The 134,018-nt window shown below is 35.8% G+C and overlaps 8 protein-coding genes and 1 pseudogene across 8 annotated transcripts; 6 read left to right on the top strand and 3 right to left on the bottom strand.

Annotated features, from left to right (window-relative positions):
* Positions 1 to 9,034: 9,034 nt before the first annotated feature.
* On the top strand, positions 9,035 to 10,849 carry LOC110721817 (putative pentatricopeptide repeat-containing protein At1g03510). Its single transcript, XM_021901015.1, has one exon. It carries the CDS (start codon positions 9,125 to 9,127, stop codon positions 10,406 to 10,408), a length of 1,284 nt encoding a protein of 427 aa, XP_021756707.1. The 5' UTR covers positions 9,035 to 9,124; the 3' UTR covers positions 10,409 to 10,849.
* A 23,517-nt stretch (positions 10,850 to 34,366) lies between these two features.
* On the top strand, positions 34,367 to 47,591 carry LOC110721763 (annotated as a pseudogene).
* A 13,394-nt stretch (positions 47,592 to 60,985) lies between these two features.
* On the bottom strand, positions 60,986 to 63,783 carry LOC110721818 (protein TIFY 10B-like). Its single transcript, XM_021901017.1, has 5 exons — positions 63,475 to 63,783; positions 63,247 to 63,373; positions 61,843 to 62,159; positions 61,631 to 61,688; positions 60,986 to 61,371 (listed from the first exon to the last, which is right to left on the bottom strand). Exons 1-5 carry the CDS (start codon positions 63,611 to 63,613, stop codon positions 61,245 to 61,247), a joined length of 768 nt encoding a protein of 255 aa, XP_021756709.1. The 5' UTR covers positions 63,614 to 63,783; the 3' UTR covers positions 60,986 to 61,244.
* Positions 63,784 to 80,025: 16,242 nt separating this feature from the next.
* On the bottom strand, positions 80,026 to 87,732 carry LOC110721819 (probable polygalacturonase). The gene is made up of 5 exons (XM_021901018.1): positions 86,992 to 87,732; positions 84,474 to 84,594; positions 82,754 to 83,002; positions 81,680 to 81,833; positions 80,026 to 80,944 (listed from the first exon to the last, which is right to left on the bottom strand). Exons 1-5 carry the CDS (start codon positions 87,391 to 87,393, stop codon positions 80,419 to 80,421), a joined length of 1,452 nt encoding a protein of 483 aa, XP_021756710.1. The 5' UTR covers positions 87,394 to 87,732; the 3' UTR covers positions 80,026 to 80,418.
* A 1,049-nt stretch (positions 87,733 to 88,781) lies between these two features.
* On the top strand, positions 88,782 to 90,686 carry LOC110721821 (photosystem I chlorophyll a/b-binding protein 6, chloroplastic-like). The gene is made up of 5 exons (XM_021901020.1): positions 88,782 to 88,950; positions 89,105 to 89,272; positions 89,739 to 89,776; positions 89,864 to 90,378; positions 90,519 to 90,686. The coding sequence occupies exons 1-5, from the start codon at positions 88,901 to 88,903 to the stop codon at positions 90,534 to 90,536; spliced, it is 789 nt and encodes a 262-aa protein (XP_021756712.1). The 5' UTR covers positions 88,782 to 88,900; the 3' UTR covers positions 90,537 to 90,686.
* A 142-nt stretch (positions 90,687 to 90,828) lies between these two features.
* LOC110721822 (pollen receptor-like kinase 3) lies at positions 90,829 to 94,636 on the top strand. Its single transcript, XM_021901021.1, has 2 exons — positions 90,829 to 92,849; positions 93,248 to 94,636. The coding sequence occupies exons 1-2, from the start codon at positions 91,475 to 91,477 to the stop codon at positions 93,814 to 93,816; spliced, it is 1,944 nt and encodes a 647-aa protein (XP_021756713.1). The 5' UTR covers positions 90,829 to 91,474; the 3' UTR covers positions 93,817 to 94,636.
* A 108-nt stretch (positions 94,637 to 94,744) lies between these two features.
* LOC110721820 (ubiquinone biosynthesis protein COQ9, mitochondrial-like) lies at positions 94,745 to 98,864 on the bottom strand. The gene is made up of 6 exons (XM_021901019.1): positions 98,303 to 98,864; positions 97,824 to 97,931; positions 97,037 to 97,198; positions 96,422 to 96,593; positions 95,350 to 95,423; positions 94,745 to 95,269 (listed from the first exon to the last, which is right to left on the bottom strand). The coding sequence occupies exons 1-6, from the start codon at positions 98,624 to 98,626 to the stop codon at positions 95,189 to 95,191; spliced, it is 921 nt and encodes a 306-aa protein (XP_021756711.1). The 5' UTR covers positions 98,627 to 98,864; the 3' UTR covers positions 94,745 to 95,188.
* Positions 98,865 to 104,087: 5,223 nt separating this feature from the next.
* LOC110721823 lies at positions 104,088 to 110,334 on the top strand. The gene is made up of 7 exons (XM_021901022.1): positions 104,088 to 105,055; positions 106,009 to 106,448; positions 108,248 to 108,367; positions 108,504 to 108,557; positions 109,061 to 109,224; positions 109,442 to 109,618; positions 109,758 to 110,334. Exons 2-7 carry the CDS (start codon positions 106,026 to 106,028, stop codon positions 109,960 to 109,962), a joined length of 1,143 nt encoding a protein of 380 aa, XP_021756714.1. The 5' UTR covers positions 104,088 to 105,055; positions 106,009 to 106,025; the 3' UTR covers positions 109,963 to 110,334.
* A 291-nt stretch (positions 110,335 to 110,625) lies between these two features.
* Positions 110,626 to 115,526, top strand: LOC110721825. The gene is made up of 3 exons (XM_021901023.1): positions 110,626 to 110,912; positions 111,367 to 111,488; positions 114,900 to 115,526. Exons 1-3 carry the CDS (start codon positions 110,789 to 110,791, stop codon positions 115,218 to 115,220), a joined length of 567 nt encoding a protein of 188 aa, XP_021756715.1. The 5' UTR covers positions 110,626 to 110,788; the 3' UTR covers positions 115,221 to 115,526.
* Positions 115,527 to 134,018: the final 18,492 nt, after the last annotated feature.

A 134,018-nucleotide genomic window follows, 5' to 3' on the forward strand; every position in this document is an offset into this window, starting at 1 on the left:
TAGCGCACCCCAAGGCAATGCACTTGGTCTTATATAGCCCTTTTCTAATAAATCCTGCAATTGCTCCTTTAACTCACTCATCTCTGCAGGTGATATACTTCATATTTCCCAACAAACCATATAGGATGGCACCATAGAGTAAAAGTCTCAAATTTAAGTCTAAACAATCGATCTCAATACTTATAGGTTTATCATTCTTTTAATGAAATCAAGAGCTCCTTAGATCAAACCAAGAAACATCTGTAACACTCACCGCCCCAAACAGTTTCTCAAACTCTCTCAACCAGTTTTCCAGTATAGTTAGATCAGGTTCTCCTTAATAGGTTGGTGGCTTGCTCTGCGCCACCTTCTTAAACAGCTCTCCCTGAGCATCTCCAATATTGGTTAAGTTCCTTGCCAAATGTTGGGCAAGAACTGCCAATTGCCTCACAACTTCACTTAGCTCTCCTCCGTTATTGTTGTTATCACTCCCTCCTGCCATCTTTATTCGCCTGAATTAAACAAAGGGATCTTTATTAAACATAGTTTTGGCTAGCCCTCAAGTTAGACACTCATTCAACTAATTCACACCCTTGACATATACACATGAACAAATTGGGATTTACAAAAATTAAAAGTCCCAAAATTTGCAGCTTATCAACTAAATATTGATTGCTAACCAACCACACATTTAATAAAGCATCTCATTTATAAATGAAAATAATTCCCATGGATTCCCCGAGTTTAGAAATAAATCATTGGATTATTTTTTAGTAAGAAATGGCTTATTGGAGTAGTGATACGAAATAAATGATTTGAGGACGAAATGAATGATTTGTTAGTAACTAGAGTGTACGATTTATGAGAGCCCTCTCCGTGAAGTGTCGCGCCCACGGTAGACTGGGGAGAGCGCTCTCCAAGGGCACGACCAGCCTTCTCCAGATTCTAAGGACGAGTTCCAACTCATTCTGTCTATGCCCGCGGCATGACTACCCTCGCCCGCGGCTGCAAAACTCGCGCCTGCGGCTCACGTCAATTCAGTTTGCGATTTTCGTCCTTTTATTAAAAAAAAACGAATTGTGAAATTGAAAAGAAAAAAAAGAATTTAAAGTGAACAACTTATGTAACTACATAAGTTTACTAACTCACTGTGGACATGGCACTTATTACTTTATTGAAACTGGAATAATTGAAATGCGGGAACGAATCTAAGAATCCTAAGCTAAAGAGACGAAACTAAAAAAATCTAGCCCTTTCGAACATTATTCTTCTTGTTGGTAGATTAGTTGTAGCTTCCAGGATCGATTTCAGAGTCATCTTCTTCCTCCATTGGTTCAGGTGACTCTAGTTCTTACTCTACTTGGACAAATCATCATCTTCCTCATCATCAGATGAAATATCAATTATAAATGGAGTTGGAGGTGGATTTGGATTTGGAATTTCCATAATGGAACTATCAAAAGTATGGTTACTCTCATCCATCATCTCTCCTTCTTGCTCTCCATCTGTCCCTGTTTGATAACCCTAAGTGGGAGAAGATCTTCCTGACTGATGACCAGTAGAAGGGGAATTATTCCCTATCGGACTTCCATAGTAATAATTTAACTGGGATAAGGAATATGTAAGTGCTGGCAATGATCTTTCTCAACTTTAACAAGGTAAGAAATTAAATATTTGTAGTCAAGGTGCCAATGTCCATAGCAATTTTTATATTTAGTGTAGTTTGGGATGCCCCCTGGTAAATAGAAATCAGAAAATTTTGCTTTAACAGCAAGATATGGAGGTTCATCTGAAAGACAGTGAATAATCATAGCAGAAACACGATCATGAAGGTCATAGTGCTTGTTTCCTAAGACATTGCTCATGTGGGCACAATATAATTGAATTTTGGTGACATAGTCAAAGGGATGTTCATAGTGTTTCTTAATTAGAGTACCCATTTGGGAAAATTTGCTAGGAAGAATTGGCATCCTGTAAAGGAAAAGGTTTAGAAAAGAATTCCCTTCCCAAAGAAAATAGAAATAATACAGTTCTTGCATGGATTAGGTTCAATTTTCAATCAAACAATTTCACTTATTCTAATCAAATGTCTCCTGCTTTCACTTAAACAATCCACATGATCAGACATCACAACCTAAAATTTAATGCATACAAGAACATGATTATTTCTAACTTATATGTCCAAATTCTTTCCTACCCAAGCTCACCAACATGCTTTTAAAAGCTTTTAACACATAATATTTACCTCAATCCTTGCTTTCCTGCAAAATGAACAAACTAAAAAAAAGAAATTTGACTCCTCTTTTAAAATTAATTTTCAAAAATAAACCCGAAAAATATCTTTGAGCACTTTAACAAAAATTTGGACACCCTAAATAAATAAAAAAAAAAAATTTGGATGTCTATATAAAAAAAATTCGGATTTTTTCCAAAAATAATTAAATAAAGAAATAAATTTTCCGGTTTGCAAAAATTAAAATAATTGGAAATAACTCTTGTTTAAAAATAACTTAATTAAATAAGCACTTGGCCAAGTTTAAATCAAAACACTTTAAAATACGTTTTTTTGGCTTTAGTGGTAATAAAAATCTCAACCAAAGCTCCCAGATACCACTTTGTAATACCCTATAAATTCCTTTCCTTTAAAATACCTGTTTTGCCTTCTTTAAAATACGAAATAGAAAAATCTAAGACATTACCGTCACCGTGAAAATAGCTAAGACAAATTTCAAAGACACACAACGGAATGCTATCTTTTAAAATCATTTAAAACAAGTCAACTATTAAAAAGTCAAAAAAAGTCAACCTACAACTTGGAACTATTGTAGGCCCTTAAAACCAAACAAATGTTAAAACATTTGTGTTAGTCTCATGAGCATATTAAAATAAAGTAATATTCAAAGCAATTAAACATATCATATTCCTATAGGAACTAAGCATGGTTCGCTCTTTACATATCCCCATCATGCAAATGCTTCATCACCTGAAAAAATTTTCTCTACTTGTCCCCACTACTCGCCATTGGAAATGGGTCGTCGTAGGGCCAAGGTAAAGACAAGGCAAAACAATCATGCAAACACACAATCAACAATGCTGAGTACATGAGCGTAATAAAACACACTAACATGCTTTCATCCTATCAACACACAACTTACCATGTTGCACCTGTTTACAAGCACGCAAACATTTAACACTCAACTAGACAAATGACTAGTCCAATTATTTAGCTTGATTACGCATCGAACGGGTTTCCCCCTAACATGCCCCAATAAAAGGGGTACTAACACGGGAGCTAACTGTAAAAGTATAAAATAAACACTCGTAAGTGGCGGAATTCATGTGCATAATAAAAAGGAAAATACAGTGTCCTGTACACCCAGTAGAAGTTATGGTCAAATATAAAGTCGCATAACTCCTCCCATATGTTCATAAACCATCTAAAATAAGCTGAAATTTTATTTAAAACCCTTACTTTTATTCACAATTGATGGGTAATTAAAAATCCTTTCAAGAAATCTAATTATAGTCTTTATATAAAAATTCCAGCTTAATTAAACCATGAAAAATTGCTGTAATTATGTTTAAAACATTAATTTCAATAGTTTAAATTACCCACAATCCAATTCCATCAATATTGATTAATTTAGATACCTAGGGTTTTCAATTTGAGGCTTTTTAATTAAAAGCTAAATCTAAAAATTTATATACAAAATACTTATTGTTAAACACCCTAAAATCATCACAAAACCCAAAAACAAAAATTAGATTTAGGTAGATTTATTTAAAATTAAAACAATAATAATAATTATTTTTTTAAAGAAGACGCGGTGCACGAACCACCATGGCTGAGCGGCTGCTGCTGTAGGTGTGCACTGGTGGTAGTGGTTGCTAACCGATGGTGGCGTGTGGTGGTGGCGATGTTGGCCGTGTGTGGTGGTGTGTGGGTGGTGATTAAAAATAGAATAATTAAAATTAAGGGGAAGGGGAAAATTAAGGAGAAAAGAAAATAAGAGGAGAGGGAGATTTTACCTTTGGGTGCACTTCACCTTAGGCTTATGATGGGTATTTATACCCCCTCTCAATATCCCTCCTACTTAAAATTCCTTTACTACCCTTAATGATCCCTTTTCTATTCAAACTTGTATTTTGACTTTCCTTAAATACCATGGACTTTAAAAATTATCTTTTCATAAAATAATATGCCCCAATATTTCCAAATCATTAAATAAAATATTTTCAAGATTATTGAATAATTAAAAATATATTTTTAATTAAAATAATTCTTTTTAAATTAATGAAAAACCCTAAATAATTCATTTCGAATTATTTAAATATTTTAAGAAATGCATATTTAAATTAAAAATACGTATAAAAATACGGGGTATTACACTTTGCCACTAAACCAAGCTTTGCTTGGTACCAAAACTTATTTGTTAACTTGAGTTTTGTCCTCATAAAAAATACGGCTATTTCACCAAATGTTAATGAGCAATTTCAAAATTCACCAAATGCCACTGACAAAGAGTGCATTGACACCCCGTGCCATTAGTGAGGTCTGCACGTTAGTTGGTCGTTACTGCAAAAATACCATTTTGCCCTTTAATGTGTTTAATGGCACCATAAAGCACACTGACACTCTGATCCGACCTATTCAATTAATGTTCTTCATCAACCTTTTTCTTCCTCAACCTCTCCCCTGTTCTTCGAGGTTTCACCATCATTAAAACCTTCAAATCTATGAACAAGGAAGAAGCGTACTGTAACAGCTGAATGACCCCCGCAACAAGATTCAAGCTTTAGCTGTTGTTGAATCTAGGCGAACAAAAAAGCGATCACAAGTAGTGGAAGAAGTAGAAGGAAATTGCGAGTGCTGAAATTTTTTTTGAGGCCTTGGAGATAGCACGCAAGGTAATAATCTTTCTATCGATCTTTATTTCGCGTACTGATTCCGGATTATTTTTTTTTGCGAAAATTGAGTTAGGGTTAGGTTTTTCCCAAATGATCAGTTTAATGCGCTTATTTGACTTGACCTTTGTGAATTATTGTTAAAAATCATGTTAAAAACCTCATTTGTGGGTTAGAATTTGGCAATATGTGTATTGGTATGTTAGGGTTTGTGTTTTTCACAATATTTGAGTCCTTGAAATGAAATTTTGCGAGTTGATTAGGATATTTGGCTTGGTATGTGTTTGTTGATATGAATGATGTGTGTTGATGTTCAGTAAAGTAATATGCCATTTTTTGTTGATAAGATGAGTATAGTGTGGCTTGATGTCCATTACAAAGATCAGGGCTTTGATGTGATGGTTGATGATACTGACAGAGCTAGTCTAATGGATTTGTATGAGTTCATGTTTGAGGATTATGTCAAGCAAAATGTGATCCTCCCTAAATACTTTAGTTTGTCTTTACTGCCACCTAGAACTAACAGAAAGTTTAAGTTATGTGGGGATAGTCAAATGATGAAAATGTGGGAGTGGAATGAGGGTAGGGAAACAATAGAAGTATTCTTAGAGGAAAAGGAAAGTCCTAGTTTGGTGTTTAAGGATGCTGAAGCAAGTTGGCAAAAAAAGTTTAAGGCAATGGCTGATGAGAAGGAAAGAATGGATCAGGAAAAGGCCTAGAGGATGGCTGGAGAAGAGGATGATGAGAGGGAGCTTATGGAACAAAAACATTTTAAAGTTGCAATTAAGGTTCCTATTGTTAATGCTGATGACTCAAATGTTGAGTATGTAAGAGTGTTTCACACTCCAGTAGCTAATGAGGTTTTCCCTAGGGCATCTCAACCTGAGCCTGAACAAAGTAATCAGTCCTCAACTCCATTTAAACACTCTCAACTAACTTCTCCTGTGAACCAGCTCAAAACCACATGTTCTAGGAAGAAAATGACTCCCAGGAAAAAGAAAACCAGTACACCAAAAAAAAAGGCCAACTCAAAGATTCCAACCTTCTCCACAACCACAAACATCCCAAACTTCTCCTCAACCACAAACATCCCAACCTTCTCCTCAACCACAAACATCCTAACCTTCTCCTCAACCATAAACATCCCAACCTTCTCCTCAACCACAAACATCCCAACCTTCTGCTAAACCAACACCAGTTTCTCCTCAACCACAAACATCACCAGTTTCATCTCAACCCCAACCTCCACCATCTGCAGCAGCAAAAAAGGGAGGTAGATCAAGACTTGAGGGATTTAGGTCAAAAAAGAGTGCTGCAAAAAAGGTTAATGCTAAGGGGCAAGGTGTTACTTTAAGGAGATAAAAAAGGAACAGAGCACCTACTGTTGATTTATTGAGGAGAGGTCTGATGAGTCTGGTAGTGATGGTGATAGTGAAGATGATGATTACATACAATCTGGCAGTGAAGAAGATGATGATGAGGAAAATATTAGTGACTTCATAGAGGATGAGACAAAAATAGATTGCCTTCATGATGACATTCCTGACAAGCAATTTCAGGATTACATTGATGGTAGTTTAACCATGGATAAGACCTATAAGAATGGTAAAATTTGGAGCTATCAAGAGTTTGGATCCATCAGATTAGAGCCATGGTTGATATTTGGAGACAGATAATTATTTCTTGATGTGTTTAAAGACTATTGTGTACAGGAAGGATTTGGTGTTTATGTTGAAAAGAGTGACTGAGCAAGATTGATAGCAAGGTGTGTTATAGATACATGCAACTGGAGGATTCATGGCTCCATAATGACAGACAAGGTTAGATGGGCAATCAAGACTTTGACAGGGGAGCATAGAAGTTGTGGGAGGTTGGATATAAACCCAGTAGTAAGTTTTGAGTGGCTGTGTAGACATCTGCAATCAGACATTTAAGCCAATCTTAACATTCCAGTTGAGTCTTTACAGAGACTCTGTATGGAAAGGTTTAGGATTCAAGTCAAGAAAAGGTTGTTGTACAAGGTCAGGGCAATGTCCAAGGAGATCATTCATGGTGGTTTTGGAGAGGCATACTCACTGTTGCCTAGGTATGCTGAAATGGTGAAAGAGACTAACCCAGGTAGTTATGCTCTTGTGACATGGGGTGAACCTACTGCAAATGAGCCTCCAAGATTCAAGGTTTGTTTTTTCTTTTGCTGCCCAAGTTAGGGGATTCTTGAGAGGCTATAGACCTATTATTGGCATTGATGAAGCCCACCTAAGTGGACATTTCAAGGGAATCTTGTGAACTGCACTTGGGATTGATGGGAACAATGAGATTTTTCTCATTGCCTATGGAGTGGTTGGTTATGAAAGTATTGACAACTGGGGTTATTTTCTGAGGAATTTGAAATTCCTTTTTGAGAAGGAAGGGTGTATAAGAGATTGGACCTTCATCTCTGACAGAATGAAGGTAAGCCACCTGGAAACTACTTTATTACATGTGATTTACTTTTTTTTTTTTTTTGTTCAAATCTCAGCCATTAAACTATTTGCAGGTTGTTGACACAACAATTTATGAAACATTCCCCAGAGCAACTAGAAGAGTATGTTGCCAACACTTATACATGAATTGCAAGACCAATGGATTCAGTGGTTCAGCCTTTCATAAGCTTTTTTGGATAGCATTTGATGTATACAATAAGTATGTGTTCAATAAAGAAATGCGGAAGATACATGAGTATAATCCTAAGGCTGTTGAATACTTAGAGAGCTGCACTGAGATCTGGTCAAGACATAAGTTTGCTCATGCACTCTGTTTTGATCATAACACAACAAATTTCGTAGAGTCTTTCAACTCATGCACAAAGCCCTACAGAGATCTACCTGTTGTGAAAATACTTGAAGGTATTCACTTCCACTCAATAAATGTTGTAACAACTTGCATTAACACAAGTGCCCTGTTTCTTTTTTTTTTTTTTTTAAAAAAAATTTGCATACTGTTTTGAAGCTATAAGGCAATTCAATGGGGCATGAAGAGGATTGACTCAAGGTTTGACAAAGCCCTACGCATTGGGGATATGGAGTTGGCTGAATATGCAGCCAAGATTCTACAAACAAGATCAGATGAGTCTAGGTTGTGCTATGCAATCCCATGTGGTGGTGATGAGTTTGAGGTGAGAGACCAACATGTGCATTTTCCCATCAAGCTGACGGCACTTGTGGTTGTGGGAAGTGGCAACATTCAGGAATCACATGTATTTTTTGAACATTAACAGTGTAGTGTGTGATGTGTTGTCTAGTTTCTTTTGACGTATCCTTGTAATTTAAACAGGAAGCAATCTTTTAGGCTCATGATTTGAACAGGATGCTATTATATACTATGCTTAAATGAAAGTGTATTTAAATGCGCTTATGATTTAATTTCCCGCTTTATTAAATTTCATTGGAATTACAATAGTTCACTTCATCATTACAATCACCACTATTACACACATCAGTACCCCTAAGTTCATAATACAATCGAGAACTTTTGCTGCTTGATTTTCTTCTTCAATTGTTTCAATTCTTCATGCACATTGCTTTGTCTTGAGACATCCCTTACATAACAACTTTCCCTGCTCTAACTTCCCCTACTCTGACCTTCATGCATCTATTTGAAGCTATCACATGAATCTCACTTATAATACAGCCTTTGTGGATTAGATATTGACTCCGAACTTCTAATTGCATATTTTCTACCACAATTGCAAAATTTGTTTGGAACTTTGACATATGCATACTCATGTTGTGAGGATGATGTGTTTGATATGAAGCTCATGATTATGCAAAAAGGTCTGCTGCGTGTGTTTTAGTGTACTATTTACATAACAAATTGGTGCAACGGCTAGATTTGCCCAAAAAATTTCAAAAAAGGTCAAACAAACTAGCCGTTACAATGAGTATGTTTAGAGGTATTTTGTGTAAAAATTTACAAAAGTAATGACATTTGGTGAAATATTTAAACTTCTCAGTGACATTTCATGAAATAAGAATCGCAGTAACGGTCAACTAACGTCCAGACCTCATTAATGGCACGGGGTGTCAATGCGCTGTTTGTCAAGGTTGATGGCATTTGGTGAATTTTGAAATTATCCTGTGGTGAAATAGCCGTAAAAAATAATTCGCAAGCGTATTAACTCATTTCCACCCCTAGTTCGAAGAACATTACATTTGCAAACAAACACGAAACCTCGAGAATAAATGGCGAAATTGCAGAAGCCATGAATTACTCCTACAACTCAAACTTCTTACGCTTGCTTTCCTACACAAAGCAGCTAACATCCCACGTTAATCAAGGTCGCCATAACCAAGCACTCTCTCTCTTCTACCACATTCACTCTGCATTGGCTCTTCCTCTTGACCCTTATGTCTTCCCGCTCACTCTCAAATCCTGCTCAGCCCTCCATTGCCCACTTCTTGGGACCTCCATTCATGCCCACTTAACCAAATCTTCTCTACTACCGAACCCATTTGTAGCTTCTGCTCTTGTTGATTTTTATGGGAAATGTGTTTCCTTGGTTTCTGCACGCCAACTGTTCGACGAAATTCCCCTTAGAAATGATGTTGTATGGAATGTAATGATTTCACTTTATGCACATTCTAATAATGTTTCTCTGGCTTTAGGGTTGTTTGAATCTATGGATGTTGCTCCTAATATTTCGACGTTTAATTCGATTATCGATGGTTTGTCGAGGTTAGATGATGGGTGTTACATGGCTCTTGCGTTTTACAGAAGAATGCAGGATTTTGGGTTGAGGGCGAATTTTATTACTGCATTGGCTTTGCTTTCTGCTTGTGCTGGTGGTGGGGCTTTAAAGTTGATTAGAGAGATTCATGGGTATAGTATGCGGAACAATATTGATCCGAATCCACAGCTTAGGAGTTGTCTTGTTGAAGCGTATGGGCGATGTGGATGTGCTGATTATGCTTATTGCATATTCTGTAGTATGAAGGAGAGAGAGCGAGACGTAGTGGCATGGAGTAGCTTGATCTCAGCTTATGCATTGCACGGCGAGGCAAGAAAAGCGTTGGACATTTTTCATGAAATGGAAGACGCGAAAGTGAAGCCTGATGGGATTACTTTGTTGGGCGTACTGAAAGCTTGTAGTCATGCAGGATTGGCTGATGAAGCAAAGGGTTACATTTCAAGGATGCAAGAGGTTTATGGTGTGGAAATAACCAGTGATCATTACTCTTGTTTGGTGGATGTACTAAGTAGGGCAGGGAAATTATATGAAGCTTACGACGTCTTGACCAAAATGCCAGTTAAGGCAACTGCAAAAGCTTGGGGTGCGCTGTTAGGAGCTTGCAGAACTTATGGAGAGGTGGACCTTGCAGAGGGTGCTGGAAGAGCATTGTTTGAGATAGAACCTAATAATGCTGCTAATTATGTGCTGTTAGCTAGAATTTATGCAAGCGCGGGAAGATATGAAGAAGCTAATAAGTTGAGAATTGAAATGAAAGAAAGGCGAGTGAAGATAGCACCAGGTAGCAGTTGGGTGTAGTTGGACAGGAACTATTCCGTCCCTTCAGTTAAGCAGGTACACAATGGAAACAATGGAAATTCAATGGATTCCCAAGTTGCCTGCAACTGGTAGTGTCTATTGTGATTCTACTATAATGCTTCCAATCCTGTGTACTAAAATTGGTCTGTCCTTGAGAATATTTTAACAAGAATTGAGCAGCAAGGCCAACAATCCAGACCTCAGACGTATGTCATCGTATATGCCGGCTTATGTTTCCTGAATTTGATCCATTGAACAGAAACATTTTCGGGTCAGATAATACGAAAATATATAGTGAATATTCACTAGGACCAAAATTGCTGTTGGACGCCTCTTTGTTTTGCATTTCACATCACTATTGTCATTGCTCGTGCACTAATCCTGATGGTTTTTTGTATAGACTTCATTTTATAGATTAATGGATATTATTGGTGGAAGCGATGAGAAAATGAGCAAAATAAGCATGAACACAAAAGGAAAGATAAGAAAATGGTTGTATGATGTGTATCCTGGTGAAGTGATAAATAGAGATTTTGGATTGATAAATTACTCCTCTCAATCTTCTTTGCTTAAGTTTAATTATTATCTCAAAACTAATTAAAGATAAGTTATGATAAAGCCATAAGGTGTTTATTTCTAACCTATCAATTTATCATGGCAAAGTTATTAATAAACCTTTTTTATTTTTTGGTGTATGTAAATGAGACAACATTTACAGATTATAAATAGGGAGAGGGATTTGAACTGGTGAATTACCACATACGGGTCTTCAATCTTTGCTACTAGGCCAAGACTTTATTGATAACTGTACACATATTCTATTCATCTGATTTTTACTCATCTAAACTTACATGAACTTATTAGATTTTATTAAAATTTATTCTATTTTAGTTTGTAATTTGAAATTCGATAATTTCTTATTGGAACTTATTTTGTTTGAACTTATGAAAACTAAAATAAATGAAAATAGCATAAATAGAATAGTGTGTAAGTGAAATTAAAAAGGTATCTCAACCATTAGATCAATATAAAACTCAACGATGGATCTATCACAACCTTGAATGTGACATATTGTTGATATTGTTACTAGTAACGCCGGATCCTTTTGGGATTTAGTCTTTTTGTCGTTTTTGTAGAATGTACGTTCCTCCATTAATCCCTGAAGGATGATTACTGCAGTAACTTCCATAGGGTGAAGTTATGCTACTGAAAGAGCTTGTTTATACTCAACATGAATTGACTGATGAATTTTCAGAGCTGTAATATAGAGATGAAGATGAATATTTGATTGTAATAAAACGGTACCCAATGAAACTTTACTCCGAAATCAGTTGATCCTTTCTGCATTGAACGTGTCATTTTGCTCAGAATGTGAACACTAATTGCTGTTTCACGGAGTAGAGCGTACAATGCTTCTGCTGAAGGAGTAGAATCCCATTAGGAAGTCCCTTCTGCAGTCGTGCACCAGGAGATGTTCACTAGACAGGCATTTGAAACAGCTAAGGCTAGCCATACGTGCATAATTTCTCGGGGATATTGAGGAGTTTGGAATCAGCACCACCACAGCTGTTCTCAATCATTTTCAACTGAATGACTGATGCAAAAGCTCAGAATTCTTAGCATCAAAAATTACTGCAGACGAATATTTTCAATCATAGATTCTTTTGATCCTGGCAAGACAAGCCAGACTTCATTGTCGCATGTGTTTACAGGCTGCAATAAGCAGAAATTTATTTGAATAGATATACTTTTGGCTCAAATACTCAATTTTTGTACAGGCCAAATTTGTAATGCCTTGGATAAGGGCTATCCAATATCTATTCACGGTAGAATTTTAAGTTTGATAAGCTCGAATAAGTTCTCGAGCCAGTGAATCCCTTCATCTCTGAAAGAAGCCAAATAGTCTCCAGAGGACTGTCAGGCTAATTACCGTTCTGTTCTGACTTCCTGTACTATTTGTCTATTTGACTCATATTTGGTATTGCAATGTTTTAGAGTTAAAATACGAAACTTCAAAAGAGAGGAATTTCAATGAAACTGCTTTGACTAACTTTGATCAAGCATAGCTTCTTTCATACATTGTTTAGTACAATTACATTACCACTACCCGCAAAGAGGGTTCAGTTCAACTGGTAGAAAACAAACAAGAACAGTCAAACAGCTAAAAGCCAGTCTTCAGCTTGTCAACTTGTTCTAGGTACAATAGGTGTCCTACTCTGCTTATTATGAAGACAGTGAAAAGTGAATGGAAAGGGTGCATAATATATGCGTGTGTCAAGACTGATAAACCTCAGGAAGCTGAAGCCCTACACTGGCAGCTGATTTTCCGAGTATCCTTTTCATCTCATCTGATCTGTCCACAGCAAAGTTGTAGGAAAATAGGAGCTCCTAAAAGAAAAATGAGAAGATCGTGATAAAATTAGAAGATCAGTGCACGAATTGGTGTACTAGTATATTTTGTAGCAAATAAGCAAAAGAAAAAAAAGGCAATAATAATTTATCAAGTATGGATGATGTGTAACGGCACATAAGCAGCCATAGGTCCTAGAACAATAGAGCTGAACATATTCACCAATATCAACACAGTAAGATTTCAGATGAGATGCATAACTGATATCCACAAAATTCGTAGATACTGTTCTTCGATCACTCATCTAACATCAAATAATCTGTAGATAGTATCACTTCCTTTCCCCCATACCATAGCAACATTGAATCAGGACAACAGTTCATTTATACATACTTCCACATATTATTCAGAAAGAACAATGTACTGAGCTCCCAAGTCATTTTTTCCCCGGATCAGGCTTCATTTGACTAGCTGGCCAAATAGAATTTTAAACATATATAGATAGCTTATAAATAGCATCAGAAAATTAAATGTGAAAGGTCTACTCAAGTTTTATGCAGGATATCTGATATAGAAACCAACCCTCTAGCTGAGATTTATAAGACCCCAGAGAAAAGAAAACATCCAAAGCTTGTATCAATTCTTTGTAAGTTTTTAAGATTTTTTTATTTTTTTTAAAAAAAAAACAGCTGAAATTACATTAATTAAACTGAGTTTACAACAAACAAAAGGACAGTAAGTAACATAAGTTACTATTAGCCCTTATACAATATCAATTAAAGTCATTAACGATATTTACCTTTTAGCTATTACAACGAGTGAGGACAACGCATATAAGGCTTACCAATATTAATAAGTCTTGTGTAAGGCGGATGTACATTAATTTTATTGTAAGACCATCAGTTTAAGGGTAAGTTTAGCTATTTTTATAGTAACTTTAACCCCTTAAAGGATAACTTTTAATTTGTCGTTAGTTTGAATTTTATTTTAATGTGTAATTTCTTATAGATTCATATTTACATACTATAAAGGCTAATATGATTAATCTAATACATTATAAGATTTTTGTAAGATAAAATTTATCATTAGAAAAATAATAACTTTTGAAGGATAAAGGGTTACTTTAAATACTTTAAAGACAACTTTAATACGTCTTACCATAAATTAACGTACACCCGCCTTTTTAGAGAATTTGTGTACCAATATACATTTAAACATGCGATGAGATTATTGATAGAACGAGGGAAGTTGGTGATGATGTTTCGTGTTATGCAAGGTATTTTCTAACATACAATTAAAAGTCTATGAATGTTGCTGAAATGACGGAGACAACCCAAAATCAGTATGTCTTACCCTAAGGGACCCCAATAATTCAAATGGATAAAATCCTCTTTATACATGTCAATCACATTTCTTTGTGATTTGACAAAACCATATCTTATACTCCCTCCGTCCCATAATATAGTTCCTATTGTGTTTTTTTTCACGGTATTTAAGAAATGGGAGGAGAAGTGGAAAAGAACTAGACAAAAGTACAAGGCAAGTGGATAATTTAAGGGAAAAAAGGTTAAAAGTTCAATTATAGACAAAAGTTTGAGAGAGAAAGTGAAAAAAGTACAATGCAAGTTGTTTGGGGGTTTTTTATGTGTCCTACGGGAGATTTACAATTTCCTAGTATGCTCATTCCTTTGCCTGTACCTGCACAAGTAACGGAAAACTCCGGCTGGGGCTGGGATGTTCCGCCTCCGAAGATTAAGTTAGTATCTTTCTTAATGAGGAAATAAGAACAATAAATGCTTCTCGATTTGAGAGCGTTAGCAAGGGGATTTGTGTTTGGTTTTTGGTTGGAAAATGATTCGATCCCCATAAATGAGTTCTTCCCTTACTATTTATAGTAGGGGAGAGCTGTACCTCAATTTAGGGTACAATGACACGTGTCGCAAAGGGATTGGGCCTTTGCTGACCGTTGCAAACTTCACACGTGGCAAGCCTTTATAGGGCCACGTGTCTTAGGGGTATTTTTACCCTAAACATCTGCCCCTCACAGGTGTGACGTGGCATGTCCGCGTGTCACCTGTGACAAGTGTCAGACGCCTGGGAGGAGACGGTTCGTCTCTTTCCCTCCCATTTTTGATTTTTTTCAAATTGCTAGGGCAGAAGGAACCGTTTCGCCTTCTGCTCCTCTCCTATAAATAGGAGGTATGCCCTCTCTCCTCCACACTTTACATTATTTTCAAAAAATTTCTTGAGAGCTCTGATACCGGCTGCTAATTTCCTTCAAGTTTTCTTGCATCCGGCTTTGTGAGATCAAGTACATCCGGCTACCGGTTGGGTAATTTCTCTGCAATTTCTAAGGTGCCGGATCCCTTTATTCATTCTCTTTTACTTCTTTCTTTTGAGGATTTGTTGAATGTTTTCCCCATCCGGGTGGTAAGCCGCCTGGGGAGTCCTAGACCCATTTCCAAGTTTAGACTACAATACCCTTTCTTTTTCTTTCAAATAACAAGGCTTTCAAAGCACCCCCATCCGGTATTACACCGCCTGGGTATTTGTTTTGTCAAGAAATGATTTCAAAAACCCCAACCGGTTTTAAAGCCGGTTGGGTCATCATCCTTGGTCTTTTCATGACCTTTTCAAATTTTAAAATGCGTTCAATGCACCCCCATCTGGTGACTCACCGTCTGGGTATTATTTGAACAGGCCTTTTTAAAACAGGTCTTACTATACCCTCATCCGGTATTTTACCGTTTGGGGTATGGTTGACTTTTAATGTTGCTTGCAGCACCTATATCCGGCATTTTTACCGGATGGGGTATCTCTGACCCAACTTCCTTGATATCGTCTGGGGTATCATGGAGTGAGCCTTACAATTCTTTTTACTATTTTTACCAATGCTTATCACAACCCCCCCATCCGGTTTTATACCGTTTGGGGGTATTTCTAACCTAGCTCATTGAATACCGTCTGGAGTATTATTCATTGAACTTTACAATTTATCTAGTTAAGTTTACAAAAATGCAAGTCATAACCCCCCCCATCCGGTCCCATACTGTCTAGGGTACTTCTGACCTAGCTCGCTGAATACCGCCTAGGGTATCATAGAGAGCTTTAAAATATCTAGCTAGCCTTTACAAATGTTTGTAAAAAACCCCCATCCGGCCTTACACCGTTTGGGGTACTTCTGACCCACCTCATTGAATACCGTCTGGGGTGTTTTTGGGTGAGTTAGTGAATAACCAGCTAAGCATTTACTTTGTCTTTTTCAGCTTTAAACACTGTGGAGTTCCCCGCCTGAGGTGACTTCAAGCCAACTCTTTCAACTTTCTCATTTCAAAGTTACCGCCTGCATCCCATACTTGTCTTTTTCTTTTATTTCCGGTTGCATAGTATTAGGATATGGACTACACCAATGCACACACGGCAAAGCCTACGACTCTGGTCAGCCGGTCACCAGGAACGACTGAGTCTAGGACTGGGATTGCCGTCTGGGGGTGCTTGGAACAACCTTCACCTACATCGAATCTGACCGTCTCTGTTCATGTGCAGGACAGAATGGCCCGGGTTAAACAGACGGCAAGGGATCCCGATTACAAGTCCGATGATGCAGCCGTTGATCCGGCTGACCCTATAAATCAAGAACAAGCCGAGGAACCGGCTAAGATGGGTCCTAATGAAGAGGTTCCGCAAAATTCCCTGAATACACCTAGCACACCGAGTGATAGTATCTTGGATAGCTCTGGTTCCAACGCTGAGGAATCCGGAGAGGGATCTGGTGAAGAATCCAGAGAGGGATCCGGCGAGAGATCAGCTGAAAATGAGGAATCCGGCTCTGGCTCTGATGAAGGGTCTTCTGAAGAGGCGGCTCCTATTGACGAGGAGGCCTACAAATGGTCGGCTAAGGGCGACCCGACTGATATGACCATGTCCGCCAGGGATGTGGTCACTTTAAACGCCACACTCCCTGCTTTCTTAAAAAAGAAGCCGGTTGAGGAGGAATGGGAAGTGGTTGTCCCGCATGTAGAGGCAAGCGTCGTTTAGGTGGACGACGTGGACAATGCCGATAACTACTTCGGCTGCTATGAGGCGGCATTCACAGCCGGCCTCCATTTCCCCCTTCACCACTGCATTAAAGCCATACTAAGGGGGTATGACTTGGGCGTATGGAAGTTGACCCCCAACTCATGGGTCAACATACTTGGATATATTGCTGCCTGTGAGCTGCAAAAAGTCAAGCCAAGGTGGGAAGCATTTGCGCATATGCATTATTTAAGCAGAGCGCCGGGTGGGTGGAATGCGTGGTACACTCTCACCACGCTTCCGGAGTATATGATGACTTTGGACAAGCCTTCCAAATGGATTATTGGAAGAGTAAATTTTATGTCGTCTCTTCCCCATCCCCCCAACTTAACCACCGGCTGCGCAGATACAATAAGCATCCGGCATTGCTGGGAAGAAAATGCGCTCTCCCTAAAGTATCGGCTGAGGCTTGGGACCAAATAATGGAGAAAGGTCTCTTTCTAAAGACAATAGCTCCACTAGATGACGGGAGCAAGATCATAGTTCCCAAATTTTGGGTGCCCCATCCGGATTGGTTTAGGGATGAGGGCTTTTTGTCCCTTTGTAATTTAAGTACCATGTTTAAGAAGGGTAGGTTCACTGATTGATCAAGTCTTTCCCGGATGGGTATACTTTGTGTGATCTCTAACCATGTTTTCTTTCTTTTTTTGTAGAAGAAGCAAAAAGAATGGTGCCACCAGAGAAAACACCGGCTACTTCTGCCATTCTTTTGAGGGAGAAGCAATTGGAAGAGAAGAAGACGACGCTGGCCGCCAAAAATGCCGGGGTAGTATTTTCTTTACCATATTTCTGTTTACAGTTTATTCTTCTTTTTCCGGATGTACCCTTTTTCTCGGTACATGGTTTTAACCGGATGCATCCTCTTTGTCTGTTTTTAGGCCGGGAGCCAAGTCGTACCTCGCTCTGTAGCGAGTATGCAGAAACGACCGGCTGGGAATATTCCCAAGCCAGCCGCCAAAGTGCTTTGGGTGGCGGCTCCTGCCTTGGCTGCTGGTCATACAAAGAAGACGCCTGACAAGGACAGGCCAACAACAGCAGGAAAAAGCCTGCAATTCACTCCCCACTTTGAAATGGTGGTGGAGTCAGCAAGACCGGATGCTCGTACTCTGACGGGCTCCGGTTCATTAGCGGCTTGGGGGGCTTTGACCCTACAGTCCGAAAAAGGTAAAAATTCTGCCTTTGATCCCCCCTGGCCGCTTGGGCATATGAGAGTAAAAACCCAAGCAAGCCAATTCGGGGATTCTTCTGGACACCGCCTGAATATTGGCGAGGCATATGCCCAATACCTTACAGATGATTCTATGCTTGCAGATACAACCTCCAGTCGTCCAAACTATCAGCAATATGCTAAGAGGATGGTCAAGACCATTACTCGGTCTGAGAGGGAAGCTGTGCCGGTTGTGCACACGGTCAGTCTTGACCGGATCACTTCTCTCCTTGCTGAGGTACATAAAACCGGATGACCTATGTTTAAGCAATAATTTTTTTTGCCGGATGCAAGTATTTTGTCTTTAATCTTTCCTAACACTTTTCCCGGCTGATATCGCAGACGCTGCTGAGAGTTGATGGGCTTAGCGTCCCTCTGCGCAAGAAGCAGGAGGAGGTAAGAAACGCTCAGAAGCGCGCATCTGAGCTTATTGACGTTTGCCAATTCTATGTCCTTTCATATGACTTGGAAACTGAAGAAAAGAAGTTGCAATAGGAGGAAGGCGGCTGAGGCTGGGGAGGCAGCTGTGAAGAGAGTTGATGAGCTTGAGTTACAAGTAAAAAAATCTTCAAACTGACCTTAAAGCTCTGGAGAATGCTGACAAGGAGAATGCTAATCTCCGGAAGGACAACAGTCGGCTGGTAACTGAACTTGCAAACAATCAGGCGGCTTATAAGAAAGAGCTGGAAAAGGAACAACTCCGCCTGATTGAAGAAAATGAGGCCGACTGCGAAGAGCGCATGAAGCTGGCTTATAATCTCATCCATCCGGACTTTGAGTATGAATACTGGAATCTTCGATACCAGTATGCCTCTGAGGTTTATGAGGCAAAGGTACTCGGCGCTGACCCTCTGATGGGCGTTAGAACGGTCGTACATTCCACACTCAATCAAACACATTTATTAACAAACACCTTACAAACCAAGCATAATGACAAGTAAGAGTTCGGTCCACAAGGAACGGGATATGATTGCCAAAGATCTTTACACTTAAGCTAACTCGAAGTCAACTGGTGAATTGGGGTTCGTCAAGAAGACAAACAAACTATGGTTCTAAATCAATGAATTAAAGATACTAGGGAATGAGATCCACTCAACCAAGGCAAATAGGAAAACGGGGAGTAAAATAGACAAGATATAGCAAGGACTATATGTAAAATCAACCTCATGCAATTAGAAAACAACTCACACTACTAAACTTAGATTCCTCATTAGTTTAGCAATAGATGATACATAATCAAATTACAATAAGTAATGACGTACTCAATTTACACTTCCATGTCAAATTAGGCATATCATACTATCAAGTTCCTTAGTCAAGGGTAGCTAAACCTATCATGAGGAACTAACAAGCAATCTCATATAATCAATTTAATTGCAATACAAACATCAATGCTTCTCCCACATTTGCATAGTTAACCCAAAAGGTCGAGCTTCACCCAACCCCTAGCAAGAAGACTACTCACAACTCATGTTTATCAACATGCAATCAAGAATTAGGGTTCTAAATACTTCAATAATTGGGGAAAAGTGGTTAACAATTGAATTAACTATCATCCAATAACAAATTACCAAGAACTAAGAAGATTTAAATAACATGCAAATACCAAATAAAATCTGAAATTAAAAGGAAAAAGGTTGGAGAAATTACTAATTGAAGCTTCAAATGTTGAATACAAATTGCCAAACTTTGAGAATAATTCTTGAATTTCACTAATACAATGATTTGATTTGATGAAAACTAAGCTAAATTAATCCTAAGGAATGTTTCAAACTAAGAGAGGTTTCTGAAAACTAGGCTACTGTCCTTCTTCTCTTTTTTTTCAAAAACGATCTCGAAAGGACTTTAAATAGTCCGTACAAAATTGGCTGAGATCGGGAAAAGGTCCGACCGAACTCTGGGTAGGTTCGGTCGGACTCAGGGTAGGTTCGGTCGAACCCTGTGTAGGTTCGGTCGAACCTCCCTGATCCTTGTTTGGTCGAACTTTTGAGGTTCGACCTCTCCTGCAAAATTGCTGAAAACTGGTTTGACACTGCCTTCACTGCACCCTGGAGGTTCGGTCAAACTTTTCAAAAGTTTGACCACACCAAGGTTCGACCGGACCTTTCAGAGGTTCGGCCACACCTCCTCTTGCACTTCCTTTTCTTGCTTCCTCTCCTTCCCTTTTGCTCCTCTTGCCTTTGTCCATGGCTTCCATACTTGGCCAAGGGGCCTCCCACCGTGCATAGGACCGTCATGGAACCTGCAGAAGATACCAAAGTTCACGAGAGCATGGGGATGATAAAATAATGCATAAAGATTATCAAAATAAGCGCAAATAAGCATTACTTTTCATCAACACAAAAAGAATCCATAAGAGGATAATGAGGTGGAAAAACCTAAGAAAAATAAGAGGAAAAAGACCTAAATACTACCCCTAAGAGTGACATAAATGTCACTCATCACCCTCCTCCCGCTTTTGACGAGTGCGTTGAGCACAACACAGAGATTCAGCCGGATGAGGCAAATCAAGAAGCGCCACCAGAGGATCAGCAAGAAGTGGTGGAGCAGTCGGCCGAAGTTCTAGTCGAGCCAACTCAGCAGCCGGAGCATCAGCAGCAGCAAACTCAACAACAACAACAACCTCAACAGCAACAACAACCATAAACATTTTCTTTCTATCTTTTTTCCTTTCCGGCCTGTGAGCCGAGTAGTTTTCGTGTAACTTTCCCGGACGGGAGTCCGGTTAACATTTGAAAAAAAATTTAATCTACTAGCCGACGCAGTCGATTTTGCTATTTTATATTCTCTCTATTACTTGCATTTTTATTTATGCAATTTCTACAAGTATTACAAGTTTCTACAACTCATCCGGTTAATATTCTTCCAAAGTAGAATGGTTGTTTATTTATTCCAACGGTAAATGAGCAGCCGTTCTATTTTTCGCCGGATGAAGTGATGATACCATGATATGCCCCTGAAATGGCTAACTGCTTACTCCAACGGTAAACAGGCAGCCGTTTCATTGGCAGCCGGATGGGTTGTAAAAACCGTTTGGGTGGCTTTTAGATAAAACCCGGTTGCATTAACCGACACTAGGATTTTTACTTTGCCGGATGGACCACTTTTGGGTCCTTGCCGGATGAATCCTAGATGCAAAGGATCATTTCTAACGGTTGCGAGTTTCTTTTAAGTAAATGTCGTTTGAGTCATTTGATCGCTAGAACAATGTACCACCCGGAAGGAAGCTGTTCTCTTCAACGACTTCACCCGGATGGGTGTCGCCGGATGACTGCTCTTTTTGGAACAGTGGTTTTTAATAAGTGTTCTTCCGTCTGTGTTTTTTCACTAGACAGGTGCTAATACAATTGTATGAATGGAAATTATATGCTTTCACATTTCAATACTATTTACAAAAAATTACAAATTCCTTAGAAGTAGTACTTTTTCAAGTTATCTACATTCCAGGTACGAGGCAGCCGCATTCCGTCTGGGGTTTCCAGGCGGTATGTGCCGTTTCTAACTTCTTCAAAAATCCGGTAGGGTCCTTCCCAGTTTGGGGTTAGTTTCCCTTGTTCGTTCGCCCTACCGGTTGCCTCAAGCTTTCGTAAAACAAAATCTCCAACTTTGAGGGGGCGTTTGCGCACCCTTTTGTTGTAGGCCGTCGTCATTCGCAGACGGTAGATTTCATGACGTAAGGCGGCATTGCCCCTTCTTTCAGGAAGAGTATCCAAAGCCAGGCGCATGGCTTCCCAATTTGCCTCTTCATCATATAACATGATTCGAAGTGTTGGCTCATATAATTCAATGGGAAGCACCGCCTCTGTGCCATATGCCATAAGAAATGGAGTTTCACCGGTTGACCCCTTCTCAGTAGTTTTGATAGACCAAAGAACATGAGTCAGTTCCTCTGCCCAAAGACCGCCTGCTTTTTCAATCTTCTTCTTTATGCCGCCTGAGATGAGCTTGTTAAAAGCTTCAACCTGACCGTTTGCTTGAGGACGGCCAACGGATGCAAAGTAATGGGAAATCCCTTGATCTTGCAACCAAGTCTTTAGGACAGGTGTTTCGAACTAGGGGCCATTGTCAAAGACCATTGACATAGGTACACCGAACCGGGTGATGGCATTTCTCCAGATGAAGGAGATGACATCCTTAGTTTTGATGCCCTTTACCGCCTCGGCCTCAACCCACTTAGTGAAGTAATCAACAGCCACTAAAATGTATCTTTTGCCGCCTGGGGCAGGAGTGTATGGCCCCAAAATGTCCATGCCCCATTTGGCAAAGGGAATAGGGCTGTGAATAGCCGTTAAATCAGTGGCCGACTGTTGGATCAGACGGCCAAACTTCTGGCACTTGTCACATATTTTTACCAGATCTAATGCGTCTGCCTCGAGAGTGGGCCAAAAGTATCCCTGCCGCCTGGCTCTTTTGGCAAGAGTCTTCCCGCCAATGTGTGATCCACAGAAGCCGGCATGCAGATTTTCCAGTATTTCCTTTCCCCTTTCTGGGGTAACACATTTGAATAGCGGCTGCAGGTAACCCTTCCGGAAGAGTTTACCTTTGGGCATTACGAAGCTTAATGCTCGTCTTTTAAGAGTAGCCGCTTCTGATGAGACACCCGGTAGAGTGTCGTCTACCAAGTAATCCCGGATGGGGTCCATCCAAGTGGAGCTTCGATCTAGAACTCCAATGGGATCATGTTCAATGCTTTTCTTTTCCATGACTTCCCAGAAGACTAACCTAGGCGTATCACATGTGGCGGATGATGCCAATTTTGATAGTGCATTCGCCTGATTATTCTCGGACCTGGGTACTTGACTTAGATTGAATTCATCAAATGCCCCAGCCTCTTCCTTGATCGCCTAAAGATACTTAATCATCAGCGGATGGGTGGCCTCATAATCACCGTTGTACTGGCTAACGATGAGTTGAGAATCAGAACAGGCGTCAACTTTTCTTGCCACGGCTGCCTTACACATGCGGATACCGGCTAGCAGGGCCTCGTATTCAGCTTCATTATTTGAAGCTTTAAATTTGAATCGTAGAGCATATTCGTATTTGTCCCCCTCTAGAGAATGACAAATTACGCCTGCCCCACAACCATTCACAGTAGAGCTCCCGTCTACATATACTTTCCAAACTTGATCGGTATTATCCGGTTGTATCGGCCTTGTCATTTCAGCAATGACGTCGGCAAACGCCTGACCCTTCACTGCCCGCCTACGTTCGAAAGTGATTTCTAGACTTTAAATTTCCACAGCCCATTTAATCATTCTTCTAGATGACTCTAAAGTGGTCATAGGCCTTTTGAGCGGTTGGTCAGTATAGACGGTAACCGGATGAGCCAGGAAATAAGGTTTCAACCGCTTGACTGCTTTGAACAAAGCCAGACCGAATTTTTCGATCATGGGATAGCGAAGTTCAGCATTCCGGAGGACATGGCTTATAAAGTAGACCGGGAGCTGGTTGTCGTCTCTCTCAACAAGGAGAACGACACTTAAGGAATGATCTGAGACGGCTAAGTACATGTAGAGAGCCTCCTGGGGTAGGGGACTCACTAATCTTGGCAAAGAATGTAAGTGTTGCTTCAGCCTTTGAAATGCCGCCTCAGCCTCTTCATCCCATTCAAACCTTGACCTCTTTTTGATTGCTTGAAAGAAATATAGGCACTTGTCACCTGACTGGCAGAGGAATCTCCCCAATGCCGCCAGAAAACCGGTAAGCTTTTGAGCCTCCCTGACGGTACGAGGTGACTGCATGTCAATCACCGCATGTACTTTGTCCGGATTGACCTCTATGCCTCTCTGATCAATCAAAAATCTGAGAAACTTTCCAGACTCAACTCCAAAGACGCATTTTTTCGGGTTTAACATGACTTTATGCCGCCTGAGGGTGGTGAAGGTTTGTCGGAGGTCAGCTAGATGATCCGCCTGTAGTTTTGACTTGACTATCATGTCATCGATGTACGCCTCCACATTCCTTCCAATCTGATCATAAAAGACCGAGTTCATCATTCGTTGGAAAGTGGCAGGCGCATTCTTCAACCCAAACGGCATCACCGTGTAGCAATATAGCCCTTGATCTGTGACAAAAGTCGTCTTTTCTTGGTCTTTCTTCCATAAGGGTATCTGATGGAAGCCGGAGTAGGCATCCATAAAACTCATCAGGGCATGGCCGGCTGTAGAGTCTACCAAATGATCTATCTTTGGAAGCGGGTAGCTATCTTTTGGACAAGCTCTGTTTAAGTCCGTGTAATCTACGCACATCCGCCAGGTTCCATTCGGCTATTTCACAAGGACAACATTGGCTACCCAATCTGGGTAGTAGCATTGCTGGATGAACCCAGCATCTAAGAGTTTCTTGACCTCAGTTGCTGCCGCCTGTGACCTTTCCTCGCCATGGTTCCTTTTCTTTTTCCTGACCGGCTTCTTCTTAGGATCCACAACGAGTTTATGAACAGCAAGATCCGGACTTACACCCGGCATCTCTTCTACTTCAAAGGCAAACACATCTTTGAACTCCTTCAGCAAAAGGAGCAAGTCATGTCCCAAGTTTTCAAAAGCAAACGTCCCAATTTTAACGGTTCTGTCTAGCCGGCTGTCTTCAAGGACAATGTCAATTATTTCTCCAGCCGGCTGGGGGCGAAGGCCGTCAGGCCTCTCCCCTGACAGTGATTGCTATTTTTTCTCCTTTACAGGCGCCATTTGGTCCGCCTTTCTATTTTTACTGGCTGCCTTTATAGCCGGTGAGCTTTGATCACAGTCGTCAAGTTCAACTATTTCATTCTCTTGACCGTCTGTGTCAAGCGTTGGTTTGATGTCCGAGAGGTAACACTCTCTCGCCATCTTTTGGTCCCCACTCAAGGAACTGACTGTGCCATCATCCCTTTCAAACTTAATCAACATTAGAGATGGGATGATGACTGCTTTTGAGATGTTAAGGGTTGGGCGGCCAATAATCAAGTTGTAGGTAGTCAGTTCTCCTACAACAAGAAACTTGACAACCATGTGCCTGCCCTTTCCCTTTTCTCCGAACCGGATGGGTAGATCAATCATACCCACCGGATGTACTACTCCTCCCCCAAAACCAACAAGAGGGTATGAGGCCGGATGCATGCTACTGGGCTTGTACTTGAGTTTTTCCAAGCACCGGTAGCTTATGAGGTCAGATGAGCTCCCAGTATCAATTAAGATGCGGCCAACTCGTTGATTGGCGATTTTGCACTCGATGACTATGGGGTCATCATGAGGTCGCCTGACCTCTCCTCTATCTTTCTCGGAGATGTGAACTTCCGGAAATGAATATTTAGACGACTGGCCCTCATCCACTGAGTTGACCAGTTTCCTAATGTTATCCTTCGTGCCCCGGATGGTAGCCCCACCTCCCGCAAATCCACCGGCTATGGTTAGGATGGTATCCTCATACGTATCGGATTGATTAGCCGGTGATTTTGGGGGTGGTCCCTTTACTTGTTTGGGAGCACCCTTTGACTTGGATAAATAGGACTTGAGACCCCCTTCATCAGCGAGCCGGTCAAAGAACCTCCTGAGGCTAAAACAGCCCTCAGTATCATGGCCAATTCCTTCATGAAAAAGGCAATATTGCTCTTATCCCGGGCGCTCACGGGACTCTTCATGTGAGCCGGTTTTTCAAGATTCAACCGGTCCCTTACTTCTTTGAGAATGGAGGCACAATCCTTGTTGAATTCATACTTTGGCACATATGGATCCGACTTCTTTCTTTTCTGGAAAGGTTGTCCGGATGGGTATGCTGCCCATACCCCCTTTCTCTTATTTTCTTCCTTTTTGGCCGGCTGGGTAGGCCGATTCTCTTTTTTGTCGGATCTTTTGTAATCTGTTGGAAGTTTCACAGCACAGAATTCCATTGCTTGAATGTAAGCCTCCGCCTTCATAAGCGCCTCGTGAAGAGTAGACACCCTCTTCCTAACCAAGTCAAACTTAAAAGTTGACCCGTCTTTTAGGCCTTTAAAGAAATCAGTGTAGGCAACGTCATCAGACAATCCATGGATTTGGATCCTCAACGGGTTAAACCACCTGACATATGACCGGAGCCCTTCCTTATCTCCCTGCTGAATTGCCCCTAGATCAAGGCTTGTTTTCTTTGCAGGAATATTCATAGAAAAGTTGGACGTAAACCAGTAGGCCAACGTCTTGAAATTATTGATGCAACCGGCTGGGAGGTTGCCAAACCAACGTTGAGCAATCCATTTCAACGTCGCCGAGAAACACCTACACCATGAGGCATCATCCAAACCCTGCAAATACATCAGGTTGGTGTATCCCATAAGGTGATCCTCCGGGTTGGTGGTACCATCATAGGCACCAACCAGCAACACATTTTTAATTTTTGACGGCTGGGCCATCTTGGTGATTTCCCTGGAAAACGCCATTGGTTGTTCCCCAAGGTTGAGCAGCCGGAGCTGCCAGTCCATAGGCTGGACAGGCGGCTGCTGCTGCCCCCCGAAAAGACCCGGCTGTGAATATGGAGATCCAAAATGCGTGTATGGTGTCCCATGCAATGCCGGTTAGATGATATGAGGGTCGGATCGAGCGGAAACCTCGCTCGTCCGGCTGTCATTGTTTGCTCTCGAGTGCCTTCCTGATGTGACATTGAAGCTGTCTCGAAAGGTCGATGTTGATGCCGACTCGGAGCGCTGCTAAGTCTTTTTATCCTGAATGAGCGTCCGAGCATCAAAATAGACTTTCTTTTTTCCATCCGGCTGTATGTGCCGGACGGGTTTTTGGCTCCATCCATGGAAGTGTGAATCTTTGAGAAATCAATGGGCCTAGCCGGCACCTTTGACTTCGAGTGTAGGGTAGACGCTCTACCTTTCACTGTCTGGGCCGTCTTTTTTCCAAGACGCCTTTCTTCCGCCTGACCCTTACGGGGGCCGGCTGTGTTATCCAGAAGGCCTTTGATTTCCCCTTTGAAACTCATCATCATGCTCATGAGTTCGTCCCTGGAGACTGGGGTGGCTCCTTCTGAAGCAGGAGTTAACCCAAGCGGTCCCCTGATGGGATGGTTTGGGCCTGCCTGCTGATCTGCCCGTTCCCTTTTGTCTTTGGAACGAGTGTGCTTGGTTCTAAAAGAACCATCGGCAGCTGTGTAAGTTTCAACCTCATGGTTGTCGGCTGTATCTTGGTCCGAGTGGACCTCAGCCTCACCAGCAGGTTGACTACCTTTACCCGGCAGTACAGGTTCTGAAGTCATCTAGAAAGTACTCTCCCCACAGACGGCGCTAGATGTTTGGGGGTTTTTTATGTGTCCTACGGGAGAGTTACAATTTCCTAGTATGCTCCTTCCTTTGCTTGTACCTGCACAAGTAACGGAAAACTCCGGCTGGGGCTGGGATGTTCCGCCTCCGAAGATTAAGTTAGTATCTTTCTTAATGAGGAAATAAGAACAATAAATGCTTCTCGATTTGAGAGCGTTAGCAAGGGGATTTGTGTTTGGTTTTTGGTTGGAAAATGATTCGATCCCCATAAATGAGGTCTGCCCTTACTATTTATAGTAGGGGAGAGTTGTACCTCAATTTAGGGTACAATGACACGTGTCGCAAAGGGATTGGGCCTTTGCTGACCGTTGCAAACTTGACACGTGACAAGCCTTAATAGGGCCACGTGTCTTAGGGGTATTTTTACCCTAAACACAAGTGGATAAGTTAAGGGTAAATTAAGAAGTTTAATGAATAAAGTAAAAAATAAGGGTATAACGATCTTTACTTACTATTCAAAAATAGAAACAGGAACAATATTTTGGGTCTCTAAAATAGGAAAACAAAAATTATATTGTGAGACAGAGGGAGTATATATTCTCATACAAGGTCATGATGTTGTAATGACTTTTACCGATATCACATACAAATGGGTTTAACAACACCTACTACGGGTTTATGTAAATCTGAAATTGAAATATTGCTACATCTCCCAACAAATATAAGTAACACCACTTCCATTAAAGGAATACATTTTTATTAAAACTAAAGAGATTAAAAAGGGCAATTCCAAGAGTCAAATGACTCCATTTCATCCTCCAATTTACCCTGAATTCGACTTGTCTTCACTTTTCGATCGATTATATTGGGTGCTTCCAAAATCTAAGTTTAAATTTTTAGAAAAATTCACTTTAATTTATTAATTCGAACTTTCAGCAATTTACTCTCAATAATCTCAACTTACATTAATTAGGGAGCATTATGAACTTTTAGGTTGATTTTCTTCCACTAGGTCGATTTACCAGTGACTTAAAGAAAGGGTGATTTTTATTTTGTAAAAGTCATGTGTAATGTGTCGCAACATAATTGGTCCAAATTATTTTTGTTAAAAAAAGAAAAAAAAAATTAAAAATCCTTCCTAGCCAGCTACCATCCTTCCTCCCTTAGCCCCAACCCCCAGCCCGACCGAAATTCGACCGCCCGCCTCCCCTAGCAATTGATAACAGCCGATCGGCCCTTCCCTACCCCTAAAAACACTCGGGCGACCCACCTACACCATCGAAACCACCCCCCTTCCCCTATCCCCCAAATAGTCTCTCCCTTCTCAGGTCGATAAAACCGCCCCTCCTCCCTTCCCTTGTCGTTGAAACGGCTGATTTTTTAGCTTCCTCAATTGGAGATTATTGTCAAGAAATTAAATGTAGTTGCGTTACTCAAGGTTTTTGTGGTAGATTTTTTTAGATTTTTTTTACAAAAAAATATATAAATAAATAAATAAATGGTAGTTAGTTGTTCTCAAAGTAGTCATTATAATGGTAGTTGTTGGTAAAAAATTTCTTAAATTTTCACAAAATTACCCTATATCTAAATTATAATACTCCCTTCTTTACTTTTTATTGGATACGTTTTGATTTTTACACGTTTGTCAATACACTTATTTGATTATTATTCATTACATACTTTTAAAAATTTTAACGATTGAATATTATTAGAGCATTCGTTAAGACGAATCAAACATGATCTCACACCACTCTTTTACTTTTGTGAGTAAATTTGAAAATTATCTAATACTTCCTCTATCCCAGAATATATGACACAATCAAAATTGCACACATGTCAATGCACTACTTTGAATTTATTTGTATATAATTAAATATTATGAAAATTATTTTAAAATTAGATTTTGAAACTTTATATATATATACCTATTTAACAACATGTTTTATGATAAAATATGTTTTTATTATGTTATTAAAAAAAATTATGATCAAAACTAATACATGAATAGTGAAAAAAGTCCAACGTCTCATATATTTTGGGACGGAGGGAGTATTATGAATAATGTTTAAAATCTAAACATAACCAATAAAAAGAAACAGATGAAGTATTATGAATAATATTTAAAATCTAATAATAACCAATAAAAAGAAACAAAGGGGTACCCTACAAAATTTATCATCCTAAAGTTTTTGTAAAAAAAAAAAAAAAAAAAAAAAAAAAAAAGAAATAAAAAAAAAAATCATCCTAAAGTAATTGAAATACTTTAAAATACATTTTGTTGATACATAACATTATTTTACTTTTAATAATTTTGATCGTATATTTATTATAATTAGTTAATACTATGAAATTTTATACAATGTATCAATTTTTTTGTGCATATTATTAATAGAATTCAAGTCAATCTCTTAAAAACTTATGCCGATTAAAGTGATGCGCACTTTAAAAAATGGAGGGATTATTTTTCTTGCATTAAATGTCTGAATTTATTATAAAATGATTTATTATAATTGTAGTTAAATAAAGATATTTTAATGAATGTTATTTATTTATAGTAATAATTTATATCAATGTTATCAAAATCGAGATTCCACTTTGAATTGGAAGGGATTTAGATGTATATGTGTTACCGATGATAGTAGTCGTTTCAGAAGTTTTCCTACAAGTTTTTATTTCTCACATGAGAAGTTTTTTTCTTGTTTTAGGCTTAAAATATTTTAATTATGCAATTTAATTTTGACAATAATTATTTTTACGATATAGGAGAATTGAGTGAGATGATTTTTAGTGGTTGTGGCTATTCACCATAATTTTATTTGGTATGTATGCATGTATGAATTTTTTAATATTCCATAGTATCTTATTAGGTGTTTTATATACTTTGAAAATTGAAGTGATATCATTATAAGAAGATTATGATTTTTTGATTGTTTGATAAATTCTATTTAATGAATTGTTTACAAACATGATAAGAAGTGACAATTTAATTATGAGATGTTACATTTATTAAAAGTGTACTGAATTATATAATTATAAGTAACAAGAAAAAATTTATGTAACCTTAATTCTATTTTATAAGAAAAAGCTACATTTATTATTTATGAAACATGATTATTATTGATTTCTCACTCATATTTATAGATTGACAAGTAAGTAAATTTAATACTTTTTCATAGAATGAGTCGAGTCAAAGAAGAATTCCAATGTAAAAATGTAATTATGCACATTTTGTGTGTGTCATAACCATGCAATAAATTGATTAATCACGAAATTAAGGGGCGAATGCAATATATCATTACATATAACTATTTAAAAATATGATATATAAAATTATGATAGTATAACGAATAAATCACAAAAGAAATTCAAAAGAGGTGTGTGAATAGTGAAAAAGTGTAAATAATGCAATTAAAATAACGGATGAAGTAATTAACAAATTACGTAAAAGTATTTATTAATTAACAAATTACATAAATATTTATAATTATAAAAACAAATGATTTATTCAACAAAAGTATTATCATTTTGCCCCAGGCCACTAAAATATTAGAAACGGCTATGGATATAAATGATTCATCGAACATAATACGACCTACAAAACATCACTTACAAACATATCCTGATTAATCACATTGATCCAATCCCTCAAGATTAAGCATTCGCCATCATTTCACCAATATTCCATTTCTAAGGTCACATTTTTATAGTATGATCCTAACGTTGAAGAAATAGGAACCAAATTCGACTCGGTTATCAAATAAGGCTAAAAAAATCACATAAAGTTCTTCTTGCTAATTAATTAAGGGTTAGTATCAATGTGAATCGCTGGAATTGTTCATAACTTGAGTAATTATAATCAATAATACAAGAAGAACCCTAAATTGAACAATTAATTAACAGTTATAATTTAACAATTACTAAGCCATTGAACAAGCTAACATTAATTGAACACCTATTAACAATCAAAGCCTGTTAATCCTAATTCGCCCCAAATAAACAACTAATGCCACAATTGTTAACCCATAAAGTAATTAGACCAAGCTGAAATTGATACAGAATGATTTTAATAAAAATAAATAAATAAATCTTAACTTAGGAGCTGCTTAAATGGAGGAGAGAAAGCTTAGAAGCCACTTCAACGAAGGAGAGAACTCAGAGTACGCTTCAGCGTATGAGAGAGAGAAGGCTTTAAAAAAAAAGGGAATTAAGAACCTTACAAGTTACAACTATGAGTTAACGGGGGTGTTAATGAGCATAGCTAGTTTGTGTATGGTTTGAGTTCGGCTCGAAATTTTCGAGTCAGATGAACCAACAAAACTTGGCTCGAGAAGCTCATGGCTCAATTTTTTATTTTTATTTTTTGTATTTATTTTAAGATAATGATATATGTAGTCTGTAGGGCTATGTATAAGCATTAAATATAATTCCTAAGTTTATCTTGTTCTAATTTATCCTGTTCCAGAAAGATAAGGATTAAAGAATTTGATATTGAATAAAACATCTCTTTTTCTGATAATCCTAATCCCGGTCAAAATTGATTTTCGTGCCTCATAATTTTTATCTAAATCTTAAATGGTTAGATAGCCCTTGAAATTATCTTTCCAATAGTATATCATAATCCCAATTCTGAGTTATAACAAAAAAGATATGATTAAAATACCAAACTCTATCCAAAACTGACATTGTCCCACTATTTCGATCATATCTCAAATTCTACAAAATATATCAATTTGATTCTAATTGGGTTGAAAAGTAGACTTCCAGAGATTTTCAATGATATATTATTTATCTTATTCCGATTTCTGGATCAAAGGTTATGATAAAAACAAAATTCGCAAAACTGCACGACCATCGCACCGCGACAACACCATCGCACCGTGATGAACCTGGCGCGCCGCGATAAAAGGAGTTTTATAGCGATTCGAATTCGAAACTTTTCTGATTGCTTCGACCCTCATTTTTCCTATAAATAGAGGTCGTTTTCCCTCGTTTCAGATCACCAACAATCATCATTAATACCCTTTCTTATATTCTCTCTTTCTTGATTCTTCATATTCTTAGCCTAGCCTAAACACATCCTTGATATTCTCCCCAATCAGTCACAATACCTCCTTTGCGAGATTCGAATACTCCTTGCCCTCCTCGACGTTGCCTTCGACTTCGACGGGAAAGGTTAATAGTTCTGAGGGTTTAGTGCCAAATCTATATTTCAATTATTATTTGATTTATTTACTTTGTTGATTTAATCTTTCTTGAAGTTACTAACGTGTTTATTGTTTTAATAACAAGAAGGGAGGAACATAAACATAAGTAATTCAATTACATAATCCTTGATTTTGGAGTAGAAATCATGTTTAGAATATTATTTTAATTTCTAGTACCATGCTTAGGATGTTGATTTTGATTTTAGTATCATGTTTAGGACAATGCTTTGATTAGGATTTTTAGTGACATGCTAGGATTTGTTATAATTATGATGATGATTGTTGTGTCAATTAATTATATGTTGCTTGATTATTCATGATTGATTGTTATTGCTTGATCACGCACTTTTTGCAGGTTTAAAGGGAATTTGTTCTTGAAATCACGCCTAATAAGATAATTGATAATTTGATTTTAGGCTTAATATAATTTTAATTCAAGTGATCACAAATAATAGATTTGATTGTGCATTAATAATCAACCAACGTAGATTAAACAGATTTAGGGCTAACTTGATGTATGTATGTTGATCGGAAAGCGCACATGAATATCATAAGAATTAAGTAGAGGTCGTTTAGGGCGAGTTCAATCTTTTTTAGGTTGGATTCATACCATCATCTCTGAATATCCAGTCATGGTTCCGAACCACTATAGAGTTAGCGACCTCCGTGATCGTGAATGGGGTGTAACCTTCACAACCGTGACCGGTTTACAAGTTTCTAAAACTTGTTGGCGACTCTTCTATCTCTAGCTTCCTTCCCTTGGAGCGCCACCATGCTTAAAAGCATGAACACAGTGGGGTTCAAAAGGTTGAGTTTGAAAAATTCCCTACAACAAGCAACTCTTTTGTTGTTACTTTCTTATTGGCTTCGATTCATGTTCAATAATTTAATGCTTGATTTTGAATGAATTTATAGAGTTTTATTTTATTTTTTTTGGGTAAATTTTATGGAAAAAATTTGCGTAGAACGGACTCAACGTGAGTAGAATGAAAGTCTCTCATGGATGACTTTCACCATGGAAATAATTATCTATGGTATTTAATCTCCTTACTCTCTCTCCTCGATTTTTCTCTCTCTTTCGCTCTCATGAATGATTTCCCCTCTTTCCCTCAACTCCAATTTCAATTCTATTCTTCTCGACGAATTTCAAATTTTGGTTTCCAATGAAGAAAAACAAATCCTTTCCAAATTGATCGAAGCTCAAAGTTGTTATTCAATCCCCAGTTGATCAGATTATCAACAATATGTATTATTGGAGAATGACGATGCCTCGATGACTTCGCTGAATTTTACGAAGGGACAGAAGATTTGAAATTGGATTTTGCCACTTTATCGGAGGGTTGGGCTGTTGTGACTTGTGAGGGTGGAGCCGTAGAAGAGGAGGAAGATGATAGTGCTGATTGCGATTTAAAGTGATGGCATTTGAGGGAGAATTGAGGTTCGATTGCTTCAAAAAATGAAAAAAAAAATGTCAGATATTAGATTATTGATGTTAGATATTAGATTATTGATGTCAGATATTAGATTATTGATGTCAGATATTAAATTACTAATGTCAGATACTATTACTTATGTCAGATATTATATTACTAATGTTAGATATTAAATTATTAATGTCAGATATTAAATTATTAATGACATATATTAAATTACTAATGTTAGATATTAGATTATTAATGTCAGATAAATTGGACTCACGGTGAGTCCGGCTCAAGCAAAACGTTTTGAAATTTTATTTATTTAAGTTGTTTAAATTTATTAAAATACTACCCTAATCTAGCTATACTTATCAGATGTTTTATTGTATAATTCAATTCCGATAATCGGATATAGTGTTGTCAGTTTCAATCATAAACCGTTCTTCTTAATGAATTTATTTTGTAATCATGCCTCATAATAATTGTACACTTGTACAACCAATTCAATAATGTGGGCTTCCTAACTTCAATAGAGGCGCATTGGTCACGCTACCAAAACAAGCAACACACCCAAGCAACAAACCAAAAAGGGCCAATAGGTCTTTTAGCACCCTTTATAAATCCTTCTAATACACTAAATAATAATAATCATACAACTAACTAAAAAAACATTGTAATGAAAACCATGAATTCTCCCTACATTCTCTTCTTCACCCTTGTCCTCCTCTTCATTGCTACCAAAGCTAGCAATCTCATCAACCAAACATGCAAAAACTCGTCGAAAAACGACCCTAACATCAACTACAAATTTTGTGTCTATGCCCTCCAATCTGCCCCCTCTAGCCATTGTGCTAACACGACCCGCCTAGGCCTAATCTCCATCACGTTGATCAAACATAACGTTACGGACACTCGATGTTCAATTAAACAACTCTTGCAGGACAAGAAGTGTTTCGGGTGAAAACAATGGGACCTTGCCGAAGGTCCGCTGAAATGGAGAAGGCTGGATTCGGTCCAAGTTATGTTAGGCCGAAGGTTTCCTGCACAGTAAACACACGTAAACTAGCCTCGGGGGTGTTGCCGAGGAAGGCCCCTCCGATGCTAAAGTCAGTACAATGTGTAAGAAGAGGACACTATGCAAGAGAGTTTGTTGCTTGAGGCTTTTATGGAATATATCAGAATATATGAATGAACATATGAATCTATGAATGAATCATCTTATGAATGAATAATCTCTGAATGAATCAATATTGATGGCTTTTATACCTCATCATACATGGAGAGGTTGGGCCTTAGCCCAATTGGCTTGCTTTGTGGGCTGACCTTTGACTTTAGCACAAGTGGAGAGTTGAACCTTGACCTTGGGCTTTTAATTGGATCATTTAGTGCTTAGGCCCAATTGGACTAAATTGGACCCAAACAACTTGCCCCCTAGACCCGATTTGGAAGGATGACGGGTCGGGTTTGATTTAATTCAGAAAAGGAGGGAAGTAAATGATTTAATTAATCCAAAAATTTGAATTTAAACCGTAATTAATGAGATAACGACGGTTAAGGCAGATGATTGTGGAAGTTGGACGGATAATGGGCAGTTTAATCACAAGATCATGTGTTTAACGGTTACTTAGTGGAGTATTTAAGAGAAATTAAAACGCAGACTCCTCGTATCCCATTACTGGAGATATAAACAGAGGCGCGTCATCTCTCCTCACTTATTCACCAACACAAACCCAGAATTCTCGAGAGAGAAACCAAGAACCCGCATCAAAACTTCGCAAATTCCCCGAGCATTAAGCTTAGAAACTGAGACTTGCCACTACGAACTCGTAAATCGGCAACTTTCGCTTCAGATTAAGGTAAATTCCTTTGATTTCAGTTTATTTTTCTTCGAATTCGAACTCCTTCCCCTTTTCTTTCGACTTTTTCTTCGAAATAATCAATGGCAAGAGGAGTTAGAGGTAGAGCCCGTGCTCCAAGAAGAGCAAGGCCGATTCCCGATCCTAGGAACAGGATTGGGACCTGGAATGGACAAAGTCCAGAGTCTGACCCTGCTGAAGGGATTAGGGCGACTCCCCTTTCCTCGGCTCCTCTTAGAGAACGGAGGAGCCGAGCGCTTCTGGACGGGATGATGAAGTTCCCGCTGTCCTTTGGGATATCCTCCCCGGGTTTTCAGAATGGGAGAATGCCGAAGTTGCTTCGGCCATGATAAAGAACCGCCCCTACCCATGGTGGGTGGAGAATGCCGATCAATATCGATTTGCCGAGCAAATTGAGTTGCATTACGGCATTTTTGAAGCTGATGGGTATTGGTGCCGAATGCCCTCGGCATCCGATAGAATCCATCGTCCACCCCCGGGGTATGTGGGGGTGTACACAAGACAGCTTCAGTACGGGCTGAGGTTCCCTTTGGACGTATTCGTCCGAGACTTGCTGATCCATTACAACATCTCTCTATGTCAGTTAACTCCCACCAGCATCCGAAGGGTGATGACATACTTATGGGTCTGCAAGTTCTTCAAGTATGTGCCGAACCTGCACTGCTTCAAAAAGCTCCATCGGCTAGTGCCAAATATTCAAAGTGGGCACGGAAGCCATGGTTCTGGGTGGTACCGGATTGAGTCCCGGCCCCAATACCTAACCATGTGGCCAAACGACTCTTCAGACAAGGACTGGAGAGGTCAATGGATTTGGGTTAGGGCACCCACAGATCCGGGCCACCCTTGCGTCTTCAGCGCTCCCCGGTACCTCGCTGAGCCTGATCCCGAAATGGGAAGTCTAGGTCCCCCCGCAGATAACGGGGTGGATCCGAACCTTGATCAGCAACATATCTTCGGCAAGCTGCCGAACCGGGGGGGCAGTGGCCGAATGCAGCATATCCCGGAGACTTGGCTCCCCGATACGCATTACGTTTTCCAAGAGAACATGCTAGCAGCTGTTGGCCTCAGCCGAAAGTTTAAGGATGGTAAGCTTCTTCGGCTGGGGCCGAGGCTTTTTAACTATCTCTTTTTCTTCTCTCGCTTCGCTTTTTCATGCTGTGCTAACCTATCTGAACTAACCTTTCCCCTTTCCTTTTTCAGAGCGGGACGAGACCAACGTTGGCATTAACTACGCTCGTCTTGGTGTCAACCGAGAACGAGTTGTAACTGAACGGGCCCCGTCTATCACTGAGCCGAGGCATAGGGAAGTTCATCTAGACTCTTCCCACTTCCAAATTGAGGTTGTTGCTCTGTATCAGAGGCAGAAGCCTTGGTGGAAGAAGAGAGACCCCTGGTTTCAGCTGCTGGACGAAGAAGCTGAAGCTGCCCGTACAGCCGAAGAGGTTGCACGGGTTCTCGAAGCTTGCGAAGGAGGAGAAGGGTCCTCCAGAGCTGCTGAAGCAGAAGCTGCAGCTAGAGCAGCTGAAGAAGACGAGGCGTTGCTGAAGACCTCGGTGAGTTTTCAGACTTAACTTTGTCTTTCTTTTTTCTTTTCTTTTTTTTTTTTTTTTTTTTTTTTTTTTTTTTTTTTTTTTACTCACATTCTTCCTCCCCCCTGTCTGTTACAGTCTGAAGAGAGTAACAGACATAGAGAAGGGAAAGCTCATGTTCGTCCCGAAGACCAAATACAAGGAGAGTCTTCAGACTCAGATATGGACGAGCAGCCCCTTCTGAAAAGGCGCCGAAGGATGGCCATCATCGGCCCTCATGACTTTCAGCGGAGGTCGATGACCATCGGCGTTGCAATAAGGGAACCCGAGGAAGGCAATGGATCGCCGAGGGTTCCCCAGCCACCACCCCAATCACCTCAAAAGACCCCTCCGCCACCTCCTGAGATGGAGGTGGATCAGAGAACTCCCGAATCTAAGGGAGCGGTCCAAGAAGAAATTAAGGAGAGTGCTGCTGAGCACGAAAACAAGGATGTCGTGATGTCCAGTGCTGAGGGCTTCACGACAGACATCGCAAGAGAGGTTGAGGCTTTCGCCCTCACCCCTGAAGAAGAGGAGGTCATAGTAATTGACTCCTCTGAGAAGGATGATGCTGAGCCATCCAAAGCTAATCAAGCTCTATCGTCATCCTTCCCTTCCTTCCAGACTCTGCAATCTGGAGAAATGGGTTTCTCGGCCCCCCGAATTCCAATCCCAGACCACATCTGGGACCTCATATGGGGTCAGAACTGAGAAGGAGCTGCAGCCTACTTCGGCGATTTTGCTGGCATGTCCGAAGTAGATAGGGCAAGGATCTGGTCGCTGAAGGCCACTGCTGGGATGGGCGAATCCAGCAGATCAGTTCCTGACCAAGCCAGGTCTAACCAACTGCTGATGATGCAGGTAATTTTCCTTGCCTTCATTTCCTCTGAAATTCAGCTCTATTTTTTTTTATTTATTATTATATTTTTTTTTTGTCTTCCTGTTTTCAGTTCGTGCACAATCAGACTCTCACTGTAGAGCTGATAGATACCCTACAAGATAGGGTAGACGCTGCTGTGCACGACAAGAAGGTAGCTGAAGAGGAATTAAAGCTTGCTAAGCTGAAGCAAGCAGCAGCTGAAGAGAAGCAGCAGAAGGGTGAGGAGTATGAGAAAAGAGCTGCTGAAGCCCTCAAAACCTTCTGCGACGCTATGGAGAAGGAAGTTTTTCCCCCACTGATGGAAGGGGAAAAATTCCTCCAGGAGCATATGGGACTGGACGTCTCCAAATTCAAGGCTGCTGTTGAGAGTCGTATTCAGGAAGGAGCTGCTGCACAAGCTGAAGTGCAGCAACGTCTAGAGGCTCTTGAAGCCAGCCGAATGGCTGCTGAAGAGCAGCTCCAGGCCAAAGATGTCCAACTCTCAGAGGCTGCTGCTACTGCCGAAGCTCAGAGAGCTAAACTCCATGAGGCTAAGGATCAACTGATGATCCAAAAAGTTGAAGTGGCCCAAGCCCAGACAAAGGCTTCCCAAGTTCAGCAGGAGCTGAATGAGCTGAAAGGTTCCTCCTCCAAGCTCGCTGATGAGCTGAAGAAATCCAAGGAAGACTTGGAGGAGACCCAGAAGAAGCTGGCTGATGCTGAGGCTCTACTCAAAGTCCGTGTCTATACCACAGAGGAATATGAGATGGGTTTCAGAAACGGGTTCAGAGTATGCCGAAGAGTCTGCCTTCATGCTGAACCGAAGCTGAACTGGTCTAAATGTGCTGAATGGGTCCAGAATCCCGAAGACCCTCATATGAAGTATGCAACTCCAGTCGAAGCTGAAATTCTTAAGGCTGAGGAAGCCGAAGAGGAAGCTGAGAGAATGGAGTTGGAAGCTGAACAGAAGGAAAGGGAGGCTCGGCAGAGTGCAAAGCCCGCCTCTTCTGCTGCTGGGGCTGAGGCCACCATGGGGCTCAACGCTGATCAGTCTGATCCTCAGGCTGAAGCATAGGAACTCGGGCAGTCGTCTTCAGAATCTTGCGGTTCATCATGTGCTTAATTTTAGACTTGCCGCTTTCTGAATTTTTTGCCTTGTTTTTTGCTTCAGCTTGCCTTGTCGTACAGCAGTTTATTTTTTTTTGCTTATGTACGTATTTCGGCAGCTGTTATTTTCCGCTTGTGGGCGGCTGCCGATACAGTTTAATTGAACTTGTAGCTCAATTTCTGAGCATGAATTATTAATCTGATGCTCTTTTCTTCAGTTGCTTTGTTTTGGAATGCTTTATTGTTTCTGTTTCTTCAATTCTGCCGTACATACTTGCACTGAGAGTGCTTCTTGCCCCCCAGAAATTGAAGTATGACTTCAGCTGAATAAGCAATTTCTTCACTTCTTCAAATTGGGTATCCGAAACACAAGGCCAACTAAAGGCAATGCTTCTGGGATACAAGTCTTACTGAAGATTGACTTCATCTGAAAGTTGGATATCCGAAACACAGGGCCAACTGAAGGCAATGTTTCGAATAATGGCTTTCTGGGATACAAGGCTCAGTTAAGGCAATATCCCAGAATTGTCCATGGACTAATGTCTTTGGAGAACAAGTCTTACTGAAGTTTGACTTCAGCTGAAAGACCAGTGTTCTTTAAAAAGACGCATATCCGAAACACAGGGCCAACTGAAGGCAATGTTTTGAATAATGGCTTTCTGGGATACAAGGCTCAGTTAAGGCAATATCCCAGAATTGTCCATGGACTAATGTCTTTGGAGAACAAGTCTTACTGAAGTTTGACTTCAGCTGAAAGACCAGTGTTCTTTAAAAAGACGCATATCCGAAACACAGGGCCAACTTAAGGCAATGTTTCGGATAATGGCTCTCTGGGATACAAGGCTCAGTTAAGGCAATATCCCAGAATTGTCCATGGACTCATGTCTTTGGAGAACAAGTCTTACTGAAGTTTGACTTCAGCTGAAAGACCAGTGTTCTTTAAAAAGACGCATATCCGAAGCACAGGGCCAACTTAAGGCAATGTTTCGGATAATGGCTCTCTGGGATACAAGGCTCAGTTAAGGCAATATCCCAGAATTGTCCATGGACTCATGTCTTTGGAGAACAAGTCTTACTGAAGTTTGACTTCAGCTGAAAGACCAGTGTTCTTTAAAAAGACGAGTTTTGTCAGCAATCTGAAACCCAGTTACCCGAAGGCGAAGGTTTCAGACGAGGCTGATATAAAAAATTTCAACTGTTGTTGTTATCCTTGATTTTCTGTCTATCTTTGAAAAATGGATACCCGAAACACAGGGCCAACTTAAGGCAATGTTTCGGATAATGGCTCACTGGGATACGAGGCTCAGTTAAGGCAATATCCCAGAATTGTCCATGGACTCATGTCTTTGGAGAACAAGTCTTACTGAAGTTTGACTTCAGCTGAAAGACCAGTGTTCTTTAAAAAGACGAGTTTTGTCAGCAATCTGAAACCCAGTTACCCGAAGGCGAAGGTTTCAGACGAGGCTGAATAAAAAACCCTTAAAGAGTAGATAGAACAAAGAAAATTTTGAAAGGATAAAAAGTTCAAAATGACGGCTCCAAGGCCTTTCATTAGTTCAAAATGTACTTACAAAGATTGTTCTGCCCCGAAGGGTTCACACATGGTATTTTTTCAGTACATCAGCGTTCCAGTGATTTTTCAACTCAGTTCCATCCAACTGCCGAAGTCAGTATGTCCCTGGCTGAAGCTCATCATAAATTTCATAAGGTCCTTCCCATGCGGCTGAGAGTTTCCCATGGATTCGGCCTTTCTGAACTGCAGCAGCATTCCGAAGGACAAGGTCTCCAATTTTGAGAGGCCTTACATGGACCCTTCGGTTATTAAATTTACTGATTCTCTGCTTATAGGCGGCCATTCTATCTCGGGCTGAGTCTCTTACTTCGTCGAGGAAATCGAGAGATTCCCTCATCAGTCGCTCATTCTCAGCCGAGAAGTGGTGCACTCGAAGGCTCTCCGAGCCAATTTCCACTGGAAGGACGGCTTCGGCACCATACACCAGTTCAAAAGGTGAGTGGCCCGTTGCCTCTTTTTCAGTTGTCCGAAGGGACCAAAGGGTTCCAGGGAGCTCCTCTAGCCATTTGGACTTTTGATCTTCCACCCTCTTCTTGAGGGCATTTAAGATCTGTTTATTTGCAGCTTCGGCTTGTCCGTTACTTTGCGGGTGGCATACCGCTGAATATGCCAGTCTGATGCCGAACTGATCTGTATACCGCTTCAGCGGTAAGTTATCAAATTGCCTCCCATGATCGAAGACAAATACTCTCGGGATGCCAAAGCGAGTGATGATATTCTGCCAGATAAATTTTCTGACAGTTTGCTCTGTAATGTTCGAGGCTGCTTCGGCCTCGATCCATTTACTGAAGTAGTCGACACCAACTATCAGCCATTTTTTCTGGTATACAGCCTCTGGAAATGGTCCCAGTATATCCAGTCCCCATTGGGCAAACGGGAGTGGATTAAGGATCGGCTGAAGATCCCTTGCTGGCTGATGGATAACTGGAGCGTATTTTTGACATTTTTCGCATTTCCGAACCAGCTCCTTAGCATCTGCGATCATGGTGGGCCAGTAATATCCAGCCCTCAATGCCTTGTGGGCTAAGGTTCTTCCCCCAATGTGGTTCCCACAGATGCCGAGGTGAATCTCCCGTAGGATATAATTTGCATCTGTTGGTCACACGCATTTCAGCAATGGGGCTGAGAAGGACTTTTTCAGAAGTTCCCCCCTGAAGACAATGAACCTAGAGCTGGTTCTCTTCATCTTGGAGGACAAAGCTTTATCTTCAGGAGTTTCTCCCCGAAGCTTGAAAGCTAGGATGGGGTCCATCCAACTAGGCTCTGGGTCAGCGCAGCACACTTCAGGTGCTTCGTCGACACTTCTCTCTCGACGCACTTCTACATATACAGATTTGTTCAGCTCGGTAAAAGATGAACTAGCAAGTTTGGAGAGTGCATCGGCTTGAGTATTCTGACCCCTTGGGATCAGCTGAACCTCAAAAGTTTTCAGCTCTGCAATGACTGATTTGATCTTGGCAAGATAAGCTATCATGGAGGGCTCTTTGGCCTCGTAGCTGCCACTGATCTGATATGCAACTAGCTGAGAGTCTGTTTTTAAGCAGACATGATCGGCTTCCAAGGAGATGCACAATTTTAGGCCGGCGATTGCTGCCTCATACTCGACTTCATTGTTCGAGGCCTTAAAAGAAAACTTTAGTGCATACTCAAAGGATTTGCCTTCGGGAGAAGTTATCACTACTCCTGCCCCTGAACCGTTTTCGGTGGAAGATCCATCCGTAAACACGGTCCAGACTTTCTTTTCACTGTCTAGCGCTTCTTGGTATGAGCACTCGGCCAAGAAATCCGCTAGAGCTTGAGCCTTAATGGCAGCCCTCGGACGGTAGCTGATGCTGAATTCGGTGAGCTCAAAAGCCCACTTGGCTAGCCTACCAGATTTTTCAACCTTGCCGAGAACTTTTTCCAACGGCTGATCAGTTAAGACCACTATCTGATGGCAATCAAAATAGGGCCTCAGCTTCCGAGCAGCTACTACTACCGCGAAAGCAACTTTCTCGAGTAGAGGATAGCGAGTCTCGGCATCCGTCAGTGTATAACTGACGAAGTAGATCGGTTGCTGACTCTTACTCTCTTCCTTCAGCAATACTGCGCTGATGGTGGCTGGGCTAACGGCCACATATAGGTACAAAGTTTCTCCTTCAGCTGGGCTAGCCAGTGTTGGGAGTTGAGCCAGATGCTCCCGAAGCTGTTTAAAGGCGTCTTTTTGCTCTTCCTCCCAAACAAGCTCTTTTGTTTTCGGGAGTTTCAGGGCTTTGAAGAAAGGTAACCCCTTATCCGAAGCTCTGGAAATGAACCTCGAGAGGGCTGCCATTCTTTCGGTGAGCCGGTGAACATCCCGCTTCGTTTTCGGCTCAGGAAGGTCGAGCGCCGCTTTGACTTTAGAGGGATTGGCATCAATCCCCCTTTTGCTGACCATGAACCCAAGGAATTTCCCTGACTTCACGCCGAAGACACACTTCTTCGGATTCAGCTTCATTTGATGCTTTCTCAAGGTGGCGAAAGTTTCAGCCAGGTCCTTTACATGGTCCTCTAGTTTTTTGCTTTTGACGATCGAATCGTCAACATAGACTTCCATGTTTCGGCCCTTTTGATCGGCGAAAACTTGATCCACCAGCCTTTGATAGGTTGCCCCCGCATTCTTCAATCCGAAGAGCATCATTTTGTAATTGTACACCCCAGCGTTCGTGACGAATGCTGTCTTTGCTCGATCGTCGGGGTGCATAAAGATCTGATGATACCCCGAGAATGCGTCCATGAAACTAAGCAAGGCATGGCCACTTGTCGAATCAACTAGCTGATCGATCCTCGGCAAGGGATAGAAATCCTTTGGACAAGCCTTATTTAGGTCCGTGAAGTCAACGCACATCCTCCAGGTATCATTGGGCTTCTGAACCATCACCACATTTGCCAGCCATTCTGGATATTGGCAAGGTTCGATGAATCCTGCCTCCAATAATTTTTTGACCTCGGCTGCGATGTCTCGGTTCTTATTGGCGGAGTAATTCCGCTTCTTTTGCTTAACTGGTCGACACGTCGGGTCAACATTAAGCTTATGGGAGATGAGGTCTGAACTTATCCCGGGCATATCAGCTGCCGAGAAAGCAAACACATCTCTGTTGTCCCGAAGGAGCTGAATAAGTTCACAACGGGTGTTCGGATCAAGGTCCATCCCGATTGCTACACATTTCTCACCGTCTCCTTCGGCCAACTCAACTGTTTCAGTCTGGTCCATGTCCATTGCCGATGGACTGGACTCTTCAGAATCTGGCCTGCTGCCAATGTCAGCAGGTGTCCCCGTCTTTTTGTTCTTCGGCTGGCTCTCTGAGTCTTGCGGCTCAGCTGAAGAGCTAGCCTTTTCCCTTTCGGGCCCTTTTTCTCTGGGCACAGATCCTTGGGCCGAAGCATTTAGGCCTTTTGGCTTTTTTGTGCTTGGCTCTCTTTCTTTTTCTTTCTCCTCCTCATCCTTGTCGTCATCTGGGCGACTACTGGATGGCTTGAGGTAGTTGCACCTTCGGGCGTCCTTTTGGTTGCCCTGTATCCTTTCGGGGAAGCCGGCGTCTGAGACGTAAATCATCAGCTGATGATAAGTTGAGACGACCCCTTGGATCTCGTGAATTATGGGTCTCCCCAAAATCACGTTGCACACTGAAGGAGCGTCGATGACCAAAAATTCAATCATGACGTTCCGGGCTGCCTCATCGCAACCGATGGTGACAGGAAGTGTCACCTTCCCATCTGGATAAGTTGAAGCCCCATTGAACCCGGATACCGGGTAGGGTACCGGCGTAAGGTGCTTGGGCTTCAGCTTAATTTGATTGTAGGCCTTTCGAAACAGAATGTTTGCTCCACTGCCACCGTCAACAAGGACCTTACTGACGTCGTGGTTGGCCACCGTGGCGATGATCACCAACGGATCCTCGTGAGGGAACGTAATCCCCCGGCAGTCGGCGGCTGTGAACGTCATGTTCGGCACCGGCGACTGGGGAGATTGAATGTCAGCGTTGTTCACCTGGTGAGTCAAAGCTCTAAGGTGGCGCTTGTGCTCCCTCCGAGAGTATATTCCTCCCGAGATAACATTGATCGGAGGGAATTTCCCCTCCGACTTTTTACTGTTTTTCCGGAGGAAGTCGAGGTCCTGCCGAGGGTCCTTGGCTGACCTCTCGGATTCTTTTTTCTCGCGGTGATCCGCGATGTATTTTTTCAAGTATCCCTTCCGGACCATGTCCTCTATCTGGTCCTTCAGTTGGATACACTCCTCAGTGTTGTGTCCCGAAGACTCGTGGAACTCGCACCACTGATTTTTATTTTTTTGCTGATACCACTCTGGGAGTGGTCTCGGCTTTCGGTAACTCTGCTCCTCCTTCGTCACGCTGTAAATTTTGGCGCGTGGAAGAGAGAGCGGAGTGTAGGACTCGTATCTGCCTGTGTATGAGGCAGATCTTTCCTTCTTTGGGTCGATGGCCAAAGATTGCTCCGGGGCCTTTGACTTTCCCTTTGCCTTATGGCCTTGGCCTTCAGACAAGGGTATTTGCTTCTGTTTCCCTCCCCCGAATTGAGGTTGGGTTTTCGCTTTGTTCCATTCTTCGGCTCGGATGAACTTATCCGAAGCATTAAGAGCTTCCTCCAAGGTCTGCGGGGTATGCATGACCATGAAGTCTAGGAACTTTCCTGGCTGAAGGCCATTCTGCATTGCGAAAACGGCTAGCCCCTGGTCCAGCTGGGAGACGCTTGATGACTCGTTACTGAAACGGGTCAGGTAGTCTCGGAGGCTTTCGGTTTCCCCCTGTTGCAGACTCATGAGCTCTGCGGTAGTCTTCTCTCGGCGGTTTGCCGTGGAAAACTTGCTCCTGAACTTGGAGGACAGATCATCCCACCCTGTTACGGAGCCTTGCCTTACTCCCTTGGAGATCCACACTTGCGCGACCCCCTTGAGAGTGGTTGGGAAATATTTGCACCAAGTCGCCTCGGATCTGGGGCAAAGATGCATATGAGTCTCATACGAGGCCACGTGATCCTTCGGATCCGTGGTCTCGTCATATGTGATGTGCGACGGTATTTTAACCGTGGGTACGCGCTCTTCCAGTATCCATTGCTCGAATGGTGAACTGGCGGGTAGCATTACGGCCTTGCCCTTGTTCCTGGCCGAAGGGACCGCGCTCCGCCCTCTTAGAGAGGTAGGAGTGGTTTTCGTCCCTGGCTGGGAAGTCTGGGCCTCGGCTGCAGGGAACGAGAGGCGACTGCGCACGCTCGGTTCCTTGCCGCCGAGTCGGTCAAGGACGCTTCTGCGAACAGTCTCAGGTTCTCGGTGAGTAGATTCTGGCCGAGAAGCTGAGCTGCTGCTCTTATGCGCTTCTGGTCTTGAGGATGAGGATCCTTTTAAAAATTGAGGGTTCTTTTTCCTCTGTTTTTCATTTTTCCAGGAATCCTCCTCCCACTCTTCCAGTTCCCGGAAGGAAGGAAGCTTCCCACCATCATGGTCTAACTTCCTCCGCTGATGCCGGGTATGCGGAGGAGTTCGATCACGAGGTGGTGGCATATTTTGTGCCCTCATCGCCTCCATGAGTACTGCCAGCGCTCTTGCCACCTCTTCCGAGCTGGGCCCCGTCAAAGGGGTCCTCGGCCGAGTGTGGGAATGAGGGCGCGCAGCCGATGGTTGGCTTTGGGACACTGAATGTGTCCTATGATCGGACTCACCCCTGCTAGACCGAGAGTGACCCGGCCTATAATGAGAGTCATGAATTACGGGAGATAGGGAATCCTCCTTGTATGATCCTCCCCCCGAGCCGGCACCCTTGGGAGAGTTCCGGTCCGGCGAGGGTGATGGTGTAGGGGTTTTAGGCTTTTCGCCCGCTCCTTGACGGAGGCTTTTTCTCTTGCGGTTCTTAGCCATTGCTGCTAAGATAATTGCAAGATGATCTTGGTTAGGAATTTGGCTTAAAGATTTTTGAAAGTCTTCCCCACAGACGGCGCCAAATTGTTTCAGGTGAAAACAATGGGACCTTGCCGAAGGTCCGCTGAAATGGAGAAGGCTGGATTCGGTCCAAGTTATGTTAGGCCGAAGGTTTCCTGCACAGTAAACACACGTAAACTAGCCTCGGGGGTGTTGCCGAGGAAGGCCCCTCCGATGCTAAAGTCAGTACAATGTGTAAGAAGAGGACACTATGCAAGAGAGTTTGTTGCTTGAGGCTTTTATGGAATATATCAGAATATATGAATGAACATATGAATCTATGAATGAATCATCTTATGAATGAATAATCTCTGAATGAATCAATATTGATGACTTTTATACCTCATCATACATGGAGAGGTTGGGCCTTAGCCCAATTGGTTTGCTTTATGGGCTGACCTTTGACTTTAGCACAAGTGGAGAGTTGAACCTTGACCTTGGGCTTTTAATTGGATCATTTAGTGCTTAGGCCCAATTGGACTAAATTGGACCCAAACAAGAAGGTTAGTAAAAAATTCAAGGGTGTGTTGAAGGATTGCTTGGAACTTTACTCAGATTCGCTCTCTACGTTAAGTGAGGCGGTAACTGATTTTTGAGCACAACGATTCGTCGATGCCAACGTGAAAGTAAGCTCGGTGATGGAAGCTTCAACAACTTGTGAAGATGGGTTTGAAGATGTTGGTGTGTCTCCTTTGACACAACAAAATAATCGTATTTTTCAGTTGTCTGCTGTTGCACTCTCTATTATGAATATTTTACATTCGTCTGAAAAATAATATGGATTTTGATTTTTGTGGAAAGGTTTTTTCTTTTAGATAATAACTTAGATCATTCAAATTCTTGAAAGAGTTTAAATTATTAACTTTTATTATAAAAATATAGATATTATTAGTATTGTGTTTTAAAAAAAATTGAAGGTCGTAACACATTTAATCTGTTGTAACTCTTTTCTATTGTTTCTCCTATAGTTATCTTAGTCAATGAGCCAAATAGGGTATCTAGTCATATTCGATTTAGTTTTAGACTTTTAGTGCTCCCTCATGCAATTATTATGTTAGTTAGTCCTTTTCAAATATATCATAATGGTATCTAGCGCGACATTAACAAATTGATATTGATAACAATAACTAGGTCATTAATATGTCTTACAATTCAAATTTGTTCACCACTAATTGAACAATTGAATGACTAGAGAGAATCCCGATCCCTATTTTTATCTAGCATGTAAGGATTTGTTTGTTTTCATAAGATATAATAGTTTTCTTGAGGGAAATACTAATATTTTGAGGTTGCTCATCTTTTGAAAAGCTTAGAAAAGAGTGAAGTATAATAAAAGTAATTAACTAATTTAAGGGCATGTTTTTTCATGTTTTTGTCCACTTTCCTTTGAGTTTAGTACTATTGATGATTACTTGGTGTTTCAAACATCAATGTGTCTAGGAGATTATGTTTGGAACTCACATGAAGCAAAGTATGAAACATACACCTAACAAAAAGGAAATACGGAGTAATGGAATTTAAGTAGCTAGTGTAGTACATCCTTGTGTCCATATATTCATATATTCATGTGTTGATATATTGTACTCCCTCCATACTCCATCCTGTAAATGTCTATTTCTATTTACACGATTTTTAATTTGTGTTTTAGACTATCAATACCTTTAATTACGTATTAAAAAATAATATAACTTAATAATACACTTTTGTATACTACCTCTGTTTCAAAATAAATACGTCATATTTATTTTTCGACTTTGAAAATAAAAACATTTTACTAGAACATCAAATCAAACCCACCCATTATGTAATCGAATCAATTGACAACACTAATACGTAGCACTAATAAACATTAACTCTTGCATTGTATTACTGTACTGTCTATTCTGGGCCATCACCCAGCTACTATATAAACAAGTTTAAGCCCACTCTTGAATACACTCGCCTTCATTTTTCTTGGTTTGACTTTTATTATCCCTCATCTAAACACGCCTTAAATGATTAAATCAATTCATAATTGATAACTCCCCCCAATTTCAACCCCCCTGTCTTCCAAACAAAACTTTAAAAAAATCACTTCACGTCTTCAATCTTTTCATTTATTTGATACGGAGTACTCTATATTTGGAAATGGACATGTCTTGTATGCATAGACATATCTCCACATACACAAACACATACTTAGGGCTGGCAAAAGCTGACCCGAACCCAACCCGAAATAAATGGGTTTTGATAGAGATTTTCAACCCGTTTATGTAATTGGGTCAACCCGAACCCGACCTGAAGTTAAATGGGTCGGGTTCAGGTTGAAAATCCCAACCCGAAACCAACCCGCATAAACCCGTTTATTTAATTGGGTCGGTTTCAGGTCGGGTCAACCCGAACCCAACCCGCTTAACTTAAAACCCTAATTTTAAAATATGGGCCAAGCCCAAATTATCTAACCCTAATTCCCTCTTTGACTCTTTCTCTCGCCGCTTTCTTTCACTCAAACTCTCTCTCTTCTCAGTTTCTCTCTCTTCTCTCCTCTCTTTTCTCTCTCTAACTCTTGAAGATTGAAATAAAAATTCTTGAACCTTGAAGATTGAAGCTTCATCTCAAACATTCTGAAGGTAATAATCCTATTATTCGATTTTTTATGAGTTTGTTTGCTCATGAGTCATTTGTTTATGCAATTTCCTTGATTTGGTTATGCAATTTTCAGATTTCTTTGATTTTTTAATGCGATTTTTTGCTATTATGGTTTATGTATGCTTTGTTTATGTGATTTAATCATTTAATGTTGTTCGTTTGTTATTTTCTTACTCTGCAATTTCTTTCGAAGATTTGATTTGTTATTTACTTATTTTGCGATTATTTGCGATTTGTTTATGCGATTTTTTGCCCTGATTTGATTTTCTTACTCTGCAATTTCATGAGTTTGATTCTTTATGTCATGACTCATGAGTTTATACTTCTGTTTTTCATGTTTTATCTTTTATGCCATGAGTGTAATTCTTTTTTTAATTTATTCACAGATGGCTAATAGCCCTAATCCTGATGAACCCATTGATCTTCCGGATTCTGATTCAGATGATGAAGTTTCTGATTCTCATCAAACGGAATCAAAGAAGAAAACCTCTAATGTCACCTCGCTGAATAAGCCTGGAATTCATTTCAAGCGCCAACGAAAGCTCACTTCAGATGTGTGGGCAAATTTTGAATTCCTTGATAAACCTGACGAACAAGGTAACATCATTTGCAAGTGTAAAAAATGTGGGCAGAAATATAATGCTGAAAGTAGGCAAGGAACTGGTAATTTAAAACGCCACATTAAGAAATGTAAAAAAAGGACCTTTAAAGATGTGGGTCAGATGATTATTGATTCAAGCAGTTCTGGTTCTATGATGAATAGGGTTCCTACAATTGATTATGATATTGTTCGTGAGATGTTGTCTATTGCTGTGGTGAAACATGATTTGCCTTTTCAGTTTGCTGAATATAGTGTTGTTAGGAAGTTGATTAATTACATAAATCCTGATGTTAAACTTGTGTCTCGAAATACTTTGAAGGCTGATGTTCTGAAAATGTTTAAGAGGGAAAAAGATAAACTTAAGGAGGAGTTGAGTGTAGTTAAGGGTAGGATTTCTCTTACATCTGATTGTTGGACTTCAATTACTACTGATGGTTACATGTCTTTGACTGCCCATTTTGTTGATAATCAATGGAATTTGCAAAAAAAAATTCTGAACTTTCGTTTTTTGCCTCCACCTCACACCGGTGTCCATATGTCTGACCATGTCTATGATTTTCTTAAAGAGTGGGGTATCCAAAAGAAAATCATGTGTATTACTCTTGATAATGCTTCCTCTAATGATGTGTTTGCTGATGTAATTAAAAATGAACTTGATTTGGTATGTGGGGGGGATTATTTCCATGTGAGGTGTTGTGCACATATCCTAAATTTAATTGTGCAAGATGGGTTAAAAGAAATTAATGAGGCTGTTGTTAAGGTGAGAGAAACTGTGAAGTATTGTAAAGGGTCTCAGGCTAGAAAGCAACGTTTTTTGACTTGTGTGGCACATGTTGAACTAGACTCAAGTGGAGGATTGAGACAAGATGTCCCTACTAGATGGAATTCAACTTATTTGATGTTAGAGAATGTTTTGTACTACAAAAAAGCTTTTCTTCATTTTCAAAAGGTTGATGCCAATTACATTCATTGTCCAACAAATGAGGAGTGGGGGAGAATAGAGAAGTTATTTAGATTTTTGAAGGTCTTTTTTGATGTGACAAATGTTTTTTCGGGTACTAATTATCCTACCGCTAATGTATACTTCCCAAATGTGTTGAAAATCCGTTTACTCTTGAAAGAGGAGCTTGAAAATTCTGATAACTTCATGCATAAGATGGCAGCAAGAATGAATGAGAAATTTGCTAAATATTGGACCAACTTTAGCATAATCATGGTTGTGGCTGTTGTTTTAGACCCTCGATTTAAGTATGAGTTTGTGGAGTGGGCTTTTAAGAAGGTGTATGGGGAAATAGAGGGTACTAATGAGTTGGTGAAGTTCAAGGAAAGGTTGGATTATTTATATGGTGCTTATGTGACTGAGGCTTCCACAACAACACCACGAACAAGGCGCCGTTCTTCTAGACAGCCTAATGAAGAGCAAGTTGATGTTGCTTCTGATTCTTTTATGATGGTAACTGTGAACACTTGCTTTTTGTTTGATAATCAGCTTTAAATTCTGTTTTTTGTATGCTTTATTGTAATTTTTGTTTAAACATCTTTTAGGACTTTGATAACTTCTCTTCTAGCAAATCATATGTTGCTGCTAAATCTGACTTGCAAATCTACTTGGAAGAGCCATTGATTCCTCGTGCAACCAACATTAATATTCTATATCATTGGAAAACAAATGTTGTGAGGTATCCAATTCTTTCAAAGATGGCAAGGGACATCCTTGCAATCCCTATTTCAACAGTAGCTTCAGAATCTGCCTTCAGTACTGGTGGTCGAGTTTTGGACTGCTATAGAAGCTCTTTGAAACCAAACACAGCAGAAGCTATCATTTGCCTCAAAGATTGGACTTTTGGTGAAGGTATGAAAATAGTTTATGTATTTAAAATTACAATTTTTTTTGTTTCTTTTTTGTACTATTTTATTTATGCTTAAGGCTGAAATTAACTTTTGTATGTATTCTTTTGGTTGTAGCTAATATGGATCCGCAATTGCAAGATTTATGTGGAAAAATCATGGCCATGAAAGTCAACGATGATGTGGGGGATACTCCCAGCCCCAGCCCTCCACAAAGTGCACCAGAAAGTCCTGCTGTCATGGAGAGTCAAACCTGATTATGTTGTTAATTTCTTCTAAAATTAGTTGATGAAACTGTTACTGTTATTTTGGACATGTATTTGGTTTTCTAGTTGAACTTTTATTTGCCTACTTGGAAGTATTTTGGACATGTAACTTTTAATGCAGCAGGATTTTCTTGAATTATGTTGTTAAGTTATGTTTGCTTGAATTATGTGTTGAATTTGAAGTCTTGAATACTTGAATCTTACAGGTTAAAGAAATTAGTCAAATTACAGGTTAAAAAAATTACAGTATAAAGAAATTAGTAAATTACAGGTTTTTATTTTTTTTTAATTAAAAAAAATCAGATTTAGGCGGGTCGGGTTCAGGTCGACCCGTTTATAATCAGGTCGGGTTCAGGTTGGTTATTTTGACCTGTTTAAGTAAACAGGTTGGGTTCAGGTTGGGGGGTCCTGACCCGTTTATGTAAACAGGTCGACCTGAACCCGACCCGACCCGACCTGTTTGCCAGCCCTACACATACTTCCTCTGTTCCACAAATATTGCAACAAATGATATTACGCATCCCAAATCACATTTTATATGCTAAATGTTTATAATTATATAAGAGTAAAAATTATTAAAAAGTTGATATTGTGAAAGTATTTTACGAGACAAATCTAATAAGATCCCACATGACTATATTTTACTTTATGTATAAATCATAATACGTGGTCAAACAAGCGCGATAAATAGTGTAAAAAAGTCCAAGTTGTTGCAATATTACTAAAACGTAGGAAGTACAGATTATCTTTAGAACTTGTAAAACTTCTAATAGGTAAATCAACCCAAGTTAGCGGGCAAGGCTCTTTGGGAGTTTGGAGGTAAGAGAAGATAAGAGAATCTCTACCCCTAAATTGTCCTTAGTGAGAATTGATTGGTTACGAGATACATTTCTTGCCACTAGATTAAATATTATGTGGTCAAACAACATAACCATCTCTGGTCTCTACTCCACACGACGCTTCCACATAAGTAACCAATTTGATGCATTCCTGCATACGTATACACACTCTTATACAATAATTAAGATCCTTCAAAATCCTTACACATATATAAGTACATAACATTACTTTCGACAAGAAGTACATAACATTATTAACAAAGATATTGTGTACTCTGTATTTATTAAGAATGGACCTTAACTGATTCTATGAAATAAGCGTTTAACTAGAAAGGCCAAACAATGTTAAACTAAAAGGCTCTATTATATTCTAAACTTCCAACATGAGGTCAAACAACCCTTATTTGGGAAAATAAAAAAAGTTCGGTTCACCTTTTAACTTATTTTAGGGGGGGGGGGGGGGGAATTCAAATAAGTTCAGACCAAAGAAAAAATAAGTTTACATATAGTCTGATAAGGCTAAAAGGGTTGCGCAAGCTTAATTTACCAAGCTCAATTTACAAATAAAATGAGTTCTACTCCATAACAAATTTTGATAAGTTAATATTTCGTATAAGATAAAATAAATCCAGATAAGTAATGTGAATAAACACACCCAAAATTATTAGTTATTTTAAACAAAACTTCAAATCCTCTTCATCTTACATTTATTCATGTTAAGGAGCTCTCTGCCCTCCTTTTTCAAGATTTATTATGGGCCACAATCTACTCTTAGACCACTTTTAATGGTGGGCAAAAATAATGCTTGCCCAATATCTCTCTACCCACTTTCTCTCTTAACAAATTAGTTTTATCCATGGGTAATTTTTTTCACAATTTCTCTCCCAATGGTGAGCAAAAATAATGCTTGCCCACCACTCTCTCTCTTACTTTTTCAATACCCCACCATTACTTTCTCTCTCCTACACAACACTTCTTTATTTATTAATTTCATTTATACTTTAACAATATTACTCCAAATAAATAAAAACTAGTCTAAATTTGTGTAACTTATTTTTTTTATTTGTGTCGTTTATACCAAAATGCATGTCTATTTATAGAGAATTAAATTTTATGACCGTTGGTAAATTTATTTATTTTTTTAATAAATATTTATTTCAGAAATTACATTACAAACATTTTTACCGTTGGCAACGGCTACAATTGGTCAGCTACCTGAACCTGCCACGTAGCGCTCCACCATTCGCCCACCGAAATTTTGATGCAGCATCCACCGAAATTTTTTTATTTACATCAGCAATATATGGGGCCCGCCATCTTACTATTCATTCCAATTTTTGCCCAAGTCTTGGCCAAATTAATACATGCCCATGGGCAACTTTTCTTTAGCCCACCATTATAATCCAATTAATGACATGCTTGCCCACCAAAATGCCTATGAGCGATTCTTTAGCCCACCATTGTGGATGCTCTTAGTACAAATAATAATCCTTCATTGGGTCAAACACTAGTTAAAGCCTCCTCTAATGTTTAGCTAATTTAGCCAAACAATATTCATTTTATTTTTTTGTTTTTAATTTGGATCATCAATAAAACGGACGTTTGTTATATTTATTCTAAAAAAAAAAGTAGAAAGAATTCCATTACAAAATTAAATAAAAAGTACACATATTTCATGAAATTAGGAGACTAAATTAATTTCAAACGAGTTAAGTTCATGAGTATAATTTCAGATATCGAACGAAAAATATTTAGTTAGGGATGAAAGTTCGGTGTTTGGTTTGGATTTTAGCTCAATCCAAATCCAAACTGAATTAATTCGGTTTTGAATTTTCCAAACCGAATCCAAATCAATTTAATATGAAACCGAACCAATCCAATCCATAATTATACAAGTAGTATAAAAGTGATACGCAGGTAATGTTAACACAGGCGTAAAAGTCTTGGTTCTTCTTGATTTCAATTCTTGATAATAATGCTTGGTGTTTGGATCTAATTATGATAAATAATTTTGTGTGTTTGGACCATGCATGCAACAATGGATTCACATTTTCACACCAATAAGATTTATTTCACCATCATAAAGTATAGTAGATATTTTGGTCCATAATCCATACATCTCAACATAGGCCATTTCCATATCTAATATCTAATATCTAATAATTGACCCTTTTAGATTGAATTGTTCGACTAACAACATTAGCATGTTCTTCCATACTTGTGTTCAATTATTTGTAGTAGACTACATTTCTTATTCATATGATTAATTTTTATGATAATGACATTTCGCACAATTTAGGAAAAACATTATCCACTAATTACCTAGGACTTCTTTTTTTCTAAGAGGTGTAATTTAAATTAAATAAATTATGTTTCCATCAACGTGATAGTTTAGTATCTTGGAGCAAGAAATGATCAAAACCCACTACGAAAGCAACCAAATAATTATGCCAGTGCATATTTGCTTTATATTTTTTATATCTAAAGTATTTTTGTATATATTTAGAATATAACAACAAATATAATTTGGTCTATTGGCGTGGATACTCCCACTTGTTGATATTGAAATCTCATACTTAGCTTGTACTCCGTATTTGCTTAAGGGTATATTAGGAGTTGTGTTATGGTTTTATTTTTATTAGGGTTTATGTTAGTCAACATTTTTAGATCTATATAAGGGGAATATCACAATATATACATTATAATTCAGAGAATAATAAATTGAGTCTTCCTTAATAGGATTTTATACAAAATGACCTTAGTTAATTCAGAGAATAATAAATTTTCAACGGTGACCCTCAACTTGTGCTACGCACCAATGGTCACCTCCCTGTTTTTTCTTATTATACAAAATGACCTTAGTTAAAAATTTCATCTCACTCATAACCTTATTTCATTAAATATTAACTATGGTTAGATTTCTATTAAAATAAAAATTAAAAAAAATTAACCCCGACCACCAAAAACCAGCCACCATCTCCCTTCCGGCGACACTACCCGAGGTTCCATCGATCGCCGCCGACACTACCTAGACTCCCCCGACCGCCGGTGACACTGCGCCAACTCCACCTCGACCACCACCAAGCCCGATTCTCACCTAAACCGACCCTAACCTCACAACTCTCTCTCCTCTGAACTTCGATTCTCGCTGCTTCGTTGTGAGGTTTCGATTCTGGGCGGGGATCAAAGAAGGCGAAAGATAAAGAGAGAGAGGGTGGAGGAGAGGGCGGAGAAGAAAGAGAGAGCAGGAGGATCGGTGGTCGGTTCTAGGTAATTTGGTGATCTAGGGTGGTCGATATTTGGCTTCGGCGATCTGGAGGTGGTCGGGGTTCTAAGTTCGGCGATCTGGGAGTGGTCGGGATTCTAAGTTCGACGATCTAGGGTGGTCGTTGTTTTGGTTCGACGAACTGGGAGTGGTCGGGGTGGTCAAGGTTCTAAGTTCGGCGATCTGGGGTGGTCGTGATTTGGGTTCGGCGGTCTAGGAGTGGTCGAGGTGGTCTCGCCGGAAAGGGAGATGGTGGTTGGCAGGTGGTGGTGGCCGGTTTTTGGTGGTTGGGTGAATTATTCGGCAGTTGACGATGGTTGTCTCGTGGGAAGCGGCTGCTAGTTGGTTGTGGGCTGCTGTGCGAGGGAGTTGTTGCGCTGGGGTTGTGCGGTGATGGGTTGAAGGTGGAGGTAGGGAGATGGTGGCTCCGGTGAGGGTGGAGGTGGTGTTGGCTACATCTGGTGGAGATGAGGGTGAAGGTGGTGGCTAGGTTGGTGGTTTTTATTTATTTATTTTTTTTGTTTTCAAAGTTAACCATAGTTAGTTTTTTTAAAATAAATAACACTCATTAATGTTATATGTGAGATAAATTTCTTAATTAGGGTCATTTTATATAATAAAAAAAAAAAAAAACAAACAAACAAAGGTGACCATTGGTGCATAGGAGAAATTAGGGATTACCGTTGAGAAATTCCAAAAAAACTTTAATATATAGTGATTAAGATTATAAATTAAATATCTTATGTAGGAGTGTTTGAGTCCCTTTAGGAGAATTCAAAAATCAATTTATTCTTTCAACATATTGTCCATCACTTACGTTTATTTTAGAGTTAATTAACATATCAACACTTAAATTAATCAATAAATATGGATTATTAATTACGCCGTATTAACTTTTTTAATATCAAAGGAAGATATTTTGTTTTATTTTTAAATATTTAAAATATACTAAAACATTTTTTTAAAAGATCCACTCAATTAAGCTAGGACCACTTAAAAAAGGGAGTAAAAAGATGGGTAGTCGGCACGAGTCGAGGCAAAAAGAGTAGGTGAATGCGTGTGTAAAGTTGTTGATATCCTACAATTTTTATTTTTATTTTTATTATTGGTCAAACTAATTGAGAAAGAACAAACCTTTTCTTTTTTTTTTTAATAATGTAAATTGTCACGTTCTCAAATTAGAGATTGGAATAAAAAAATTCAAAAATAATGAGAGGTGGTTACCAAGTTGAGCATGTACATGTACATCTATGGACCTCACATGCCTTGTCGGGTTGGCGGGGCCCCATTTTCATTATCATACAGAATCCTATTTCATGTCCACAAATTAAACATCCAAACTTGTGTACTTGTATTTTCCTAATTTTGTTGTATTGTATTCCGTAGAATGTACGAGTAGATAATAATTGTGAAGCTGCTATTGGAAAGTTTTTTAAGCTCGTGTGATGCACAATGTTACTATAGATATTTTCTTTCATTCTTTTTTAATCGTAATTTTTTATTATTCACAATTGTTAAGTAATTGCAGCTCTGTAATGTATTAATGTTTGGTTACTGATATACTTGTATTTTTTTATTTCGTTATGTTAAATCCTCTATTTAAGTCTCTACTTTTCTTCTTTGCTTTGAATATGTATATCTATCTTGCGTTGCAATGATAATTGGAAACAGAAAAAGGTTTTTAATACTTCGTAAGAAGCAGTCATGCAATTACGACATATCAATAAAGTGTGCGACTCACTTGATAAGTTTCTTACTTCATATCCTAGAAGTATGGAATGTTAATTATGAGGGTTGAGATTTTGGTAAACCATCATAATCCTCAATTCCGAAGTGATGGTGCCTGCGATGCTTGTGGAATAAAATGGAAAGTGGAAATTTGGGAGGTAAGAAGGTGGAAGGTTTATAGAAAAATACGTGATCTATTCATCTATACAATGGTTATGCATAAGGTTTAACTATGCACTTATTTCTATACCTATTATTTTTGTTTGTCTTTTTTGTACATAAAATTAAAATATAAAATGAGATACAAATATCTAATTTGATATAAAAGTCAACAAAATTACTTTATCTTTGATTGAAATCATTGAATTATTAATTCGGGTGTGAGAAGCCTCAAATTCAAAACTCAATTTGATTAATTAACTAGTGGAAAAGGAGCTATCAATAATTGTATAACACATTACTTTTGGGAATAATGTTGATGTTATTTTAAGCCAACAATTGGAAGGTGGCACATGATAAATCACTACTAATATTTGCAATTAAAGAATGTGTTCTTATTTTGATATTAATTCTCTTTCCCTAAATTTATTGAAAATTATTTTGTTTTAATATTATTTGTTTACTTTATACTCCATATTAAATTATCTAATTTTATTTTGTCGAATTTATTATCTGACTTGAACTTTTTTTTTTTAGGGAATTATTTGACTTGAACTTAGTTCATCTAAAATTAGTCAGAAAAAACATCTATAAAAATTTTATTAAAAACCATATCTTTATATTTTTCGCAAGTATTGTAACATGTAAAGAAATAATTCACACTGCTCACGTATTTTTATAAGAAAATGGTATTCCTTCTCCATTTTAAATTGCAAGTTGCAACACCTTGACTTTCACGCTTGTCAATGCAAAATCTAAATCAAGACAAATCTAACAACATCACTTGATTATATTTTGACATGCTAGATATAATTCACCTAAAGCGGTCTTATGTAAGTAATAAATTACAAAAGGCTCTAGGCGGAACAAAATTAAGTCGATCTGATAGCGCTGGATCGATCTTAGATTCTTAGTCATCACAACACTAATCAAACATTACTACTTTATGAAAGCAAATAAATTTATAAATGGATGCCTATGCCTGTATAAATATAATCAAAGTCACCCATCATCTAAACATGTTCTTATAGTTAGAGATGTCGATTCAGGTATTTGGGTCGAGTTTCATCAATGAGGTGTGGTCGGATCTATTTCATAGTTAAATTATGTTTGTTATTGTATTTACATGAGTCGAAATTTAAATCTAATATTTTTTTTTTTTTTTATCAAATCTGATCGATCTGGTCAGTGTTTAACACCTTTATTTAGCTTCTTCCCTCCATTTAACCAAACAATCCCTTAAATTTCAGAGGAAGTAAAGTTCATTCTCTATATGACATTCCCACAAAATTAAAGATGGATATCTTTAAATCATCATCAATATCAGTGCCACGTATAAATTACACAATGGACACCTATAATAAATACCCTCATCTAAGCCACCTATTATTTCCACACATGCTCTATTTATTACTCGTCCCTCTCTTCGGTCAATTATAGACTTAGACATCGAAGGAGGGAGGATCCTATACTCAATTCCAAATCTAAATCTAGATTATTTTATCCAAAATATACTTCGTATAATATAACATACGCGTTTATTTAGAATTTTATTTTGACTTCTGACTCTATTCAATCAACATCACTTTGATTATTATAAGCTAAATTATAAATCAAATTGTAACTCTAGGTCTTGTTAAATTTATTTCGATATATATTCAAAATAGCAAAATGTATAATGTTTTAGTAGTTTATAATTACACAATTTAAGATATTACGAGTTAAACTTGTACGTTGACAAACATACCAAGTTAGATAGAATAGCTAAGAAAATGCATAGGAATCATTAAAGAAACTATCGAACTGTTTTCAACCTTAACTTATAATGACACGCATTCTTTGAGATTATATTATAAATGATATAAGTAACTTAAATTAAGATAGTCATGATACTCACAACGAAACAAAATGGTACTCCGTAATAACTAATAACCTTCCCTTCATAAATACTACAGATAAGATATCTTATTCAAGTATACAAGAGTGTTTTAAAATTTTACACAAATAGTTATGTATAGGTATAATCAAACATTTCACCCAAAAAAACTGATACATAATCAAACACGTATAATTAAATAAAATTTCAGATAGTTATTCGGTATGTTGAAAAATCAAACATGAAGTATAAATTAATAAACAAACAACTAGTAGTACAATACACCCTTAAATGAAATACTCTTATTAAATTAGTTAAATAGTCTGATATTATAAAAGGGATATACTATGACATACGAACTATTTAATTATTTTCCCTCAATAAAAAGTATTTAATTATTAACATTGGTGTTTTTATAATTAAAATATATAGGGTAATTTTTTTAATCAAAGGTCCACTCTCACCTTGGCTGGTTTAATTTTTATTTTAAATTTGAATGAAGAATACGTTAACATTGGCTGGATGAGATGAGATGGAGAATAGGAGGGACAAAAATGTAATCCACCACGGCAATAGTAAGTAATCAACGTCAATGATTGATCTTAAAGTTTTAACCATTACACCATGCTTTAGTTAATATGGAGTACTTTGTATAATTTAGATTATTAATAAGTCAAGGGATCGCTCAAGCCTGAAAACTAGTTCACATTATATTGTGCAAGAATAGAAGGCCTTGATGGGAGTAAAGGATGTCGGTATGTTTGATTCTTAGATACATGAATAACATGATGTATCTATATAACAGATGTGGATGGCCCTCCATACCTCCCAGAAACTGCTCAAGTTTCATTCTACTGCAAACACTACAATTCCTGAATTCATGCAGTTACAGCACCTAGCTCGTGCCAATTGATTTCACTGACTCAACGTCAAACAAAGGATTAACACTAATATGATAGATTTTAGACAACAAAAATATTAATCATATATATATTCATTTCAACTGAGAAATGAACTTAGACTAGCTTAAAATAATTACATAAGCTAGCAAGTTTCACAAAAATGTCAGCTCTAACTTAAAAACAGGGATTCTAATAACCAAAACCCCCCAGCATAACAAACACTACAGCTAATAAGCTCATTAGTTATATCATATACTGCATATAAAATGCCTATAATAGTATACATAAATAACACATATACTATAAGTCTAGAACTACTAGGGTTGCTGCTGCTTCTGCATCTGGAACGCTGGCGCAGAGTTCAGTCCCAGCCACGCAGCCTTGCCCTCTACGGGTTTTGCTGAGCCTCCGTTGGCAACATCAGCAGGGAGTTTTCCCACAAGCCTGTTAATTCGAAACAGAGAAAAATCAGATCCAATATATTCAAGCAAAGAAATTATAATGTTTGTTTCAATTTATAAAGTATGAAGTAGTTTCAAGTACTATATATAGCATGCGTTTCGAGTTCTTTAGGTTGTTCATAGTAACCAATTCTTAATGTGAGTAACAATTGTATAACATCAACCCCCTTCTGCCAAACTCGAAACAGATGAAAGACGAAAATCATCAGTTCGATCTACTAATTGCAAAACAATTCCCTTACCTATCTTTTCTCTTCTCGAGGAAACGGTGAAGAGAAGCCTTCCTAGTAATAGGAAGATCTGCAGGTTCAAAACAAGCAAGATTTACATCAGCAAAAGATTGATAATAATACTTCAGAACACCCACATAACTCAGCAAAAAATTCACAAAAAGAAAGTTAAAAATATCCCCATCATTTAAGTCATTACATATCTACATGCACAGAATAATTACCAGACACTCTAGGCATGGCAGCTGGTATGACGTTCTTCCCAAATTTCGGAGCAACAGTCAAGTTCTGGTTTGAGTTAAGGGTCGGGTTCAGGTTTGATTTAGTGTTTTGGACTGATACTGGGACAGCAACAGGGCTAGAGGGAGACGAGTTGGTAGTTTCGACCTTCCTCTTCTTTTGGCTAGCTTCAAAGCTGCTAGCCAGGTCCATGACCTCCTTTGCCTTGTCAGCTGGCAAGTCACTAAAAACTAAGACTTGCCCTCCATAGAAGATGGTCATTTGGGGAGTCGGAGGCTCAGGGCTAGCACGCTTGTTCCCACTGAAATACAACGAGTAAAACAAATCAGACACACAGATTCTCCCCATCTAGTAAAGATCGGAACAAAAGTGGGAAAACATTAACCAAAACATCACAAGGGTCAATAACAATAACCCTAACTCAAGGCTAAAAATATTATATGCATGCGGAGCTTTGGCTACTAGTTTTTTTCATAACATTTGGATCATCCTTGGTTCACAAGAATCAATAACGTGTATAAAAAAAAGGTACATAAATTCCGTACTTAGTCCAAATAGTTAGTCTGCACGAAGTTCCATCCCAAAACCAATCATATATAGTAAGAGCAATTCACGAGCTAATTTAATAGCTCAATACCACCTTAAATGTGTTAAGGATTCTATATCAAATCGATTGCCTACCATAAAAGCGATACACAAGCTTATGAGCAACTTCAAGGCCATCTTAAACATGTTTAGAAATCTCCCTAAGATCTAAACTACTCCGTAATCAAAAGGTTCTAATTAATCAAAGGGGTTTAAAAGTTCAATAAATGAGAAGGGTCAAATAATGTGTAACCAAAAAAAACATGTTCATGCATTACCCTTGTTCCACCTATACTTAATCCTTAAATTTTGGGGGCACACCTACATACTAGACTAGATAACAAGGCCCCATCAATTTGTTTCACACCAACAACATTTCATGAAAATTCCAATAATCATTTTATACTTATTTATATAATACCCAACTCATTTATTACATTTAATTTAATTGCGTTTTATAGGGTTTGAACAACAAAATTACTCACAATTAAAAAATCTACTCTAACTTTATCCTAATTCCAAATTAGTCAAAACCTAATCTCATAATTACAGATTTACAGCCAACAAAATTCTAGCTAAATAATTTCAATCACGTGGAACAACTACAGCAGTATCAAACACACGTTGTATACGCTTTCGTAGATAAGGAGCTAAATACGAAAACATTAATAACACCAATTGACGCGTAATATAATAAAACCCGAAAACTTAAAACACAATTAAATATGTATACGAGTAATACTAAATATAGTAATAACAACTACGGAGTATTAAAAGAAAAAATAAATTAAATAAAACTTTACCTTGAATTAAACCCAGAAAGCTGAGGAAAGAGATTGATGGTTTTTCCAACACACCCATTTGAATCTTCTTCAGCTGCTGCTGTTCCTTGTTTCCCACTTACAGGAAACAAATTCATAGTTGACGTTCCTATAAAAAAATCCGAAATATAAATTAAAAACCCGTCTTTTATAAAACATAACATAACACGACTAACTTTGTTTGATTTTAATTTATTTCCAGATCTTCACCTCGGGAATCGATATTCCCAGAAACGCCGAGAGCGCGTTTCTTCTTGACGTATTGACTGAGAAGGTTACAAGTCTGGGAAAAACTCATTTTGTTACCGGAAAATCTGCCGGGATCACCCATCGCCGACGAAGCAGACATACTTTCCGGTGAAAAAATCAATCAAATCAATGAAAAAAAATCAATTTTTTCTAGAAAGAGTTGAAGAATATTTGATGGGTTGCTTAGATATAGCCACGAGGAATAAAAATTTTGAAGAGAGAGAAATTCAAATGAAAATAATAAAGGAAGATGATATAATAACAAGGAGGCGGGCGACTTTTTATAAATGAGTGGTAAAGAAATTAAAATTAAAGCTTAATTTAATAAAATTGAATTTTACTTAATTTAATAAATTGTTTTTTTTCTTTTTTTAAAAAAAAAGATGGTGTACAGTTGTTTGGTTGGTTGGGACAATATAAACACGTGTTGTTTTTATTTTTGGGAATCTTAAAAAGATGGTGAAATATTGAGGTGGTTTTTATTGATTTTTTATTATTTAATGAAATAATTAAAGGGAAAGTTTTGAATGTTCTAGAAAGGTCCTTGGAATTGCTAAGTAATTTCAAACGTTGCCATTGCCTCGGTTAAGTAACGGAGAATCATTTTACCGTTTACTTTAATAGTACAATTATTTTTTAATTTTTCGTCGAAAGAAAGATGGAATTTATCAATTTAATATAATTGCGATGGTTTGAGAGTTGGACCACGGGTACAGCGTTTTCGGTTTACAACATCGCACTGATGGAATGGATTTCAAGTTTACAAAAGGATACTCCTCCGTTTCAAAATGATGCCTTGTTAAGAAGGTAGTGTAAATAGTTTAAGACGAGATGATATAACTAAAAGAATATATTAGTTGAATGTTGTTATTAATTAAAATTTCTAATTAAGCAAAAAAATTAGATTCAAATATAGGGGGTACGATATAATATGGTTTTTATATGAAATAATATTCTATTTAGAGTATTAGATTCATGAATTCTATTTTGTAATATTTTTTTTATTTTATTTTTTTTGGATACACAGAGTTTACATTAAATACCGTTATTTAGAGTTAACAATTATTGTAGACTTGTATTGTTGACTTTTTTTTTGGTTATTGAATAAACTTATGTTTGAACTTAATGAAATAAATCTGAATTTTTTTTTTTTGGACTTAAACTAGATTGCCTTCAAATAGGTTACACTAATCACACCCTCGCTTCTAAAAAGTTGTGATGACTATGTAAATAAATATTGAACTTAAATTATTTTTACTGCACTAAAAGTAATTGCACCAGACTAAATTTTTTTTACTGATTAAAACTTCTTTTTACTAATTCTCTATTATTTTTTTTAAAAAGTAAATTAAATATATTATAAACGGATCTTATTTTATATAACTTTTTAAAACGTATTTTAGGATGGAAATAGATCCGAGTTATAGGACAGTTATTTAAAGTTATGACTAATTTTGTATATTTGAAATATTAGAATTCTATCGATAATAAAATTCTATACAACATTTCTATCTTAAAAAATCTATCCAGAATTGGCTTACTTAGCATCATATGTGTCACAAAAATACCTACGTGGCACGACACTTGGCAAAAAACTGGAATGTCAAGTGTCGCTGTCTCGTGGCCTAACTACGAGACCGGCTTTATTTATTAGTGATATGATATGATATGATTGTCAAATTGGAAAGAAAATATCATAAAGTATAAATAATTTACTTAAAGATTTTGAAAAAAAAAGGAAGCGAAAAAGGCGGAATTTTTTTTTACAAGGTAATGACAAGCGTCATGGAAAAATTTATTTTTAATATAGGTTAATTAATAGATATGACCTATAAGTACGAGCAAGTATATTATTGATACTACGAATAGCTATTTTTATACACTCCGTACTTTGTAATTTATTACTTTGATTGTATAGTTTTAATAAATTTTTCATCATAAAACAAAAAATAAATGACATACTATATATAATATAATAGTGGGTATACTTAGATTTTTCTCCCAACTCGTACTTCACTTGATTGTGATTTTTCTCTACAGGTAAGTAGTCATTAATACTCAATCAATTATGATTAGCGATGATTCTACAATGGTTTTATGCATCATTTTAATAAGTCTAAGGAACATCATAGATTTTTTAGGTGCCAATCGATTCGCAAATCTCTAACATGGCTAAACGACTATTGTAAACTGTAAACATGGCTAAACGACTATTGTAAAATTAACTTTTTGGTGATTTAAAGATTGTTGTACATCGTATGAAATATTAGAATTTTTTATAGAAACTAATCAAACAAAAAACATTAAATCGTTATGATGATAAACAATTTCTTTCTCAAATAATAATAAGAATCTTGAATCCAAATATCTCAATCCAATTTTTACATACCACATATATGCTGATATTATTGATAGGTTCACAGTATCATAAAGGTCTACCACAATTTTCTTTTTCTAAATTTAAAATTATATTTTATAAAATCAATAAAATCAGGGTGTGTTGTCTTCACCTTAAGTTTCAGGTCTAAGAAGTTCAAAATAGTTAAGATTAGTTTCAATCAGGCTCAATAGGTTTTAATAAGTTCATTCATGTCCAATATACTAATGTCAAATACTATATCAATTGTATTATTATAGTAACGTTAGTATTAAGGATGGCAATTCAATCCATATTCGATTCGAATCTGACCCAATCCGAAGGCCGAAGGAAAAGTCTGATATGAATCCATTAAAAATAGTCCAAATACGACTAAATAGATCCGAATCCGAATAGGAGGCGGATTGGACTTGGACTTTTCGCAAAGTCTGACTCCGGATCCGAATTCGACCAATATGATGTAAGAAATGAATTTATTAGAGAAATTACTAGAAAATATTAGTATATCACACAAATGGGGCAGCTTTTATTGGATGTCTGAATAAACGAACCGGGTTCGAATACGAAAAATATGAGTCGAATTGGACTTGGACTCGGATTCGGATTCAAATCCGAGTCCATGGTCTGCGTATTAAGCGGATTAGATTCGGATTTAGCCCCATCTGATCTGAATCCGATCCGTTGCCTTCCTAGTTAGTATTACAATATTATTTTTTTATTAGGTACATTGTTTTGTTGTTACTACTATTACTATACTTTTAAATTTATCAATAATTTTTTGTTACTTATTAGCAAATTTCTTAAAAAGACAACCATTGTTACATTTTAATCAAATTTATAGTATTGCCTTTACAAATAATAATAATAATAATAATAATAAAAATTAATTAATGATCGAAATGATCAATCACATATACGCAAATATACTCCCGCTACTCTGTGCTTGTCTATATTTTATGTTAGGTTTCAACAAATAATCTATGATAAAAGTAAACTAATTAAACGTGTGTAAAAAATATCACTCATACTCCGTACTATTTGTAGATTGAAGTTTAGGCCAAACTGGCCAATTAGCTAGAGTGTCATAAAAGCCACATTCATATGCAAAACTGCAAAAATTGTCTATAGATGACACCAAACAACATTTGAGCTTAATTATTACGCTAACTTGTACACGTAAAACACACTTCCTTTCTTTTTTCTAATTTCTCCATTTTGTAGTCCTACTATTTTGTTTTTCATATCTCATTTAACTTCTCAGTCTCTTAGTGGTTGTTTGAGGTTTATTGTTGAAAATCTTCCGAATTATTTCCTATTTAACAGTTACGTGAATTTCCTCAAACAATAATACTCGATAAAAAAAGTCGACATCAAATCATCAATGCTCAATGAAACATAGCAATCCTATAAAAAAAAAATTGAAAATGAAATTTCAAACGCGATATTATTAAAATCATAGATATATACATATAGAGTAAATGATAAATTTGTGAACCATAAGGTCCACTAGTCCTATATCAAGGACATACCAAGAGTAAGTTGATCATTGTATTAATACTCATAATTAATTTAATACAATGCATGTGACTTTTGTGGTCCGTCAAATCTCAAATTAAACCCCACATTATCATATCTTAGTAAAATAAAAAAGGCAAATACGACTTCACATTTTCGAATCTTATTTTAAATCAAAGAATTCACGTTTAAATTCCACCGTAACGTTAGGGGTAATACCGTAAACGGTAAGTAGTCCCCACATAACGGCGTTAACAGCTAAAATAACGGCGTTATTCAAATAACAAAAAATAATTTCTCGAGAAAAACGACGTGCCGTACTGCAGTTAGTGAGAAGGGTGGGGGTGGGACCCATTTTAATAAACGGCAACATCACGTTGGTGAGAGCCAATGATAAGAGGACACGTGGAGGATAAATGGGTTAAAAATTGTTTCCGCGTGGGAAAAAAGAGGGGTATTTTGGGAATTTCAACTGAAGCGGCGCCGCATTAGGTGGGGCGCACATGCGATGGATTGAGAATGTTAATCTACGTACACGTGGATTGATCTTATAGGTTAGTTATGGAGGGAGAGGTTCGTTTTTCTAGGCCCGTGATTGTTACTATTTGCGTATGCTACTCGTGCTTTTTTCCGTTTTTCTTTTATTTATTTTTTCATTAATTGGTTGATAATGAAGGAGTTTCAGTTTATCATATTGATTAGCAAAATTAATTAAGCAAGTGGCAAAATCGTAAATAAAGCAATAAAATGTCCGATCAACATGGCATAACAATTTGACTTTTATATTATTCATGTATTAAAGTTATTTTTTTTAACTTTATTTTCCGTTATATCAAGTTAGAAGGTTCAGTAAGGTTTGATGATGGTTACTCGATTTTAACTTACAACTAAAATAAGTTTTAATCATATCTAAAACGATAGATAAGTTATTTTTATTAATACATAATTGCAAAATGTTATGGTCAAATTTTAATTCAATCATGGCTACAATATTTATTTTTCAAATAAGTGATTGGTTGAGAAATCGTATATAATACAACTCAAAAAACAGTGAAAATGTTTATTTGATTTAATACTTTTAAATTTTTATGTTAAAGAACATACAAGTATATAAAATCAAAATTCTTATAAAATTATATTTGTATATTAAAGTTTATGCTTTAGACCAAGGTGTACTTTTCATTTTAAAAAAATACAAAAAATTGGTGCATTAAGTGTACTGCCACATAATGCTAAGTTTTTGGGTGGTTCTATACCAAGAATAATTATTAGTGGTAACGTGATTATTTTATGAGAAGAGATAATTATTCGATTTACTCAACTACTCATGTACAGTAGTACAGTACCTAATCTTCAACCTTTTTGAGCAAAAATATGTTCTAGTAGTACGGAATGGAAAATGAAAAACGGCATCCATTAAAGTTAATTGGAAAATTTCATATACAAAAGTATCTCTTCATTATACCTTGTCCTTTAAAAATTTCTTTCTATTTATTGTAAATACACCTATTATGAAAAATAAATATGTAGTGTAAGTTGATATATGTGATTACTTTATAATAAAGGGAATTGAGTACGGAGTATATTAATAAAAGTGGTCCAAAAAATGGGTCAAGTTGGGGTAATCTATTACTATGTAGTATTCCCTTGACAAATTAAAAGAAGAAATAGAATAAAAGTATGAAGAACTTTATGGAGCAACCCTAATTGAAAAATAAGAAGAACTTTATAAAAGGGAGGGAGTATATTTCGTATTAGTTGTGCAAGTCGCTTTTTGCTGTTTTTTTCCCAATCTTCCGATTTTTAAAATTAAAGTTTAGTTACATAATTCAAAATATTACAAAAAGTTTGATATTTTAAAAATATATATATATAAGTAAATGTCGATAGCATAAGATAATCCCTCCATCCCACTTTATAGTGCCTATTTCACTTTTTATGCCAACTTAAAAACTCTATTAAATAAAAATTCTCATTAAAAATATATAATAACATGATATATTGTTAATTGGGTTCATTTTAATGATTTTTACTTATCTGATCTAATCTAATCTAATCTGAACGATTTTTTTTTCTTATTTAATTTGACCAAACTTTGACTTTATAAGAAAGTTAATCTATAAGGAAAAAATATATCAGATGAAAGTCTTATTGAATTTGTATTAAATTATATATATTTTTTATTATGTAGTGTTCATAAATTTTCATTGCAAAATTAAACATATTTAGAAATAAAAATTCACATCTAAAATGATAAAGTATGCTCAGAACTTATAGTGTTAATGGTACATTATTGTAGCTTTCATTTTTCCTAAACTTGGCTCCATTCTCTTTTTTTAAATAAAATAATTTTAGTTAAGTGATCGAAAATAATTTTAGTTTGTTAAAAATAAGTTTTAATCAGTAAAGATTAGTAAATTCAAAGAACAAATATAATAAAGAATTGGCCAATTGATCAAATTGGTAAATAAAAAAGACCCCTAGCGACAATTTGGTAAATAAAATAGCTCCAGCGACAATTTGGTAAAAAAAAGCTAACCCCAAGCGACAGTTTGGTAAAAAAATTCATCTCAGGAGACAATCAACCCAAAATATACAAAAAATTCCGATAAACTACTCGCAAATGCTTAATTTAGTTCGTTTTTCATGGTTTTTTTACCTAAAATCTCTAACCCCTTTTTGGAAATTAACAATTTGAAGAAAAATTATTGTTTAAATATTAATTTTTACGTAATTTTCCTACCCCTTATTATCGATTTTTTTTTTAAAAATGGGGTTGGAAATAAATTTGATATCGGGATATAGCAAAATAAAAGGAGATGATACATTAATTTAAATTTTAAGATGGGAAAATTAATTTTAAAAAATACAATAACAAATTGAATTAGAAATTTGAAGACTTTGTTGGAAAAAATTACCTATTTTGGTCTAAATGTCGCCTGAAATTAATTTTTTTATCAAATTGTCGCTTGGAGTTAATCTTTTTTACCATATTGTCGCCGGAGTTATTTTTTTACCAAATTGTCGCAAGGGTTCTATTTTACTAACCAGTTTGGTCAATTGGACATAAAGAATTAGTACAATTTAGTTTTAATCAGTAAAATTAATATTATTTCAGTAAAAAATAATTTATTATCAGCAGAAAAACATTCAACTTAGTAAAATATCTTTATTAAGCAAAAATAAGGTTAAGAGATCATAACCTTACTTATTTGAATTTATTCTCAAAAATTGTATTATAAATTACAAACCTTGTTAGATTTATGGAATAAGTGAAAATAATTGAGCAGAAAAAACCTAAAAAGCAAAGAAGATAGCCTTATTACAGAAATCGCAAAAGGAGATTTCTAGCTTGAGTTAAGCTGAACACAATTTGAATTAATCAGGTCACAATTGATTTAACTGTATTCAAATCTACCATCAAGTCGTTATTAATTAAATCAAATTGGAGTCATCTGTTGTTAAATTTGGATTACATTATCAGGTCGGTTTAGTCCGATCTAAACCCACCCAGTCTACCTCTTTCTGTATCATATATTCATATGTTCATATCACACATAAGATAAGGAAAATATAGCATATTAGCATCATAGCCCTCTTTCTTCCTATCCTTTCCTTCCCTCATCCAAAGCCCAACGTTACTCTAAAATGAAGAGTTAAAGGTAAAGAGATTAACTTAAAGTAGTAGTTTGAGTAATGCATTTCTTGTGGTTGCATTAAATTTAATTGTATGATGTATTTGATGTGACAAAAGATGATGAATTAATAAAATTATTGATATATCATACTTGTACTATTTTGGTATACCACTACAAGTTGGACTTTTTGCAATGTTTTCCTTGTTGAAAAGAAAACAATTAAAGTCATGGAGTGGTTGGTCCTACAATTTGTTGGATTAGGAGAAATTGTCGGAGGGTGAATTAAATACTAGTATAAAAATTAAAAATTAAAATAATTGGTAAAAAGAAATTGGTGAAATGACTTGGAAAGAGAAGATGTGTTCACGAGAATGAAGCTATGAAGGTGACACCTCTACACTAACGTATTAATGAAGGATTTTAATCTACCACGTGACATATATGTTTGTTTATGAATTATTATGATGAAAGCTTCTTCTAATAAAAATCAAACATTCTTCAATCTTCATTTACTTTTGGTTCCTTCTTCTAGTAATCCTTTATCAACCATGTATTCCCTTTTATGATTCTTGTTTCAAGCATAAAATCTTCTTAGTTGCACAAGAATGGGCACACCGCACATACACGAAATGCACATCAAATTATGCTATTAAAACGTAGAGAATATATTTATAACGTCATTGTTTATCAACTTTGACAATATATGAATATGTCATTTGTGTTTAATTTTCAATATATGATCTGCTATATTTAAATACCATATTGAATATATGATATTTACGGATAAGAGAATGAGATCCCTAAAATGAAACAAAAGGCCAAGTGTAAAATAGTTTTGATTGGAAATTAAGATTATAAAATGTATTAATTGAGAAATTATATAAAGTTTCACGTGATGGTTATCAAGAGAAGACATAAGAAAAAGAAATTTAATCATGAAGGACAAGATGGGACATTAAGTATTTCAAAGTCTAATTTCTTAAAATTGAAAATTGACTAAGAATTAGTGGATTTCCTATTTCTGAAAGTACTTGTATGAATTACGAGTAATATTTTTGAGATTAGTAATATTTTTATGGTATATTTGCTACACTTTCATAATTGCATAAATTCCTATATTTGAGAAATGGCTCTTAGATTTTGGATAACGATGAGACGGACTTACCGTGAGTCCGCCGCCAAATACGATCACCGTGACTCATCGATCGATGTATAGAAAGATCGAAAAATACAGAAACAGGGTCGAAAAATATGATCCAGATGATGATAATGAAGGTGTCGCGAAAAAGACGATTCAGATGATGATGATGATGAAGGTGCCGCCACTGTGGGGAAATAAGCCCTAAAAATATTAATGTCAGATATTATATTATTATTATTTGGTATTAGATTATATATTATTGTCAGATATTAGATTATTTTTGTTTGGTATTAGATTATTATTGTCATATATTAGAATATCTTGTCATATATTAAAATATTATTGTCAGACATATCGAACTCACGGTGAGTCCAGTCTCACGCAAAATCTTCTCTTTGGATAAAGTCAATCTTAGGCAATTATTTCACATTTAGGCAAATGATTCTTAGAACTCAGGCTATTGAATTTTGTTTATAGCTTTCAAATTTAGGGTGTGTCTTACCAAACGAGCCCGTCTCACTTAACAATTTTATTTCAAAATAAAAATGTTGCTCCTTCCCCTCTTACATGCTTTGTATGCTTTCCACGAAATCAATAAAATTATGGCATAACAACTCTTAAATGAGGCTACTCCATGTCTTGCATGCCCTGATATATGTTTTGGTGGATTAGTGTCTTGTCCTTGTCCTTGTCCTTGTGTGTTGAGTTCCTCATGTTTAGAAGTGATTTATGTTTGTTGCATATATGAGGTATGCTAGTTTGGATAAAGCCTTTGGGATTGTGGCAACTCATAGACAATTAATGGTCGTCTCATGACAAGCGGTATCAGAGTGGATTCAACATCATTTGAGGGTAAGAGGTTCCATATGGCTACCATATCGATAGGGGGTTGGTTCTGGCGCTTGGTGAAATGGCGAGACACTAGAGGTGATAAAAATCGGGTCGAGCTCATGCATAAAACCTTGTGCCCAAACCCGTAAAATAGTGTTGGGCTTATCAGGTTAAAACGGGCTTTCGGGATTTTTTTCGGGTCGGGCTCGGGTTTTGAACTAAAAATGCATTTTTAGCCTTGCCCAAACCTGTAATACTCCATATTTATTTATAAATTAAAATGATTCATTTCATTTTACAAGAATTAATTATTTAATTATCAAATAAGTGTGTATAAAATAATATGAGTCATTAATTGAGGTAATAAAGTGTTTTTAATTTGGGTCAACATCAATTAAATTGATAAATCTACTTGTTGGGAATTCAAGAACACTTAAAGAGCCCAATAAGTTGGCCCCAAAGGAGAAGTTAAGGGGGAGTAGAATTAGTAATGACAGTTTTGTAAATAAGTGTTTTTGTTTTAAAAGAGAAGTATAAATACTTTAAAATCTCAAGAATTTTACACTCTAAAATCATAATTGTTAGATTTCACAAAAACTCCAAAAGTTTTCCTCCTATTTTCTCTCTCCTTTTTCCTCTCTTTTTCTTCCTCTTTCCCACGCCTTTCTCTCTCCTCTTTTCCATCACGACCGGCGCCACCACCATCACCAGCGAGTAGCGGCAGCACCCGTGCGCCACCCTCCTCCTTCTCTTTTTGCGGTTCGGTAATAAGAAAAAAAAAACTCTTTTTTTCTCCTAATTTAATTCTAGCTTGTTTTAATTAATTTAAAGCATGATTTTGATTATGTTTTGATAATGATTTTGGGTATTTGATGTTGTTAAATTATTCCTACATTTTTCATAATTTAATTTAATCAAAAACCCCAATTTACAAACCCTAGAATTTGGGAATTTAATGTTATGGTCAGGGTTTGATCCTTAGTTGTCGTGATTGTTAAATTAATGGTTTAAACATGTTTCTAATAAGTTTTAAGCCTTCAATTTAATGCTGGAATTTAATTAATTATACACACTACCTTTTAATTTTGGTGTTATAGTTTGGTTACCCATAAAAGGAAAAAAGGTTTTTATGATTTAAATATGATTTCCTAGTCTATTAGTGATGTTTTATGTTAAATAAGTATGCTGGAATTTTATTTAAGTCACAAAAATCAAGCCTTTTTGAAAGGATTTAAAGTACCCACTTAAAGAAAAGGTTTTATAGCCTTTATACCATTAAATTGGGTTAATTAGTAAGGTCTAAAGAGTAATATAGTTGCTGGAAATTTGTGAGGATAGTGAATTAATTATAGTTATGTATTCTTATTTGTAGGAAGCTTTGAGCTAGGTGTTTTTTAGCGAGTGTGGCCGAGTTTATACACTATTCAAGGTACGTATGTGCACAAGAATATTTGTGTATGCGTAGTATCATGTTAGGATTGTAAAGTATGATTTAAGTGATGAATTAGTAGCATGTTTAGTTGATTATATGCTTGGAATTGATGTTGGTTGAGTATAAATTATTATGCAATCATGTGAATATGTTAATTGAGACATGATACAAGTTGAATATGCATGAATCATGGAAGTATGTTTTATTTTTAAGTATCAAGAGAGCATAAATTTAATAAGCAAGAAATGTATGTTTAAAAGAGTTAATGTTAGAATTATTGAGCATGATTCATGAATTTATTTCTCACCCATTTATTAGTGGTGTTGAGTCAAGAAATTAGTTTATTTATTTAATCACTCATGTAAGTTGTGTTTGAGTCAAGGAAGTTTAGTAGTGCATTTTATGCACCAAAGTAGTAATCGTGTAATTTTGTACACAAAACTAGGCAAGGAACTTTAATTAAAATAAATAGCATGTGCTCATTGATTAATTCAAGAATGAAATGGAATTATGTGTTGTTTGTTATTATGTGTGTTCTTGATTGATTGGTTGGAGTCATCACAAGTTAAATTGGTAAATCATAAAGTGTAAGAAGATACGCACAAAAAATCTTGGAACGTATACACCTTGAGTATGAACACATGGCGGGAGTTATGTGACTTTATATTTGATCATAGCTTCTACAAGGGATACAAGATGCTGTATTTTCTTTTATTATTGATGCGCTGGAATTCCATCACATGGTGACATAGTAGGTGCCAATTAGGGTAGCTCCTTAATTGGAAGCTCAATATTTAATTGGCTATTTTTAAGAAAGGAAACCCGTTCAATGCGTAATCCAAAATTATTATTCAATAATTAATATTGTTAGTTATGAGTCAAAGGTAAGTTGACTTGTAATTGTATGGCGAGCATGTTTAATTATTTTTATTGATGTTAGGATATTCATGTTAGTCTGATGCATATGTACTCAGCTTTTGCTGATTCGTACTTTTGTGTTTGGGTTTGGCTTTCCTTTTGATTGACCCTACTATGATCCATTTATATGGTGAGTAGAGGGGTTGAAATAAAGAGAAAGTGACAGGTACTTGAAGCATGAAGAGCATGAAGGGAATGAGTGCAGAGAGTTACTTGTTATGCTTTCTTAGTTTTATATTTTGAATTATTGGTTTATTGATTATGGACTAACATTGTTACGCTTTATTTTTGAGTTGGTTTTTAAAGGGCCATGTTTGAATTTGTTCCAACTTGTGAACGTTTTATTTTACTTTCGTTTTGAGGTTGTGAACTCAAGTTTTATTTTAAAAGTTAGTTTTATTTTTAGACTTCCACTGTATGACTTTGAAAAATAGCCTTAGCCGTCATCACGGTGGCGGTAATATTTTGGTTATTTCCTAAAAAGGGTTTTATTTAGAGTAAAATGAGTATTTCAAAAGAAGGAATTTTCCAGGGTATTACAAAACCGTACTTTTTTCGAGCCAGTCCGGGCCAGGCTGTTGATGATCACCTCTACGAGACACTAAAATCAGTGTGATTATTAACTAGTGTCCTAGTAAAATTTATGCAAGTACTTCTTCCATTTTTTTTTATTTGCATCACTTGGGAATGCACGAAGTTTTAAGAGAGTAATATAATATTGTGAATGAGTGATTAAATTATTATAGTAAAATTAAGATGGAGACCATGAAAGAGAAAGTATGGGAGAGAGGATAGATATTTTTATTATTTAACTGGGGACCATGGAAGAGAGAAAAATGATAAAATAATTTGAATGGGGTTTAAAGTAAGAGAGAGAAATGATAAAATATTGTATAAAGTTACCAAATATAGAAATGATGCATTTAAAAAAAGCCACCCGTAAAAGAAAAGTGATGCAAATAAAAAAAATGGAGTGGTATTATGTAATGTAAGTAGTTGATTTTCATTTTTTTTTGCAGCAAAGTTTTTGGAGAGAGAGAGAGGGGGGGGGGGGATTGAGTGAAAGAGGGTGTGTGTGCTGTTGTTGTTGGGGGGCGGGAAAGGATATTTCCATGTATGAGATTTGTAGTACCAACAAATCCTTGCACTAATCGCTCTCTTGTCGTTATGATTCTGTCATTGATCATTACTTACTTATCCATCGTCATTTTTCTAGTTGACAAATTTTTTGTGCTCTGATGATTTAATCTAAAGAAGAAAGATTTAGTAGAGATTGAGAATCAAGTGAAGCAAACTGATACAAAGGGAAAATGTGAGAAGAACCCATAGAGGTGTGTAGCAAATCAAGGTAAATTCAAATTCCCAAATTTCTATGTACGAATCAAGTTTCATTTTGCTCTTGAGTTGATGTGAAATCATATAAATACGTGTTTTGGCGGGAAAGAAGTTAGGTGTACGCAGGACGAGGTGGGCGGGTATGACTTTTCATACCAAAGTAGCAAAGTCACACCCTTATCATTCAAGACAGTTGATGCGTAATTTTCTAAACTGTACTGATCACCTATATAGCTAATTCAAAAAAGTTAAATTTCATAAGAAATCTAGTAATTTTTTCGGTGAATTTCATTCCTTGCTCAATTTGATGCTTGACATCCTTGTTAGTTGCTCTTTATGAATTATGATGCCAAACATTGCTTTTTTGAAATTTTATACTCCGCAAAAGTTATCAAGAATTAACTTTAAATATGTCCATTTAGCACAATATACAAGTAACAAAATATGCAATGTTCCAAGTTTAACTTAGGTCATTAAAAAACTACAAAATAGTTATTTTGAAATACAGGCCCCTTTTGGGAGCTTTAGAGGCAACTATATATTTGAAATAATGTATTGATAATGGTTTTTTTTTTCCCCCTAATTGTGACAAGTGTAAAATTAGAGAATTGAAAGTTTTAAGTAGAGTTTTTATCTAGTACTGTAAATAAAAAAAAAAAAACTTACTTTGGCCCTGTTCACTTCACCTTAAAATAATAATATTCAGTAAAAATAATTTCAGTTTAGTAAAAAAAAGTTCAGTTCAACAAAAATAATTTCATTCCAACAAAAATAATTTCAATTCAGTAAAAATTTGTAATTTTAAAGAAGAAATATAATAGAGAATCAGTAAAAAAAATTTCAGTTCAACAAAAAAAATTTCAGTTTAGTAAAATTAATTTCAGTTCAGCAAAAATAAGGTGAAGTGAACGGGACCTTCAACTTACTAAAAAGGAGGAAATATAAAAAATTTAAGTACGTAATCTATATATTTTATTCAATTTCAAAGTAACTAGAGTAGTTAATGTTCATTTAGCTCAGTTTCTGTTTTGGATTATTCTTCATGCCTAGAAATTGAGAAGATGTTTCCTGGGTTAAATTTTTTCTAAGTTAAAGCTAATCATTTACACATGATAAACCTTTTCATTCTAGAAGCCATACCAAATAGATCACTATGAATTGAAGTCATGCATGTAAGTATGTAACATGGTGATTACTTTGGAAGTTATTGTTTCTTTGTTTGTGTTGTATCTTTTATTCTTAAGTCTTAGTTAGTTAGTTACTTGGAATTTTCTAACAAATGGAGTATGTAAACATTGAAAATATGGACACATGATAATTTGTAAGCTATCATTAGCAACTCCAAGAAAACTCGATAACTATTTTTAATTTTTTTTTTCAAATATTGCTATGAAGGAAGTGACTTAAACGAGATTCAATCTCAAATTTTGAATATCAACGTGAAATTTTAACCAATTAAATTTTTAGTTGACGTAATTCTCTATAATTACATAGACATCAATCGGGTCACGGAGGTACAATTATGCAACCATTGGACCAACTATTTTCTTTGAAAATAATTGATTGATTAATATCGGCTTATCGCCCCATGTGACGAGACTAGGTCAAATATTAATTAGTTCGTGTATCGCATGTCAAAAAAGGCCAAGAATTATTGAAGTCGATCAAGGAAGTCAACTAATGATATCATGTGAAGCATCTTCAAGACTTCAAGTAGAAATATTATTAACAAAATTCATGCCTCCTGCTAGGAATCTTCAAGACTTTTAACAATTAACGTTATTTAAAAAAAATAAAATAAAATAACGCCTATTATGTATTTAAAGTGTAGATGTCATCTAATTTGATTAAAGTATTAAACGCCTTATTTTGATTAATTCTCATCTAAATAATTTATTCTTTAAATCTCTCTAAACTTGTACTCCGTAGTATATATAGTATCTTTTCTATTACTTGTGCATAGCTGAAATGCCTGAAATAGAGATTGAATTGTTTTTTCTTTTATTTGGTTGTGTAAAAGATTTTCAAAATATGCTTTTAAGTGCAACGAATGATGAAAAGAGGGTGAGATAGTGACGCATAGCTCAAGTGGTTAGATCTCTCCTTCCGGTTTCAAGACAAAAAAAAAAGATGATGAAAAGAGGGTGGGAGAAAATTAACGATAAAGGAGTTTTACTTTGGTAAATTTGATAACAAAATGTTAATTACTTAGCATTTAGATAGATTAATTAAAGTGTAAAGTCAGAGGGTTGTTTGCCTCCTTGAAGATTGTAGTTTTAATTATGACGTGTTTTCTCAAATTTATATGTCTTTTAAAGTAATAGTTTTGCATACATATTATTACGTACTATTTCCTTTATTTCAAAAAGATGTTTATCTATTTTACCAATTACCATAGTCCATAGTATCCAAAATATATACTTGTACAAAGTATTATTTGATGATCAATTTTGATATTTTGAACCTACTTATTGGATTGCAATTAGACCATAAATCATTTTCTTTTCTTTTATAATATACTTCATACTTATTAGTGAATAATTATGGTTAAATTTTATAGAGATTTTACTAAAACATTCATGTCATGACTTGGTCACAAGTTCGAACATCAATATTACACGTGTTTGAAAGTGAAAGATTCCCTCAATTTCCTTATACTCTCGACCATTGACTTGACCTTAAAAAATACAAAGTAAATGCTTATTTTTAACAAATCACGGTACAAAACCTATCTTCTATTCAAAGCATTTCAAATAGGGAGGTCAAATATCTCAACTCTCAAGTTTGGAAGTTCTGTCCAGCACAAAACATGCCTAAAAATTACAAAAACGTAAATTTTCTTTTAAAAAACAAATAAATTAGGTTTTGGTGCTTGAGTGCTTCCATTAACATAATAAAGGGAGTAGGTTAGAATGGTAGATAATGGACAATGAACAGAAGACATAAAAAAATAGAAAATAAATTTAAAGGTGCCATGTAAATTTTCTACTCGTATATAATACGGTCTTATTATAGGTAATATTATAACTTTGTTGGACTTACAATCAATTTAAATATAACTTTGTTGGACTCACAATCAATTCAAACTCGACCTTGAGCCTTGTTATAGTTTAAAATGGAGGCTTGACTCAAAACATAAATTCATAACTCAACTCAAGCTCGAGTTCAATCTTTAGCTACAACTTATATATATACGGAGTATATATTATTTTTTCAAGCTATAATAGTGTCATATTTTTAATCATCGGTTATTTACTTAGCAAAACTGGAAATTGATCACTTAAAAATGAGGGGGAAATAATAAATATGCTTGCATTTGCAGAAATAACTAGAAATATATGGTAATAAATTGATTATTTATAGACGAATATCTCATTTCTAAAACAAATATTCAAAAGAAAATCATTGTAAAAATAACAAAAAATAATAATACACATTTTTCTCTCTGCTAACTTGGTTTCCGGAACTCTTAAGATATTGATTCCATTTGCCGTCGATTTTGTGTACATTATCTGTGTATCTGCTCTATTTACACATCAGTGAAATAAAAATTCTAGCAACATTGAAGGAAAACCTAAAGAAAGTGGAAAATGAAATCTGGCCAACAAAACTAAGCTACAATCCCCTGCATTTCAGCAAAAATTTCGGTACAAGGCATAAATGCAGCTACTGGGACATACTGAACAAAGAACGAACACCCTGCAATCTCAAGAAAACCTCATATATTATAATCTATGTCTGTCATGTTTTGTGAAGATGAGGGTCTTACGAGTTTTCCCATTTCGTCGTATAAATCAAGATTCTCACAAGGAGCTGGGAATATGGACCCAATCACACGGCCTTGTACAAAGGCACACTGAAATATTCGCTTTTTCTTATATGATATTCCTATAGACATGTCACGGAATGTGATGTTTCTAATGGGGATATCCTCACTCCCGTGGATTCTCACAGGTACACGAACACCCTGGCCATGGATTGAAGTAAAGCTTATGTCTTCAATGATTGGGAGAGCTTTGGGATCGTATCCCTCATCTGGGTGTTCATTGTAATCAGTCTTTATAACTATCCCAACTCGCACCTCATCAAATGTTAGATTTCTGTAGGTAATATGTCGTACATATCCTCCCCTACCTGGGGCTGTTTTGATTCGAACAGCTCGTCTAGAACTCCATACAAGGACATTCTCAACTGTAACATTTGACACACCACCAGACATCTCACTCCCTATCGATACACCAGCACTGCACAAATTGTACGGAGAATTCACGAGTTATAGCACCTTAATTAGTTAATATCGTATAAAATAGTTCAGAGGTAAAGTGAACAAGTTCCAATGTTCTTGAACTACAAATATGTAGAATAAAAGATTGGCAAAAAAAACTCAGCATATTGACCGACTATCATGACATGTTAAAACCCAGTCATATAACTTGATCTTCAGAAATTCCCACTGCTACAAGATAGGATCATGAACCTATTTCAATATAAGGAGTAACATATTTGGCCAACTCTTGTAATCAATCGAGGTTACGAAATTGCCTATGGATCTGAACTTATTACTTGTGTTTGATAGTTAATATTCCATTATTCTTGATATATCCTATTCCCTTTGTAAATGATCCCATGTGACCAGATGAATCTTAGCACCATCAACCTCAAAGTGCTGAATCAGGAAGCTAACGAAAAAGTTATTCCCCAACTTAGTAATATACCTTTTCCTTGGGTGGGAATTTGTGAGCGGGTACTCGGGTAGTGTGGAAGAGATATTGGGGCGAGTGATAAAAAGAGCTAAAACTCTTAGTCAGAACTAAAATTGAGGTGATTCCATGAGCTCATTTTCACACCCACAAGGCCACAATGTTCAAAGTTGGTCCAACAGCGAGGTTTACATCACAACATTCATTCATTCACTCTATGACCAGACTGAAGCAATAAACTCCAAGGAATTGTACAGTTCATAATTGAAGTTCACCCACCTGACCATAGATCGAACAATAAGATTTCGGATGAGGATGTTTTTAGAGGGCCGGCCATAAGCAATGCCATATTGATCCCAACCACTCTTTATTGCTATTCCATCATCCCCCACGCTGATGTAACAGTCCTCAATCACCATATCTTCACATGAATCTGTTACATAGAAGTAAGGTCAATGATTCAAACAGGATTTCTGGCAAGATCATTTTAATTATTGCATTCTGCTATTTGGGATGCATAGCATGATATCTAATAAATTATCCAAAAGACAGCAAAATTTTATGACACTAATACCAGTAGACAGACTTCACGAATTTCAATGACAGACAAGATGACTACCAGAGTACCAGTTAGTTGATGAAAACGATATGGATGCACTTTTATAAGATTAAATCATGCCATATCCTTCTCAGATTATCAATGAAGCTAGCTTTATCTACTAGTAGTATATCTTTGTTGCCTATTGCAGTATTGCATGACAAAAGAGGATGTTTAATGTTGTTTACTAATTACTAAGATATTTACTGTAAATTGATGAAAGGCAGAACTTTATCAAACAATGGGACAGTTTTGCAGCTCAATGATCAATAACTTTCTGAACAAAAGAAAGCCAAGCAGGCTCCTTAATTTTAAACTAATCTTGGCTGGGTGATGATATATTGATATGTCATGCAGACTCATTCATTCCAGTGGAATTTACAAGCAATAAATTGGACCAATGTATCAGTTGCAGAATTGAAGTAATAGAGCAACATCTTTCATGTCTTCGAGCCTTTTATGCCACACAGGTCTTTCTATAAATCATTGATGTTTAATTACTTGACCAAAGGTGAAACAAGAGACCAGCTAGTCAAGGATCTAAGGAGTGTGTAAGTGTTTGATACAAGTCGACAAGTTGATAACTTCCTAATGGAAACGTGAAACAATCTCTCTTTTTTGAGGGGAGGGGCAGTCGGACAGAGGAGGGGTCTGACTAGGTGTACAACATATGAATGTATACTGCTACATTTCTCAAACAAATATGACAGTATGACACATCCTCTTGCTCAGAACAATTTGTAAAATGAACTTACCTGGGTCTATACCATCGGTGTTTGGAGCTTCAAACACAGGAGCCAAAATAGTAACATTCCGGATTGTCACATTCTTGCAGTCATAAGGATGTAATGTCCAGAAAGGAGAATTACGTAAAGTAATGTCAGAAATAACAATGTCACTTGACCACATGATCTGTACAAGAGGACCTCTAGTATTATTAAGGGCCTTCCGCTTGTACTTCTTCCACCATGTCTGTCCCTGGCCATCAATTGTACCATTGTTCCCTGTCAGCAGAGTAAAGTTAAATTGTGCTGGTAATGGTTGCAATATTGTCAGCTATAGCACATCAATTTGAAATACGTAGTAGATTTATCTAAGCATAAGTAGTACATCAATAATAGCATTGATATTACAACATATGGAGTAAATCAACTAAAGTGACCTAACATGCTGAAAATTCATCTCGTCTATCAAGGAGGGAAGAAAGTATAGACAATACAATATGATCCAATAACCATATTTCTGAAACGCAGCAAGCACAAAATGTATCATGAATGATAAATGGATTTCAAATCACTAGATACAAATTGTTGAATCAATCACAGCAAACATCAAATCTACTGTCACAACAGATGTACGAAAGATAATAGAAATCAACAAATAAGAACACAGATTTTACGAGGCTCACTAACGATGAATTAGGTACGTCCACGGACATGTGAGAGGAGAGTTCTATTGATCTCGAAGAAAATACAATTTACAAAATAGTGGCTAGATAACTAACCTAACGAGTCTATAATGGTATTCCTAAACTATGCACCTAAGGGCGATAAAGAGGGCCAAGAAATTTGCAAAAGGCCAAACCAGTAATCTAATTTTAGAGACCAGCACTTCAAAATCAGTGTACCATCCTCTTCAAGTCAACAGTAACTTATTTCATTGTCACTTCAGTCTCCATTAGCAAATATATAGTAACAGTTTTTTTTTTTTTTTTTGCCTCATAGTTCACCATTACACAGAGCTCAGAGATCAAGAGATGAAATCACATCTAGTGTCTCTAGACTAAATGAAGAAAATTAGCCCCCATGTCCACAGGGTATTGGAGATTAAAAGAGAATAATGAATATGAATTAAGGAATCCAAAGGTTTCTGGAAAGCAGAAGATATAAGAACAGTCCAGAAATAATGAAAAGACAATAGAAATTTTTTTTTTTTAATGAGAGTGGGTATATATACACTAGTATTTATTTTTAAAAGATATATAAATAAATATATATTAGGATTACAAAGAATAGTACCTTAAGCAGGTCATCCATTAAGAAAACTGTAGATTTCAAAGCCATACCTTAGTAATATTACAATTCTTCTTTATTTTAAGAGCCTTTCTAACAAAAAAGCCATACTCTGATTTCTTTTTTAATTAATTAATTTATTTATTGTTGACAAGCTGATTTCTATAACTACTGTATCATTTTTGACATTACACATATATTTCTGTTAAACTTCTTAATCCACCAACCTTTTACACAAGGCTCTATGCCATGTCCACACTCATACATGCACGCACAGCTGCAATTAGGCTAAGATGTCAAAATGCCACCACAGATAAACTCCCAATCCAATATAGACAGCTAATGGGAGAAATAATAACAACATTTCTCATTATTATTGCAAAGCATAAGGGAAAAAAAACTCTTCCTTTCAAGTTCAATTACTCAGCAAAATTAGAATCGCTAAAATACTAAGCAAACTTACCAGTTATGACAACATCTCTGAGATTTTGACCATGAATCAAGCTACCATATCGGGGCCCAGGATGCTCTCTCCCATATCCATATGATGGCAATGGTGGCATCAATGGCCATTTCTTCTCATCCTATACACCCAAATGGGAATTTCATGGTAAGAAATAGCCTTATAGGCAATAAACAACCAAAACAACAGCACTCAGTGACATTCAACTCAACGAGTGCCATGAAAGAAAGAAAAACTTAAAAAAGATATGGTTTATAGTCCACCATTACTCTTTCAGGAAAATTCCTGACAACTTATTCTTCTTTCACCAAAGCCCACTCTCTCCAATACTAGATTGACTCATTGACTAACTATCCTTGCAAGGAGAGTAAATGTGAAATTTTATACTTCCCCTGTTTCTTAATACATCCAACAAGTTGACTTTATTATACACTCATTAACAGTCAAATTGTTTCATGTATTGAGAAACGAGGAAGTATTAAAAGTCAAACATCACTAGATCCATCCCTTCTCCCTATTCAATCATTTAATCTCCAATTTTCTTTAATACACCCTCTGTTTTTTTAAGCGACACACTAGATTCTACATGAATTTTTATGGAGAATTACATAAGCCCCTTAAATTATTATGGTAGTGGTGCTGGAGGATTATATATAATGAGAAGTGACGATGGTCTAATAGTTAATATAAAGAATAAAGGATGTGAGAGGAGAGAAATAATAAATAATGTAGGAGTGAGGACCATGGGGAGATAGGAATAATTTAAAATGTAGTAATGGTGACTAAAGATAAAAGATTATGGTAGGAAATATCCAAAAAGAGGAAGCATGTCACTTAAAAAAAAAAAAAAAGTCCAATTATGAATCTCTAATACATCTCAGGCTTTCACTAAATTGCATGTCAGAGATCTCAGCCCTCTTTCAATCTCCAACACATCTCTATTGCTTTCCGAAATAGAAAAAAAATATATATCACAAAGTAAGAAGTCAGTATTTTGTTCAAGTAGCAGAAAATTAAGTTTCCTTCTTTCTCAGGAACCACAGCTAGACAATACCTGAAATTTACCATTCAGCATGGAGCAACAGCAAACCCAGTATGACTCCTTCAAGCAAGGATTTAATCATAAAAATTACAATAATTAGGAATTCAAAATGAGGAATGGTCATTTCCCTTCATCACAACAATTACAACTACTAGCAATTTGACAAGATTGTATCTTTATAGCAGTCACTAATAGTAATAGACATTTATTTTTTTAACTGTAAATAGATTGTGGTATTTAAATTTAGGCCCATAGTAGTGAATCTTATAAACATAGACATATCCTTTGATCCAGCATCTGAAACTTAAATTTCTATTGAATGTTAAAGCCTAATGGAATATGTCCAAATAAAAGTTGAACTGTTCCGCAACTGGGCTTGTGGATTTTCACTTCTCTTGATCATAAATCAGTGTGCCTCACGGCAATGAGCCTCAATAGAACACTGTGCATAACTAAAGCACACATGATGGTTTGTGAGATGAGGACTCAAGAAAACATCTTAATGACCTCCGTTTTCTCCCTTTCCCATAACCATGTAAACACTTACAATGTAAAATGGCACAAGAGGTAGTTTCATTAACATCTTTTTATAATGCAATTATCTCTTTGGTAACCACTTCACTGAGTGATGGTTGCTCATGCAGTGCAGCTTAAAATACATTACTATCAACATAAAACATGCTTGAAAAAAGTGATCCACACTTCTAGAATAGCATATTGTATATCTATCTTCCAATTTTGCTTCATGCTAAAATATGTATTGTAACTCTCTATTTCTTCAGCAGGCTCATATATGTTATCATTCAATCCCAAATCTCAATGGCTTTGGACAGTTTCTCAATCAGTTCACTCCGTTGGTCCGGTCAACTACTTTCAAAGTTTTAATATCCAAGCTGCATAACCTCCCTTCCCCTCCTAAGTTCTGTTATAAATGCCCAACACCATCACATTGGAGCACATAAGGAAGTACTCCGTAACTCACTCCTCTAAACAAATCAAAGCAAATTTTAAAGTTCCTTTCAATGATCTCCCTTTCCCCTTTCAAACAAGATGGATCAGATTCGCATTCTAGCACTCTGGCAGCATATCACCTCAAAGTTCCAGCATTTAGCCATTCAAACAGTTGATAAAGGCCATATAGCACAATCTAAAAGAGGAATTAGCCAACAAACATTCATCATAACATCAAACCTTATTCTTCTCTCCTACTAATCATAGAACCAAATTCGCCTAAACGAAAAAAAAAAGATTAACCTAACCTTTCTCTCTGCCCCTACCAGACCACAAACCAACTAATCAAACACTCAACGCAACAATCACAAGTTCAAAACTTACTATATACAAAGTATAAAACAAATTTCACATCACTACTCATTTCTCTATCAAAAAACATCATCTACCCACCATATAATTTAGCAACAATATCAAAATCATAACAAAACACAAAATTAAAATCAAACATTAAATAAAACTTACATCAACTCCAAGAATAACAGCATCTTCAGCAAGGTACAAAGTCATATGACTGGTTAAATTAAAAGGGCAAGTAAGCCAAACCCCAGGTGGCACATTAAGCTGACCTCCACCTTTCTTCCCAAGCTTAGCAATGGTTGAAATAGCCCTCTCAAACGCCGCAGTATTATCAGTATCGCCATCACCGACCGCCCCGAAATCCGAAATGTTGAAAGAAAACGGCCTGAACCTCGGCATTGGGCGTCCCGGAGCTCGCCGGAATGACAACAAATTATCAACAATGTTGCGCTGCCATATAAAAACCGATGCAAATCCCACGATCCATAAAACTGTGAAAAGGGTTTTGTGATTGGATAAAAATGAAACTACCCATCTTCTTAATTCTGCTCTTTGTTGATGAAACATGGTTTTTTGACAAACCCCAGTAAAACAGATGCGATTTTTAAGGGTTTTTTTGGGGTGTTTTAGTGGGAAATTGAAGGGGAAGATGAAATTGCCATTGAAGAGGTTGGATTTGGGAAGGAGAGATGTCAGAGATCAAAATCAGGTGGGAAGTTGAGGAAATTGTTGGAGTAATTGGAAAGGAACAGTGATTGGAAGTACACTTTGTAGAGTTAGGAGGTTCGTTTCTTTCTATTGAATTTAATTCAAAGTTTGGTTGAATAAGGTTGGTATTTGCCTAATTTTGCAAGATTTGAGATTTATTAATGATTGAAATTTGTACTTTATGATTAGCATGGCATATGTTGTTCCATCATTACTTACCTCAATTCACTTAAAGAAGTGGAGTACTCTAATCAATTAATTTATGATAATCATGTATGAAGTTTTCTTTTCCTTGAGTTTAAGTGGAGTACTCTAATTCAACGATTTTACGACATTCATGTATGTGTTAAAATTCTTACCGATTGAATGAAGTTCTTGAGTAAAAGATGTAGAGAGCTAGTGTTTTGTGTTATACAACTAATACAAGCATCTTTTATGCCACTTGTTACAATACATGAAAATATACATTATTGTACTAGGTAAAGCTCATGTGAACTTTATTTTGGTTTTTCTCTCAATATATGAAGTTTTTTCTTGTAATCCGTACATGCTAGTTAGGTTAGTTTGTAACTTTGTAAATGTCATGATATCTTGAAATGCTACTAAAAACATGAGATCAAATCTCGTCTATATTATAAATCTTTGTGTAACATAAAAGACACAAATCTTGTGCTCACGTCCAATATGTTATGATTGTTGTTTCCCTCACGATTAAAAGTGATGATTAAGAGTATTTATAGCCATCGTTATAGGCAATTGACATTTCTATTTTAGTTTGTCATAAAATTATGTACATAATACTTCATATCACTTTTCCATTTTAGTGAGTCCAATATTAAACCGATTATTCTTATTACTCACAAATATCAAGGGCGTGTTTTTGATCTTTACATAAAAAATTTCTTATCTTTACATATTAGCTTTGATTTTACTATGAATTTATCAAACGTAAACTTAAATTGTATGCGCTTATTTAACTGTGGGTTCATCACTTAGATAACTTCCATTATCTAATTTCGATTATTGGGTCTACAGTTTAGGTAAATTACCCAACATAACAATATACATCAAACTATATAGAGTAGATTGTAACTAATCCAGATTCAAATTGAGTAATGACCCAAACGAGCCATTCAGAGGCTCGAACTCGAAACATTGGACTAACAATGAAACAATTTAATTGCATGTAATGGGCTTAACAAAGCTATAGGATATAGCCCAACCACAAGAAGTCAAAATCTGAATAACAGTTTATCATCACAAAAGCCAAGTTTGCAGATAAGCTATTTGTGACAAGCTTCCCTCCAATAAACTATCAACTGTTCTTTATTCAATTGTACGTGAATAATCTTTGCACCATTAAAAAATGGCTTTGGCTGTTGCTTCAACTGCACTGTCGTCAAACCTTCCAATTAGGTACTGTAATAAATTATTATGAAACATTTCATTTCTTAAACATTATAATATAATATATTCTACTTTGAATAAAGTTTTTATCTTGTATTTTTCTTTAAATTATCATCAAATTCTGATTAATTAATTTATGGTTGTTGGAATTTTGTAAGAACAGAGAAATTCCAGGGAAATTGTATCCGAACCAAGTGAGGAAATGTATGGTTGAAAGTAGTAGTAAGGTGAATGCAGCTAAAGGAGGAGTTTCAAGTGTTTGTGAACCACTTCCTCCAGATAGGCCTTTGTGGTTCCCTGGTAGCACACCACCTCAATGGTTAGATGGCAGGTTGGTTAATCGATTACTCTCGATCCCATATATAAGTCATTTTAGCCAGTTCCTACGATATTAACATAAACAACTTTACAATAACAATGCGATATTAAATGTCATCTCACGACATTCATCTAACATTTTAAGGTAAGTTCATAGAAAAATGATATGATGTGTTTTTTTTGTGTAAAAGGAGATAAAAGAGGAAATTTTAAGCACAAATCATTCACTAATAATACTAAACAATCCATGATTTTATCATGTGTTTATATATTAATACGGAAATGCTTATAATTAGCCCTTAAGACTGCATACATCATAACCAAAATCTAAATTATCAGTCCAATATTACATCATTACATGTCCCTTAACAAATATGAATTCATGCACTTAAAAAGTTAGATGCATATATGTAATTCAATTTAGTTTCTATCATCAAAATGCTGACTACATACATAATTTTACCTCCTATTGTTTGTAGTCTTCCCGGTGATTTTGGCTTCGACCCACTTGGATTAGGTATGTGTTATTTGTGTATTGTTGTTGTGAGGATGATGATAATAATTTCACATTTTAACTAAAATAAAAACAAATTACTAAATGCAGGATCAGACCCAGAGACACTAAGATGGTTTGCACAAGCAGAGCTAATGCACAGCAGATGGGCAATGCTAGCGGTATCAGGCATCCTAATCCCGGAATGGCTCGAATCCATTGGCCTAATGGAAGACTTCAATTGGTACGATGCTGGATCACGCGAGTATTTTGCAGACCCAATCACCCTCTTTGTGGTACAACTAGCCTTAATGGGGTGGGTTGAGGGCAGGAGATGGGCAGACTATGTGAACCCTGGATGTGTTGACATCGAGCCTAAGGTTCCCCACAAGAAGAACCCAAAACCCGACGTGGGTTACCCAGGGGGACTATGGTTTGATCCCTTCATGTGGGGAAGAGGGTCTCCTGAGCCCGTCATGGTTCTAAGGACTAAGGAGATCAAGAACGGGAGGCTTGCTATGTTGGCCTTTGTTGGGTTGTGTTTTCAAGCTGTTTATACTGGTGAAGGGCCTCTTGAGAACCTCAGCAAGCACGTTGCTGATCCCGGTCATTATAACATCTTTTCGGTAAATACGTCATACTCCTATTAGAACTCTCATTTCCTACGTGCTATTAAGTTCTGCTCTATTCAACTTAAAAAAAAATAAAATTGTGATAATTATTTTTTCCCACTAATTCTAACATTTATTTGATTATTTGGTTGTAGGCCTTCTCATCACATTGATCCATGTTGTCAGCTTCAAGCAAAGACAGAGATCAGAATTTACTGTATGTCCATGAAAGAATATATGTACAAACTAACAAGAAAAGAAATAGTAATTCTTATTGGTACTAATTGATTTTAGTCACATTAACGTATTTATCTTACTTATAATAACTACTTGCAAATGATTGAAGTTTTTAACAAGCTATGTTAAGATACGAGGAAATGGATGATTGATAATACATTTGTGAAATTCCAAAAATATTGTTTCATAGTAAAAATTCAATCAGGCTTTTCCCCTTTCCCCCTACAAATCAGGCAAACATCCCTTGATCGGCAACAAAAACTTAGATAAATAGGCGACCTAAGATATGTTCGCAAGTAACAAAATATTGATATGATTTCGTGTATTACTTGTTACTTCTTACGAGTTGGGATTAAATAGAGAAGGATAAAATCTCGATATCTATTCCTATATTTCCTCCTAAAATTTGATAACAAATAATTTGAAGTACAAAAAAGGATAGTCCTATAAAAGTGTGTATCTATAATCAGACCAAATAAATCCCTCAATTCCCGCTCATTTGCTCATTATGTGTATGGTAGGATTCTATCTGATTTTCACCCTCTCAATTCTCAAATATCCTTCTCTCTCTTTCTCTGTTTTTTGAACCTATTCTTAGCAATGGCAGCAACCTCAATATTTTTCAAACAAGATTCATGAATCATAGAAAAAACTATGATACATTGCAAAAATCAAAATTACACTACTTTCCATAAACTTAACCAAGATCAACCAATAATCAAAATCCCTCAACCACCCAAAAAAAAGAAAAAAAAAAAAAGAGATTTCCTTCTTCCATAGCAGAGAAAATTTCCCATAATTTCATTTCTCTATTTTCTTGTCATTCTCTAAACGGAGGTAAAGGAAAAAAGAAAGAAAGAACAGCAAACCTTAAATGTCTGCTGTTCGATTTCTTCTCCTCCTCCTCTGCCTCTCATTATCGCCTCCGTGTTTGTTGTCAATCACGGAGGCAGAAGCCCTCTTGGCGTTCAAGGGTTCGATGTCAAACACTGAATCATTGGACAGTTGGAAACCCAACACAGACCCCTGCAAGGACAAATGGGAAGGTGTTTTCTGTGAGAAACAACAACCTGTAATCATTCGCTTGCATTTAACAAAAATGAGCCTTTCGGGTTCTGTTGATGTGAGTTCTATTGCTCAAATTCCAAACTTGAAGACTCTAAGTCTTTCGAATAACTCGTTTTCTGGTCCTATACCGCCTTTCAATACGTTGAAAGGTTTGAGGTCACTTTATATTAGTTCTAACAAATTTTCAGGGGAAATTCCAGATGATTTTTTTGATGGTACAACATTGAGGAGATTATGGTTGTCAGATAACGAGTTTTCTGGTAAAATACCTAAATCATTAGGTACATTGAAGGGGTTAATGGCTCTTCATTTAGAAAGGAATAAGTTTACTGGTTCGATACCTGAAATTTCGCAAGACACGTTGACTGAGTTGGATATGTCTGGGAATATGTTGGAAGGCCAAGTCCCAGAGAGTATGGTAAGGTTTGGAGCGGATGCGTTTAAGGACAATTCGGGTGTTTGTGGGAAGCCGGTAAGCAAGAAATGCAGCGCTGTACAGAAAAATGGCAATAATGTGACGGTTACTATAGGGATAATGGTGGGAATTGTGGTGATTATGACTATAGTTCTCATTGTAACAACCGTAAAGAAGTCCCAGAACACCAATGATGAAGCTTTCGATGTGTATAATAAGGAGCCAATGGAAGATGTGGTGGAGGTACGTGTGCAAGGAACCTCTAGGAGTGTTGGTGCTGGGAGCGCTCGAAGCCTAAACAGTGGTGGTTTTGGGGGTAGCGTTACTTCTGGTGGGGGTAGTGTCATATCTGGTGGTGGCTCAAGAAAATCGAGTGTTAGTGATTCCTCAAATAAGAAAAGCAATGGGGGTGATCGAAAAGGGTCTCAAGGAAAAAATGCAGCGATTGGTGATCTAAGTGTGATCAATAATGAAAAGGGTACGTTTGGCTTGGCTGATCTGATGAAGGCGTCTGCTGAGGTGTTGGGGAATGGAGCTCTAGGATCGGCCTACAAGGCTGTCATGTCTAATGGGGTATCTGTCGTAGTTAAGAGGATAAGAGATATGAATAAGTTGGGGAAGGATGAGTTTGATGCTGCAATTAGGAGGATTGGGAAGCTTCGTCATAAGAATATCTTGACACCCCTAGCTTACCATTTTCGAAAAGAGGAGAAGCTCGTGGTCTCTGAGTATGTTCCAAAAGGCAGCTTATTGTATGTCTTGCATGGTATGATGTCTTATTCCTTCAAAGCTTAATTATGCTATTCCTGTATGTGGTACCGTAGAAATTTTCCATTAATGTCGTCTTCTCCATATTTCTGACATATCAATAGGGATGCAATCCTCCTGCACAGTAATTACATCAATTAGACAATCTCTTGTTATTCAAGTACCCATATTCAGAGGAAAAAAAAAACTCTTAAGCATGTGTTCTTGACATCTTGTGTTCAAATATACTTCGCAGAAATTTTTGCACAAAGGAACTTCCTGCAATCAGAGATACATAATGATTTGTAAACTTGAAGCAAAGACATACACTCATTTTATTCAACTGAATGAATACTGCATGCACACAGGACAATACATGAGTCTGAAAGTTTGATTTTTGTGTGCATGGTTTTTCAGGGGATAGAGGGCTTAGTCATGCAGACCTGAACTGGCCTACGCGACTGAGAGTCATAAAAGGCATAGCCAGCGGAGTGCAATACCTGTATGCAGAACTCTCTGACTATGAGCTTCCACACGGGAACCTTAAGTCTAGCAACATCTTTCTAGGCAGCAACTACGAACCACTTCTCGCTGACTATGGTTTCAGCCGAATGGTGACACCAACACAAGCAGCACAAGGGTTGTTTGCTTACAAGTCACCTGAATCAGTTGAGAGCCAGCAAGTCTCTTCAAAAGGAGATGTATATTGTCTTGGGATCGTCATCCTTGAAATGCTTACAGGGAAATTCCCTTCTCAATATCTCAATACCGGCAAAGGAGGCACCAATGTCATCCAGTGGGTTCGAACAGCCATTGAGGAGAAGAAAGAAGCAGGGTTCTTAGATCCGGAAATAGCATCTTCTACAAATTCACTAGAGGCTATGATACAACTCCTTCAATTGGGGGCCAACTGTACCGAGACTGATCCTAATAAACGGCCTACAATGGAGGACGCGATAAAGAGTATAGAGGAGATACAGGCTTAAGGGGAAATTCAGCCATGATGTGTTGGTTAAGCCAGTAATTAGGTACAATGGAGTGCCGATTTGTCAGCATCTCATAATGCCAAAAAATCAAAGACTAATCTGAATCACTGAAAAACTCAGTATTCCAAGCTCATCATAGAATCGTCGAGATCCCATTCAAGCCTTGTAACAGAAAGAAAGTTATATTTTTGGTTTTTGGGTGCTTGATATGATAAAATATGAGAGCTGACAGCTACAGCATTTCATGATAAAATTCTTATACTTTGGCTAGGATTTTTATAATTTTTTTTTTTTTAATTTATTAATCAGTAAGTTAGGATAGGATGTTTGGAAAAGAAAACTATGGCACAATAGAAAGATTTATGTATGCATTTTGTAGGAAATCATTGAATTGTGAAATATTTCAAGATTATGTCTACGGTATCTATTGGCTGATTACGTACAATGTACCTTAGTCATGTACGTAGTACTTAAGTTTTATTTAACAGTACTGATGGGTTGATAAGTTGATTATGTGCATTTTGCAAATACAAAGGCTGCTAGTTCATCCAGGAAGCTAGTATTTAGTTGAGGAAGCAACAAGACTTCCCCTGCTTGCCTTTATTTCATATTCAGTTTACTTAGTTGTGCTGGAGTTCAACAAATTTCCATCTCAGTCCAATGCTTACATCTTAAAATATTCAAGATTCAATGCACTTCTTAACTGTAGACGATATATATAACCCTCAATTACAAAGAGTCGCCTTCAGCATGAGGGTTGTAACCCTCAATTACAAAGAGTCACCTTCAGCATGAGGAATACTCCTGTACCCCATTCGACTGCAGTTTTTACAATCAAAATGGCTCCCTTCCCAGAAGTTTGTTTATTTTACAAAGTTTCCTAGCCACATATGAGCTCCACCAATTTACACAAAAAAAACATATCCCAAGAACAAGTAAACATGTTGCTTCCATAATAAAAATAAATAACAAAAAATGTCATACATCAAACTGCACAAACTGGCAGAGTAATAAATAAGAGTTTTTTCAACTCCAACCACAGAGACGCATTATTTAGCTCATCCATCAATTTACAAAAAACAATTCAATCTGTGATATAATATAAAAACGAAAATGCAGCCTTTCTCTTAATTTCATCCTCTAGTATACTTTTGGACACCAACATGCAGAAGAAGCAGAACCACCAACAATGTAGCAACTGATAAAACTTTTAACCTACCAAAAGGCACAAGTAGCCTGAAACACAAGGCAAGGTCATAAATACTACAAAAAAGCTGGACAGGTTGATTCATAGAACCTCATCAAATTTGAGCATATCCATTTAATTATGCAACTGCATGTTATTGAGTACATTCTTCAGGTTAAAGGAGGATCATCTTTTGAAAACTCCTTTCACTAGTCCCTGAAATGAGCCACCCAAGCCTGCACCTACAGCTTCCGCTAAGTACTGAGCCTGTGGATTATTACACTAGTGATAAGGTTTCCTACTCAATCCTGAAAACAAAAATGAGGGAAAAACAAAAGACAGCAAACCTCTTGCAGGGTCTTCTTTAAATCAAAGGCATCTCTAACTCGCGCATCCAGGAATGCCCATGTGTCACGAAAATCTGGAACGAATTGCGTGCTTAGGGTCAGAAGGTATTGGAGTTGCAATTAAGGCATACAGCCTACAGGGTAGAAGATAAATTTGTAATAAATAGAATACTCTATACTCTTCTATTTGGGAATGACCTCTTGCTACTGCAGACACCCTATAGTATATACTCCGCATTAAATTTCCTCCTCAATCTCAAGCAAGAATTCACAACCTCAAACTGTACTTTGTCCCTCCCTTCTCCATTACTGCTCTTCCCCTACTATGCTCTATACAAAAGAAACTATTCTTTACAGCCAGCCCTTCCTCATTGCAGGCATAGATCTAAATACGAATACCAAGGATTGACAGCCATGCACGACCCAAAAGGCTTAGATTCTTGGAGTCTATTTATATCCAATGACCTTTAAAATAGAATGCGGGGGGAAGGGGGGGATAAGAATAGAAGGGGGAAAAAAAATTAGAAAATAAGAAATAAAGAGAGAAAACAGTGGATAATCCATGGCAAACTAAAAAGAAAAAAAATCCTCCTATCCATAGTAAAGGTTTCAATCAGGTGATCTGGTCGTTGAAGCCAACAGTGTTGTTGCATCTAAGTCAATCACCAGGCATTTAACAGTGATGTAATATTTGCAAAGAAATGCAAAGCCAAACACTGAGCAGAGATAAGGTGCATATTTCAACCAGCTATATGGTAGCTAATAATTGACCTCGATACCAGCTACTCTAGTCCTGTAAGATTTCTCTTGTGATGCCAAGCGGAAAAATTGAGAAATTACTCACCATAAGATCTAGTCCTACATAGAGATAGGGCCATGTAATGGATTCTAAGGTACTGCTTTACTAAACAGCAAATTGAAAGTTATGGCAACTACATGTCAAACCTTCCTAAGAATATCAACAGCAAGTAATTAGCATAGAGATAGTCTTTAGAAATAAAAATATAATTACAGAAAATTATGAAGAACGTCCAGACATAACAAACCACACACACAAGAGAGTTAAACAAACCTGGAGTTTTATCGGTCAACATGTAAACCTCAGTTGTGGAGTATATTCCACCAAGCACAGTACGCTTCACATACCAATCAAAATCAGAGGCATCATCACCAGCAGCATGCCAAATCTCATCAATCAAAGCAGCACGTTGCTTAAAGCTTGTAGGGACATTTGTTGGCAGCGCCTATCAATCAAGACACTACTTAAGATCAACTATCACAAACTCAAGAAAGTTGCAAATACCTAAAATAATACGAAGTAATTGACTTAGAGCACATCCAAAATATTACAGCCTGCCAATTATAGAAGCTAACTTCGGCCGTGTTTTCACATTGGAATATTAGGTAACATACATTCTTTAGAAATGAGTCATGGGTGTTTGGGTCCAAGTAATGTTTATTATATTCCTACCAGACAATTTTTAATAGAGCCTTTTCCCTGTTTTTGGTCGGATCACAATAGAGATACTTATAAGAGCCTTGTCTTTTCTCCCCCCATTATTGTGGTTCAGATTGTAAGTGTCATTCATAACTCTTAGATATAGCAAGCCTATCCTAATTCATTGATTTGGAATAAATAACAAAAAAGGGCACATTCAAGTAAGCAAGTGATAGGGAAAAAATATACCTGAATACTAAGAGCCTGGGCCCATTTTGATATAAATGAAGCCTGCATTTCCAGACGAATCCTCACAAGTTTTGATATGTGTTGACTGGGAATCAAGTTTTTCAGCTCCGTGTCAGACTCAATTATATCAATAAGTCTTTCCAAACACTCATCCATGAAATACTGCAAAGGCAAGGGGAGGAAATTTTTTAAATGGATAGGCATGTATGATATATGATAAACAAAAACACATAAACTACATAGCTAATTGAAAACACGCAATTTTTATTAGGCTTCACTAATAATGAGCTGCTGATACAAGACAATATTTGTCATACTATAAGGTGGTAACACTGGTAAGAGCTTTGAATTCTTTCCACTACCCCTAACAAGTGGAAAAAAAAACCTTGATTAATACATTTTAGCAAGGAAACTCTCAATACCCCAGCAATTCTATCCAATCTTTGAATATTGGTCGGATTTGCAACAAGATGGTAATTCAGCCAGCCAGGCAAGCAACAATAAAGGCAAAGCATTCCAACATTGTTTTTAGGCATCATCATTCGTTGTAATGTGGAAACCTTAAGCTTTATACATGCCAAATCATTTTCTTTCTTCTAAGCATAAGACGAGCAACATGTATATAAACCAAATACCTATGTCATTCCAAAATTATTAGCAAATCTTATGTTCTACAAAAGAAAGACCATAACTTTTACTAGCCACATCTTTGTTATGTTGCTAATTTTCATCAGATGCACAAGAACATTCAAAACCAGATTTAATTAGATAAGATTAAAAGCAGTACCTCAACAAGTGCAGCTTCTTTCCTAGGGAAAGATCCAACAATGGAGGGAGAGAGGCCAACTTCCCTTGCGCCCGCCAACATCGCTGTCTCAGTCCATCCCAAACTCTCCTGGTATACACAATCATAACATTAACCCCTCATCATTCCACTGGCTAATATATATCAGTCAACAATTCCACTCTAAAACTATACAAAATTCAGCATTTCAACTATACTATATATAATTCCAGCTTGATTCCTGTCAAAATGTAATACCAGTACATAACAGGAACACTAAGACCCACATTTTTCTTCCCCAAAAAATGAAAAAAATGAAACTGCATGATTATTATCATGATTAAAATTTATAATAATTATCACTGATTCACTGCACTATAACAATATTTTCAAAAAAATGCAATTACTTAGACCCAAAATACATGATCCCTAAAATGCGAATAAGCTAAAATGGGGGTGGGGGGGAGGAGGCACGTGCATACCACGTGACGAAGAGAAGCTTGAAGAACACGAGCTTGCTCCTCCTCGTACTCCACAACAGGGCGTCTAGAGCGAGGTTCTTCCGATGATGACGAAGACGACGTCGTTTGAGTAGAATGGTCGGAGAAATTAGGGGTTTGTGATTGAGTAGAGTTAAAATGAGGAGGATTAGAATTAGGGTTAGGGTTAGAGGAAGAAAAAGAGGAAGTAGAAAATCGAGAAGAAGTAAGAAATGAAGAAGAAGGATGAATGTAAGTGGGTTTGATTGTGGTTGTAAGTGATCGGAAAGAGTGGGCGAGGAGGCGATTCGCCGCCGTGCGATACATGGTTGTGGTGATTTACAGAGAGTGGGAAGAAGAAGAAGAAGAAGAAGAAGAAGAAGAAGAAGAGGAAGGTGGTTAGCACTGTCAACGACGAGGATTTCCCAAAGTTTGGCGGATGCGAGAGAAGAGCGGGGGAGTTTCGGGGAGTCTACCACGTACACTCTTTTTTCACCTGCCACTTGGACTCCTTCCGTCTCTTAATTATGTGTCTGGTTAGTTTTATTTTATTTGTTTTTACTAAAATTAAGGTAATTAGAGATTTCTTATATCACATGATTGAAAGTACTAATGGATGTCAAAGTGATACTCCCTCTCTCTCTCTCTCTCTCTATATATATATACTAGTATATATATTAGTTTTTGGCCCGTGCAATTTTCAGAGTTATTATTTTAATTAAAAAAAATTTATCATTTGTTTATTATTGTAAATATTATTAAGCATCAAAATTCATTATTCAATATGCAATAACCTAAATTTTACATAAGTTTAATTTATTTGTTCGAAGGTATTTTTCTTCCGCTATCATAAGAAAATCCTCGATAAAATAAATATATTTTGCGGCTAATAGAAAAAACCTTTTAAAATTGCTATGCATTTTTAGGTTACATATTTTAATAACCTATAACCTATATACTTGTATACGAATTATGAATAAGTAAATGAAAGAAATGATATTAATTTTGTAATCATACTGTTGTTAAAACCAGAGGCGAAGCTAGGTGGGGACAAAGAGGGACAGTTGTCCCCCCAGTTTTGAAAATAATAAATAAATATGAACAATTGTGTGCGGTACATTGATAAAGAATAGGAGGTGGTCTAGTGGTTAAAGTGTCTACAAGGATTATTTGTGGCACATTCAATCCCTACATATAGCATTTTTTTTTCTAGGCTTCTTTTTATTTTAAAATTTTCCCCTTTCCTTGCTCGTATCCCTACTACTTCATACAAATGTCTTTTTTTATTATTTTTTTATTTTTATGTTATTCATTTATAAAACAATTCCTTTTTTTTTCCTTTTCTTCGATATGTAATTTTATTTCTCTTATATAAAACCCAAAAGTAATTGTCGTTCCTTTCCCGACCCCATTGATTCCACTAGAAGTAGCACTATTTAATGAAATCATGTTCTAACTTCTAAATTACCTTAGCAATTTACATTAAATTTAAAATAATTGCTCAAATTGCAACCCCAAATTATTGGTTGTAATAATAGGATTATGGGCAAAGGCATTGATTTTATTACATAAATATCAATATAATTAAATTGTCTAAGGTTTGAAAACTTTGAACCTGTAAAAGAAAAGTCTTGTATCCGGCCCCAAACTTGAATTAGAAATTGTTAAATTGTTAGGATTATTAATTAGAAATCACAATTGTATATTATTTGATAATGTTGATTGTATAAGATTTGGTAATTGATTTACATTTTTCAACGTAATTATTGTATTCTTAAAAAAAAAGTAAAGACTTGAAGATGTAATTTTTATTTAAATGATAGTTTATGCAATTTTTCAGTTTTTTGGATTGTATGACGCACAATTTATGGATTTTTGGGTTGTAAAGCTTAAATATAAAATTACACGCACAATTTATGTATTCAAGTATTTGTGTGAGGGTTCTTTTGTCAAATTATAAAGCAACGTCCTTAATTAGTTTGCCCCCACCCAATGAAAACCATGTTGGGGAAATTTTAGGGGAAAGAAGGCTGTAATTGTGGTGGTTTTAGGGGAATGGGTTTATTTTCATTGGGTGGGGGTGGGAAGGTGTGTTCCGGTTGTGGGGGGTGGGGGAGGAGGGTTTTCGGAGGGTGTATGGGTGGGGAGGGACAGTTGCTGGAAGGTGGCGTCGGTGGATGGGGTGGCTTTTTTTTTTTTAAGGTTTTTTTTTTTAACCATTTATGTAGTGACACATGTCACTAAAATCACAAAAATGTCACTAAAATCACAAAAAAAAAAAAAAAAGTATCTGATGTACAGGTTACCGGTCATAAGGGACCAATAGCCCAATAAAGGTTGGATTATTAGATAATAATCCAAAGGTGAGATTATTGACACGAACCGGCCAAAGGTGGGATTATTAGAATCAATTTTTTCATTTTTTTTATAATTTTATATTATATTTAAATTAGAATATTATAAGATAATTATATACTTTAAAATATTTAAAATATCAAATCATCATTCAATTATGTGATACTTGAATTTAAAATATCTAATCTCATTTATAAATTCTACTTACATGACGAACAATTTTTTTTAACTCTTAAAGAAAATGGAAATCTCTTTTTTCATTGGTCGAAATAATACTTTTAGTTATGTAGCGATTTTAAATTTCTCATGCGATGCACAATTTGTTTGTACTTTTTTAAATCAACCATTTTATGATTAAATTTATGATTTTATAATTGGCTTATTATTGATTTTTTATTTTAAAATAAATTATGAATTTTTTTCCTTATACATAGATAAATTCCTAATATTAAAAGATAATTTGTTATATTTAATTAATATAAATTCTCAAATCTTATTCGTTAATTTTGCTTACATGGCGTGATTGAATTTTTTAAATTTTAAAACAAAATATAAATCTCTTTATTCATTGGTTGAAATAAGTCTCTTGTTTATGTTGCGCGTCGAATGCTTTTGAAAAATGCCTACTATATTTATATATATTTGATTTAAATAAGTAAAACGTTTTGACTTTTTGTAATATTCATCTAATCACTTTGACTAATGTTTTTGACTTAGACTACAATAAATAAATTCTTGTGGGTACTTATTGGAATCGTCTCAATGGTTATTAATATTCAATTGTAACTCCCTCCATTTCATATTAAATGCAACACTTTTCATTTTCGGTCATTTCATAATAATTGCAATACTACTATTTTTGGCATGGACCCACCATTAGTTTATAATTTTTCTCTCCCACTAACCCCACTTTCTCAAATATTTTACTATTTTTCTTTCCTACCAACCCCACTTATACTATTTTTTTATTATATTTTTCACTCCTACCAAACAATACTTTATATTATAAAAAATCCTCTTTTGGGACTCACCCTATAAATTTTCTTAAACTTTGTTAACACCCTAGTGTTGCATTTGATATGAAACGGAGAGAGTATGATTTTTACTTATTGATAATTAAAGATATTATTAGTCAATATTTTGCTTTTGCATATGTGCACAAGATAAATTAAAAGTGAATATTGCAAAAGTCAAACTATGATATTCACACTTTTTTTTTTAATTAATAACAATAGTAAAGAAAGAGGAGGAAAGGGAAAAGGAAGTGAGTGGAGGGAGAATGTGAACTTTCATTTCCCTTCCAAATCTCTCCAACAATAGAAGGATTTGAATTATCTAAAAGGAGAAGGAAAATGGATCATTCCAATTTCCCTCTCCTTCCCTTTTTGTATTAGATATCAAAATAAAAGATGATGCACCTCATCTTTTCTTTTCTCTTTCTTTCTCACCAATTTTCTATATAATCACAAAGTGTTATTTTGAAACGGAGGAAGTGTGGAGTATTGGGTATAGTATTATCCTAACACACGATGACATCGGCACAGTGCTAATTCATCATGGCATGACAAGGAGTAGACATGCCAAGGCATGAGAGCCATGGGCCATGTTTTTATCCGAAAAAGCATGACACAACATGTTATAATAAGTTTATTAGACTTTGACAAGTAAGCAAGGCACGATGCCACGTGGCGAATGGGCTAAAGCATGAACTGGGCCTAACCAAACTAAGGCATACGGGCTTAATATAGCCCAAAAACCCACAACCATATTTAACTACACTTGTCTTATGTATTTTTTTTTTAACTACCTAATTCCAATCTACCTTCTACGCCAACGGATGAAAATATTAAACTTAGGCTCTATTTGTTTCGATGGAAACATTTTTCATGTAAATCCATTTTCTAAAGAAATACAACTTACAATGGAAAACATGATTAGGAAAAGATTTTCTTTTGTTTATTTTATCATAGGAAAACTTATGGAGAAAAAGGAAAACGAGAGTAAAAATGAGGGAAATGATAGAGAGAGAAAATAGAGAGGTAAGGAATGTACTTTTTCTTCTCTAAAAAGTAACTTTTCACATATGAAAGATTGTTTTCGACCGTTTAACAAAATAAAGAAAGAAAAATGCCCCTAAAAAAAAAAGATAAATGGAGAATTAAAAGAAAATCATTTATAATGAAATGTTTTTCCCCAAAACAGACAAAGCCTTTTTTTAAGGCTGGAATGTCTTTTTTTTTTTTTTTTTTTTTTTTTTTTAACCACAAAAAGTAGTTTGATTTTTTTTTTTTGTTTCAGTTTTCAAAATAACGATGATTCTAATAAATTTGACTAAATTTTTTTATTCTTCTTATGAAATACTACGTATATCATATGATTTTATAATAAAAAACTGAAAACCACAGTAATGTCGAACGAACCTGAAAATAATGGTTTTACCTTCAAACTACCAACTTAATAGGTGGCTTTGTCCAATCATCCAAGATTAAGTCGCTAATTGAATTCGAAGTGGACATTTTTTTTTTCTATATTAAGTTTCTGATTGAATCAGCAGTTTATTTAACTAAACACCACTAACTCATTTGCCAATTTACCTTTCATAATTGCTAATTGGAATTAGAGGTTTTGTTTAGACTAATTTGAAGCAAAAATAGGCCCGTTTATACTAGTGACATAGGTGGTGATTGTGATTTTATTAGGGGCTTAATTAGAGAAATTTGACATCTTGAAGCATTTTCTATGAAAATCGTTCACGTTTTTTTTTTATTGAAGCCAATTTTGTCACCAAAGTTCATGCTCCATAGCTCGATAACCAAGATTGGACACTATGCCCACTACCATTGTAGATTTTTTGTGGAGAAAAAGATACAAAAATCCCATCAATCTTTTTATTAAAGAAAAATACACTTTAATAATCCCAACTATTGACAATTTACTTTTAACAATCCCAACTAAGGTTTATTATCTAATAATCCCAACTATGTTATGTGTTTGCCTCTAATAGTCCCAACCGGTCAACACCAAGTCAATGACCTGTTATAACAAGTTACCATGACACGTGTCAACACGTGATTGGTCCAAAATAAAAAAAACATAAAAAAATAAAAACCGAAAAAGCTCGACCACCAACAACCACTGCCAAACCCTAACTCCACTTATTAACACGCCGAAAATTGGCCGGTCACCCCCATTAACCACCGAAACCGGCCGAGCACCCCTATCTAACCTACTCCTAACCCCCGAAACCATCCAGCCAGCCAAAGCGCATCTGTACCAACCCCCGAAACCACCGCAACACTGCATAGCCACCCCCGAAACCACCTACTAAATCAGCCCGCAATTCTCTTCGACGCCAGCCTTAACGAGCAAGAAAAGAGCAAATCGCGATCGCGTTGATTGCTGCTGTTGACCGGAATTCCTTGGTGGTGAGCGGGGCCTGACGTGCTGCTGGAGTGAGGCTTCAAAAGGAAGTAAAATCCTTGACGGGGTTTGACGCGCGGCTGGAAAATTGGGAATTGATAAGGCCGGACAACAAGTTTCCAGGCTGGGGAAGGGACGACTGATCGTTTACGGGGGGTTAGGGAGGTGGGCGGTGGCTGGCCGGTAGTTTGTCGGTGGGCTGGGGTTCGAAGATGGTTTCACGGGGAAGGGGAGGGGGTGGCTGGGAATTGTTTTTTAATTTTTTTTCTAATTATGCCAATCACGTATTGACACGTGGCTTTTTAAATTTTTTTTTTTACCCTTGCAGTAGGTTACGGGTCATTGGGACCATTGGATCAATCACATAGCATAGAGATAATAAACCTTAGTTGGGATGATTAGAAGTAAATCGTCAATAGTTGGGATTATTAAAGTTATTTTTCCTTTTATAAATGACAAGTTGACAACCAAATTTCTAAACCGTATCTCAAATTATGCAAAAGTTAAATTATTTGGATAGAGAAAGCTTTTTTTTTTTTTTTTTTTTTTAAACAAGCTTTTTATTTATTTTTTAATTTTTAAAGAAGCTTTTTATTTATTTAATTCAATTAATTTTCAAATCTTATTTCTATTTATACCAAATAAGATATAATCATTATTTTATCCTTATCAATCCCAGTATTTCGGAATTTCCCTATCCTTATCCTTATCCTTATTCACATCTCATAGACTCATTCCCGTCAAAGACTTGGCGTCCAAATTCAAATTACACATGCCTAAAATGTCCGTAATTCCTTACCTCTCATTTAGTCATTAGTCATTAACTAACAATAACCTTTGGGAAAAGCTTATATTATCAACGCTCTAAACTTTCATTTGGGGTTCAACTTCAATCATCTCCTGCGTACCAAAAATTAGCACTTTGCCGACGCCATTGAAGTTTGCACCGCCACAATTTGCTTAATCCCATTACCTTTCTGGGTATTTTCTCATCTCTTACATTCTTTCTTTCTTTGTTCTTCTAATGTAATTTCATGGTCAATCTTTTATACCTTCATAGTATTTATCATGTTTCATTTTTTTTATTGTTTGTGTAATTTTGTTCAATTATGTTGTATTTTTTGATGGTTAATTCTTGTTAAAAGATGCCCATTTAATCAATATGAATTTCTGCCCTGTTTGTTTATCAATTTTGATCCCTTTTGTTATGCTTAATTCTTGTTATCTTGCAATCTTGCATTTTTCATTTGGTTGGAACTTGGAAGTAATGATACCCTGCATAGGCTGCATTACCATGGGGAATAGCATAAGAGTTTCATACGAATTCATTTCCGTTACCACCATTTATTACTGCCTACCAAATTAGTCGTAAGAATATTGTGATGGAATCCATAATATAACTTGTTAAACATGAAGGCTGCATTATTTTGGGACTTGGGAGGTCAGAAATAGAAGCGTGGCTTGTCAAAAGAGGAAGTATAGGATGATAGATTATACTGGTATTCATTATGGATTTGGTCATGAATTAGGCCAATAAGTTTGGATAAGATAAAGGGCGAACAAAGATAGATAAATTCAAGGTTAATAAGATAGGTCAGGTAAAGATAACACTGAATTTTTCCAAGTGAACTTCCTTAAATCCCCCAAGTTTCATTGGTCCAATGCTTAGGTATAAGTAAATGTCATTCGCAGTTTTAATTTTGATTAGACTTTCACTCCCTGAATGTTCTTAGGATGTAATATGTGGCATAATATAGGAAAATGCCTAGTACCATTATACTCGCAGCTTGCCATTGCTTATCATGTGCTGTTTTGATGCACCCCGAGTCTCATTGATTAGAGACTTATAGTTGGGAATCCTTTTGTTTGTGTTGGAAATAAACATAATGTATAAGATTTAAAATATCTATATTGTGCTGTTTTTCTTTTCCTAGGAGCTTAGAAGTTGGATATGTCAACACTTTGGAGTTGCCAAATGGTAGGAGGATCTTCGTTATCTTTAAAAGGCGTGTTGTATTCTAGTCAGTCTGCAAGCAGTTTATCAAGAGAGCTTACATGGAAAAATTCCAGATGCAGAATTAATAGGGTTGGTACTAGAAATTCTAGGATATTTGCTTCAATGCATAGAAAAATGGAGGATATTCGGGTCTTTGTGGTCTCGGACTTGCATACTGATTACGCAGAGAACATGGCGTGGGTAAACTGCATATCTTCCACAAGCCACCAGGATGATATTCTTCTTGTTGCGGGGGATGTGGCTGAGACATACGATAGGTTCACCTTGACTATGTCTATATTGACAAATAAATTCAAGCATGTTTTCTATGTGCCTGGAAATCATGATCTTTGGTGTCGCAAAGAGAAAAAAGACTTTGTAAGAATCAGACTTCTTGTTTACTTTTCTTGTTACTTTTCATTTTTCTTTTCTGTTTTTTCCATATAAATTTCATTGGAGACTTAAAAAAAAAACTCCTGACTTGTTTATGTTTCAGCAATTACTACTAGTTGTGTAATTAGTGGCTTAGTGCTCTCCCGGACCCTTTTTTTTTTCAAAAAAAATCTAAACTCATAACTACGTATATGCTTTACTCTTGATCATGTTTACTTGCATTTGCTATATATTGATATTGTTTAAGCAGCCACTAAACCTTTAAACATCTATGATAATTGTGAATAGAGTCAAGTTATGAAGAAATCCCCATGTTTGGAATTTGGAGACTTTGTTTAGAGGTAGATAATCTCTTATCTAATGAGTTGACCATTTCTGATCGAGTAAAAGGTCACTATAGTTTTGGATTTTGAAATGAAGTTAATGAATATGGCTCATCAAAATGCATACTCTCTTAATACACTTTTTTTAATTGTAAGATAGAACTCAGTTGTTGCATTTAGTCTTAAGGGTCTATAGAAAGTAATTTGTTTGTATCGCAGCCCAAAAAAAAAAAAAAAAATTCCAACCCTAGGGTAAAAGTTCCCTTTAGAGGCATTTGGGTAATGCTGATGTTCATTTGTCTTTTGGTGCATAATGTACATTGAATTGAAAAGCTTTTATTAATGAAATGCTGAAAGAAAGAATGAATGCGATAATGATACCATTGAGGAAATGCTAAAAAATAGTAGTCCTGGTAGGTACTAGGTACTGTTGGGAGAATATTAAAATCAAGAAGTCATGCATGCATTTTCTGAAAATGATAGGCTTGGTTTAGTTATTAGTCTTTGTTTATTTTGTAAAATTTATTATGCGTTGAACGATACATGCACCATGTGAAGCGGTGAAGGTGGTGAATTCACTTTAAACATGCTGATAAACATATTTGATTTGGAATGATATGAAAAGGTAAAGTATGAGCAGGTTCTTGATGAACTGCGGGGAGCTTCACAAAGCGGCATTGATCTGTTTGAATGCTTGTAATGTTGTGTTGAACAGCCAATTATTTATGAAATTTTTTCTAAGTAATGAACTTCAGAAAGAGGGGAAGGGGCACAATGAACCGTAAAATCTAGGTTCTTATAAATTTGAAAAGGGAATTGTATGGGTAGAATGACCAGGTGATTTATATAGCTGACCTTTGGTATTGGTGCCCCTGATGCTGAATTAAGAAAGAGGAGAATTAGAAAGTATAGGAGATTTCTGTGCAGTGCACCTTGTGTCTCTTAGATTATGCTGTCTTAAAGTATCTGAGTGTAAACTTTGTGGCATGAGAAAAAGGTTATTGCACTCTTTACCCATCAAACTAATGATACTTCAGATTGGGAGCACAGCCCAATGCTGTCCTACAGTTGTTTTTCCCAAACAACCCTGATTAATTCATCAAAAATCTTATAATTTTCTTTGAATTTGATCTTCCACAATCATAAAAATTCAGAACACTATTCTTCAGTTGTGTCACGATAACATTTTTTCCAGAAGCACCCACTGCTATGTTTAACCCTCGTTCCTTATGAGCCATAAAGACCCTGCCTGTATGGCTTGAAATTTTCTGTTCTTCTTCAATATTATTTGCACTGTACCTGATAAAGCATAGTGTAAAATTGTTTTTAATAGCTACTGCAGGGTATCTTGGGTTTACATTGTTCCGAACTTCTTATGACCCTGCATGTCTAGCTTATTGCTTTGGGCAGTATTAAGTATTTCCAAAACCATAATTGCTTATGCTAGTTTTATTTGTCCAGCTTGATTCACTTGATAAGCTCGATGCGCTGCTTCGCGCATGTGATGAACTTGGAGTGGAATCAAGGCCTTTGATCATAGGTAACTTGGGATTCATACCCCTCTTCTCGTGGCATCATGAGGTAAGTTGAAGCTATCTCTTTTGGGTCACTTTCTGGTTTGTGTTTCTTGGATCAACCTTTTTCCCTACGGTTATGGTTGAATTGAATTGCTTAATAATTTTTTACTGCTTTCTGATTAGAGCTTTATGCATTTTAGAGTTTCGATACAGAGCAGGATATAACTGGATTGAGAGTTCCTTCCTTGAAGATGGTAACTCATTCTTAACCTTGTGAACATTGCTGAATATGTTTGCTCTGATTAGTAATAGCTTTGGTAATGTACAATGTAGGTTACTGTTGGATTTTGATGCAAGTTTAGTTCTTTTTTGTATTAGGCTAGCTAGGATAGTCTTGTGTATTCCTATATGATAATATACCATCCTAGTGAGACCAACCAGCTGTAGAGCTAGTAGTTATCCTCAATGCTCATTTGCTCCTATTTTAATGGAAAATCACTTTTACTTACTCCATATTGGAAAAACTTCATTTAGTTGCATATATTAGAAAGAGATTGGCCTTTATTTTTGTGGTTTCAACAAATGTTTCTCTTTGGTTGTCTTTGTGCATTGATAAATAGTTTTATATGCATCGGTATTTTCTCTCTCCTTCTCCTCTTGGTTGATGATGTAAAATTCTTTCACAAATTAAATTTCCAGATTTAGGCTTGTGTGAAAAGTCTAATCATGCTACTTGTTGTGCGGACATCTTTTCTAGGTATGTAAAGATTTTCATGCGTGCAGATGGTCTGCTGAGCTCTGTGATAGGGATGATTCTCTTGCTCGGCATTTTGATGCAATGAATGAGAGACATGCTCATACAATACAAGAGATCCAGAGAAAATGTGAAAAAGTAATTACATTTTCCCACTTTGTTCCTAGGTTAGTTTTAAGATAGAGTCTCTCAGTTATATCCGGCATTCTTTCAAAGTTTCTATCACTATTAAGTATTTGTACAATTCCAGGCATATCTGTTACATATTCCTATCTACATCCTCCAAGGATTTTACTTGATTTTTCTCTTGGAAGGGTGAGAATGTTTATGATATGGAGTGCCATTTTATGCTGGCAATTTGTCTTATGTTCTAAATTCTCACAGGCTAGACCTATGTCCAGAGAAAAGAATGCTTTTCTATCCAAACCTTCCTAAAATCATCGGTTCCAGCTTTCTTGAGGCTCGAATCAGATCTATACACGGTGCTGAGGGGAGCAAAGCTGCATGTCATGTGTTTGGCCACACCCATTTTGGCTGGGATGCTACTCTTGATGGGATCAGGTATGGCCCTCATCTTAACTTGGTCTTTGGCTATCGAGTAACTCTCATGTTGCATGGCTTGCATTATTCAAAACTAAAGCCATCTTTACGCTGTCAGCTTATTAGGGTCAGTTTGTCCTTGAATTTTCCTGTTATGCAGGTATGTGCAGGCACCATTGGCTTATCCTAGAGAGCAGAAAAGAAATATGAACGGGGGTCATGGTTGGTTACCATTTAATTTGTATTCTGACGGAAGATTCTCTGAGAGACAGCAATTTTACTGGTCAGATTACTATTCTGTCAATTCAAGGACACCAGATAACCTGGAACTTGCCCCTTGGGTTGCTAAGCTTTACAAAAGATGAGTGCCGTAAGGTAGCTACCTGTTCTACCATTCCATGATCGAATACACAGGCTATCGGAATTTGTGAATGACCATAGAAAACTTCCTGAGTGTAACAGTACATAGTGGGTTAAAAGTTGTAAATAGTTAAACACAAATATTTGTACAGTGTTGTCAATTTAATTAAACATGTGCTACGCTTACCATGTAATACACTAGTACTACATCTTATTCTTTGAATTTTTCTCTGAAATAACTTCTTGTTCATGATCAAGTGATTCAAGTCATGTCCAGTGAGAATTGTTAATCGTAATGGTCAAGCAAACATTTTTCAACTTTATGCATTATGAGTGATTTTTACGGTATAAAAATTTTGTAAAGAGAACAATTTTATTTACAGCTAATAGATACTCCATAACTATTATTTTAAACTTTGTATTGGGTAACATTTGATTATTTTATGGTAATTTTACCTCCAACCTAAAGGTGTTAGAGTGAGGTACCCAAACTATAACAACTACATTTCATACCTCAAATACCATATGTGAAATTATCCTAATGGCAAGGTACTCGGAACTTCATTATTAATTATTAACGGTGTGTTTTCATTAAAATAAATTCCGTTTTCAATAAATTCAATCAAATCTTTCTATTATGTCAAAATAAGTTGAAGAAAACACCGACGCTTTTTTGGACGACGGACGACTTTAATTTTTCAAATAGTTCATAATATAAGGACAACTTATTATCTACTACTTCTATCATCAAATTATCACTCTCTAGTCTCTTCAATCTTCTTCACATAAACCCTTTCTTGCAAATCGTATATTTAAATTTGTTTGAAGAAGATGTTGAGGGCATCAGAAATTGTGGAGAAATTGAATTTAACACCCCACCCAGATGGTGGGTTTTACTTTGAGACATTCAGAGATAACTCTGTTTCTCTCTCTAAATCTCTCCTTCCTCCTCAATGTAAGTTCTAACCCTTATAATTTCTCTTTTTCTTTGTATTTTATAGTATAATTTCACCCCCTTTTGGTTAAGCAGTTGTTGATGTTTGATATGCATCTAATTTGCTGAATTATCCAAGTTTAAGATACTCCCAAACCCCAATACTTAAGTAGCTTTGAAATGGTGTTATTTGGTTCATTAATCTTATAGAGTATAAATTCTCGAGGATAATTATAATCATGTGGTCTATTAAAGTGGGATGGAAGGAGTAATGTTTTAAATGTCAATTGATTTCCATTGCATTTTGGGTTATTATTGCATAAAATACCAAACACTAATTATGTATCGGTAAAATTATGAAATGGGGCAGTAAGTTCTTGTATTGTGATTGTTGTTTTATTTAGTGAGTGATAAGTGAAGCCATGGGTGCCAAAATCTTGGTTTATGATTTTCTAGGAGTGTTGTTGATGTTCAGACAAGGTGGATCGAGCTGTTAGCACTGCCATTTACTTCATGCTGCCTTCTGGGAGCGTGGCGAAAATTCATCGTATTCCTTGTGCTGAAACCTTCCACCATTACATGGGTGAGCCAATTACGGTAAGGTTTAATCTGTATGTTGGAATCATTCTGATGCTACATGCTTCTTGCTTTTGTAGATCATGGGAATCTAATGAGTAAGCATATAAATATTAAATACTTAGGTTAGGCACGTGGGTGTGACTGAATGTAATTTGTGTGGTGTATTTTTGAGATTGACATAGGCTCTTTGCTGAAAGAGTTTCTTCTCTACCATAGCACATGTTTAATAGCACATGTGTACTACGACCAATGAGGACATGAGTAAATGGATCCCTACTTTGTCGTCGTGTGAGTCCTATAGACGGAGAATGTTGATCATTGTATATAATCTTATGGACTTTTGACGATGTCACGAGGAACGGAGACATGGAGTTGATGTTAGTGCTTAACTGTACTAGCTATGACCCTCGATGATTCAGTCTAATTAGGGTACGAGTACTAACTAAATGACATCTTGGTGAAAGGAAGAATATGTTAGTTGTACCTATCACTTATGTGAGTTATGTCTATGGGTTGGACTACCATTTAATATAGAAACATGATTCTGGACACATGTGATGATGACGAGACCTAGGAATGAGATATGGGCACGAGGACACCTCATTCTTAAAAGCTTATCATGGAAATAGAGGGTAGCGTCTTGTCTCGCCTTAGGGGCATTTTTGAAGAAGCAAGGCAAAGCATAGCATGAAACGATTATGAGGGGTGCAAAGTAATGGCCAAGGCATGAATTAGATGGTTCCCAGCACCAAATAGGCCTCTTGTGGTCCTTTGAGAACTTCAGGAAAAACCTTGATGTCTAACCTTGTTGTGCTAAAAAAATGTTCTCTGGAAGCTATATTTGAAGGTTAATACACGAAAACGAACCTTTTTTTTTAAAGATTTTGAGGCATGGTGTTGAAAACTCAAGTGATGCTGGGGGATGCATTAGGTTTGTATGAAACCATATATGCCCACTAATCGATCACACAAATGCCTGTGGTCGCCCTAAGTTAATGACGAAAGGTGTGTGTAATTAGATGAAATGATAGTTTAGAGGCAAAGTGGATGGTTCCAACCACCTAAATGACCTCTCGGGGTTTCTTTAGGTCCATGAGAAACCCCTCGTCCTTTATCCTTTTCGGGTTTGAAATAGTCGAAAATTCTCTAAAACTGAAAGCTATAATCCACATTTTCGGACCAAATTTGGGAAATTTTATCAATTTGAAGTAGATGTCAGGGGTGTCTCTTGGGGTCATAAACTGTTTGGAACCATAACAATCTTAACAGGCCTACCAAGTCATGAGAATGGAAATATGCTGTAGTGGTAGTCAAGAGCAAATTGATCAAGGGATAATGATGAACTTTAGGATTTGGAAACCATTCCTTTCCACCCCAATCCTACGATAAGGGAGTCAGTACTCAGTAGGCTAAACAAAATTAATGGAATGTAGAGACCTTTCCTACCTATTACAAATCCACATAGAAAGAGTGAGAAGTGGTTCTTGAGTTGTGGAACACTAGAGGGTAGTATTAGAAATCAAAACCTTGGTAGGCGAACCAGATTAACGAGAAGTAGGAAGTTTTGTGATTCCAATTCCTACAAGAACCTGGATAATTTATTTGTATGCTTCCAAGGTCGAGTTATGCACCCAACATCTGTAAATACCAGCTTTTTTACATGTTGGTATCAGAACTATATCCAAGTAAATAGTTTTGGCAGACGCAGTACCTACTCTAGTAGCACACTGAGTGGTGTGTTTTTTTTTTTTTTTTTTTTTTTTTTTTGTTTTTCTTTTTTGTTTGTAGGCTTAATTTAAGGAGGGAATTTAAGTGAGAAATTCACATTAATTTCTACCGACATACAATCACTAATGTGCTACATCTCCTTGTTTCGAAGTCAAACAATAATCTTTTGCCTCATCGTGGGTGGAAGACTTTATCTAATTTCCAATAGATAAAATCATAAGTTAGCAACCCTATATTTCAAACTTTCAAAGACAATAACATTTGAGGAAAAGAGGCTCTTAAAAGATGAGCAGTTGTAGAATGAGCAAGCCACTACAGTATCCTATAATTACCGACAGAGTCAAGAAAACTGAAAACTGTAATATTCACAATGAGGACAACTTTAAAAAAAAAAAAAAAAAAAAAAGTCCTCACCAAGGGGTACTTTACAAAAGGCAAGGATTGGTGAGAATCAAAGAAGTATCAATTTGATGAAGTTTTATTTGTTGCTAAAACATGTAACAAGAAACCAATTTGCTTGTGATTGCATGCAGGAGTAACCTATAAAGTTTGCTAGCCTACCACCTTTGTCAAAACTTATGGTGAGGATGGGTGGGACTCTTCCTCACCTGTGAAATTGTCTTAGATAGATTTGTGTGATAAAGTAGTTTTGTCTTATATCTGTGAATTTCCGGACACTCTACTGAACATGTTTATAGCCATTGTTAAGATTTTCTGTACATTAGTACTGCACAATTGTCAGAATTCGTTGTTGTGTGTCACTGATTGTCCCTTGAGAAGCATTTCATTTCTTTGTTGCTGACCTATGAAAAACCTGCTTTGGATGCATCTTTTCATGACCTTTCCCTATTATAATCTGTATAGCTTCTCACGTTCTGGTTATGTCTGCTTCCCAGTTTCTTAATTAAGTTGTATATTGTAGATTAGAGAGGCATTAGCTAATTACAATTAAATAGCCTGACATTTGAATGAATATAGAAGATGGTTAGTTAGTCTTACCAAATTATTAGGTATTGTACTTTCTGGTAAGTCAACTGTGGCTTTTCAGTATTTTGAGTTTTTGACACGTTATTTCGACAAGTATGTCAACGAATTTGATAATATTTCTAACCATTTAAAACTCTACCAGAAATTAATTGAAATTAAGATTATAAGTTAAGCTGATGTTGTTTTATAGTCCTCTTACTATTAATAGAAACACCAGACTATCTATCTGTAGTCTGTACTAAGTCCTCAGGCTACCAACGACCTTTCTGTTAGATTTTTGTATGCGCAGCCAATCTGCATGGAAAGCTTTGTTGCTAAATAAAGGGTAATAGAATAACTTTCTACTTTTATGTCAGTTGGTTGATTCAATATTTCCTGGATTTTGAAACGCCCATAACTTATAAAAGGTACCTGATTTATTTTTGTTAGGTATCGCAGTGATATCCTTAGTTGGTTTGTTCCCCTTTCCTTAAACACCGTTGTTAGGCAGCAGCTGGGACAAAATACATGAAGAATCTAAATTTCAGTCAGTATTTTGCAAGCCTTGATTAAGTTATATTTAAAGAGAGTATAACTTGCTTCTGGTGATCTGTTTGTATCCGTCTCCATATTTATCTTAGTTTCACTTGCTCAGATAAATTTTTACAAGAGCACATTTTCCTGAACTGTTTCTTTGCATCCTTTGTGCTTTAACTGAGAATTCTCTGTTTTCAGGTAATGGAGTTGGATGAAACGAATGGACAGGTCAAGTTAACTCGTGTTGGGCCTAACCTTCTTGAGGATGAGAAACCACAGCACACAGTGCCTCCTCTCATGTGGTTTGGTTCATTTCCAACCAAAGATATTACCATATCTGCAGATGGTTCACATATTGAAGTCACACCCAGAGATGGCGACAAGTACTACACTCTATTGGGGGTCACTTGTGCTCCTGCTTTCCAGTATGAAGACTCAGAGTCAGCAAAGCGAAGTGATCTTGTTGCAAAGTTTCCCAAGTATGAGTCCCTAATCTCACTTCTCACCAGTTTTGACTGAGGCCACCAAGTGATTCATTTTTATTATCTTATCACATGTATGTTGTTTTTGGGAGTTTAACAGGGTCATTGTGCTGAATAAATTCTGTTATGTACACAAAATGGTTTCCGAAAATCTGTAATGTCTGATAATACCAACAAAAAGGTGTATATTAAGATTTTATCAAATTTCTTATAAAGTCCGTGGATGTGTGTTTAATGTGGAAATAGGGAAATATACTGAGTGATTTTGAAGGCAGATACTGTTAGTTATCATCCCTGTTTTCAGCATCACATATACATGTATTCTGAAGTTTACTGAGTTCAATCTAGCAGAACATCCGTATTCAGTTGTGAAATTGGGATATGACATGATACATTCCTGCACTGTTATTCCCTCTCTAGCAATTTGAAAGAGCGTAGACCAGCTCACAGGTCCAGCTTCCGAACCTTTGGCTTTGATGTCACTTGTTCGGTCTGTTCATTTCATTCAACTTGTTGAGTTGCACACTCAATACTCGCCTTTATTTTACATTAGTATGATATACAATTGTGTTATCTTTGTTCCCTCTCTATCAACTTGTATGAGCATAGACCAGCTCACAGGTCCAGCTCTCGAACCTTTGGCTTTAATACCAACTGGTTGGGTTTGTTTATCCAACTTGAGGACTTGAGGTGCACGCTTAAAACGACATTATTATGATATATAATTGTGTTATCTTTATTCCCTCTCTATCAACTTGTAAGAGCATAGATCAGCTCACAGGTCCAACTCTCGAACCTTTGGCTTTGATTCATATCACCGTTGGGTTGCACACTCACCTTTACTTCACATTAATGATATTGTCCATATTGGGTCTAACCTGCATGAATTTTTTTTTGGCACCTTTTCAAAAGATCTCATACGATATTAAAGAAGATAGGTGGACTGTGGGCATCGATTAGGAACGCCAAACACAACTCTTCCTTACTACGGAGTGTTTCTATGTAGGACTTGTGTTGACACCCAATACGCGTATTCTTATGTAACAAAAATCAAAGATGGTCAAAGTGGAGACTTTAAGGTGCAAAAAGTTATTACTCCGTATGTTATACGGATATACGGAGTAATAAAGCGAAGCAAGTACATGCAACTGATAATTTTGGACGGAGGGAATATTTGATTTATTAGGCAATGTGTTGCAACATACAAGGAGCTCGTTCATACAAAGTGTGGCCTCCTAACAGAGGGCCTACTAGCCGGCCACGGGCCACCGCTCTCACAGAAGAAGAAAGCTAGCACTGGAGTTACCAATCATATGAAAAGCTCATCTCATGTGAAATAACTTGAGTAATGACAACTTGACAATCATTCTCCAAAATTTGATGTTACATTTTTGGTATGTGACGGTTGTTGTGGGGTTTTTCTAACCAACTTTAAAAGGGATATTGGAAAACATATGAGATGTGGTTAATAGTTAGGCTATATTTGATTTACTTTGTCCGTTGTTTTTAGTTTCATCAATTTGCAAATTGCGGAGCTTTTGATAATTTTTGGAGATGAGAGAGATAGAGAAAAAAAAATCCATGTGATAAAAGAGAGATAGAAATAGTTTATTAACTAAAGAAAAGTGATGTAACTAATTTAAAACTTTCGTTTTAGAAAAGTGATGCAATTTAAAAGAAATGGAAGAAGTATTTGATTTTGTTTGAAATTATATTATCTGAATTTATATAATTTTATATATTTATCTGAACTTACATAATTTTGTATGAATTTATATTAATTTATTTGAATTACACGAACTTATTTTGTGGTATTGTATTTGAAATGATTTCAAATAGTGTCAAAATTTTCTACCCTGTGAATAAGATTAGATAAGTTAATTGTCTAAAATTTAAACTTTTTTCCCCTCAAGATTAGATGAGTTAATATAAGATGAAATAAACCCGCCCTTAGTTTTATGAGCTCCCCTCCAATGAAAGTCACATGCACAAAGTAGCATCAGAAATAAAAATCTCATACTCCCTCATTTTTGTAATAATCGCAACAGTTTTCTTTTACATTCGTTTCATAATAATTGCAACACTACTTTTTTTTTTATAATTTTTTTTTATTATTTCTCTCTTCTAATTAACAACTAAATATACCCATACTAACTATACATTATATTATTAAATTCTCTTTTTGGTCCCCACCCAATATTTTTCAAACTATATGCAACACCTAGTGTTGCGGTTATTACGAAATGGATGGAGTGCTTGTCTTATGTAAGCTTTTTTTTTTTTATTATTTTTTTTTAAGAAAAAGACTCTGTAAATTTGTAATTTATCAAATCCTTGATTGTTTGATAGATGTATGATTACATAGGAACTAGGAAGTACAATTTCTTGAAAAGTTGTACGGCTTTTCCCACAAAATTACACTTATCGACACCAACTTTGGAGTATGTTGCAAATATTGACATAAACTTGTATCACTCGTTGAATTGACACCAACTTACTAAAAAACGGAATAAAATTGACATAAAGACAGTAAACACTTGGGTTACTCCACATCAGTCATCTATATAATTTTTTTTCTAACACAGTAAGAATTATTTCCAAGCAATTGTATGTTGGAAAGGAATGTTATAATTTTATTTTTATAAGGGTTTAAAACTAAGTAAATTTGGTTATTATTCGGTGTCATTTATGTCAATTTAGTTATTTTGTAGCAAGTTGGTGTCAATCCAATAAGTGATATAAGTTGGTGTCAATAATTGCAAAACAAAACAAATTTGATGTCAATGAGTGATACATTTATCTGATTTTTATACACTCGTATTTGTATGATGAAGTGTAATAAATTTGAAATTCAGTTAGGTAGTGTAATTTCAATTTTTTTTTTTTTTTTTTTTTGGTGTTACGTTATGTTAAAAGCCTAACAAGTGTATGCTACTAGTGCCGTCAAAAGTCTAGTATAATGGTGTAAATGTTGCGGATAATAGTAGTGTGATGTGGGTTGACTTATTACAAAATGTCCAATAGTTTTCAAAATTGCATGTTTTAGGTTTTGAAAGTTTGACTGACACCTTCAAAAACCGACTAATTGGTAGATAAAGTTGAAGGTTTTCAATTTTGCTAGGCACTCCTACTATTCAAACTATAACAACTTAAAACACCTGGAATTCGTGAAAAGAATGGCACTGACATTAATTACAAATGGGTTAGTTCATACTTATATTAATACGATTAATAGTATTAACATAGATAATACTCTCGATCTCTTTGAATATTAAGTGTGAGAACATAAACTCTTTTTGTCTTGGGATAACATAATACTCTTTCCATTTACAAATTACAATCATGTACTCGTATTTATATTGATCCATCCTTAAAAATAATAATCGTCAATATGTATACTCCAACCATTTCATAATAATTTTTACTATTTCATATTTTTTTTTTACTAATATATAAGCAAAAAATGTTATATTGTATAATGTTGTTAAATTATATTAGCATTTATGTTTTTTTTCATAACTTTATCTTTATTTATACTCCATATATAATTTCTACTAATATATACAAGAATTTCCATTTATTAACGGTTAAACTTATTGTGCCCAATTCATATCAATCATAACGGTTATTCAATGTTGTCAATTTGGGTCAAAGGATTAATTAGGTTGAAAACGAGTTGAGTTGAAGTGGGTTCATTTGGTGGCCAGTTGATTTACTATAATTAGAATATCGATTTGGTTTGGTTAGTTTTACTATTTCAAATCGGTTTGGGATGTAAATCTCATAATTTAGGTGAGACGACATATCTGGTTTCAGCTGAATTGATTTAGGTTGGAAACATGTATAGTTGGGTTATAACGGGTTTAGATTTATATTAAGTTGGATCATGTTGTAATTGAGTGAATCATATCTTGTTCCGGTTGAAATTAGCCAAGTAGGAAACAAGTTTAGCTAAGTTATGGAGTGGATATGATCTCATTGCTAATAGTAGGGAGGACGACACTTCTACTAGTAGGTACTTCTAGTCAAGCCATAGACTGAAGGGCTCATCATATTTGGAAACTAGATGTCAATAATAAATGGATCGGAATGTGTTCCTATGGAAGATTAGGAGTAAGGCGCTACTGTTGGTTATGAGTTCAAGAGAAGAAACCTTTCGCTCCCCACCTCTTGTAATCTGTGTGGGGAAGAGGACAAGGAGGAAACTCTAGGGCATCTGCTAAGAGACTGCGAGGTTGTGAGTCGAGTCTGGTGTGGAGGAAGATTGGGTATTGACACCAAACGACAGCAGGACAGTGATATCAAGACTTGGGTAGATAAATGGATCATCTAATTGCGAAAGGAAGGGAATGACAGTTTCTGCCCCACAAAATACTTCATTGCTACTTCATGGGCCATCTGGGTTGGAAGAAATGAAGCTGTTTTCCGTGACACTCGGGCTACTCCACAGGGGATTCTCAAGCTTATAGATGCGGATTACGCAATGACAATGACTAGACTGGAAGATCGGCAAAATGAAAAGGGACCCCCGGGTTTTTACAACAGGATCAGAAAACAGATGACTAACAAACAGGAACACATCATCAATGGCAACTCGGTGTGCAGATGAAGCACTATTAGAATTAGAATCGGCTATTTCACCAAATGCCACTGAGTAATTGCGAAATTCACTAAATGCCATCAATGTTTTCAAAATTCACTAACTAAATGCCACCGAGTTTTAAAAAAAATTCACCAAGTGCCATTAATGACTAAAGGCTGTTAGTTGACCGTTAGTTGACCCACCACTTGCCACGTGTCACCTTCTGATTGGTCCTTTTTTTAAAATAAAATATAAAAAATAAAAAAAAACTGAAAAACCAAAAAAAAAAAAAAAAAAAAAAATTAAAAAAAATACCAAAAATATTTTTAAAAAACCACCAAATTGCCGCCACCAGCCCACCACCACCCAAACCTCCTTGCCGTCGAAGCCAGCACCGGAAGGCGCGCCGGCGGCAGGCGGACCCCTATCCATTCACCTCCCCTTTCCCCGTCGCGACACCCACCCTAGCCTAAACCCCTAACCATCGAAACCCCACCCGCGAAACTCCAGCAGTCCACCGCCAACGACCCACGAAACGTCGGCCGTCGGTTTGAATCCACCGTGATTCGTGTTCGTCGCTTTTGGTAATTTGTGTTCAATTCTTGTTTTTCGTGGCCTTGGTTCCATTGGAGCGCACTCCTTCGTGTTTCCCGTCGGTTTTCGATTCCGGCCACCCCACCCAAAACCCCATTCCCCATCCCTTTTCGATTTCACGCATTAGGGGTATGGTGAATTTCACGTAATTGTGAGTTAACCCCGACGAATTTTCACGTAATTGTTGAAATTGTAGGCGAATTGTTGATTAGGGGTGGCGAATTGTTGATTAGGGATGGCAGATTGGTGGTTATTGGTTGTGTTGGCTTTGATTTTTGGGTTAGGGTGATCGGAAGTTAGAGTTTATTTGGATGGGTGGCGCGTGGGGTGAAGGAGGTCGGGGTAACAGGGGTGTTGTCCGGCAGTGGGTGAGTTGTACGCCGGTTGGCCGGTTTCTGGGCTGGGGGAGAAGGGAGTTGCGTGAAGGGGAGGGGGAGAGGGAATGGTGGCAGATTGGTGGGGAAGGTGGTGGCAGGCTGGCAGGGTGGTGGTGTTTTTTTTTTTTTTTTTTTTTTTTTTTTTTTTTTTGTAATTTTAATTTGTAAATATTTTTGGGTTTTTTTTTTTAATTTTTGTTTAATTATTTTTTTTTAAAAAATGGACCAATGAGAAGGTAACACGTGGCAAGTGGTGGGGTCAACTAACGATCGTTAGTCATTAATGGCACTCGGTGAATTTTTGTAAACTCGGTGGCATTTGGTGAATTTTGAAAAGTCGGATGGCATTTGGTGAATTTCGCAATTGTTTTGTGGCATTTGGTGAAATAGCCGGAATTAGAATTCCAAAACAAGGACAGGGTCGGAATGGAGGGGAGTGGGAACTACAAGATGGTGACACCTGTTACGGTAGGGGCATGCTGCTCCTAATGGTATGGACAGGGACTATGGTATACTGGAATCGAAGGAATCTACGAAGGTCTGCTTACAGCTAGGAACAACAATCTCCACATTCAGATATACATCCCAAGTCTTAAGCTAACACAAGTACTCAACGGACAGACGACTGAAAGAGTGGAGCACCGAAACATCTTAAAGAGACTCAGGGATCTCTTTCCGTTTTTTCATTGCATTTGTTGTTGTTATTGCAGGAATTCTGTGAGTTTAGGTTCATACTGGGTCGTCATATAATCGGACCGGGTTTTGAACAATGTTGGTCAATCTTGTAGTGATAAGGGTGTAATTGTACAAATAAATCAATAAGTTAGCAAAAAATTCACGAATAAGCTCGATCAAAGCTTATTCATTAGCAATTGAGCAAACATTTACAGTTTATTTACTAAACAAGTTTTGTTCAAACAATTTCGTGCCTGGGTCATGTGCTTGCAAACATCGATCTCGTTCATCACTTTTAGTAGAATGTCCCTTAATGGTGAGTAAAATTTCTCAAAATACCCTTGAATTAGTCAAGAATTAGAAAAACTAAGAAAAAAATAATCTCATAAATTAATGAAAAAGCCTAATTTCGAAGATACATCTATCGTCTCCTACCTAGTACTTGGCAAATATGCTCTTTTTTCTCACTATTTAGATAAACATATAATGGAAGCAATCCCATATAACATGAGTTACTTAAAAGAAAAAGTATTCTAAAACATGAGTTACTTAAAAGTTCAAAATATTCTTAAGTTTTGGCATCAAATAGTTTATAATAATAATGCCATCAAATGCATTGCATTAGAGGAAAAACAAAGGGAATATCCAACCAAAGTTATGCTAAGGATTTAACGAACATATATCACTTGAATGCATAGTTGCATTGCATCACATAATAAGAGCATCCCATGGCTGGCTGGCTGCCTGGACTAAGGAAATTTCTTGCTCAAATTACAAACTTTTAAAGCACAAATTCTATCCAGTTCTTTTAGCCTTTCTGTAAGAAAGTCATTATCCAAATTCCAATTTTAATTTCTTTTGTGCAAGTTATTAGCGTACGGTAAAGGGAATATACTTCTTTCGTATTGATTTTTCATTTAATTTGATAGTAAAGCCGTTGAAAATTAATTTTTTTTTTGTTACATAATATGTGCCGAGGGAACATGTTAGATAATAAATTGTAACTTTCAATACATGCTAAATATATTACTTTAGAATGAAAAAGAAATAACACGATAGGATGCAGTTGTAAGAAATTCTTTTCTAGGGCAACAATGTTGGTGTGCCTCCACTTTCCAAATTATTCATGCATACTTGACCATACTGTTACCTAAATTATTCTTTGTCTAATATTTCATTGAATTCCGTGGACCTTTTAATCTTCCTAGCATTACATGTCTTCTGTCTACATTATTTTTTCCTTGATATTAAAGAATTTTATTTAAATTTTATATTATATGTGATTGTATAAATGGAATAACAACTCCCATATCGATCCGTCCGGGGCCTATTTTTAAGGGAAAAATAAAATAAAATTAATTGACTCGTCAAAGTAAACAATACTGTAGATACGTTTATTTAATTTGAAGTATCAATATAAATTTCAATTAAAGTCTATACAATTCATCATATTATCGACTTCTGTCCACATCATTATATAATCTTGACAATACTTATAGTTGGTTAAATATAATCTTTCTCTTTGAAAATTCCTTCCATTATTGTAGTAACATATGTAAGCATAGAAATAGGACAAATTTTCAAGCCTACTCCCACATATTTACTCAATAAAGAAATTAAACAAAATTTTCGTAAAAAAAGAGCAAATTATATTTGAAAGGATAGGCAAAATCATAAGATTTAAAATAAAGTTAAAGTTTTTTTAATATGTGAAAATTAATTAGTACTACTCCATATTAATTAGAAAATTCAAATTTAACAAGCAAAAATTAGATTCAATAATTAGCAGAAAGCAAAGCAATGTAATCATACTAGTAAAAGTAATATCATATCAGTGAAATCAGGTAAAGTGAGCAAATTGAGTTGTATCGGTTAATTTTTTTCCCCAAATATTACTACTTTGACGTATTTTAACTTAAATTAATTAATACCCGTATATTATCTTTCCCTTAAAAAAACACCAGGCTTAATTAAGGTGATGAAATTCCAAGAAGTCTACGTAGTTTAAGTCATTTTATCTTCACGAAGTTATCATTGTTGCTAGTTTAATTAACATTTTATGTAACAAACATGTTAAATCCGCTCAATCCTTATAGCCAAGTGAAGAAGATAGATATATAGATGTACATGTATGCATATGTATATTTATGTTTCTTATATCGTCTTTTTACATTTTGCTCCAATTTTTTAATCTTTGAGTTTTGTGAAACTAAATTTCATCTAGTGAGTACAAAATTTGAGGAGCATGAATTGTGTTTACATTCCAAGTTTTTATGCGTGCTGTCATATTCAACCCTATAATGACCTACACCATCAATAGTAGTCCTAACTATTTTGGGTACTTTCTGAGTAAGAGACAAATTTCAACATCAAATAGTACCTAAATTTTACTTTTCCACAATCAAATTGCGTGCTAGAGAAAACACCAACCACAAAGACACCTAGAAAAATATTACACAATCCTTTTAATAATTAAGATTAATTAAATTCCAAAGAATTATAATCTATTCTTTTTTAAGACGTAGAAATTTCTCCATGCATGCATGCAAATGTATTCATTGATAGTTACAACTAAATCTTTGGACTTTTCTGTTTTCTTGGTCTCCAATCTTATGAACAATAAAATTCATTACTTTTATTCCTTTCTTTTCATTTGCACTGGACCACCAAGAAGAATTATTTGTGGACCGGCTGAATTTGAAAACCCTAGAAATAATCAAAATCAATAAAGTTGCAAATTAAATTTTTCTAGTTGCAAATAAATTAATATATGCATGCTCATTTTTGAAAAAGAATAATAAGAAGGAAAACTAAGCGAATTGATGAGTATTTTGTAGGCTAAAACTTTTCTAGTAGCGCTCATCACATTTTTTTTTTTTGACAATGGCAAGCGCTCATTATATTTGAAAGTCTTCTAAACATGCCTAAATGCTCCATAACATACAACCAACACTCGTAAATTAAGTGTTTTTGTTGATTATTATGGAAGAAAACTAGAAAGGTAGTCCAAAAAGGTAGGAAGTATTCATCATATATGGAAACGCATTTAAGAAAGTATTGATACATTACAAATTATAAACCAAATGAATTATTATGCCTCCTTTTTTTTGAGCAAATATTATTATGTCTCCTTGATAGTAATTAAATTGAAATTATCGAATTTACTAATTCATGAGGTTTTTTTTTTTTTTTAATTTTTTTTAATTATTTATTTATTTATTATTATTATTATTATTATTATTATTTATTTAGGCCCTATTCAATTCACCTTTTTTTTTATGAAACTGAAATTATTTTTACCGAACTAAAATTATTTTTGCTGAACCTATATTATTTTTACTAAAATGAAATAATTTTTACATACTGAATTGAAATTATTTTTATTTATTGATTCTCTGTTAGGCCTTGTTCACTTCACTTTTAAAAATTAATATTCAATAAAGTTAATTTTGATTTAGTAAAAATAATTTCAGTTCAGTAAAAATAATTTTTATTTAGTAAAAATCAGTACCTTTAAAATAGAAATATAATAGAGATTTAGTAAAAAAAAAAAATTCAGCTCGGTATAAATAATTCAAGTTCAACATAAATAATTTAAGTTCAGTAAAAATAATTTCAATTTAGTAAAAATAATTTCAATTCAGTAAAATAAGGTGAAGTGAACGAACGAGGCCTTATATTTCTTCTTTAACTAATTATTTTTATTTTTAATGAATTGAAATTATTTTTATTGAATTGAACTTATTTTTACTGAACATAAATTATTTATCTGAATAATATTTTTATAAGGTAAAGTGAATAGGCCCTTATTAATTTATATGTTGTATTATATTACTAATTTTTACTAATTAAAAACAATTTCCCTCAAAAACTTGTGTGATTGTTTTTTTTAATAAATGACAAACTAAACATATATATTAGTTAATTGTTAATTAGGCCATTTTCAATCCATCAGAAAAATAATACAGTACTACGTATTCAATACTCCGTGATTTAGCTTAGTTAAACATGTGAAAAAATACCTTATAAAACACTCTTTTTGTAAATAACTACGTATACACGTACCTTGTAAGAATTTTTTTAATAAAATAACTACCTCATATGGATTTTTTTTTTAAATTTATAACAATACCTTATAATGAAAATTGTTCAAATTTGAGCTAATGGGGCCAACAACCATTGTCCATTCAGCCTTGACTACCTCTAAGGGGCCATTTGGTTCGCGAAGGGTAAGTGGAATGGAATGAACAAAGGGAAAGAAAAAGAATACAAAGAAAATCCCCCAAATTTAGTATGTTGTTTGTTTTAAATAACAGAGGGAAACAAGCCACTACTTCCACCACCACACAATACCTATTTCGTTCCTACCTTCTCCGGCCACCACACCACTCGCCGCCCATTGGCGGAGCTCCCCCGTCCCTCGCCGCCCCTCCCCCCACCACTCGCCGCCCATCGCCGGAGCTGCTAGGGTTTCGAGGGTGGGGGGAGGGCCGATCGACTGTTTTACGGGGAAGAGGATGAGTTTTTAGGGATTTTACGGGAGTGGGGGAGTATTTCGGGGGAGGGGAGGGGCGGCGAGGGACGGTGGAGGTGCGGCGAGGGTGGATGGGTGGTGGGGGTAGGGTATGGTGGTGGCTATGGAAAGGGAATGGAAAAACCTTAGGGGGGGTGGGAAATCAAGTTGGAAGGATTTGGGGTAATGGAAAGGGTAAAGGGAATGGGAAAAAATGCCAAACAAACAACAACAAATGGGATTAGGGCTGTTGATTCCCTTTTTTCTTTGATGAATACCCCAACCAAATGGTTCCTAATTACCCTATTTTAGGGTTTTAACAAAGGGGTAAATTAAAAAAAATGTAGCATTAAAGTGGGTAAAATGTGTTGAGTTTTATTATCTGGGGTAGAATGATAGTAATTGAGATTAAGTAGGTGTAAGATCAATAAATGTGAGCCCCACAATCTAAAATCTGGACGGAATCTTGGTAGTGTTATTAACCGAAAAAGTTCATACAAGATAATTAGGTTTTTTTTTTTTTTTTTTTTTTTTTAAAAAAAAACTTATAATTTTAAGGTAGTTATTTGGAAAAATGGCGATAAATTAAAAATAGTTTGTCAATAAATTAAAAAATAGTTTATGTCATGGTATAACTTTTTCGGATTACTCTGCTTACTCTGCGATCATGCTTACTCTGCGATTTTGCATCCGATTCGAATCGTTTAACTAAAATGGGATCGTGGGATCGTAGGATCCTACAATCCGGATCGCGATTTTGACAACAATGGGTATAAGAAATCAATTCAAAAGTAAGACAAGTTTAATTACTTAAAATATATAAGAGTATAAAACAATTTTGAATTAAATACTTTCATTTATGCTAGAATTTTGTTGAATTGTACAAGGCCACTTAGATTTTAAGGGAAAGATGGATACTTATTAGGGAGTAATGCGTGTATTAGAGGTTTCAAACTAATTTTTTTTATAAGACTATCAAAATTTTGATTATTAGCATCTAATAGTATAAAATTCATACAAATTCCTGATCAAATACATAAAAGAAATTCAAATGAATCTTAGGATGAATTTAGATTTGATAAATCTAAATCATACTTTGTAATGCCCTATTTTTAAGTTTATCATTCTCTTGTCCAAATTTACACCTTGGCTTGATAGAAGTCAATATCCCTATAGTTAGGATTATTCAATAATAATCTATAATTAGGATTATTAAAAGAAAGTTGCAGATCGGCTAAAGTTAGAATTATTAAAACCAATTTTTACTTACTTTATAGATATATATATATATATATATATATGTATATTATTTTATCATAGGCTAAATTATACGAAGTACAAAATACTCTAGTATGTATGATACTATTTTAATACAATCAATCCAATAATGTACTAAGGTCCATAATATTTCCTATAATACTTAAAATTATAAGACTATGTATGTTCTATTTCACTTAAATTGACTTAACTAATCCAAACTTATACATACAAAGTATTATCATAACTTATTTTTAACGAACAAAGAAGAGTTTATTTGTGAGTCAAAATACATTTTTAATTATAGAAAATTTATATTGTTTATTCATCTTATTTTGTTTGAAATTAATAACCCGAAATAAAAATTTGAAATTTAGGCATTTTGACTTGCACAAAATCAACATTAAACAATATTATCCGTGGGTAGCAGATCGATCAGAGCAGCTACATACGTTTATGCATGTCTTTAGCCCTTGGTGAAGTCAAAAGGTACACAAATTTGGTTGAAAATTATTTGTTTAAAAGCGAAAAGGACGAAATTAATGTATTAAAATAAGATTTTCATATAATTAATATGCAATTTATAACATTATTAAGATGAGCTACTACTACAAAAGTACAAAATCCACGCGTTTAAGAAAGTTGGTGTCATAATTAAGTTGAAGTTCTTGTTTTTTTGATGATTTGGTGAATTGACCGACCTTATTATGTTAATTCAACACTCTCTTTAGTATAATTCTTCTTTCGCTTGGGAAAGACTTCTTGGTATCCAAACAAATAAAAGATAGAGTATTGATCTTTTTTATTATTTTATATTAAAGATGAATGAATAACGAAGATTACAAGGAAATTGATTATGTAATATAAGCAAGGAAATCTATATGATAAGTGTACTTAGTGTTAGTTCCAATTAGATTATAGTTTATTAGCTTTCATTAGCAATTTGATGTTTTTCAAAAATTTAATTTGAATATCAAAGTTGCGACAAATTTTAGAGTAGCTTTTTTTTTTTTTTTGGAAGGGAATTTTAGAGTAGCTTCTTTGTAGCAACCCTTAGCTTATTCATGATACGCTAGTTGGTGTGCTTGCTTTCCTTCAAAAATATTAAATCGTGCTTTTTCATAAACAGGATGGTTCTAAGCATGAGTCGGCCGGGGTAAGTGACTACAAAGACCTCTGAAAATAAGGGGCCTCAAAATTTATTTATTTGTTTGTTTGTTTTTTTTTTTTTTTTTTATATTTTTTTACAACCATATGTAAAAGTCTAATAGAAGAAGTATTAAAAAAAAAATTAGGGTTTTGTTTTTATTTTATTTTTTTATTTTTATTTTTATTTTGAGTTGAACTGAACTAAATCAGAAAAACGAAATAAGCTGAATTGAACTGAAAATAGTTCAAAAGATTAGGGTCATAGTAGTCATGTAAGATATTAATATATTCGACTTAATGATGAATAATATTATTACATCAAATTTTATTTTATTTTATTTTATTTCTTTTTTTTTTTTTTTTTTTTTTGCAATACAAAATAAATATCAAAGAAAATTATGGTAAAAAAGTATATTGTGAAAATCCTGCAAATGGAAATAGACACTATATATACTATGTGGCGGTAGGATCACAATGAAACCTTTAGTTTTAGTTCATCTAACTAAATAATTATAGTAAAAGTTTTAGGGAATACATTAAGGCTTTGTTTGATTTATCTGATTTTGTCTAAATTTATTTTATTTGAACTTAATTTATTTCTTATGAACTTATATTATTTTGTTTGAACTTATTTTATTTGTTTGAACTAATTTTCTTCAAATTTTCTGAGATTAATTTGTCTCAATGAACTTATTTAAATTTTACCCGAACTTATTTTTTTTCCTAAAATTAGATAAAAAGGTTAAATTAAGATGAAACAAACAAACCCTAAAGTTTTAAAATAGCAGTTTTTATAAACACATTTTCAAAAATTAAACATTTTTTATTAATCATAATTAAATATTATATTAGAGTAGATTTCTTCCAAAAAAAAAAAAAAGAGTAGATTTTACGAATTATTTTTATCTCACCTTATTGAAAAAGTAATTTATTTGACCCGTAGATATTTATTATCTATGTAGCAAAAATGGTTTTGACTTTAACTTAGTGAAACAAACCCTATATAAAAATAGAAAAAACATGGACCAAATTTGGTTAAAAAGTGCGTGACGTACAAGTTTCGGACGGTAGTAGTGGCACATACGCCGCCTAGAAATTCAAACAAGCAATAGTCATGGTATTATATATACTTCGTAATTCTTTAATTTTTAAGAATCTAATATTCGTGTTTTGCCTAAATTTAGCACTTTCATGGTTACTTAACTTGCTTTGATTATTATTAGTCCTACTTAGGGCCATTGTCGAATGTTAATCAGCTGTTGAATGTTGACATCAATTACTCAATCGACAAAAATATAATATTCTCATTAATTAAATTCATATCGATTAAACGACTAACTTAATTAACCTATACTCATTTGTTTATTATATGGTTGATTTTACTTATATTTCGTGTGGATGTCAGATTGTCAGCTAGTTTAAGTGGTTATTTTAGGAGTGGTTAAATCATAGCTAGTCTACATCATTGTCTTTTATTATGACTCTTTCGTTTCTTGGTATCTTTCCATTTGTGTTTAAATTCGCAATTTTAATCTTATGATAATACTTTTTAAAATGATTTTAATAAAATCTCGTGATAATTAATTTCATATATACACTGTATATATTATTAAAGGTGTAGTAAGGTAAGAGACGACTAAAAACTTTCAAACTTTGACCATATAAATAGTACAATATTTGGAAAATACAAAAGAGTGGAAGGAGAATATGCTCATACAAATTTTGCTCTCTCCATATTATTCTTGACTAAACTCAATACATCCGTAACAAACTCACTTGATTATGAAAATACCAAGAAATTCAATAACCATTTCTCCACAGCAGGAAAAAATTACATAGTCTAATCGAATTTCTTTAATATAATGGATTAAAAATCTTATATATTATTGTCAAATGTACTTCTATTGATCGATACATTTCCATTGAAGTAAATCAAACTCATATAAAGGAGAATTTGACCCATATAAATCAAGCAGCTTCTTTTCTAAAATCAATAAGTATAGATAGATTGATAGTTGGAGTAACTAAACTTATAAATTCTTTTTATTTCCTCATATTCGTTAATACGGGATAAATAGATAATTAGTTCCAACTCACAATTATCTTAAATTTTAATTAACATGCATGTATGTGTATGCACTTGTAAAGTTAAGTTTAAGGTGATATGGACTGACTAACTCAACATGATGCATGTATACTTCATTGTACTTGAGTTTTTTCCTATTGTCATAGGCCTCATAGCTCGCTAGCAAAGTTAATACAACAGCTAATTCAAAAATATAAGGAAAGCATGGTTAAATTAATACATTATAAAGTTTTAAAAATGTGATAGAATTTACTAAAAATATTCAGATTTTAAGCTCGTACGTACTCCATTTGTTGAATAATTAATATACATTTTTTCTTCTGACCATTTGAAAATAATTGACACACTCCTTTAAAAAGAAATGGAGTATCATCACCACTGCAAATCCCACTTATTTTAGGTGTAATAAGTTCAGTTAAGGAAAAATAAGTTTTGATAAGAGTTACACAAGTACAAATTACAACTAAAATAACTTTAATAAGGTATAATAAATTCGAATAAATTCAGATACATTCAGATTAGTGAAAATCAGTTCAGGTGAATAGAACACATCCTAATTAAACCCTTAACTCTTGGCCTTTATCCACTAGCTAGAAACAAGCCATGTCATCTAATTAGCAAGGAACATGCATGTACTCTATACTATACTTGACAACGTTAAGGTATGAACATTAAACAAATGTAATTAAGTATAAAAGTTGATGTCTTACAATATTATTGATGTGTTAGTTATGCTCTGTATTCCACGTGATTAAGTAAGAAGTATACGTTGTACTTCAATAAACGTACATGTGAGTATCGAATTATCGATAATGCAACTTTTATTTTTTCAATTCCTTTTATGTTATTTTGAGCCGAATTTGCTCAATTCCGGCAACTAGGTATTGATAATTTGATAGCAACTTTGTATGTGTTTGATCGGGGTAATTCCATGTTTCTCATAATGAGAAACATAACAAGTATTTCATAGGGGTATTTGTGTCATTTTGAGTTTATAAGTGGGGTTAATATTGTAATTGAACTAAATCTGGGCTTCTCCTCCTCTATCCCGTTCTTCTTCTTCCTCCATCCTCTCGCCTCCATCAATGGCAATCAGAAACCTTCGAGGAAGATAGACCTTGTCCTTAAGGGTTAACCATGCCCAAATTTCTCCATTTTTGTTAGGGTTTTTCGTTTGATTAGGCGGCGAAGCCGCCGGAAAGGTGAAGGGGGTGAAGAAGATAGGGGACGACGATGATGGTGGTGGTTTACAGGTGAAGGAGGGTGAAGAAGCCGCCGGACGACGATGATGGTGGTGGTTTCATTGAAAAGTCAGAAAGTACAAAAAAAAAAAATGATAAAATATTAAAAAAATTGATTTTATTTACCAATTTGCCATTATGAGATACAATTATGTATCTCACTGGGGGCCTTCTCGTTTGATTGCTAATAGTGATTTTTAAAAGTAAGAGTTGATACAAAACCTTTGAGTCACACTCTAGTTTTATCATCTAATTAATTCAAATTTTATCTATGGATTTTTGTTTATTGAGGCGTTACAATTTTTAAGCTCCATTTATATTTGTGTGGTGGAGTTGCAAATTGAGGGAGATAGAAATTTAAATGAGAGGTTGAGAAATTTTTGGAGAGACAGGTGAAAGAGAGAAATTAGGAGATAGAGTATTCACATTTTCGATTCATAAAAGTGTTCATATTATGCACGCGAATATAATGCCCCTTGTTTAAAAGGAATTCAAAGCTATTTAGTTGCTCAATTGAAACTCTTTGCTAATTTGAATAGATCTGAAACTAGCATCTGATGTCTTGGTACTAGGTGCATTGAATGCATTTTAATTTTTACAGTTTTCCAACACCACCATATCATGATCTATGGTAAAAAAAACACCTTTCTTCTTTATACTTCGCAAGTACTTAAGTACTTCGTATATGAGATAACTAGTTTCCTTGTCATAGCCAATAATGTAATTAACTTAACAATGATTTCTATCTAATACCTAATAAATGGTATAATTTAAAAAAAAAAAAAAAAGGGTATTTACTTGCAACATCTTTTTGTTTTTTCCGTTTGTCTATATATGCATATTTTTAAGTGTTTATATCTTTAATTCAATCACGCATTTTCAAAATTTTAGAAAAAATTATATTATAAATACACATTGAGACAAATCTAAACATTATTTTCATTACTTATAAATCACAAAATGTAATTGAAGTGAGTATGTAAATAATGTACACTATTAGAACGTTGCGAAATTATAAATACGGAATATAAAACATTATAATTCGATGGGAACCTCATGGTGCGGTTCATCTTAGAATTGCCAATTGGGGTATAGATGCTAAAATGTATAAATGGCTAAAGTAGGGAGGGACCAGGAGTCGAACACAGGAGGGAAGGAAGGAAGAAAAGTTTCATACAGATCTTAATTTTCGCAATTGTACCAAATAATTGGATTTGTTGCTCCTCTTTGTTAATATTGGCCGTTTCCTGTTAAAAACTTAAATTTTGGCATATCAAACAAACTAAAAATAATTAATAACTAACGATGTAACGAGGCAAATCAAATTATGTTTCAAGTTGAGATTGTATAAGTTCAATAATATTGATTGGCATGATTGAATACTGCCTGTCCAAATAATTTAACGTTTTATGATTATGTTAATATTAATATCATCCATATGACCATATATGCGTACTTTGTACTTCATCCATACTAAAATAAATAAGCCTTATTTAATTGGGGTCAATGCTAAAAAAATAGAGTTTATAATTTCGTATCCTTCACTATTAGTACCATTATTTTACTTTTCTACCATATCAACAGTGTATCACCACACGATACTTAATCTAATTGAAAGGTTTGCATTATCTTACAATAATCATAGGGTGTGGCCCGGGATTAAATCCCATTAGAGGCACTATGTTTTGAGTTGGAGATTCCTTTACCCTTTCAACTCACTTCCAAAGGACATACCTCACTAATCAAGCCAAATTGATTTGTGAGAGGTTTCGACCAGTAAGGCATCTTTTGCCTTGCATATTAAATATAAATACCAACGATGTATTTAATGATAAATTTGAAAGTTTAATTATTGTTAGGATACTTATATAATTTGGCTATTTTTACGATCGATAAGGTTTAATTTGATATGAACTAAAGTGAATTATTATTTTTTCTAATTTGAATCAATAAACTAAGTAAAAGGGTAATAAAGGTTACGTTTATTTATTTAAAGACCTCGTTGTTTCAGATCATATCAGAAAAAAATAATTTCAATTCAGATCAAATTTGAATATAAGCTCAAAATAGACTTTATTGTTTTATTTGTGTTTTTTTATTGCTATATATCTTTAATTACATACCTAATGAAAAGTTATGAAAATTATATATTGTAAAAATACACTTTAGAATCACCAATAAAAAAGCTAGATAAGCAATAATAATGTGACAAAACATAACCTTACAATAAGCAATAATAATGTGACAAAACATAATTTTACAAGTGTTACATAAGGAGTGATTTTAGAATCTCCAATAAAAAGTTGAAGTTTAAATGTTAGCATACTTACAGAATTCAAGTTTAAATGTTAGCGTACTTAC

This window comes from Chenopodium quinoa, unplaced genomic scaffold (assembly GCF_001683475.1).
Source record: "Chenopodium quinoa cultivar QQ74 unplaced genomic scaffold, ASM168347v1, whole genome shotgun sequence".
In the NCBI taxonomy this organism is placed as follows: Eukaryota; Viridiplantae; Streptophyta; class Magnoliopsida; order Caryophyllales; family Amaranthaceae; genus Chenopodium; species Chenopodium quinoa.

Excerpts from the sequence above, each read along its gene's own strand:
- LOC110721817 (XM_021901015.1), top strand. The coding sequence starts at position 9,125 with ATGAATTACTCCTACAACTCAAACTTCTTACGCTTGCTTTCCTACACA.
- LOC110721818 (XM_021901017.1), bottom strand. The coding sequence starts at position 63,613 with ATGTCTGCTTCGTCGGCGATGGGTGATCCCGGCAGATTTTCCGGTAAC. Across the intron at positions 63,374-63,474 it reads TGGGAATATCGATTCCCGAG|GAACGTCAACTATGAATTTG; the intron begins GTGAAGATCTGG and ends ATTTTTTTATAG. Across the intron at positions 62,160-63,246 it reads CTTTCTGGGTTTAATTCAAG|TGGGAACAAGCGTGCTAGCC; the intron begins GTAAAGTTTTAT and ends GTTGTATTTCAG.
- LOC110721819 (XM_021901018.1), bottom strand. The coding sequence starts at position 87,393 with ATGTTTCATCAACAAAGAGCAGAATTAAGAAGATGGGTAGTTTCATTT. Across the intron at positions 81,834-82,753 it reads CACCGATGGTATAGACCCAG|ATTCATGTGAAGATATGGTG; the intron begins GTAAGTTCATTT and ends TCTATGTAACAG. Across the intron at positions 80,945-81,679 it reads ATTGTTCGATCTATGGTCAG|TGCTGGTGTATCGATAGGGA; the intron begins GTGGGTGAACTT and ends CAATTTGTGCAG.
- LOC110721821 (XM_021901020.1), top strand. The coding sequence starts at position 88,901 with ATGGCTTTGGCTGTTGCTTCAACTGCACTGTCGTCAAACCTTCCAATT. Across the intron at positions 88,951-89,104 it reads TCGTCAAACCTTCCAATTAG|AGAAATTCCAGGGAAATTGT; the intron begins GTACTGTAATAA and ends TTGTAAGAACAG. Across the intron at positions 89,273-89,738 it reads CCTCAATGGTTAGATGGCAG|TCTTCCCGGTGATTTTGGCT; the intron begins GTTGGTTAATCG and ends TATTGTTTGTAG.
- LOC110721822 (XM_021901021.1), top strand. The coding sequence starts at position 91,475 with ATGTCTGCTGTTCGATTTCTTCTCCTCCTCCTCTGCCTCTCATTATCG. Across the intron at positions 92,850-93,247 it reads CTTATTGTATGTCTTGCATG|GGGATAGAGGGCTTAGTCAT; the intron begins GTATGATGTCTT and ends ATGGTTTTTCAG.
- LOC110721820 (XM_021901019.1), bottom strand. The coding sequence starts at position 98,626 with ATGTATCGCACGGCGGCGAATCGCCTCCTCGCCCACTCTTTCCGATCA. Across the intron at positions 97,932-98,302 it reads AAGCTTCTCTTCGTCACGTG|GAGAGTTTGGGATGGACTGA; the intron begins GTATGCACGTGC and ends TGTGTATACCAG. Across the intron at positions 95,424-96,421 it reads GTTGACCGATAAAACTCCAG|ATTTTCGTGACACATGGGCA; the intron begins GTTTGTTTAACT and ends AATTCGTTCCAG.
- LOC110721823 (XM_021901022.1), top strand. The coding sequence starts at position 106,026 with ATGTCAACACTTTGGAGTTGCCAAATGGTAGGAGGATCTTCGTTATCT. Across the intron at positions 108,368-108,503 it reads TCTTCTCGTGGCATCATGAG|AGTTTCGATACAGAGCAGGA; the intron begins GTAAGTTGAAGC and ends TATGCATTTTAG. Across the intron at positions 109,619-109,757 it reads GCTACTCTTGATGGGATCAG|GTATGTGCAGGCACCATTGG; the intron begins GTATGGCCCTCA and ends CCTGTTATGCAG.
- LOC110721825 (XM_021901023.1), top strand. The coding sequence starts at position 110,789 with ATGTTGAGGGCATCAGAAATTGTGGAGAAATTGAATTTAACACCCCAC. Across the intron at positions 110,913-111,366 it reads ATCTCTCCTTCCTCCTCAAT|ACAAGGTGGATCGAGCTGTT; the intron begins GTAAGTTCTAAC and ends GTTGATGTTCAG. Across the intron at positions 111,489-114,899 it reads ACATGGGTGAGCCAATTACG|GTAATGGAGTTGGATGAAAC; the intron begins GTAAGGTTTAAT and ends CTCTGTTTTCAG.